Raw genomic sequence first — 119,972 nt, 5'->3', positions numbered from 1 at the left:
TTTGCTCTTGAATTTACCTCAAGAATTCTTGAATCAATAAATTAAAAGAATGAAATAAAGATACTCTGTTCATTTGATCATCTTTGTGCCCTCACTCCCATATGTCATTTGAAGTTTGAGTTGACAGAAAATTCTTATTTTTCCCCTTTAGTTTCCAACTTTGATTTTGTTTGAGGTTATAAAGAGATAAAGAAAATAAAATTCTATTTTTGCTATTTCATTCATGTCGCTCGTGGTGTTAAACTGGTTTTTTGTTACCATTTTTATCTTGGGCATTTGTAGATGAAGGACAACACGTCAATTTTTGCAAGTTTACTTTGTGCCTTGGAGGGCAAAGACGACTGTGTTCACTCATGCGTGAAATGTCCCCTTTAATTTACCTATTAGGTTGCTAACCAATCAAATTACCTTTAATATGGTATATAATGCATTTATTTTCATCAAAATCGTCTATGAAAAATGTTAACTCGAAAAAGTTGTTACTTACTTTTTTTTTTTTTTTGCTGAATGTATTTCGCCAAAGGGTTATATCGCCAAATTTGCTGGTTGTCAAGGTCATACTTCATCCACTTATTCTGTCCGTATTCGAAATGTTCACACACATATACTCTGTAATTTGTAAGTGTTTGTGTTTGAAAGTATGGTTATGGGAGTTGTTAGCTACAGTTCGACTTCGATCTCCGGCCTCCTTTTATCCGGAAATCTCTATTATCCGGACGCGTTCACGCAGTGAAGGACTTTTTTTTTTCATCCAAAAAATTGAGAAAAACCATTGACTTTAAACTAAATTAAAATTTCTACAAAACTCACACGATTTACCTACAATATTCCCGACAGAACCAACAAATTCACACCACATTATCATCGTAAAAGTAAGCAGTCATCATGATCTATATGGACTACAATTTTGCGCAGGCTAGCATAGATTACACCACCGTTGCGGGGTACGCTACCTGCCTAGCTGCCAGTGCACTGGGATGGCAGCTTGGACGGCATGCATTAACATTGTGTCTCCCATATCAGGCCAATTCGCTTATCCGGATGAGCGCCGATCCCGACATGGCTCGATGATCGAGGTCGAACTGCAGTATGACTAAAATCACATTCAAAAATATATTACGTTTGCGTATTCAAACAGTTGAGTAACTACACAGAATAAAAGCAACAACGAAAAAGACTGTCCATTCTTTGTAACTGTTTTTCTTTTCTTATATCATGAATTTGAATTCTTTAACGCTCTCCGCGGCGGTGCTGATGCGAATTCAAATGCATTGCTCTTGCATGTTTAATTTGAATGCCCTTTCACACCCATATGTAATTCACGTAAGAAACTCATGAAATCGCATGTTGATAAAATTAAATTGAATGAACTATAGTTATCTATTTGAAAGTCAATCTCGGTGATCATTCAAATTCACTCAAACTTGAATGATCGCATCGTTAAAACTAATGCAAATCTAATGAAATTGGGCGAGAAAACCTATAATGATAAATAAATAAATAATAATAATAATAATAATTATAATAATTATTATTATTATTATTATTATCACTATCATTACTATTACTATTGTTATTATTATCATTATACATTTATATAGCGCATTTCCATAGATGTACATGGTGAGATGCGCTTTTATACCATTGGATTATGAACATCAAAGAAACAATTGAGTTTTTAGATTTTTTTTTTTTTTTGCAGATGATGAGAGATTGCTGGTTGCGGAGAGTTTGGTGTAGTTCATTCCACAGTATGGGAGCAGCAGATGGAAATACTTTATCCCCAAGTGTGGCCAGCATCTTGAAAGTTGGATGATTCAATGTGATAACTTGTGAGGAGCTGAGGGTATACCGGGATGGATGGCGGATGGTTATGAGTTCGGATAAGTAGGACGGGCAAGGATGGGCAAGACCGTCGATTCTTTCGAAAGTGAGCAGAATATAATATAATATAATATATATATATATATATATATATATATATATATATACATATATAATCTATATATATATATATATATATCTACACACACACACATATATATATATATATATACACACATTAGTTCACACAATATAGTAATTTAGGAAGCAAAGATTCAAAGATTCAAATTTATTTTCATTTCCACCAAATAAACAAAGAAATTATATACATTGTATATGCAGAGGAAATTTGTAATAATTGCAAAATGTGATTTACCAAAGTACATATGAAAACAAGTTACAGATGAAGAAAGCACAATAATTTTTTTTTTTTTAATATATGATTCATAAAGCACATATACAAGTTAATTAAGGATGGGGATGGAAATGGAGGGTCCCACTAAGAAGGAAACATTGTACAATATGGGAACCTCCGAAAATATAAAAGATAGCGAATACTGAATTAACCTACAAACCGATATAAAACAAAATGAAACGAATCAATGTCAACTGACATAAAATCAAAATAACTGGGAAGGGAAAAAAGAAAAAAAGAAGAAACTACAGCTTGTGCCATCGTGGACGCAAGCAAACTGGATTCCATGATGTAAGAGTAATGATAAAATGCAACCTGGATTGAATATAATGCATATATATATATATATATATATATACATAATTATATATATATATATATATATATATATATATATATATGTGTGTGTATATATATCATTACTATTATTATTATCAATATTATTATTATTATTGTTATTATTATCATTATTACGGAATGACGGAAATTCATGACACGGAATCAAATCATCATCACACGAAAACTTTATTCCTCCCTCTGGATTCCTCGGACGGCATGTCCCAGCCTCGCTCGAAATGAGCCATCTTCTTTTTCACATGGGCCAAACAGGCAACACCTACTTTTGTGTAAATGCATATTCATGACAATATGTATTTATACGTAATTATACCGGAAAGAATGCAGAAGGAGAGAATGGACACATAGTATATACGGAACAATAACATGAACATCTGAGGAGGACTTTTGTTTAATATGTTATTCTTATCTAATACAAAAAATATGAATACATAAATGTTTGATGTTCAAAATTATGATGATTTGTCTGAGATGATAAAACTAACATTTGTTACCTATCTCGTTTGAATGTTATAATATTTCAATTCAAAACAATTTTAATTTGTGCATGAAGGACTTTTAAGTTTGGGCTGTTGTGATATTGTTATGAAGTGAATTCAATACAATATGTTCTGAGCCAGCAAAGTTCTTAAAAATGGCAAATCGAAATCATTCTATTGCCTTGTTGGATAATTGTGAATTGATTGATTTCTTCGAAACATTGTTCAAATATATTTGGGAGAATGTTTTTATTATAATCATACATAAATTGTCCGAAGTTTGACAAATACAAATCGTTGATTTTCAATATTTCACGCTAAAAAAAAATAACGGGTCAGTAAGGGACGAAAATGCAGTGTGACATAATGTATGATAAGGACTGATTTCTTTTGTAACAAAAGTATTCTACCTAAAATTGTTTTATATGTATTTCCCCTCTCGAGAATACCATAATTTAGATAATAACGATAAAGGAAAACAAACTACGTGAAAAGACATTGTTTTAACGAATTTTCGCCTGTATGGTTTTGTCGAGTCAAAGGAAAGCTTTAATTTTGAAGACGGGCATCTTCAAAATAAATCTTGCCATTGACTTGACAAAGTCCTATGGGAGAAAAATTTATCTTCGTTGACTCAGAAATCTTTCGCTGAACGGTTATTCTTAGAAATACGCAAGGACATGACATATATATAATATTATATATATATATATATATATATATATATATATATATATATATATAATATACTTATATTAATAAAGTAACTGCATATTCAAATAGCATATGATTAAAATCCCATTTGTTTGACAGTGCGTTTTGAATACGCACTTTTATATCTTCCTTTTCATTCTGTTTTTGTGGTTTACCCATTCTTAGTATTTTTTTCTTTGATGTTACGCGCCTTGAGTATATAATCAAAATGGAGACTGGCGCTATAGAAATTGTATGTAAGTATTATCTTTTTATAAATAAGGTCAAGTGGGATTTGCCTTTATGTGATAGGTACTGCAATATTTTTAGGTATAGTTGTGACGAGGAATGGTTGCTGGCAGACGTTGCAGTATTTTCACTTTGCTTTAAATTCTCCCAAGCTTTCGACATAGTTACAGGTTGTTGTTGTTGTTGTTTTTTGCTTTTTTTGGCCTTGTTTATGTTCAATGTTTGCTAATTGGTTGCTTATTTGTTTACGTCCCAAGACCTTGAAAAAGACCTGTTTCTTGATCGAAAGCTTGGGAGAATTAAAGGCAAAGTAAACATATCATTGCAACGTCTGCCTGGAGTCATTGGGCCGTCACAGCTTTATATATATATATATATATATATATATATATATATATATATATATATATGTATATATATATAATATATGTATGTGTATATATATGTATATATATATATGTAATAAATGTATATATAAATGTATATATATATATGTATATATATGTGTATATATATATGTGTGTGTGTATATATGTATATGTGTATATATATACACATATATGATACCAATAAACCAATATATAGAAACCAATAAATCAAATCAAATCAAATTATGTATATATATATATATATATAAATATATATATATATATATATATATATATATATATATATATAATGTCCTTGCGTATTTCTGTCTGTTCATATACGGATAAATTTCAGAACAAGTATGCCAGTAAGTATTACACAATATTTTTGCCAGACACTTGCTATTACTACATCAAAAATGTGGAACTGGAAAGGCGGCAACTGTAATGACCGAACAAGTCTTCTATGATGACAATATCACTTTACGTCACAGTTGTAGCTGATGCAGGATGTCATCACCTTCATTGCTCCTGCTTCACTGAGAAATAATGATTTTTTTAAACAACATTTACGATTAAAATGGTCTCGACACTGTGAAACAATGCAAGTAGCACATTCTTTCTCCTGGACGAGGGGGAAGGGGGGGGGGGGCGCTCGCTCCAGGCTCTGTGCTTTGCATATTGCTCGAGACAGCCGCCTTAAATTTCTACCTCACTTTACCAGCTACTGAAAAAAGAAATCCTTAAGGGGATTTGAGCATACTTTTTAACAATCATTTATTGTCATTTGAAATTCTTACGTACCTGTTGACAATCACGGAATAAGAAACAATCATATTAGTTAAGAGCATTGCAATTTGAGCAAATCAATTAATTTCCCTTTTTATTATTTTGAATAATTTTTGAGGCATATAAACATTAACTGTAACTGTTACATACGATACCACAACATTGCCCACAAAGTGGTCTCCATGCACATTGTCCATTAGACATGTTAGATATAGATCCATCATTTACCACCCAATGAGATATTTATGTCTCATATATGTATCCCTATATCTATAATGAATAAGCTTGAAAGTATGTTCACTATGTAATGCATCTACTCAGAGTTCGGCATGTTTTTTTTCCCAATTTTTCGGTTTTGTTAATTTTGACAACACATTTGGAGTTCCGGTATCCCCTGGGTGTCCCGAGGAAGGTGGAGGTATGGATGAATACGTCATTCATTCTATCACTTTGGTGATAATGGCTGCCACCTTTGGTGTCAAATTTGACCATGTGCTTCAAAGAAAAATGTGAACATTAAAATAAGTCCGCTTTAACTGTTCATCCCTCCATCCATCTCCAGATCTGTCATGAACCAACTTAAAACTACAGCCACCAGTTTGCTACTGGTCGTGTCTTAGCTTCCCCCCTTCTGGTTCAATAGTTCTATAGAGAAGAAGATTTATAAAGATTATTGATTTTGGGGGCTTTGTCTCCCTTTCCTCCTACAACTCACCTCCAAATGGGGATTCTGCCCCTTAGTCCATGGGCCAAGACTCGAAAAATGGATTATTGGTACCGCCTGAGGTGGCAAAACCTTTTTGGTGTCATTTTGTTTGTTGGGCATAGATATGCTTATCAAACTATGATAGCATTTCCAGATGAGTAGCTTAGTCGTAATAAATAAATTTTTAACCAATTTGGCCTCGTTTTTATATCCCTGTACTTCTGAATCGAAACTAACCGCTATACAAAGAAGAACACTGTCTTCTGTATGTCCAGCTACCTGCCACGTTTGATGAAAATCCATCATGGGGTTTTCAAGAACATGTTGAAAGTGTTTAAAAAATCCGCATGACGGACGAAGTACGACCACGACGACACACGGCAGACGCCGGATAAAATGATAATTTAGCAACTATACAACCCTTTCCTGAATTTCATAACTGCTATTTAGGCAACAAACACTTGATTTCAAAGAACTATTGATATTCCTTTCATATTTGTGGCAGGACTAACGAAATAAGATGAGGTTTATGAGAGATTTATAAGGGGTTGATCCTACTACTTCAACTATTGTTTGCGTATTTTGTTGGTATCTATAATGTCATCATTTCACATAAACTCGTACAAGTTTTACACTTTCCACTCCCGTCGTGCACTGAAACCATAACTTTTAATTTAGAGAACATGTAATAAATAGAATTAAGCTAGAGTAAGAAATTTTAGAGAACATTTATTATAGAATCCACGAGTTACAGCTTTCTCTCCGGTTTGATCATCTCTATCTTTCCTTTTTTTCAAATTCTTCACTATTTTACATGTTACCATGAATTAACTTTCTGGTTCAATAACTTAAGTGATACCGTTGACGTATTCATTTTTGTTCGGTGCTCCTTGCTGCGTCGATTGGCGTGAGAAGCCAATTCTGAATGTTTATCTAGCTGTATAAGATAAGTGGACAGGGAAGAAATGCAAAATAAAAAGGTATTTACGAATTCAATATGCCGTTTCTGCAAATCTTTAAAAAAATGACGTTTTCACAAGGTCATTACATTCGTACACATAGATTATCTCGACAAAATCACACAATCAGGAAGCAAAAAAGCATGGAATATAATTTTTGAATTGATTTAATCTGATTTATTTCCGAGTTCAACCAAATACAAAATAAATACAAATTTCGAAAGCACAAAGACAAAGAATAACCAGTGCAGTTAAATAAAACTATAACAGTACACGAATACATACACAAGTGACTGCATTGAGCAGTATACATACACAGAAACATAAAATAAGACATATAGTATTTTCAGTAAATAACACAGATAACTGAATGCAGGAGACCACCATCGTGAGAAATTAAACTTGAGATGGATGGGGAATACACATGGGTGGGGAATAATTAAAAAAAAAAATAAAACTGAAAAAAAAATGTTGAAGTCTGTTTGTTTGCAAGTACCTTACATGAGTAATGTATGTGAAATTTCCAAGATGAATTATGGTCAACATAAAGGCCTAAAATTTGGATGATTTATCTTGGATTAAGCAATCATTATCAATTTTTACATTGCCAGGCAAATGAGTGACAGAATTACGAAAAACATAATTGTAATCGGTTTCGTTTGCTTGAATCCACATTTAAACTATAGGAGGCGGGACATTCCTCTCTCACATCCTACCCCCCCCCCCCCCCCCCCACGATGGCTAACTTTAAACTCACTTTAAACTTTATTTCTCACTCTAGACTCTCATCCAATGTTGGCAGCCATGTAATACATAAATTGATAAGGTAAAAGACTTGCGAAAATTAAAATCTTCCCAGAACACCAACCTTACGTAACATGTCGTTCTATATATTGGTCCAGGTTCAGTTCCGTGTGGTCGAAAGCAAGACAGAATCATATGGGTTCCCGTATTCCTGGCTGTGGCGCGAAAGGTAACCCGGTAGTATGCGACTTGAAAAGGACTTCCATTGACTGCAGTCGAACTCGAACTTACATTCCCCGCTCCATCAGTTATTCGGAGGTCGAGACTGCCAGAGTACTTCACTCCTATTTTCACTTCTACCTTGACTCTTCCGCTGACATTAAGATGAACGCTGCTTGGAGACCCACTGATAATGAAGACCTTGGAAACTGGAAAAAAAAAGAAAAGAAAAAATGTTCGTTGATCAATGTTCTACAAACTCCACTTATAATGAACAGAACACCTGGAAATAAGGAGGAAAAAATATAATGTGCATACCAGCTTGTGGTTATGTTAAGTTACCTGGAACAAGCATTTACATATTTTGTTTCGTATTTTAGGCCTACATAGATAAAAGCGAAAGATTTGTAGTACAGTGTGTAAGCTTGCTCATCAATATATGATAAATGCTTGTGAAGAATAAACAACAACGACAATTTTTCAACATTCCCCACTTTTGGATCGAATGTAAGCAGGAGTGATTGATTATTAGTTCGATGCTCTGCGCCATAGATTACGTTGGAAGATAATTTTATGTTCTTAGTATTGCAATAAAAAATATCCGATTGAATAGTTCAGCCACATCATTCAATCAAAACAGTATGCTATTCATTACGATTTATAATGTTTCATATTCTTGTAAAGGTACACCGATTTTTCAAAAAATTGTAGTCATTGCAGTTTCACGCGCAGCGCAGTAGATTTATTGCCTTACCATTTGAACTGCCCTCTGTCCAATTCTGAGAAGGGGATGACTCTCTATTCCACACCGGACCCTCTGTAACTTCCATTTCGTTTGTTGCTAAATTCACGTTCACATTCAACAATTTCCACAACTAAAATGACATGTTGTTTGACATGGTGTATATATTTGTGTAGGCGTGCGTGCGTGTGTGTGGATGTGCATGAGTGGGAGCTACGAAAGTAGTTCTGGCTAACAACTATGAATGGTGCTGGTGTTATGTCAATGATAACAGCGGAAAGGCAATATAAAACAAAGCACTCCGAGAGAGGAAAGCTCCGCCCAGCAACCGTGATTAGAATATCACATCTACACATTAGATTAGGTAAAAATCTTGTCATCCGTTGTCGAGTTGTATTATTATAAGCACACTCTGCAAGTCTGATGAAGATTTGTTCGTCTATTCTCAATTTCTTTTGTACACAAACAGACAGACAAACATAACCTCCGCCCGACCGTAGGGGGCAGAGGTAAATGAATATAAGACACTTTCGCGGGGCTCCAACTGTTCGCTGCAACTTTTGCTGTAATGTTTGTGGGCGAAACTGCTTGGTTAATCTAATTTTATGTCGGAGAAAAAAAACAGTGAACACATTGAAATTATTATCTGTATATGACCTAATGACCTATAATATGAATATCTAATGACACAGCTGTAACGTTCCAGTTAATTTGACTCAGTGAGTGCTAAAATCGGATAGATCAATTCAGTTAGGTTCTTTATTCTGTGATATGGCACATTTGCTGACAATTTCTAGTCACCTGGGACGAACCAAGAGAGGTCGGTATCATTTGCCGTTTTCTGGTGTGGGTACGTAGGCAGACCACCAGCGTGTTACGAACCTTCTCTTTCCGATGAATAGATGAAGTGGGCTCTACGTGCGTTGGTCTTGGCTCACGCACACACAGGACCTCCATTTTTATGTCCTATCCGAGGGAAAGAATTGTTTGCCTCTTGCTAGAGAGCACGACATGATCACACAGAACTTTGAGTTTAGTATCAGTGGTAATCGAACCATAACAATTTGACTGAAAGTCAGACGCAATAAACTAACTCACATCATCACCCGACAAGGATAGGTGCAATGACTTCAGTTGTGCATATAGGAAAAGCAGGATATGGAAAATACGGTAGTATAGAGAAATCTGCCTATAATAAGCCGTACAAATGAGAATTCTTCATTGACTATGGGAGACATTGCAAGTGCACGAAGATTTTTTTTTTAATGTTTCAATGAGATTGAGATATTTTCTTTCCTTCCTAGATTTAGAAAATCTTATCAATTTTCTTAGCCTGCAATACCGGATTATTTCATGTATGAAATATTAACAAATCACACACTTTCACGGTATCAATATAATTATGCTTTGTATCTTCTCAGTCCTAGTGTCAACCATAGTTGCTGATTACATGCATCTTTGACTAAACTTTCTCGTGGATGTTCGAAAACAAAAGGTGTTGGGTACTGATATGTTCATTCATGCTAAGGGATATGTGTCCGTATGTGTTGGTCTGTGTGTTTGTTAGTTTGTTTTGGTTTATTTCAGAGTTGTTTATTTCAAGGCCTGATGACATGCTGCTCTGTACTAAGTGGTTATCAACATTTTGAATTATCTGATGCATACTGATAATTGATTATTATTATTGTAACGTAATGCGTAAAATACAAAGTAAGATGTAGAAGACTGTTACGTCAGATGCAGGATAATTCATTGAAAGGACTGTGCCTTACTTACGATATTGCATGTCGAAAATTGCAACTATGAACAGACGCAATGTCCATATCGGTAAACGTGTTCTCTGTGATGACAACAGACAGATCATTATCGCTCTTATGGCGATAGTTACACAGGATATCTGAATAAACCTGTACGTGTTGTATGCAGATTTTGTCTTATAGTAGGACCTATGGTATCTAACTGAGGGATTTCTTACTATCTGACATGTATTATAATTATATTGAATCCCTGCTTGAAAGGACACAGTGTGTTCACATTGTATTCGCTTAGTCGACAATTTGAAATGCTCCAATTTGATTGTGTGAAGATGAGTTCACACTGTGGTGTGTGTGTGTGTGTTCACATAGTCATGATAGTGATGTTCTGTTTCGCATCAGCTGTGATTTTATGATTCCAAGTGTGATTTGATGATTCATAACATGTGCTCCCGTTGTTAAAACGCTCGCATTTGAACCTGCGAAAAGATTTCTCTCTGTCTTCACAGTGATTGTGTTTCACATGTGTGTTGCACAATAGGACATCATTGTGTTTTCTTTACAGCAGGGATATGCCGCTGGTACAATTAAAGAAACATTTCTTTAGGGTAGAGCTTTCTCCGAAGTGATTATTATGAATTCCAACACTTAAAAATGTCGTATTTATCTTAAAAAGCGACTGTCAGAATTTCATACACTTGCCTGTCATAAAGATTTCATAACGATATAGCCTGTCGATCAAGGAGCTGTTCAGTGTCTTAATCAAACTCATACGTGATCGGCAGAAGACTTTTTTTCACTTGTGACACACTCTCAAGATAGTCGATTTTGTATATGCATAAACACACACACACACACACACACACACACACACACACACATATATATATATATATATATATATGGAAATTCATCAGCACTGTCATCCCTGACGAAGGGGGAGGCCCCCGAAAATTCGGATTTTTAATCAAAATCGAGTCAATTGGCATTTAATGCATTCCTCTATTGTGACATTATTATTGCTATATATATATATATATATATATATATATATATATATATATACATATATACATATATATATATATATATATACATGTATAATTGCATGTATATATATCATACAACGTCCAAGTAGATCCTTGTAATTTGGTTGGAGGATTGTTGGTGACGTGATATTCAATAAGTACTCCATTCAACGCGCCGTGAAATTTTGGTTCTATTTTTGCGTGCAACTTGGTTCGATTTTTTCGTTCTATTCCACGGTTCGAGAAATTGTACGGTACTGCATGTACTGTGTGTTGCATACTGAGGATCGCATGCAGCTAGCGCAGTGTACGTGTGCGGTACATGCATGCGCGTATGTAGGCCTACGTAGTGCTAGTGTACGTGTATGAGCGCTAGTATAGCTGTGACCTGTATCTACACTGATTGCACACGCCAGAAAGAGAATCGCAGTGGATCCACATGTAAGTATGGCTATATTTTTCATACATATATGGACTTCTAGGCCTACTTAGGCCTACCCAACAATCCTCCAACCAAAAAGATCTACCTGGACGTTGTATAAAACAAATTGTGTATGGTCTTTACTCGTGCAATGGAACGAGATTTCGCACTCGGTGAAAGATGAGGCGCACTATTCAACTCGGCTTCGCCTCGTTGAATAGAGCGCCTCTATCTTTCACCTCGTGAGAAATCTCGTACCGTTCCACTCGTGACCATTCATTATTTGTATACTATATATACACATACATATTTGGTTTTGCAGAGGGTGTCGTCTGATTTTGATTTTGAAGATATATCACGGAAAAGTATGCTTTCTACTTTCAATAATTGATTTCATATACCATTTCCATGTTTCGGCATGTGAGACTAAAAAGTATAATTTTCATATTTCTATCACTTTTTAAATTTATTCTTTCAAAATCAGTTAATTCATCATGTTTGTATTTAACTTTATTGGGGGACGGGGGATAAAACGTAACATATTTTTCACGAATGACGAAGTAGAATATACCTTACCTGTTTAGATGCAAAGCATGATATTTGATACAGATCGCAGAATATCTCAAAGACTTTCATGCGATTGTCAGAGCATAACGAATTGACTTGACATATTGTAAACTGTAAGTTGTTGTCCTTCATTTTCATGCAACGGCTATTTAGTTAAAAAATGAATGTTTCATGGAGCGATTTTAAATCATAAATTACAAATTACAATAAACTACTGACCATTAACGTGTTGCTCTATATGATATTAAGGACATTATCGCGTATTTCAATTAGTGTGTACAGTTGCCACTTACAATACTATGCGGTGAGAGTGTGTTATGTACTCTAAAATTCCATAACTGCTTTATTTTTGTTCCTTTTATGAAACTTCCAACACCGTTTTGGTAAAAGCTTTTTGCTTTATTCTTTTTTAAGTAAAGCTTATTTATTCAGGATAGTTTGACCAACATGAGCTGTTTTTCATCAAGTTCCTGAGATGGAACATTACAATGAAACACACACACACACACACACACACACACACACACACAAAACCCCAAAACCCCAAAACCCCAAAACCCCAAAACAATCATAACAACAATTGTCGTCAGCATGCAGTCCAGGTCAGCTGCAGTAATCAAAATAGCAAATAAAACAGTTATGTAATTACCAACGGGATAAAATTTATATATTCAGATCTTTTTTTCAACTCCTTCAACGAGAAGACTGCAGAGAAAAATAAAATAAGAATATATACCTATAGCATCAGAAAACATTGTCGACATACATGCCACACTTTTCTATGGCTTTAATAACTACACGCAATTTAGCACACGCAGTTCCTCACACATATCCATCCGCCATTGCACACAATACACGTTTACATGTATACTTGTCAAAGTAAAATACACCTATTAAGACACAAGTTCCATTATACAATCATAACATTCACGGATATAAGACACAAGATGATATTCCTACTCAATCTCTCGCAGAAAGAAAAAGTTGCCCCCCCCCCCCCAAGAAAACAAAGAAAATATCAACGCCGATTTAATGTAACTACAAATATGAAATGAAAGACTATCTGCAGCCGAGATGGCCACATCTAGAAAAAAAAATTGCAGTAAATATATTTGCTAAATAAATACATGCCCTCACGCAATTTCTTTCTGATCCCCAGGGTACGCAATGTTTTCAATGCAGCAAGTGTTGTTGAAATTAACCAAGTTGTGAATGCAGACTGAAATGAAAAGTCATGAATTTACAGTGGTTTAGATATTGAATAGATAAAACATTCAACCCTTTATATTGCGTACTCTAAAGAAATTCCTAGTTTCTTTCTCTCTCTCTCTTTCTCCTCTGTAGCCAAGGTAATCAAAGTATCACATGATATGAAAGAGATAAGATTGTTTTTCGCAGTTTATTACTACATTATTTCATTATTACCATTTATATCAAGAACGTAATGAATTGTTATCATTTTTTAACAAGGTCGAATTCATTCTTTCAACGCTTGAAAACCATTGCTTCGATTAGAATGAAATGCTTATAAAGTATGCAACATTGCAACAGGATTATTTTTCTTCAATGCCAAAATATTTTTATCTTTCCCACACATCGTCACGATAGTCATCATCCTGTGCTGTGTTATCTTTTTTTTTTTTTTTTTTAGATATCAGTGTCATAATCAAGCCCTATTTGGGTCTCTGTCATGTACAGTGATTTGCTGACGGACGAAACCAACAACATGTTTATATTTGCTATAATTTGAGTAAAACTGACTGTAAATTTAGCAATGAATGCTAATCAGCCTGCAACCACTGGATATTTCGGCTTTAGGACCCCTTTCAAGTTCAAAATTAAATTCAAATTCAAATGACTCTATTGGAAATTTTCTGCATTGAATACAAAATTAATGAAATACAGTCATTTCTTTTCATTTTCAAGACAATTAAAACATACAGCGTTTGCATCCGAACATAATTGAGATATACGTGTACAGATGGAAGAAATAATAAGAAAACACGTCAGTAGGTTTATTGGGAACCACTCGGGATATATGTAGTATATCAAATGATCTGACTGAATTATGGCACATGTATTGGGGGTGTGATGCAGAAGACTGTCGTCAAATGAGCATATAGCTTTAAGATACGACAACCTTGAAAAGCAACAGACGATGAGGATGAAGTGTCTTCCCGGCATAAAGAGGCACAACCGCTACATCCAGGGGACTGGAACTAGTGACCTCGTCATCTCCGCGGTCTTATTCACTATTAAAACAGCATCAGATCGTCATTTCTTTTGACAGGCTTAAAATAATTAATTTGTACTTGGAATTCTGAATGCAGTACTGGTCTGATCACTAGATGTAACAGATTGTCATAATCAAAACAAGTTTCGGGCAGATTTTACATACACTTCTCACACAATACAGACCTATCTGTGACTATTGATTGATGTACATTGAAATGTACAAAAAATAAGATAAAAAGAAACAGGACTAAACGGCCGGGCTTACTACCGATTAACATAAGTACAATTAAAGTAATGTATATTTTGCTATAGAGAAAGGAATAGAATTTACACTTTAAACAGAATTTCTTAGATGCTATTTCTTCATGATTACCTCACATAATTTATTGCAAAGTTATTTTTTTTTTTTCATCTTGGTCATTCCCTGGGTACGAGATACATAATATGATGCTATGATCGGAGAGTAGTACGAGGAAATATAATTCACTTATATTTCTATAAGACTCTTCGCCTTACAAAGTTTGACAAACTTATTGTTTTGGTCCCCTAAGAAGACTACCTAAGAAGACTATTCGCGTCATGTTAGCATAGCCGAGTAGTGCATCATGTTTTTCATACAAGAGTCGATTTGTTGTTTTGTAATACTTTGCTGAAAAGACGCAATCGAATAAGGATGGCAAATGTTGTGTCACGAGTCCAACCTCCAGCTGTTATGACTTGTTCTTCATTTACTCTGAAAAGAAGCAGTAAGAGGATTTGGAAAAGGAATAATACGTCAGGGTCAAACAAACAATTGACACAGTATTGCTCTGTAATATTTCAAAGTCTCTTTAAAGACTAATGAAAGACAGTAGTGATTAGGAATTGAATAAAGTCATAACCTTTATAACTCAAATTAAAAACAAACTTTTGTCATAAAAAAATGAGAAGTTAAGGGGTTTCGCGAATCTGAAGTAGGCATTTTCCTCCAAGTTAAAAGATGCAATGAATATGATTATGTTATTTCAATCAGAATAATACTTTAACAATAATGATAGTTAACAATGATAATGATAGTTGATATTTTAGATCACCTTTTCCACTAGATACAAAGCGCTATGAGATGTCATCCCTGGTCGCCATAGGAGATAAAATATATACAAATTACCAAGCAGTGACAGTGTACAAGTCAAGTGCATATATAGGAATATCAAAGTAAGTAGGTCTTCAGATTTTGCTTGAAGTGACCCAGCGTTGGCAATGATTTCAGAAGAGGAGGGAGCTTATTCCGCAGCTGCATCGCCAGCTAGTTTGTTGGCGCGTGGTTGAGTGAGGTAACTGATGGTGAAAGACGAGTGCGCCGAGAGTGAGTGTCGTACCAGACACTCCCAAACGTATTCTGGAGCTCTATCGGTGACTATATTGTAGACCAGTAGAAGAAGTTTTTTCAAGGATATTCTTGCTTTGAGTGGTAGCCATGTGCAGTGGAGTTGACGTATGAGAGGAGTGGCATGAGAACGTGAACGAACATGTTTTCTATCCAGAAGTCTAGAGGCAGCATTCTGTACTCTCTGCAAGCGATCCATATCAGCCTGACAGATTCCGCCAAGAAGAGCATTACAGTAGTCGAGTAAGACCAATCCACGGACTACTGTGTGGCAAGTAGATCAATGAATTTTTTGATCCTCCGCAGATTTCCGATAGAATAGTCAGCTTACTTGCAGATCTGTCAAACATGAAACAAGGAACTCTGTTTTATCTTCATTGAGTTTCAGCTTGTTCACAGTCGTCTATTCCTGCACTTTACCCACACATCTGGACAGTGCTTTCAGAGTGAGTTCAACACTGGAAGGATCACTGTGATCAAATTAAGTCAAGATAGAGTTGTACATCGTCAGCATACATATGACACTTTACGTTTTCGGATTTCCAAGAGGACTGGTGTACATAGTGCAGCATAGGGGCCTAGTTACAGAACCCTGCGGAATACCAACCTCAGAAGTATACGCTCCCTAGCCATCCACTGTAGAGCTGAACCTTTAATACCAAAGGTGTTGTGTAAGCGATCAAGCAGAATCTGGTGATCAATTGTATCGAACGCAGCAGACAGGTCAAGCATTACCAGCATAACCCCTTTCTTTTTGTAGATACTGCGAAGGATATTTTCTTGGACTTTGAGGAGGGCTGTCTCGCAGCTATGGTTAGGCAGACTGAAAGGACTCGGTGAGATGAGACTCGACCATGTACTGAACAAGCTGAGATGTGACTTCAATGACTTTTGATCTGAACTCGATATCGGAAACTGGTCTGCAGTTCTTGAGAATGTTCTGTTGCATGAGGATCTCTTTTCACTGGAATTACAATAGCTTCCTCCATTGAGTCTCGGAATTAGGTTCCTGTCGATAGAAAGACATTTACCAAAGCAGTGGGCGAAGGAGCAAGAATCAGAAGATGCTTCTTCAGTAACAATGTAGGTAAAGTATCAAGACTAAAAGTCTTAGAAGGACTCTTCATGATTACCCGGGTAAGTTCAGTGGCAGTTACATCAGAAAATTGAAATTCATGTTGAGTTTGCTGATATGCATAGTATTAGACATGGGATTCAAGACCAAGTTGATGCGCTGGTTATTAAGATCACAGCTAATATCATTTACCTTATCAGCGAAGAAGGATGCAAACTGGTTGCTCACATCTACAGGCGGATCATGAGCAGGTAAAACAGTGTTCTTGCGGTTGAGGAGAGAATGGATTATTCAAAAAGCAGACTTAGAGTTTGAGGTCTTTTCCTTAAAGTATTCAGATTTACCAGTAAGGAGAGCCTCCTTGACCTGTCCATGGAGTCATGGTAAGACTTCAAATTTTCGGGGGATTTCACTTTGTGCCATCTGCTTTTCGCAGTACGACGTTCACGACGGGCAGAGGATATAGGCCTATCCTCATTGTACCACTGAGGATGAGGTCTCTGTCTGAAGGTCCGCACTTTGACTGGAGCATGATGATCAAGCAAAATCCTCACAGCTGAGTTAAAGAAGTCGACATTTTTTATCAACATCTGTACAGTCATCACGAGAAGTACCCTCATCGAGCAATGAACCAAGATTCTTAAAAAAAAATCATAGATTATGTCCTTCTACTCTCTGAAAATGAGAGTTTGACATGATACCTGTGGCTTTAATATGTTCAGATGAATACAAATAACATAGTGATTAGAATCATCATTGTTACAGACCTCAATATCATTCAGAATTGACGCATCCGATCTGGTGGTCAGGAGGTCCAAAGTGTGACCAAGTCTATATAAAGTGGGTTGATTTATTGTGCTGGACAAGATCACACGACACCAAAGCAGAGTTGATTCTACTCACGTCAGCCTGACTTTGACGATCAAAACGAATATTTAGACCCCCATCTTTTTTCTGCTTTCCTGGAAGCAGATTTAGTTCCTGGAAAAGAATGTGTACATCACCAGTTTTACAAGCTGGACTAGATGGGCTAACATATTTCAATTCAAGTCTATAAGCATGTGACAGCCAGCCCGCTTACCCTGGCATGAAATATGCCGTTTTCTTTCAAAACATTGCAAGCTTCTTCAGGAATTGTCCTGCTCGCATGTCCTCTTAGAGAAAACAGCTGCGATAGAATGTACTTGAATGAGGTAGAAAGTCTTGACTGACTAGTTCCATTGTTGCAGTAGTCTATTGACTGCAGATTATCCTCAATTTGCATGATTATTAAGTTCCATGTAATCTGGCTTCCACCGAGTGTCTGTAGAACTGTGCTGGAACATATGTAGACATAAAGATCACAGACAAGGTAAACCCAGGTCAAAATCTTGCTCGTAAAATCTATGCTGGCAGAATGATTCAAAATGCTGAAACTTGTCCCGGAGGATCACTGCACTGTACACCAGCACTGGCAAATGTAAAATACAAAACTCCGTTTTGGAAATGACACTTATGGGATGATATTCAGGCTTTGCTATGCTATGTGACAGCAGGAATACAGCGCCCTCTAATTCAACAACATCCCATGTCAAACTGGGAATCCTAATGATTGGCGCTAGTGTAACTAACCATATAAAATTATCATCTGTATTTAATTTAAACTTGAAATCAACTCCTTGATGAGCTACACATTATGATAGAGTATGGTAAATCTTACATCGATATCATTGAAACTCTGGTCAATATCAGCCCTCTTATTACGGTATCTAATAATTCTACTCACAATGGTATGTTGACAGAAATAACTCTTTGTTATATGAAGAGAAAATTACTTAAACACTTCTAATGGCACCAACCTATTCAAAGTAATATCTCTTCCGGGAAGTTACTTGATTTTCCCTTTTAGGTTCCGAATGCCCGTTCGTCACGGTAAATGTCACGTACAAGTCATGATTTCCGACACTCTTTGCTCTCGCTGCGAATTTGTTGCAGGATTCAGCTCTATAAATTCTTTGAAAAGTTTCTGCTTTTCATCAGAGATGACGTCCGTCGCGTTTTTTAACTCCAACATTCAATTTGACTACAACCTTTCTGCCGTGGACAGAACGTATTTTGACCCTGTTGTCGCCGAGGATGAATGGTTTATCTGTAACAGAAGAAATAGGGAATCTAAAATTTTATATCAATTGGTATATTCCTACTTCGTCTAATACCTAGTTCGTCTCCACCCACATGATCTTATCCTATAGTTCGTCTTCAACCATTTCGTCCAGTTGTCACTTAGTCTAATGACCAGTCTGTCTACTTACTGCCAATTTCGTCTAAAATCCATTGGGTCTATCCTATACACCACATGGTCTCATCACCTATTCGCCTAGTACTCGATTCGTCTATTATTGTCATTTCGTCTACTACAAATTTTATCTTATCACCATTTCGTCTAATTCACATTTTGGTTCCACCCATTTAAGGCTGTATCCACTTCGGCAATTAGTCCCGTAACCAGTTGGGATACTTATAAATTAGTGTACTGACCATTTGGTCTAATGTCCACTTAGTCTAATACCTAATTGCACCAACATTTAGTCTAATGACAATTATCAATTTTAGTCCAATACCAACTGGTCTGCTGCCATTTACGCTACATATGATGTTCACATTGACTAACTGCTATGCACATACGGCCGAATGTGAGCGGTTGCGTTTTTCATATTGAATACTAGTATGGCTCTATTTGAAATGCGGTAAATGCGGAGTGCAAGTCACAGGGAGAAATTATTATCTATATCATTCACCGAAATTTAGACCTGAATCACAAGACTAATATTACTGACAATTTCACTCCTCTTTTGCTTGAAGCTCATTGATTATACATGTAGGCTTACCATATATTCCATAATTATCAATGATTTCGCTGAAACTTCCACAGTTCAGACATGGGGCATAATTAACTACACAGGCATATGTAGAATAGACATAAGAAAACTCAATTTGGTTACATATACCTCACATTAACAGTACTTCAATCACAGCAAAGATGGTAATATATTTTGTGATAGGCCCTATTTGTATCTTGTTTGTAGACGAAATGACAATAGCCCTATTGGAAATTGGACCAAATGAAAATTAGACTAAACAGCCTGATTAGACAAAATACAAATTTGACGAAATGGCTAATGGACTAACCGGAAATTAGACGAAATGGAAGCAGACTAATAATTGTCTGTTAGACCTAGTGAAATATATACAAAACGGGCATTGGTTCGACCAAGCGATATTAGCCGAAATGTCCATAGACCAAATGATAAATATAGACTAAATCTAATTCAGACGAATTGCCAATAGGCCAAATGATGTAAGACAAAGTGGGAAAAAATCAACGTAGACGAAGTGACAATTAGACCATCTGGTCATGAGACGAAATGATAATTAGCCAAACTGGGCATTAGACCAAGTGAGGATTACACAAAGTGAGGATTACACGAAAATGATAGTAGACCAAATGAGTTTAGCCGTTGTGGTGTTGAACGAACTAGGAAGTATAGACCATCTGATAGTAGACCAAGTGGCAATAAATAAAAAAATTATATACACCCTGCTGTAACAAACAGTTCCCTGTACAACAATCGTTAAAACATTCACGCAAAATCCTTCCGTTAAATTTGTGATTGGAATTTCGCCCATATTGTGATGGTGTAGCTAATATGAACTAATCAGCAGAACTTAAGAGATCAATTGACAATTTTCAACATATATATGCACAGGAGCATGTATCATTGAGTGAAATACGAAGTGATGGGCAAGAAAGACACGTTCATCACATGTGACATGTAGATACACTGACTATAGATAGGGTTTCAGTGTCAATGTAGCTTAAAATGCATCACTCATCTAATAACATCTCACTATTTCCACTAACTTCACTATTGAACAGTGCGGATTATGAATGTGAACGTGATTTCACACTGTGGTGTCGTTTTTCAGACAGGTATTAATTTTTTATGATTCACAACGTGTTCACAATTATATAAAGCTCGAATTCTAAAGTGTGAAGAAATTTCTCACTGTGTTCAACAATGGGCTCACACTATGTTTCACAAAGTGTTCAACACTTTGGAACACTGTGTCCTTTCCATCAGGGATTTTCAATTATTAAAACGTAAAAGCTTCTTTGTGTGGGACTAGTGGGAGGGGACACCCCTCCCACACCCTTCCCCCCGTCCATCTCCACAGAAAATACATACCCGGAAAAAAAAGATGAAAATGCCATGATTTAGCCATTCACATTGTCTTTTTTGATTGGAAAATATTTCGCCACAATAGGCACCAGATCCAATTCACTCAACTTCAATTCTAAAAATTAAAAACTTCGATCCTCAGTGTGAATGGGGACACCCCTACTCCCTCCCCTTTCGCTCCACCTCCGTATATAACTTTAATAAAGTACATAGTGAAGACAAGCACGCAGATCAAGAGGTGTCAGAAAACACGATTTATCCATTCACATTATTCCTGAATATATTTTTCATATTTGTTTACGTGTGAAAATTCAGTAAATATTCCAAAAAAAGTGGGGGTTAAAATTGACCCTTGACCCTCCCTCATACACCTCAGGGAAACAAAAACAAAAACAAACGAACCAAGACTGCTCAGTATTTACTCCAGTGCCAGTTCTTTAATCGATAATTGCTATAATTGGCGGTAACGATCTGTATTGTGTCCCAAAAATTAAATGATGAACTTTATGATCTGTGTAGGCTGTCATGTTTGGGCAATTGTTCATTTTTTTTAAAATCAAAATAATTTGAAGGTGACCTGGAATGCAGGTTTGACACACAACTTGTGCACGACTCCCTACAGTATAAAGGAGGGGAACTGTGGCGTATCTGGCGGGGGGGGGGGGGGGGGGGGGGCAAGGGGGGCACGTGCCCCGGGCGCCACTCCTTAGGGGCGTCAAAAACGAAAAAAAAACGAGAAAAAAAAGAAAAAGAAGAAAAACCTCACCCGGACCGGGGGGGGGGGGGGGGGGGGGGGAGAGGGAGGGGGAGGGTGGCAGAAAACCAAGTCAAACAAGATAAAAACAAAACATGATGATGACGCGGACAAAATGACAATGTTTATTGTGTTCACACAAGAATTCCATGTTTTGTAAGCTAAAATACAAATTTTTTCGGCTCGCTCGCTGCGCTCGCTCGCCAAAATTTATATATATAGAAGATAAGATAAGATCAAAATGTGATAATGACGCGGACAAAATGACAATGTTTATTGTGTGTTCACACATGCCATCGTTAGAAGGCAAAATGTTATACGGGTCAGCGGCTGCAATTTCTTTTGTTCTGAAGCGATCGCCGATTGGATCAGAAGAGGGCGCCAACGGTTTCGAGCATATGGGGGGGGGGGGCGCAAAATTAAAAACCCACCAAATCAAACAAGATAAGAACAAAACGTAATGATGACGCGGAAATATACAAATTTCGGCTCACTCGCGCGTACTAATTTAGAGTATTTTTTCAAGTCCTCAATTTGTTGGTAAAAATCGTTATCTATAAGGCCGTCACTATATCCTGATTAGAATGGTAAGATTTAATAAGCAAAATAATGACAAGAATTCCATGTTTTGTAATCTGAAATACCAAAATTTTCTGCTCGCTCGCTGCGCTTGCTCGCCAAAATTTATCCAAAAAAAGAGAAGAAGATAAGAATAAAACGTGATGATGACGCAGAAATAAACAAATTTCGGCTCACTCGCGCGTACTGGAGTATTTTTTCAAGTCCTCAGTTTGTTGGTAAAAATCGTCATCTATAAGGCCGTCACTATATCTTGATTAGAATTGTAAGATTTGATAAGCAAAAAATGACAAGAATTCCATGTTTTGTAAGTTGAAATACCAACATTTTCTGCTCGCTCACTGCGCTTGCTCGCCAAAATTTATCCCCCCCCCCCAAAAAAAAAGATAAGAATAAAACGTGATGATGACGCGGAAATAAACAAAATTCGGCTCACTCGCGCGTACTGATTTAGAGTATTTTTTCAAGTCCTCAGTTTGTTGGTAAAAATCGTTATCTATAAGGCCGTCACCATATCTTGATTAGAATTGTAAGATTTGATAAGCAAAAAATGACAAGAATTCCATGTTTTGTAAGTTGAAATACAAAAATTTTCTGCTCGCTCACTTCGCTCGCTCGCCAAAATTTATCAAAAAAAATAAAAAAGATAAGAACAAAACGTGATGATGACGCGGAAATATACAAATTCCGGCTCACTCGCACGTACTAATTTAGAGTATTTTTTTCAAATTCTCAGTTTGTTGGTATAGATCGTTATCTATAAGGCCGTCACTATGTTTTGATAAGAATTGTAAGACAATAAGCAAAAAATGACAAGAATTCCATGTTTTGTAAGCTGAAATACAAAAATTTTGTGCTCGCTCGCTGCGTTCGCTCGCCAAAATTTATCAATATTTATTACATTTAAATCACCCTCAAAAGACCCCTTTTAAGTCCTCGAAAAGGCATATATCATGTGGATTTTTTTTTGGATTTTTTTTGGATTTTTTTTTTTTTTTTTTTTTTTGGGGGGGGGGGGGGGGGTTGGGGTTGAACACTTTTTCAGAAATTAGGGGCGTAATTTTCGCGCTTGCCCCGGGCGCCGTTTTCCCTAGATACGCCACTGGAGGGGAATAACTTTGCCGAAATCCTCTCCTTGCTTGGATGTATTCTGCATCGTTGAGAATTTTTGACACCTATCTTGTCCAAGTATATCCCTCTAATACATTAGGCATTTACCGCTGGTTAAATCGTTCTGTCTTTCTGTCATCCCCCATCCCCCCCCCCCCCGAAAAAATAATAAAGGGTTCCACTGTTCACTTCTGGCCCTGTTTGCGTTCAGGCAGCTTTTGTGGCACGGCTTGGTACACCATGGCACGACTCCCAGCCCGTTTCGGCACCGCAAGGGCAACTTCCAAACCTACATTTTGCCTTTCAAGGTATGCTCTGGCGAGCTCTGGTAAACTTTGGCAAGCTCTAGGGTGGGATTTCACGGAGCACGCGAGCGATTTGCGAAGGACGCGAATGGAAAAATCCAGCATTCGTATTTTAGTCTGCAAAAGATCGCCAAACGAACGTGAGGGTTCGGAAGCGTCGTCAATCGTTCGCGAATGTCGTTTTTACTTCGGCGATGATTTCAAAAAAGTTTGAAATTTTTTGCGAACCTTTTCCGCACACTTGGTCGTGATTTGCTCGTGAATTGTTCTCGAAAGTGTCTTTAAAGCCTCGTCATATGCGCAAGACCTTCGCAAGACACGCGCGATGTTCGCAAAATGTTCGTGAAACCCCAAACAGACTCCGAAACTTTGGAGAATGTCTCGCGTATGTTGCGCGAAATCTGCGAAGTTTTTCCAATCATTTTACGACGTAATCGCAAACTGTTCGCGTACCTTTTGAGACATTCTCGCGAACGTTTGGCGCACGTTTGGGGATGTATGACCTATACGTTTTCTACAAATAAAAATCGTACCGTACATCTAAACATCAAACAATCATTAACAGCTACAGTAACAAAAGAAATTAAAGACTACCAAAGAAAAAGACATGTTTGATATACAAAAAAAAAATCGCAGAAAACATTTAATATTAATCTAAAGTATGCAAAATTTCATTTGAACTGTATATAGAGATAATGTGTTGGAGGAACTGCCAAAAAAAGTGAAATGCTTTACTAGTGGAGATAGGTCCTAGGAAAAAAAATGTAGGCAAGCACACGATAGAGAAATGAGACAAAAAGAAAGGAGAATAGAGGAACGAAAAAAAATCAACTTAAGACAGCTTCCACCTCTCCTTGGGTACATTTTCTTCCATGATTATTGAACATTTTTCGTTGTTCGCATTTCCGTCACGTGTTCTTCGTGTACGTAACATGCTGTACTTTAGCAATGATACGCACGACATTCGCACATACGTCGTGGAAACTTTGCGCAAATTGCGCAAGAATAGTTTTCGGCTTCATTGTCGGAACACATTCGGAGAAAAACTTTTCCGAATGTTGGATTTTGTCATTCGCGTCCTTCGCAAATCGTTCGCGTGCTCCGTGAAATCCCACCCTAAATATTGTAAATGTTAAATGGGGAAATGCTCTTCCAGTAACAACGAATCGTAAACTTGAAATAGATCAATGTTATAAGTGATAGTCATTTGTATTACAAAGTGTTTATTTTTACACGGAAGCATTAAAAACGTAGATCACCCATGTGAAATAAAAGCTATGGTCTTTCCCGCAACACATGTTCTTCTTTTTTTTTTTTGTTAAGGTTGTATACACAGGTGAAACGTTAAGATTTATAGTAGCTTGGTCATCAATGTATAATTGATCCGTCTAAAAAGACCTGACAATACTGAAAATATTTCAGTATTGTGACACGATATTGTTCGCTACATAAAAGGTAAGCACCAGTAAATAGTTACCAAGGCGATACTGTTTATATTTCAGTGAGTGATGAGGGATGACCTAGAGTTTATGTAAATAAAAAGTATATCAGAAGAACAAGGTGACAGAAATCATTCATGCAGATACATGAATCATACCGATTTATAGGAGCTGATATTCTTGTAACTGTACCTTTATTTCATAAATCGCTAGAACTGCAGTTCACTATACGTATAGAGCAACACTACTTACCGTATTTCTGACGTAAACTGTTCTCTTTCCAATTCTGAGGAGGGGATGGATATTGATTCCAAGTCAATGGCTCTGTAATTTCCATTTTGTTTATGACTGAATTCACATTCACATTCAAAAAGTTCAAATGGGAAATGGCATGTTCATGTGCATGCTCCGTGTATATGTGCGTGTGCACGTGTATTCGACGTATACAAAAGTAGTTCTGGTGATTGAATATGCAAAGTCGTGGTATGTAAATGAAAGCGGAGGGAGGATAGTACTGTAAACAACACGAAAACGACGGTATATGTTTGCATGTTTATATATATATATATATATATATATATATATATATGAACATAAGACTGGAAATTAGTGGTAGCCCAGACTAGAAATGGGCCAACAAGGTGGTTTTTTTTTGAGCGATGTAAATTGTTTCTTTGTGTTTTTCTCATCCAGACAAGGGGAGAATTTATGCCTTACGGCTCTATACTTCATAACTGCATAGTTTCCAGTTAGCTGCTGCCAGCCAACAGACTTGCAAGATGGTCTCCACGGCCGAACTCGGGTTATTTGAAACTCATGTTTCTATCGTTCCTCTATTGAATCCTATCCACCCAATAAATGAAAAAGAAATAAATTATGTTAAATATCAACACTTTATAAAAATGTAAAATGTAACACCGTGTTCATGCCTCAATTCAATATCAAATAAGTTAAACTTAGCTAACGTATTTGCAGTACGCGGCAGTTGAAATCCTTGGACATACCTGCCAGTTCTCGCATGATTATCAAGGATTAAGGTTATTTCAATGTGTTATGAAATCGTGTCATTATATTCTAATACATTGTATTCTACTTTAATTCTTATCGCTCACTCACTTTATCGTGCCTTAAGATTTTCTCATTGTTTTCATTGTTGCTTATTTTATTTTAGTGTCTTATCAAATTATTGCATCTGCTTGTTATTTCTTTTTTTTTCGAGCCACGAAAAAAATGCAATTTGAAGATAAAAAATCATTCAACCCTTGATACACACGCGCGCATATACTCAGTAAAAAAAAGTAAACACTTTTCAAGCACAGTTTTCTCATGGAATATTAATTTTTGTCTAAATGTCAATGTTTTATATTCTATGTCTAAGACAATTTAGTTGGCTATCAATCTAGTAAGTCAATAAAATTGGAAACTTTACGCTTGAGTGAACACATAGTGTTTTCTCTTTCAAGGCACACAAGTAAAAATTGCAAAAAAATGACAATTTCTCATTCATACGTTTGTGCTCTTCCATACGACAATGAGAACAAAAGACAAATCCAATACAATAAGAACCAAAATTAAGCAAATTTACCCATTGTTCTCTTTAATGCCTGTGCAGCCCCCATAAGCATCTTCTTGTCAAAACCACAATTAAATGACATTAGAGAAGTGGCAATATTGACAAAAAGTTTAGAAATTTGAAATGTTATTTCCAATTTTGCACATTGAAAATGATAACTGGTTCTTGAATTTGTCTCATGAATTCTTAAATCCCTAAATTCAATGACTGAAATAAAAAACTACATTGTCCATATTACCATATTTGCATCGTACTCCCTTTTGCCTTTGAATTTGAGCTGATTGAAAAATCATATTTTCCTTCTTTAGTTTCTCTCTTAATTCTAGTTTGATGATAGAGACATACAATTGCTATTAATTCGTGTATCTCATTGTGTTAAATTTGTCTTTTGTTGTATCTTAATGGGCATTTTGCAAAATGAATAACTACGTCTGAAAATTTACAGTTTTTACTTTTGTGCCTCGGAAGACAAAAACAAATAAGCTCAATCATACACTTAAAATATTTCTCTATATCGATCTACCAGATCTACAGTCGGGTCAAGGGCAATTACCCCCCTTGGCAATTACCCCGCACCCTTCCCTTGGCCCTAATCCTAATCCTAATCTTCAACCTAACCCTAACCCAAACTCAAACTCCTAACCCTAAACCTAACCCTAACCCTAATCTTTACCTTAACCTTACCATCAACCAGTATTTGGCCAGGGGTAATTGCCCTCTGGGGGTAATTGCCCGGATACGCTACGGCCAATCAAATAACCGTTAAAGGTCCTGTTTACCTTCTTTAGCAGTGATTTTAAAAAATGCTCTAGATATTTCGTTTGATGCATATTTGTAGATCAGTTGTATCACAAAACATACCATATAAAATTTTTGCAATAAAGCCTATAATATAAGGAGATTTCAGTATTTTTCTTATTAAACCATATCTGTAGACGGTTTAGTATGCAAACATTTCTATTATGAATATTGTTCACCTTTTCTATATTTAACAACTCTTAATATCGATTAAACTGGTTCAATTTTTTACATTCTTTGTTTCTATTCGTAACTCATATTTTAGAAATGGGTACTGATGCTGGGTTTTTGTTTCACCTGCAAATGGTGAAATTATGCTTTTAATAAGGTTTATGACACAAAACTTTTATCAAAATCTATTATGAAAATATGCTCTGGAAAAAGTGTCTACTTTCTTTTTTGCTGAGTGTATGTACTTGTTATGTACTGTTGCTGCACTTTCATTCACGTCGACACATGAGAGATACAAATTCAAGAGTGGTTTATTACCAACTACGCACTGGCTGCTTGCGTGGTAGTCTCATTGTAAGACTGTTAAAAAGGTTTTGGTGAACATATTTAACAATACTAAAGCGGTACGACGCGTCTTGGACTGTTTCCTGCAACTTAAACTAAAATGCATCATTTGAAAATTTTTCAGGGATTATGAATAAATATTTAGATGAATATATTCCTAAAATAAAAGATAAGTTAGTTAATTATAAAACGTCTCCTAAACTTCCATGGATTTCAAAATCTCTTCTTCGTTCAATAAATAGGAAAAATAGTTTATATTATAAATTCAAAATGAAAAAAACTGAGAAGTCAAAAAATAAATACACTTCGTATAAAAATATCTTAACGAAGATTATACGGTTGGAAAAGAGGAAATATTATATGATTCAGTTAGAGAAATATAAACATGATATAAAGAATACATGGAAGATAATGAAGCAGGCTATGAATATATCAAAAAAGAAATTAAATATTACAAAGTTAAAATATGATAATAAAATTGTTGAAGATTCTAATGATATAGTTAATATTTTTAACTCTTATTTTTCAATGATTGGGGAAAATCTGGCAGAAAAAGTACCACAGTCAAATATGCATTTTTCTATATTCTTAGGTCAACCTAATTCTAGTTCAATTTTTTTTTTTTGTTCCAACGACCAAATATGAAATCATAGATATTGTTACTGCAATGAATAATAAACGAAGTGCCGGTTATGATGATATAAGTAATTTTATTTTAAAGGGAATTATATCATCAATTGCTGACCCACTTTCATATATTTTCAATAAATCTATACTAAGTGGTGTTTTTCCTGATATTATGAAAATAGCTAAGGTTTTTCCTTTATTTAAAACAGGAGATGAATTTGATGTAAGTAATTATAGACCCATTTCTTTGCTTTCATCCTTATCTAAAATTTTGGAAAAATTGGTGTTTGTAAGAACAATTAATTTTCTTAATTTTCATAATGTTTTTACAAATTCTCAATTTGGGTTTCGTCAGAAACACAGTACCATTCATGCCCTTTTAAAGTTTATTGACCACGCCGCGCATACTATTGATAATCATTCTCATCTTATTGGTATCTTCCTGGACTTCTCCAAGGCCTTCGATACGATAAATCATGACATTTTATTATATAAATTGTCTCATTATGGAATACGGGGGAAGGCCTTGGAGTGGTTCAGGAGTTACCTACAAAATCGAAAACAATATGTATCTCTGAACGAGAATGACTCAAATCTAGAATTTATGTAATGTGGCGTCCCACAGGGTAGCTTATTAGGACCATTACTTTTTATTATTTATATTAATGACTTTTGTAGATCATCTGATACACTCTCATTTATATTTTTTGCTGATGATTCCAATGTTTTCTTTTCTCACCGAAATCCAGATACTCTCGTAAGCATTGTTAATTCTGAACTGAAAAAAGTTACTCAGTGGATAAGAGCTAATAAATTATGACTTAATCTCAAGAAAACTAAGTGTATGCTTTTTAGCAATTCTGTAGAAGCTTTGCGCACAAATATCATTTTTGATGACACTCTGTTAGAACGTGTATCTCATATAAAATTCCTTGGTATCACAGTGGATGAAAAACTTTCATGGAGACCGCACATTATTAGCATTAGTACAATCATTTCACGTAATATTGGTATCATAAATAGACTCAAGTCTCATATTCCAATGTCCTCTTTGTTGACCTTGTATTTTTCTCTGATTTTACCGTATCTTAATTGCGGACTCCTAGCATGGGGTAGTGCCCATCAAACTTTATTAGATAAATTACTATTACTGCAAAAAAGGTACTTCGTATCATATGCGGCGTCCTGCCACGTTCCCATTCAGAGCCATTGTTTACTAAGTATAAGATTTTGAAAATCAAAGATTTGTATTGTTTTCAGCTTGGTCAGTTTATGTTTAATTACAATGCAAATGCACTTCCCAGTATTTTCAATTCAATGTTTCCACGGAATCAGTTTTTTCATAATTATCCAACTAGACAATCTAATGAGTTTCATTTGCCCCTCCTGAGAACTTTATTAGCTCAGAGTACATTTATATACACCGGTCCTAGATTTTGGAATTCATTAAGCTGTGAAATAAAAAATTCCCCTTCTTTGCATTCTTTTAAGCGCAAGTTGAAATCATTTCTGTTAAATCCTCTTTGATATATTTCGTCATTAGTTAGATCTCATCAAACTCAGGGTTCATCATCCATCCACCAATCTTTCGTTTACTGACTTCATTATTACGCAATGGATTACATGGATTATTATGCAATAGCCATTAAATCCCTGCACAGCTGCGTGCAGTACCAGCCCTCTGAAGCACATTCTCAATCACCCCCTGTTCCATTTCCCTAGTTCAGAGTGTAGGCATTCTCTTATTCTCTTTCTCTTTTTTTCTTTTCCTTTCTCTCTCCCCATTCTTTCCGTCTTTTTTGTCAAGTCGTGTCATGTCTTTTGTATTTCTCCTGTCTTGTTCCGTTCTGTCGTAAATTATAACTGTGATAAGTATTTGTAAATAAGTAATTCATAAGTTTGTTCATTTTTTGAGTGGTTCACAACATACAAGCTTGCTTTTCAGTGGACCTCTCAGTTCTTTTTTTTTCCTCAACTGAAGCATAACTTTGTACTTTTTTGCCAGTATGCATTCTTTTGTTTATTTGTATCATTTATCTTTTACAAAGTCGAATGTTTATGTTTATGATGTAATTCCAAATATATTATGCGTTATGTTTTGTTGAAAAAAGAAGAATGAAAAAATAAATGAAAATGAAAAAAAAATGAAAATGAAACCATATTTTTGTGGGAGATATTGCTGACTAAATTTAGGTCAAAGAAAAAAAAACCCTCATAGAATACAATTGGCAGAATTACCTAACGTTACTTCATAGTTGTAGTGCCACAACATTGTTAAAATGGTTGCTTAAACCTTACCAATTAACAAATACAAAGAACTTGAATAAAGCTGGATATGAAAAATATAAATGTATACAGTGCACCCCCATAATAAGAAACACGGTTTTAACGAAGTGAAAATTCAGGTCCCAAAATTATCATCACTAAAGTTTATGATACAAAATTCGCTTATATCAAACACGGTTACAGCAACATTTTCGTTGTAACGACATCTTTTTCGAGGGTCGTTGACGAAGAAAAACAGAAGAAATGTGCTCCGTTATAACAAAATGCGAATCTCGTACGAAAAAAAAAAACCCGCAAAAAACATCTACAGAGCATTCCATGATTCCCTTCGAATCATTCTGCGTTCGCTCCATGCGTGACGCACCATTTCTGAGGTGAAATTATGTTCCTATAATTCGTTAATCCGAAATAAAATAAGGTTCGTTGTTTCGAAACACAGAGACTCTGATATACCTGATGATTGCTCGTTAATTTGTTAATTTAAAATAATGATAGTAGTAGTAATAATAATAATAATAACAATGATTGACAGTATACTAATACGGCGCATAACACAAACTCCATATACCATAAGAGGTCCATTGCGCTCAAAATGGAAAATGAAATAGGGTTCGCTATTACGAACAATTTGGTGTAATAACGAAGGTTTGTTAATAGGAAAATGATAGGAATCGTCGTAATTCCATTATTTTTGTCACTCGAAAAGAGAGGATAAAAAAGGTGAGTATACGCTAACAAAACTTCGGACTTACAAACCGTGTATCGTCTTCGGATAAACGAACATTAGGAAAAACGAACCCTTCTCATTTTTGGATTAACAAACGTTCAGAATAACGAACCTTATTTCACTTTCGGATTTACCGAATCTTAACCTTGCCTAATCATCACATTTTTGGCTGATATGCATATGCATATCATCTATTGTCTTCGTACTCGCCCTTTTTATCTGTTTATTCTTGTTAATTAGTGTACAAATTTCTACGACTTTTTTCTCCATGATTATTTTCCTATTCTATATGAAATTTTTGCAGTTTCTTTGTCTTATGACTTGTACAAAGTTTCCCCCATTCAACATAATCAGTCAACTGTAACATCGTCTAAACGCCATTTTGTATTTTCGGACTGAAAAACTATTATCAATAGAACGTAGTACATGTCATCTCCATGTCATTATCTATCAGAAGGAATTAAGTGAGTCCGCTCGCGCGTCAATATTTAAAAATGCTCAAATCGACCTAGAAGTTGTTTTGGACACGTTTCAGACCATTTTGAGGATTTCAAAATTTCAAAAAAAAAAAAAAACCGCACGGTCGGGAGCCAGAAATTCTATTTTCTTTTTGCATATTTTGGGTTCCTAATGCTACCATCTCTAATTTCATAACATTCATTTTGGTACATTAACAATGCCGTACGAGTGCGTCAAGCATAAAAATCTGCGCGTGCGTCTGTGGCCATATACAGTCAAAATATGCGAAAGCGAAACCTACTTTCAAACGGTTGTAGCTCCTTATTATGCTTAGTGTCGGGGGACCCTCATTTTCTTAGACATAATCTGAAACCATATGAGTTGCAAATATGATTCGATGGGTCAAAGTGGCCGATTGGATACTGTGACGTCATCATATAGGCATTTGAAATCCAAAAAAAAATCTGAATTTTCATAAAATGACGTCATAAATTTTGTATTTATTTATGCGTATCTCACTTGTCCTGCGTCTATTTTCTCCCAAATTCCAGTCTGTTTTAGCTGTGTCTTTTTTCTTTCGGGTACGTAACAACAATTTGCAATTTGATGACGTTATCATGGTCAAAAATTAGATTAAAGGAGACATTGCAAAATTTACCTGGTTTGCTTGTTATGTCTATGGACGATTTTTTTCCTTCGAGCTGTATCTCGCGTATTTAGACTCGAATTTCTCCTAAATTCCGATTTAATATAGCTGAGACTAAACGCTTTAGAAAATATACCCTCAAACGTCGAGATCATGGTGTAGATTTTGATTTAAAATTGGACATTAGAAGTACTCAAGGCTGATTTTTTTGCTCACGTGTAAAGTCTATGGGGAAATTGTTGTTACAGTAGTCGAGTGATATGCCTTTCAGCATAGTGGACCATGTTCAAGCTCAGGTGGGGTAATTTTTTGCTTTTCTTTTTCATCATATATTCATATATATCTACCTTCCTTTAACATATAAAACTATACTTTTTCGTCCTTATTTTCAGCGTTTTCACATTTTTTCAGTACTTTTGTGTAAATACAATTATTTAATAGTTAAAATTCTATCAAATTGTTTGTTTGCTAAAGTTAATCAAATAAAGCCAAAGAAAATATCTTTTGATAAGAAAAAGAAGTTGTTTTGAACGTGATGGCGCCATCTGCTTCTTTCCCACCCCCCCCCCCTCCATTATCACAGATAGAATTACAGTGTGTATATTCATAACATATGAAAATTGCATTGAGCCAATTGGCTCTATTTGCATTAAAAGAACTAATATTTGTGTGAACTCCCCCTCCCCGAACACAAATAACATGCGATGCCTATTGGATGTTCTTCTTATGAAGTGTCATATCTACGTCCCTATGTTGTCATCTCCATATCTGCATCCATGTATATCACCTGATTCGTGTCACGTCACGAATCACAATTCTAGTATACATGTGTTCAAGCTAGGCATGAAAGTGCGAACAACTTTAAGCTGTCTTTTCGATGCATTTAAACTAAATTAATGAGATGACAGGTTACCTATAGCATACTTTACCAGAGTATGATGAGTACCCAATAAAGGATATACAATAATTTATACTCATGGTTTGCATTTTTATACTGTATTTGTTCGTTATAATGATATTTCGTTATAACGAAAGAAAACTGCTGGTCCCGAGGATTTCGTCATGACGGGAGTGGGCTGTAGCAATCCATTGCTAAGTTTTTCTGTTGCAACCCAATTAATATACTTTCTTTTTTTTTAAAGTTTATTTCAAATGATTGTATTGCCTCAGGTAGCACTATGATTATGTATAGTAGCACTGTATTGTGATTTTTTTTACAGTATAAACTTTAAGTAATGTATAAATGTAAATCGCTATGTTAATGTAATTCATTAGGTTTTCATCATTACCTCATATTTTCGTAACGCTGTTACCCATCCATCACTGTGTGCCAAAAAAGGGAAATATTTCACGTAAATTCAGTTGACTCAATAGTTTTTTTTTTTGTTTTCTGTCTGAGTTTTCCACCCATAAGATATGTCAAAGTGAGTGTAAAAACCCTAACGAAAGACGGACAGCAAAGAGCTCTTAACACCACGATTAGGATGTTGTTATTCAAGGTAAAATGTCTTGTATGAATCTGATAACACTTACGCTTGTATTTCCATTACTGAGTATTTGTTTTCTGAGGATAAAAACATTTGCCTTTGATACGCTAGAAAATGATTTAGAAGTTTATAATTTTCACTTTCTGGCATTTACTTCAGATAACTTGTTGCTGCTTTTTATATGGCGACATTTTTGTGTTTTTAATGCAGGACATTCACACATATACGCAAGCACGCGCGCACACACACACACACACAAACATATATATATATATATATATATATATATATATATACGGATGTACCTGCTGTCAACCGAGTGAACTTGTTCAACACTTCTGTATATATATATATATATATATTTATGTCTGTGTGTGGGCTTTATATGTATATTGTTTATGCAAACAGCCGTGCATTTATAAACATATACAAGTGTAAATTGCATATGTTCGAGTATCAATAGACATATACACATCTGTGTGTTTGTGTCTCCATGTATGTGTGTGTGTTTGTTCGTGTCGATCCGTAAAAGCTACTGCTGAAATGATCATGACTCTGAAAACGCAGTCTGTAAAGTATAAGCACAAATCGCCTCCATAGATATCCAAGAACGAACCTGTTCGTTTTCCGTATTAAAAAAAAAAATGTTTCAAGGTTCATCGTTGTTACCGTGTGTGTGTGAATCATATGCACTAAATGATACACTCTTGTGGCAACCGTTCTGTATGGTAATTCAGAATGATTGTACTGTAATTATGCCACAGACGTATGTTTTATGAAAATTTTTGAAATTGTAGAAATTACCTATAGCGTGTATAGTGTGTAGGATTGTAAATGTCATATTTGATTGTATATATTGTTAAAAACAGGTCATACAGAGAATAAATCAAATCAAATCAAATCTCTTGAATTTTTTTTTTTTTTTTTTTGCAAACAGAAATTCCTTTGCAAACAGGAAACTCATGTTTGCACCTAGTGGTCCAACTTTCATATCAAATAAAGTACAAACACTAATCCGGATAAACGGAAAATTCGGCTAATGGTATGGATTTCCAGACACTGATATAGTTGCACAAAAATATATACCAATTACCAAAGGCCACTACCTTTTTATAGTACCATTAATGACCGAAGTTTCCGAAACTGAATAGTTGTGAAATAATGATAATGTTATGAATGCATTTTATTCACTTTCTCATTTTCATTACTTTCTTCAAGGACCATAAAGAAACGGCTCCAACATCCGATGTTCCTTTTTTATCAATTAATGTAAAAAATCATAAATGGTACTATGGTAGTATAAGTGTAGGCCTATGTACATTTATATGTACATACATAACAGTACAGTAACGATGGACATGAGCAGATTGGAGGGGGGAAAGTCTCAAGTAATCTACCCCTCCTCATTCAGATCGATTCGAAGAGATCAGAAGTCTTAACAAAAATAATTGTACACAGAACTAATAAGACAAGAAGTGATCAGAAATATTATGTGTATGCTGTTTTCTTGCTTTTAATATGGATATGTTGAAATTGTACATACATTAAGGAGATTTTCTAGGAAGTCGCTCTCCCCCTTCCATGTTTTCGTCTTTTGAAAGAAGCCTCAAATCTATCATATGACTCTAGTATAAGACACGTTTAGCTTGAAACTAGCTTTCAAACAACCTCTTCAAGGAGTCAATTTTCCTACTTTACATACTTAAAATACATGCGTAAAACAATAGTACGCTGTGATGGTGTGGTCACGGGATGGCACTACACCTGGTGTGGAATGGTCTCTTCCAAGACTAAGCTACAATCAGAACTTGACATTACATTTTTTTTCGATGATGCCAGTTACTAAAATCTTTAAATCCGAAATTTTGGTGGCCCGAAATGGAAACAAAACATAACAATTCATTTTGAATGAAAAGGGGACCATCATGATAACCACTTGGGAAATTTGGTGGCTCGACATAATTTATAGTGACCCGGACTACCGGGACATCGTTAATGTCGAGCCTTGATGTAATTATCATGAAATCCCACCTTTACTATATGTACAGTATAAAGAACACATGAATACATTGTGAGTTCCACGGACAATATTGACTATTAAGGAAGACATAGCTTAGAAAAAGGATACATTAATAATATGTGCTAATAACATAAAGCTTTTCATTAGAAATATAACAATAGCCTTGCCATTTTTTATTTTGACAAAATAGTGTGGTATGCCATTGTCAATATGGCCTAGTATACAATTCAAATCTATTAAGGTAGTGCGCAAAGGATTTTTTTTTTTTTTTTGGGGGGGGGGGGGACAAAAATGTTTTGAATATTCAGAGAAACACCCAGAGAGAGTGGGTATCCTCCTCCTCTCCCATCCAAGGGAGATTTTGTATCTTTAGAATTGAAATATAACGATCTTTGCACTTTTTGTGAAATATTTGGAAACTTTTCAATAAAAGGTATTCAGCAACATGTAAAAACCTAAATCATGTAAATTGTGGTAAATGTTACCTGTTTTCCTCGCGTGCGTCTTCACTTTTTAATAAGCCTATGGAAATGGAGGGGGTTGAGGGGGATACACTTTGGACCTTCTGCATTTTTTGGATTTAATATCCACGATATCATGCACACGTTTAGTGGAAATTTTGGACAATTTTAGTCAAAGGAATAAGAAGAATAAATAGCAAAATTGTGGTATCTGTCACTTTTGGTTTTTTTTCAGCCCATGCGTCTTCGCTGCTTATTAACTCTGTAGAGATGAACAGAGGGGGATGTAGCATATTCAGAATTGAAATTGAATAATCTGAAACACACTTTTGGTGGAATATTTTTCTGTCAGAAAGTTAGGAAAATAAACATTAAACTTGTTAGAGGACAACATGAATGGCTAAATTGTGGTATCTGTCACCTTGTTCTGCGTGTGCCTGATTCGCTATGGAGATGCATAGCGTGTGCCTGCAATGACAAAATAAATGGCAGTGAATGGAGCGCTGGCAGAAGAATCTCACAAACAAGCATGCACAAAACGGAAGGTGAAAGGATAGCTACGAATTAAAAACAATCATATGTGTAAGCATGAATTATGAGAGCTAAAATATGAAGCTTTCTGCTATTTCCTTTTTTGTCTGAATTTCTAACAATATATTCAAAGCAGTTAAAGTTGACATTTTGTGGCTGAATTTAAGTTAACATAACCGCTCCCTTGCCCCCCCCCCCCCCCCCCCCGCCAAAAAAAAAAAAATAGATAAAAAATGGACACGAACTTAGATGACTTTGTTCGGAATTAAAAAGCTTCAATTAGGAAAAATCTCCCCAGGGTTTTTACAAAACATTTCTCAATCAGTAGGTATGAATATACATTTTTTTTTTTTTTTTGGGGGGGGGGGGCTCCTTACCCCTTTCTCTTTTCCTTTTCCTCGGTTAGAAGGTCTCTTCTTCCTAACCGCGGTTTTATACTCTCTTTTTTATTCCCTCCCTCTCTCTCTCTCTCTTTACTACAGTTTATGTTTATGGACCAATTGTTCTGTTCTGCATTATTATCCCAGAGACTGTAGCGTCGAATACCACCCCCCCCCCATGACGGGATAGGAGACTTGGCATCTTCAGCCCAGGCCTGGATGTATATATTATTGTAGAGAGAAAGTTACGGAGAATGCATATGAGCTAGGTGAACAATACCTTTGATTTTTTTTTAAAGATTGTAGTGTGTGTTCTTCTGCCTTTGGTTTGTTTTGTCTTGTTTTGGGTAATATACATTTTAGTGTTTCCACTAAAGGCTATTTTTTTTTCTTTCCCTTGTTTTCTGTGTATATAATGATTCTAGAGTGTATTTGTGTTAGCGTGTGTTAGAGAGTATAGCCCTCCCCCCCCCAAAAAAAAAGAAGAATCAGACGCCTTGTAATTTTACTATCATTTAATGCCGTTAAAATGTTTGTTTTGTGATGTCAAAAATGCATATGTCATATAGCTTACGAAAAAAGACAATGTTTTGTTTCTGATCAATAAATTTCAGAAATACAAAAAAGGTATGAATATGCAAATAACAACATAAACTCTCTCGTTCTGCAAAATATGCATATTGACTGTTCAAGTTACTGTTATGTGAAAAATAGCAAAACTTAAAATTTCATAACTTTCCTACTACTTACCCGATTCTTGACATTATTTTTTGCTGTCGTGCTTATTAAATTCTAACCCTGCTTTTTAGGCCAACATTCATCTGGTACGAAATTGCCCTTGAATGTACTCATTAAAACTTTGATTATCTATACCGTATTGATATATATATATATATATATATATATATATATATATAATATATATATATATATTGTTTTAATTGCTTTTCTGTTTCTGTGTACTATGTATCATACCATTTTAGGTTATCGTCTGTGTCGTCAAAGCGCTATAAGCTATAACAACAATCAAGTATCCAACGTCTTTTAATCACTTATTGCTGTTACTATTACCATTACTATTGCTATCATTACTATTATCATCATCATAATTACTACTACTACTGTAATTTTTATTGTCATGCATTTTGTTTAGACCGTAAAACATACCATTAATAGATTCGATGAAAATCATCGATCGTTGTTACCATTAAAGCTTCTTTTCAATATGTTTTCAAAGAAAATAGACAAATCCGATACCAAGTGACGAGTCTGTCTGTTGATGTAACTTCTTGTCTCCGTCACCATAACGGCCAGCACGACCTGACAATAATGAAACGAGCTTCGTTTTCATATTGTTTTCGGCATATCTTTCAAAACATAATATTGAAAGGAAATATTGTCCTTAATCAAATCATCATTTGAAGACTGTAAAGAAGGAGCACAAAGTCCAATTTTAGTTTGGGTAAGAATCAAAATGAGAGACAAATTACCTATAAATACGTGACAAATATTACTAAAATGATGGCCAAAATATTAGATCACTTTCAAGTTTGTAATTCATAATCAACTTCACAAAATATACAGTCTGTATTACAAAAAGAAGTAAGAGACTATTAATTGAAAAGAACAACTTGTGTCAGGCATTCGATGGAGTTGAAATGGAATTCCATGCCCGAATTGACCGCTGTGGCCTATACGCGGATAAAACTGTACCGAACAGAATGCCACAGGTTTCTACAGTGTCAAACCGAAATAAGTAGTTTCTGCCATTCTGTTCGTCTGATTTGGGGGAATATATTCTTGACTGAAGGTGGACATGATGTATAATTGCACCTTACATTAAAAAAAAATCTTTTTTTTTCTGTATAAACATCATGTAAATCATAGAAAGGCTTTAAGCTGCATTGTATTTCTAGTTTTGCGGTTTTCAAAATTGATTTCATTTCAGTAAATTATTCTGTAAAGTATGCAAAGGAATGCATGTGTAGGAAAGCATATTCCATTCAAACTGGAATCGTTTAGGTATTTGTCCAGACATTTCAAAGCTATTTCTTTTTCACCTCCAAATTATGTTAAGGTGAATAAAAGACTCAACCGATTCTTTCATTGTTGCACCATATTTCATACATATAAGTGAAATTATTTCCACTACATTGACATTTATCCATGATATTAGATTAAATTGTTTTCGCGAAAGAGTGTACAACTCATGGAATTGATGCTTTATTAATTGATCTTTGCTCTAGCCTTTGAGCTTGCCTTAATGATTTTATTGTAATATATTACCTAGCTCTTTACTTTGTCTTTATGATAAACACACACACACACACACACACACACACATAAATAAATATATATATATATGTATATATATATATATATATATATATATGTATATACTGAATGCATAATGTATATATTTGTACATATCACCTTTACATAAAGGACTAAAGATGCAAAATCTCTATGAACATGCCCAACTATCGAGGGGTGGATCTCTTTGACTATAAAAAGCAACAGACGTCAAAAACTCACCTGGAGATAAACTCAACATTTCGGCGAGAATAATCACATGCATTGCTATCAGCGTACCAAGCCTTCAAGAACCAATTGCCTTCATCCTTCCTTTGGTTTGCATTGCTGACGGTGAAAGTGACAATACGGCGAACTTTACCCTCTTCGTTCGTGGCCTTGTGTAGCTCTATTAGATCTTTTACACATGTTTCTCTTGGGCGCTCGAGTTGAACAAGAATAGTCCTACGTCTTGACCCCACAACTTCAAATTTTAGCTCGATGTCTTCCCCAGTTGAAACCTCTACATTCTCATCTTTAAGCTTAGAGGTGAAGATGGGTTTTTCTGAAAAAAAAATGATAATTTTATGTTGAAGACACAAAAATGTATTTGGCCAAGTCAAATCTATGCAATGTTTATAAAAGACTAGATTATCATTAATTTTACTTGACCCACTTTACTGTGGAACACAAACGCATTTATCTCTGTGTGCAAAATACTGGCAACACATCTCAGCAAATAATACATAATTGCTAATACAGTGCATATCGATCCTAGTGACATGTCAATAACAATTCAAAAAATCTTCATCAATTTGCAGTGATATAATGCGTTAAGACAAAAGAAAAAACATTTTCATTCTCATTATTTTCATTCTTGGCATATGTCAGATTTTAGACAGGGGGCTAACGAAACGTGAATGAGGGGAACACTGGAAGAGTACTGAGATCCATTTTTATCACACTTAGCTTGAGGTATTTACGAACCTCTATGATCAGTTGATGATAAGTTTCAACATTTCTAGCGTCAAAATCTTGATACACCCCCCCCCCCCCCCACGGCTGCGGAGCACCCCCAAACTGAAAAACGTTCCGCGGCCCCTGTGATATGCATATTGCATGGTTTGAAACAATGTCAATGATTAGTGAAAACATATAAACCCATAGTTTTCATGCCTTTATCATCCCTCATCTCGATTTCTCATAGAACTCTTACCGTTCTATTCCGTTTGCTTCATTTCACTGCGTTAAGTCATAAGTCAACGTGTTTATTGATCAATTCGGGTTGTGTTCGTTATTCCAAAGGTTCGTTTACCAGAAAATGAAATGAGGTTCATTTTTCCGAATGTTCGTTGTTCCGAAACACACAAATACTCCGTATACCAAAGGCCGGCTTAGTGTTTGGAAAAGTGTGGGGGGAGGGGAGGTGCACTTCCGGTTTTGAGGAGCTAACAAGTAAAAAAAAAAAAAAAAGACTTCAGCGTTCTGTTATTCATTGCATCGCCGATATGTTTTGTTATACATTGTAAAGGCAATGAAGAAACTTTTGAATGTTTTTGTATATGTATGGCAGATACATGTGTATGTATCTGCATGTGCAATGATAATGAAGGAACCAAAAAATCAAATAAAGTCAAATCAAATCAAATCAAATCAAATCAAATCAAATCAAATCATTCCAAGGGTTCGTAAATCCCAAAATGAAACAAATGCGTTTACGACCCATCGGAATATGAATCTTCCTTTGTTTTTTGTTTTTCACCATTCTCGCGGGAACAACGAACCTTCGGAACAAGAACCTCCGGAATAACGAGTCTTATTGCATTTTCGGATTTATAAACCTCTGAAATCAGATACCTTCGAATAAGCGAGCGGTAACAATGAATATAATCATATCTTGGATGGGATGGTGGTCCTGGAAAGGGCCCAGTCAACATCAAAGGACCTACGATACATTGACTATTCGGGAGGGTTGAATCGGGAGCGGAGGTGGGACATACAGTACATTCTTTTCTGAATATTAGGACCGGTTTATTCATGCATCCAAATATATGAACAGCGCTTTCCCTGAGATTTTGGAGTGAGCTGTTGTTGTTGTTGTTTTTGTTTCCTTCCCTTTTGTAAGTATGGTATTCAGTTCTCATACAGCTGTTGCCCATGCGAAAGTTTTCAGTATTTCGTTGTCACCTTTTGTAAGCATGGCATCTAGTTCACATACAGCTATTGCCCCGTCTGCCCCTGCGAGGGCTGTCAGTATTATTATATTGTTCACTCATTTCAGCAGTTGTCCGACATTAAATGTCAGCATATTATTTTAGTCTGATTAGTTATGCCCCTTGTGTATAATGTAAAATGAATGTGAAACTTCCGGGCCTTGATAATATTATGATACTACATAATGATCCAAGAAATGAAAGGGGTTTTATTTTCATTTTTATTTTAATATTAACACGCATTTATTATCCATTTTCTATATTTTCATTCTATAAATCAATAATTATTTCCTATAAATAACGAATGATTTTTCCTAATTCGGGAGCTATCTTTATCTCCATGGCCGTTTAAATGCTTTGCACTGGTTCTGTCAAAGTTCTTTTACAGGCTTTGACTATTTGTGTGTACGCTTTCTTCCTGTGTTGTTTATGTATTCTATGTGCTTTGATTATGTTGCCTAAAGTCTATGTTTTCGTGAATTTGCCTACTCGCTGTACTATCCGTGAACCCGGAATTGTCCGTGCATCTTTTGTGCCAAAAATTTTCATTCCTTTGCTAACTCGTCAGTTGACATGCCTTCATATACGTTATGCCTCTTTTTATGGCTAATCGACTTAATGTAGCATTTGATTCCCTAGATGATGATGAACTCTTTGATCTGTTTAGACGTTCCCCTTCGGAATTAAGTCGGAATAAGTCACAATCGTCTGCTTTTTTTGACGATCTTATTGTTAATAATGTAAACTCATCTTCAAAAGATATATATAATGATTTTGATTTTGAATATGACTCCCCTCAAATTCCTTCTAAATATGTAACTGTTGACCAGTTTAAAGATTATACAAAAAGTTTTTCACAAAGCATATTTTCTATGTTACATTTAAATATAAGGAGTATTAATAAACATTTTGATGAGTTGCAGATATTATTAGATAATCAAAATAAACAACAAATTTCAGTAATAGGTTTAACTGAAACATGGTTATCATTTGACGTTAATTTGCCGTATGCATTAAATGGTTATGAGTTTATTGTTAATAACAGAGTAAACAGGACGGGTGGTGGAGTCGCTTTTTATTTATCTGAAAAATTTGAATTTAGTGTTTGTGATGAATTAAATGTAATGAATGAAATTGTAGAGACTTTGTTTGTGGAAATTTGTATTCCGCAAAGTAAGAATATTATAATTGGTATTGTTTATAGACCCCCAAGTTCTAGTTCCAAGGATTTTTAAAATTGTATGACAAATTTATTAAAAGTCCTTTGTTTATCAATAAAAGCATTTTCATAATGGGTGATTTTAATATTGATTTGATTAGGAATGATGATATCACATCTCAAGAATTTCTTGAAATGTTTTTGTCAGCCTCCTTCTTGCCACTAATTTCGAAGCCAACTCGTGTTACAAATCACTCCGCAACCCTCCTTGATAATATTTTTTCTAATTCTGTGCAGATTTTAAATTCTGCTATAATTTTATCTGATATAACTGATCATTTCCCTATTATAACATGTTTTGATCTTAAACATTTGGTTAATAAGTTTCAATTTTCTTCATTTAGACGTAGAGCTTCACCGGAAAATTTGGCTAGCCTTGGTGCTTGCTTAGATAGGGCTGACTGGTCTAGTGTTTATGATAATGATGACGTAAATGCATCATTTGAAAATTTTTCAGGGATTATGAATAAATATTTAGATGAATATGTTCCTAAAATAAAAGATAAGTTAGTTAATTATAAAACGTCTCCTAAACATCCATGGATTTCAAAATCTGTTCTGCGTTCAATAAATAGGAAAAATAGGTTATATTATAAATTCAAAATGAAAAAAAACTGAGAAGTTAAAAAATAAATACACTTCGTATAGATATATCTTAACGAAGATTATACGGTTGGAAAAGAGGAAATATTATATGATTCAGTTAGAGAAATATAAACATGATATAAAGAATACATGGAAGATATTGAAGCAGGCTATGAATATATCAAAAAAGAAATTAAATATTACAAAGTTAAAATATGATAATAAAGTTGTTGAAGATCCTAATGATATAGTTAATATTTTTAACTCTTATTTTTCAATGATTGGGGAAAATCTGGCAGAAAAAGTACCACAGTCAAATATGCATTTTTCTACATTCTTAGGTCAGCCTAATTCTAGTTCAATTTTTTTTGTTCCAACTACCAAATATGAAATAATAGATATTGTTACTGCAATGAATAATAAACGAAGTGCCGGTTATGATGATATTAGTAATTTTATTTTAAAGGGAATTATATCATCAATTGCTGACCCACTTTCATATATTTTCAATAAATCTATACTAAGTGGTGTTTTTCCTGAAATTATGAAAATAGCTAAGGTTTTTCCTTTATTTAAAAAAGGAGATGAATTTGATGTAAGTAATTATAGACCTATTTCTTTGCTTTCATCCTTATCTAAAATTTTGGAAAAATTGGTGTTTGTAAGAACAATTAATTTTCTTAATTTTCATAATGTTTTTACAAATTCTCAATTTGGGTTTCGTCAGAAACACAGTACCATTCATGCCCTTTTGAAATTTATTGACCACGCCGCGCATACTATTGATAATCATTCTCATCTTATTGGTATCTTCCTGGACTTCTCCAAGGCCTTCGATACGATAAATCATGACATTTTATTATATAAATTGTCTCATTATGGAATACGGGGGAAGGCCTTGGAGTGGTTCAGGAGTTACCTACAAAATCGAAAACAATATGTATCTCTGAACGAGAATGACTCAAATTTAGAATTTATCAAATGTGGCGTCCCACAGGGTAGCTTATTAGGACCATTACTTTTTATTATTTATATTAATGACTTTTGTAGATCATCTGATATACTCTCATTTATACTTTTTGCTGATGATTCCAATGTTTTCTTTTCTCACCGAAATCCAGATACTCTCGTAAGCATTGTTAATTCTGAACTGAACAAAGTTACTCAGTGGATAAGAGCTAATAAATTATCACTTAATCTCAAGAAAACTAAGTATATGCTTTTTAGCAATTCTGTAGAAGCTTTGCGCACAAATATCATTTTTGATGACACTCTGTTAGAACGTGTATCTCATATAAAATTCCTTGGTATCACAGTGGATGATAAACTTTCATGGAGACCGCACATTATTAACATTAGTACAATCATTTCACGTAATATTGGTATCATAAATAGACTCAAGTCTCATATTCCAATGTCCTCTTTGTTGACCTTGTATTTTTCTCTGATTTTACCGTATCTTAATTACGGACTCCTAGCATGGGGTAGTGCCCATCAAACTTTATTAGATAAATTACTATTACTGCAGAAAAAGGTACTTCGTATCATATGCGGCGTCCCGCCACGTTCCCATTCAGAGCCATTGTTTACTAAATATAAGATTTTGAAAATCAAAGATTTGTATTTTTTTCAACTTGGTCAGTTTATGTTTAATTACAATGCAAATGCACTTCCCAGTATTTTCAATTCAATGTTTCCACGGAATCAGTTTTTTCATAATTATCCAACTAGACAATCTAATGAGTTTCATTTGCCCCTCCTGAGAACTTTATTAGCTCAGAGTACATTTATATACACCGGTCCTAGATTTTGGAATTCATTAAGCTGTGAAATAAAAAATTCCCCTTCTTTGCATTCTTTTAAGCGCAAGTTGAAATCATTTCTGTTAAATCCTCTTTGATATATTTCGTCCTTAGTTAGATCTCATCAACCTCAGGGTTCATCATCCATCCACCAATCTTTCGTTTACTGACTTCATTATTACGTAATGGATTGCATGGATTATTATGCAATAGCCATTAAATCCCTGCACAGCTGCGTGCAGTACCAGCCCTCTGAAGCACATTCTCAATCACCCCCTGTCCATTTCCCTAGTTAAGCGTGTAGGCATTCTCTCATTCTCTTATTCTCTTTCTCTTTTTTTCTTTTCCTTTCTCTCTCCCCATTCTTTCCGTCTTTTTTGTCAAGTGTTGTCATGTCTTTTGTATTTCTCCTCTCTTGTTCCGTTCTGTCGTAAATTATAACTGTGATAAGTATTTGTAAATAAGTAATTCATAAGTTTGTTCATTTTTTGAGTGGTTCACAACATACAAGCTTGCTTTTTAGTGGACCTCTCAGTTCTTTCTTTTTCCTCAATTGAAGCATAACTTTGTACTTTTTTGCCAGTATGCATTCTTTTGTTTATTTGTATCGTTTATCTTTTACAAAGTCGAATGTTTATGTTTATGATGTAATTCCAAATATATTATGCGTTATGTTTTGTTGAAAAAAGAAGAATGAAAAATAAATGAATTGAATTGAATTGAATTGAATTGAATTCTTGCTGTCATGAGAGATTTAATGAGATAGATTAGAAAGCATGACGATCAATCAAATTAACACTGAATTTAAATTAACATGAGAGTGATTCCTGGTTACAATTTGGCGTCGCAATTAGGAATAGAGATGGTGCTTCAACAATTTTATCATTGACATTTTGTAATAGCATACTCGTGACGAGCTTTGTGTTGGCTTTCCCTTCGAACGGAATCATAATGCTAACATTATTTCGTGGATATTGAATAACTGGTTTCCTCACCAAGAATTTCTGCAGCATCTTTGCGACTATTAGCGGGGTAATATTCCTTTTTCCCCCAATCAACGCTGATTCGTTCTGCTTCTCTTCTGCCGGCCATTATTTCAGTTTTCAACGTAGACGCAAGTGTTGTCTGCGTATGTTTGATCTGCACAATTTGTCTCCACCTCCCAAAATGATAGTGGTAAGATTGTCTTCCACGTTTATATGACGTAAAACTACAATGTGCCAATGAAATAGGTCCATGTAGGGAGGGCACACGATCATGATTGACAGAATGCCAGTGCGTCTTGGAATTCTGGGATATATATTGATCTATCAGTGTATTTTGGGAATTCAACTATAGCCACAAAAGCGCTGCTTTCCCTGGTATTTACATTGGGGAGATCTGCTTCTTGATCGATTTTCACTTCATCACTGTAAAAAAAAAATAATGATAATGATAAGAAGGTGTTAATTTCATTTTCTTTCCCACGAAAAAAAAAAACTATAGAACTGTTCAAGTGCCAATTACATCTGAAGTTACTGAGATGCATGCACCAGAGATAAAGCAAAAACTCACCTGTTCAAAGCATATTACAATAGTTATCTCTCTGCCAAATCTGCATAGTTCTGTTGTCCGTTGCACTCGCCTCCATTTCTGCTCTGCCCGTACATAATCAGTTACAATATTTTGTTTTGCTTGAGCTATTCGGGAAGTGTCCCAAGCAATATTCCAACTCATTCGTAGCTAACTTTATGAAACGTCTTAGCCACTCACACAATGCGCAGAATGATGACTATATGTATGTGTATTCCTGTCAGTAATGTAATATAATGTTCAAGCAAACGGACCCGTCGTATTGTAAGCAATCTTTTCCGTCATGACCCTAATTTAACCCGACGCCGATGACGTAGGGCGTGCACTGCATGCATTAACTGTCTTTCCTATCCAATCGAGCAGTACAAAGGAGACCCTGTATAACAGACAACGACAATGGCGACGAACACACGGAACAGAGTAATGGGCGTGAAAAATCTTCAATATGCCAGCTTGTGTGAATTGAAGCAATTTGCCGAAATATCGTCTTTGCCGGCACGAACAGAGCTGTCTGATCACCTCCATGTACATCACGGGATCGTTGAGATAGGAGGTGAGGAATATGATTTCATGGATATCGAAGCCATACATTTACATTCTTTATGTCCATGTCGATTGTATGTAGACTATAATTGTGTGCAGGAAGTAATTCGAAGATATGACAAGTATTGTTGTTTAAAACGTACACAGCAACGGCAAATATTCTAAAATTGCCCTAGCGGAATAATACAGATGACTTATTGGAATTTGTTCACGTGAAAATTGTAGTTCGACGATGCGTAGAAATGTGATAAACGTATATGCATGTATGTATGTTAATATATATATATATATATATATATATATATATATATATATATATATATACCTACATGGAGGTGAATGGTGTACACAATGTAGGTAGCTTTATCACGTGGCAATGGAGATAATGCAGCTATACAGTGTCTCTTCTACTCGAGGCACAACTTGATTGCCTTCTACTGCATTTACAACATTCACTGTTCTATAAATCCTTATCAATGTATGAGTGTATCAGATAGTACAAGTAATTCCAGGCAGCAGATAATAAATGTTTTATAATTTCCCGACTTCGACATTTACTTCATATATAATGACCTGTAAAATAGAGTTCGTTTCAGTAATGACATTGCCCTGTCAATTTCAATTTTTGTCAATAAAAACAGTGAAAAGTTCAAGTGGCTTGTTGAGATTTCTGCTTTGTGATATTTCACAGAACACAAGCCACTTGACGAACAATTTAAACGCTTAAATCAAATCGCTTCTTCCAAAGCTGCAGTACAGACGAATACTAAGTAGGTTTTTACGCTGCTTTCATTGGATTGCAATGTCGCCATCAGTAAGCTTCCACTAAATCAAATAAAAAACGGTTGGATCAAAATGATCACAAACAGATACACAAATATGTCATGTGTACACATGTGTGTATACATTGTGCATGCGTGTGTATGCGCACGTGCGTCTGTAAAGTGCTTGCGTTGTATCATATTTTCCTCTTGATTGTTGTTCATCTCAGAATTTCCAGTATTTTCAAAATTGTTATAAATGATTGTCCTTGTATGTCTTTGCATGTATGTTGCATGTCATGATGTCAAGCATATTCAGGTGAGGCATACTTATGAAATCCGTTACTATTACAAAAAGCAATGATCTCATTTTTCCAATTTTCAATTGTTTTCCGCAGCTATGCAGAAAGAAAATTGCTTCATTGACGAAGAAGAGGAAGAATGCAATGTTGTTTTCGCGAAACATGAATTTGAAAAGTCAGAAAAGGAATCGCCGACTTCGGCAGACGCTACAACCCATACTGCTCAGAGTACGGAAGAGCCATCGGAGACTGGCGGCAATCCTGTACTCATGAAAAGAGACAGCTGTCAAGCAGATGCTTCTCCGTTTTGGTCTCATGTGTATGCTTGTGTGCAATCAGTGTGGTCTCAACTTTTGATGTTAACTTCGACCGCAGTGACTGACGACATCTTGTATGCCAGTGGGTGATTTGCCATAGAAAAATTGTACTGATACAAGATTTTGGAGAAAAAAAATCCCAACATATCATGAAATACATGATGGTACTTCAATGACGGCACATCAAAGTCATCTTTAAGAAAAGAACTAGTGAGAAGTTGTTGTTGACAAGATGCAAAAGGAAAAACGTAATTTTAAAGCTCATGCAGTCTTCACGTCTTCCTTTGTCACCACGTCGAGCAGGTCAACCTTTTCTGAGAAGACCGGGAGAGAGAGAAACGAAACAACAACAAGATGCACTCTTTTCTCCTTTTCCACAGCATCACCATCTACCCTAAAGTACTAACAGCCTACATGTTACATTGTGCTCTTGGTATCGAAGACACAGCCCAGAGACTGCCGAAGGGATTGTACTCCCAAGAATGCCACCCAATTTTTCTCTGATTTTCGCGTTGAGAGTACAACCAAAACTGATGGCGCCCTTTCGAATGCGTCATGTTTACAACTGTACCATGTGACTTTACTAATGCTCTGAAGGATGTCTTCTGAAAAGTGTTTGAGCTTTTATAATGTATCAAAACAAAAGGCAGGCACCAGCCTGCAATCTATTCAAGAGTAGAGTTTTATCTAGTGAAGGGCTAGGATTTGATTGTCTTACGTAATTTACGTAATCAGCAAACCTATGATTTTCGGATTTACTTGAGGTGTAGGTATAGCTTAGTGGAGGAATAGATAAGAGTTAAAACCCACCATTATACTGAGCATGCTCCGTTTGTTTACTCAAACAACATGGTGGATCAACCTTGATTTGTACAATTCCTGCACTCCAGAAAATTTGAATGGATATTTCCTCTGTATTGAGATTATCAAAACAGGTATGTAGATTTGAATGTACAGCATCTTTTTCTTTCAACGATAAAGTAGTGAAAGTGATGTCACAGTTCAGTAACCAGTGCGACAGGCACCTGTAAATTTAACACCATTGTAAGGAAGCATATCGCCAGGTCAGGTGTAGGGGGTCGTCCCCGTAACTGTCCCGCCGCTGACCTGCCTGGTATGGCTCGAGTGAAGGAAGAATAAAGCAGAATTGAAGCGTACGTCATCAGTCGGTTCCGTGTGTGCTAAACAACTGACAGATGAACATTCCAGTGATAAATTGCCCTCTCCCCTCTGCATGGCAAGTAGGGCAAGTACCTTTATTTGAGTTTGGGCAAAACTTGCAGAAAACTGGTCCCTAGTTTGAATGACAGTCTAACACTAATACATTAGTTCAGCTGTTCAGTGACACAGCACAGCACAGGACCACAGGGAGTGTCCTGGCGCTGGCTGGCCCTGTGTGTACACTAAACTGAATGTGACGTGATTGTTTCAATCTGCTACGATACGGGTCTATAAACAGCTGCAGGACTGCTGTTACTAGTCTAACAAGTTAGACGTCTAGAGGCCTAGGCTTAGACACCTCAAGCTCAAGGCTCTACATCCCTATATCTAGTATGTAGTAACAAAATGGCCAAATGACCATGGATATGTAAGTTACAAGAGACATACATAAACATTGTAACTAGTAAGTTTATGTGTATCGTCTTTACCTGTTGCTAAGCCCAAGGTTAATTTTCTTAAGTTATGACCTGTCTTTTATTTAGCTTGAAAAGAATGTTCTTTTATTTACTAATTCAGCTTTTGTGCTTATAATTCATGCTCAGGGGCTCTCACTCAGTAGTCACTGCTTTAAATTATAATCAGGTATTTCCAAATATTTTGTGGCCATCATTTTGAGTTAAGTGCATTCAAAACAGCAGTATTTCTGTACCCATATAATACATAACTTGCCAATCTACTCTGAATGTCTTGATAGCATGTTTTCAGCAAAAGGAAAGACTTTATGATGCCCCCCCCCCCCCCAAAAAAAAAAAATCTGCCATATTGCCTGCGCCCTTACCCTATAAGCTTTTGCATGGATGCATGCTTGCACACACATTTGACAAGTGATGGGGACAGCTTGACAGCGTGCGTCCATGCATAAGCTAACATATATAGGGAAGCATCGATAAAGTGGCATGGCAAAATAAGTGGGGGGGGGCATAAATAAAATCATAATATAATTATATGGTGTGACAGAAAAAAAAAAAACCTACAAGATGTTTTATACCTCAACGTGTGAACTTGTCAGAACAAGTACAAAATTAAGAAATTTGATTCTAGACAATACTTTAACAAGGTGATTGGATGGATTGAGAGTATTGTCAGAGCAGAAGTTTTCTTTTCCTGTTTTCCATGTATTAAAAACTGTTGTCAGTGTTGAATTGTACATAGGTTGTATTTGTTGTTGATCTACATGAATGACATTTTGAACTGCTGATGTATATTTCCATGAAAGGAAACTCAGCAACAGTTAAGTGTGTGAATGAAAATAATGGTGACATTGTAATAAATACTGTGCATCAAAATATCAATTTGTGTTTCTGGCTTGTGAGTGATACAAAGAAACATGTAAGGAGTGGATAACTCTTCAGTAGGTATACTTTGTAATTAATTGATTGAATGTTTAACATTCTAGCTGGTATACAAAATAATTTTCTATAATTCAGTAAATTTTTAAGCTTGATTTACAAAAGAAAGAAGATCTAGATGAATACTTTTGTCTTCTACTTATATAAAGTACATTGTAGTGGGCATTATGAGATAGACGAAACAAAAATGTAAAAAAAAAAAAAATTGTAATGTCATTTTTCATGGTTAATAAACTACAATAATTGAACTGATGCTCATTTACAAATGTATGCCGAAGAATGCAATAAATTCATGCTGCACTTTTGACATGTAAAACAACACTAGTTAACTTTAATGTGTGTTTGTGTAACATCACAGGAATTCAACTAACACTTAATATAAAAAAACCCCCATAAATCATGCAAGTAATTTTTTGCCACATAACACACACACGAATGACCAACCTCAAAGAATGTGTGCTTATTAACAGATCTGTTTCTTGGCAATTCCGTAGATTCGGAGGACATGACACTGATTAAACAAATGTGCCACTTTATCTATAAAACTTTTAATTCAGGTATCAACTAATATTATGGATGTCCAAAAATCATAAAGGTTTTAAAATTCAATAAATTTCATTTTTCCTTTTCATTTAGTTTTCAAGATTTTGAACCATCATTCAAAATGTACATTTGGGACTAGAGACAATTGAATTCACTTAAATGCAAATTATAGTGGATTAATTTGATATTTTTTCCTCCCAGTTTTGCTATAGGGAAAAAGATATATACATTTAAATATTCCAGAGGTCATGTGATATTTTTATCAAATACAGAAGGGTGAAATGACCTGCAGAATTACTCCGACAAATGAAACATTACTAACTGTAACATTACTAACCATGCTTTTGGGGGTCTAGCTAAAAAATTATCAGTCGAACTGCTAGAAATATGTGTGGTCCGAGCATTTGTCACGATGCTATAATGCAACACTATGTAGTAACTTACATTTTTGCACACTTTTTGTCACAAGACATTGACTTTTTTGTCATGTCCTTTTTTTTGTAACATTACTAATCAACCCTTTAAGTTGCCATGGCAACTCTGATATTTGTTCAATTGCTTTTATTCTTTTAGCTGTACCATAGACCTGGGAAGGATGAACATGTTTTTATCATGATTTTGACATGAAATGAATAGCTGGTGATTTAGTAGTAAAAATAAATACATAAATTTGCTTGAATGTAATGTCACTAAACCGCGGAATTACTCTTATGCTTTCTGCAACTGCAATATCACTTTGTTGAATATATAGAGAGGATTGGATACAAAAACTCTAAATTGTGTGATAATGTGTGCAGTGCATTACATGTAGTAACAAAACATCTGTGTGTGTGAGAGACAGAGTGTGTAAGTGTGTGTTAGTATGTGTGTATGTGTCATTCTATGTGTTACATTAGCTGTAGCTTGATGTAAATTTGATAACATTAAAGAAAAATGGTTATTCGGATTGAGGCAAACAGGAGGATGTTAGACTATATTCATAGTGCACCATTGATGTACTATGAAAATGTGTGATAGACCTGTGTCTACTTGCTATATATAGCTCCTTGTAGTCTGGCCATAGGACATCACACTTTTGGTAGTGGTACAATAATTTAAAGATGACAATGACCCAGTGATCAATATTCAATTCAATTCAATTCAACCATAGTTTATTTCCAATCAACAAAAATCAAAACATAGCACAAAGTATACATGTCATGAAATGATATTGTTCAATTATTTGCAGAAGACTCATGTAGTATACAAGATAAGTTATATAAAGAACAACAATGATTAGGAGGAACAATGCATATATACTTAGTGGGCATGCGGAAAATAAATTTGATTATGGAAAATAGTGATCCACTTAAAAGCAAAGCTTGTGGGATGTGGATCGCTAGATAATTAATGAGTAAACAATATATACTATTCAAGATTCTTTATAACTATTATATATCTAATAAATAGATTATTTAAGTCATCTGTAGATATACATATAGTTATTTTAAGATATGCAGGTCGGGAAAAATAGAAAAATAATGATAATATTATATGTATACAAATAATAACAATATTCTTGTGCAGACAAATGATCAAGCTCATGTGTCAGCTGTAGTAGATCAATGCCTAATGAAACTGAAAGCTGGGCCCTACATTAGTATACAACTGTTCGTAGTCATATAACACATTAAGTCAGCCCTTTTCCCAGTTATTGTAGGTTTGCTTGGCGGGACATTTTGCAATACTTACGTAGGATCATAAAACAGAGGATTACCTTGTATGTTAACATATATGAGCTTGAATATTTGTTTGCACAAGAGTATTGCTCTTTATGTGACCAGTAATCTTTAAATTCAATTGCAACTCTTCATAGCCATATTTTGCCACATAATGTCAAGAGTCCTTTTTTTTTTTTGAATAGTTCTTGTAGGTTTGCCTTGTAGGATGTTTGAAAGGAGGATCATAAAACAATTATGCAAAGATGAACAGAGTGAACCATTTTTGGTTATGCAGTGAAGTGTATAACCTATGCGCATTCTACCTGGGCAATGACCCTTTATGACACACTGGGGAATGTTCCTATAAAGCATTGTGCATTTGATACTTTATGATAGCCCTATAAATAATTCAGTGGGTTTTTTTTTTTTTTTTTTGGTAACATCGTTTCAAGTTTATGGGTCGACGAATCATACACAATCAAATTAAATGCCCTTTTACCTCCACCAAGGAAGGAGGTTATGTTTTCTTCGGCATTTGTTAGTTCGTTTATATGTTTGTTGGTGTGTTTGTTTGATTATCGACTAAGTAACAAAGGGCTTTTGTATTGGGAAACCGGGCAATTTTCAGCATGCATACGTATGGGTGGAAATCACTAATCTCTATGGAAGAACAAGTTCAGTGGTTGAAATGAGCTGCTTGGCATAGGTCTGCACTCTCAGAGTTCTTTTCTATTTGATCATGAATTCCAACCATTTGGTTGAATGAACTGCTGTTTTACCCAATCCCATCTCTCAGACTATTTTACATGCTACTTTTCAGAGTGTATCCATAATATGTGAGTTAGCATTTCAAGGATTAAAGCTTCATTTAGTGAGTACAGGTTAGGGGTAATATGAGAATTTTTAGTTCTTGTATTTTGCAGCAGTGAACTTGGATGTATCTTTGTTGAGTAGTATTTAAAGCAAAAATAGACAGCTTTATTAGAAAGTTGTGGGGCAACTGACTACTTCACACCAAATTGAACTACAGAGTACATGCATACCTCAAAGCCTGAACACCCAAGTTCGTTGACCCTACCTGACAAAATATCAAAAATCCTTCATAAATTCCCCAAATATTCTCGAATCACTACCAAAATTTAATCATCTGTTACTTGTATCATTCTAAACCTTTCCTGCAAGTTTCATTCAAATCCATTAACCACTTTTTGAGTTATTTTGCACACGGACAAACTAACTACCTAACGAACACACAAACCAACAGTAACGAAAACATAACCTCCTCCCTGGTGGAGATAATAACAATCATGACAATAATCAGAGAAGCGCCTTTAGAGTGCAGACCTCCACTAAGCAGCTCATTTCCATGACTGAGCTTGTTTGTTCTTCCGTAGCTCTAGATCAGTGATTTCCACCATATGTATCTATATCTCCATGCTGAAAATCACCCGATTTTCCTATATAGGAGCCTTTTGTTAAGTCATTAACTTCCAGCTGCAGGGCATGCCTCGCCTTATCAGAAACTAGAGCACGTACTTTAGTGTGCGTATGAAAATCTTAAAAATGTGCAGCTTAAACTCCCAAGTTCATTGACCCTACCTGCCAAAATATAGACAATCCTTCATGAAATCCACAAAAATTGAGGGATCACCGCTACCAAAATTTAATCATCTATTACTTGTCTTTTTCAGTCTTTCCTGTAAGTTTCATGCAAATCTGTACACAACTTTTTGAGTTGTTTTGAACACAGACAGACAAACAAACAAACAAACAAACAAACAAACAAACAAACAAACAAACAAACAAATGCCTAAGAAAACATAACCTCCTCCCTTGGCGGAGGTGATAACGATAAAAAATAAAATGAAATAAAAGTAACAACAACAACAGCAACTAGAGAAGCACTCTGAGAGCGCAGACCTCCACCAAGCATGCAGCTCATTTTTTTCCACCACTGATCTTGTTCTTCCGTAGAGATAACAGTGATTTTCACCCATACATACTTATAGCAATGTGTGCTGAAAGTCGCCCGATTTCCCAATATAGAAGCCTTTGTTACATCATAAACCCTCAGCTGCATGGGGCGCCTCGCCCTAGCAGAAACTAGAGCACGCACCTTAGTGCGCGTATGAAACATCAAATACACGCAGCTTGAACTCCCAAGTTCATTGACCCTACCTGCCAAAATATCTAAAATCCTTCATAAATTCCCCCCCCCCCCCAATTCTGGGATCACTACCAAAAGTTAATTGTTTGTTACTTTTGTCATTCTCAACCATTCCTGCAAGTTTCATCGTAATTCGTTAACTACTTTTTGAGTTATTCTGCACTCGGACAAACAAATGAACACACAAAGCTACGGAAACGAAAACATAACCTCCTCCCTTGGCGGAGGTAATAATAATAATGATAATAATAATAATAATAATAATAATAATAATAATAATAATAATAATAATAATAATAATAATAATAATAATAATAATAATGATAGTAATAATAATAATAATAATAATAATAATAATAATAATAATTATTATTATTATTATTATTATTATTATTATTATTATTATCATTATTATTATTATTATTATCATCATCTTTATTATCATTGTATAATTACTATAAGTTCTGCTGCACATGCAGAATGACCTAATATGTAGCAAACATTGTCATGGGGAACGATCAAAGAAAGCTCCTTTATGCTTAAAATGGCATTTATTGTTTCTTTCATTTAATATTGCCAACTCCATGGGTGGGATACAATTCATCAGATGCAATTCCCCTTCCTCATAGAATCTGATGAAAACTCAGAATCAGCCTTTATACAAACATATTCGTGAAAAATGACCTACATGTAATTCTTAAAGAAAGCTTGAACAGTGCAGGCGTGTTAACTACAAATCATTGTACGTAGCTAGCTATACATTTTTACATGTTCATTCATATGTCCTTTAGAGTACTTCATTAGCAGCAAGTTTGGGAAAAAGTGTTTTTTGATGTTCTTAAAAGGAGGGGGGCTTCAAAATATATTCGTGCAGGTTATAAAATGTGAAATTCATCAGTGAACACTCGGTTTATTCCTTACATTTTCCTTTACAACAATATGTACCATGATCATTCTGCTGATCTAGGGGACATATTTACACAAAGCACATTGAATAGGCACTCTGACTGGGATTTATAACCCCCTGCCCTCATTTTTGCATGCAAGAGATCATACACCACAATATTCAGGTAGCTCCATCCTCAAACCCAGCATTCCATTGACATGCAAATGAAATGCATTGTCAAAGCGGTAACTGCATTCGCTATGCAAATTATCTGCCTAGAGCTCTTTGTTGATGCTGGCTGTGAGTAATGTAAATGTCTGGATGGTTTGTGACCTTCTAATAAACAGTGTAGGGTGATAAAGCACAAATGCTTCATGCTGTATTTGTGTTTGTAGTCAGCGGCACAACTTTTTGTGAATTCATGACTGGATAATTGGTTTACCAGTGATTACTCTTAGTAAGGGGATTTGAAGATGTCTGTGTTTTGAGCCACCAGTGTGTCATCGTCATTAATTTCAAAGCTAATTAAAACAGTGAAGACTTAAGAAGCTTTGCTCATGGAACAAAGGGCCAATGATCAAGATTACAGTGACATTAAATTCATTCATTATTGACATTAGAGGGAAGATGGAGTGTAAAATGCATAGATTGTAAGTTGCAGGGGTCTGCACTTTATACTTGTACCCTAATCCTCATTGAATAATGTGTTTGTCACAGTGTATCTGAAGGCAATATATACACAAAATATATTGCCCCCGAATGATATTCAGATGACCTCACTTGTAGCTATTGAGAAAGCATAAAGTTGTAATCCAATGGGGGTTTCTTTAGTAGAGTTTAAAATATACATTGTGACACCTAGTTTGCGTTGCCTACTACAAAAGTGGAATTGCTAATGTGTGGTTATGGGAGCACAGTGGTGCATGCTGATGCGTACACTCAGTTGTTCTAGGGGCTGTGTGTGCAATAGCTGGGACCAGGCACACTAGCTGCTTTGATAATACCCAGGAAAACATGTTTCAATTTGATTTCATTTTATCGATGAATAGTGCACCAGAATGAACTGAGATTGAAATCGTCACACTTTAATATATTGATATCAGACATATCAAGAAGAGAGAGAGACAAAAAGGATCCCAGAGAGATAGAGAGAGGAAGAAACATACATAGACAAAAAAGACACAGGCAGGCACTATGAAAAAAAAAATGAAATTCCATTGTGCTTGTAGTTGTAAGGCACTACATGTACAATGTACTGGTACCACCCACAGTATGCTTCTACTGAGCATACATGTACTGTGTATGTCCTGTGTAGCAAATCAGGGGCATTTGAGCATTTGTGTGTGTGTGTGTGTGTGTTTGTGTGTGTGTGTGTGTGTGTTTGTGTGTGTGTGTGTGTGTGTTTGTGTGTGTGTGTGTGTGTGTGTGTATGTGTGTGTGTATAATGTGTGGGTTTGTGGACAAACTCATGCATAATGTGCAGCCTCTGCTCATGGCGGGAAGGATTGCACCCCAACTCGAGATCATGACCTGTGCTCACAATTGCCTCTCAGATATAATTTAGGGGAAAAGAAAGAAATCCCCTGTCACTTTGTGTGTGTGTGTACATGAGCTATATATATGCTCCTGAACAGGATGATGGTGCTCTGTACTGTCAGCCAGCTGTTTATGTGTGTGCATGTGTATGCCTATGTGTGTACATTGGTTCATATACAATGTATGATTTTCTGATTGAGGCTAGTATTCAGCAGAGTTCAATACTGGTATTAATCAAATATAGTCATACAATTTGTAATAAAAGCAGTGCTCTTTTTTTTTCTTCTTTTCTTCTTTTCTTTTCTTGGGCATACAGACCACATTTCATTTCAGACATCTGCATCAACAATGTAGAGATATTTCAAGAAGTATATTCTTACATATACAGCAGGGAGGTGGGATCCCTACATACAGACACAGACAATGCAGTCAAAATACAACAATCGTCATAAAATTAACTCAAGATCATCATGATATTGCTGATATGAAAGGTAAATAATTGAAAGGTATGGTACAGTAACCTCAGATGACAGCTGAAAGACTGTGAAACACATATTATGTACACTATGCACAGCTTCATGCACATCCCAATGGACATGCAGGGTTATATTCCAGTTTAATTTAGCAGTAATTACTTGTATTGATCCCCCTGTAATACAGAAATGATTTACATTCCTTTCTAAGACTTTACCTGAATTCAAGCAAGTATTTACTTAGGACAGTGATTTGGTCAAGGTGAAGGTGACCCCATTAATGGGTGTTGTAATTTTTTTTCTATTCTACCCCATTTTTGTTTTTGTTTTTATTTGAAGACACCAAAATAAGTGGTGGGGGGGGGGGGGAAGAGGGCAGCCCCCTATCCATCACTTCCATAACCCCTGCAATGTACTTTTAACATTTTTACACTGAACCCCAAATTGTAGGTGCCGATGCTTCTGAAGGTGTTCAAGTGAAGGGTGTACAGAGAGAAGCAGTCCTCTAATTTTCACTGCATAATTTATTTTGAAAAAAAGGTAAGATGGCACTGAGTAAATACATTATATCAGCTCAAAATCAGAAAAAAATTTTTCAATACCTAGATTTGTTATGTAAAGTTGATGTAATATTTGTCAGAACATAATGACAATACATAATCAATATAAATAAATCAAGTTCAATACTATAAAGACATACATATCAAATTGTAATTCAAAGTTAAACCCTAAAAGGGCGGGGGGGGGGGGGCGCCCCCCCCCCTCGACGTTTTGTGCTATAATTCTGTAACACGAGAAGGCCTCGTCGCGAGACTTCTTGACTTTGTTTGTTCAAGTCTCGCGCAACTTTTGAGACCAAATTTGCAACGTCCAGGCATACTTTTGCGAAGCCGTGCCCAGAGACTCCAACTCTCCCGTTTTCGACGGGAGATCTCCCGCCGAAAACCCATTTTTGAAAAATCTCCCATCCTCCCGCTTGAGATTTAATTTCTCCCGCCCTGGCTCTGTGTCTCCAGTTGGAAAGGATTTCTTACTTATTGCTATTGTATGTTGAAAAAAATAAGCCTTAGCACCAGAGAGCATCTAGAACCCTAGGAACTTGGCGCTTCGCACACATCAACTTGGAGTCTCCCGTTTGCTAGGGGTTTCAGGCGGGAGAATTTCCAGATCAGAAGGTGCTTTGGGTTGGAGTCTCTGTGTGCCCATTTTTGTAATAGAATGTCGCCCCAAAATGGGCACAATTTTGTGATTTTGTGTACATTTCCTATGGAAAACAGTGCTCTGTCAGCAAAGTCATAAAAACCTGATTATTTTTACAATTAAACACTTTCATTGATTAATTTTATGCTAATTATGGTAGAAAAGTGGTCAGTGACAATTTCCAATAAAAAAACAAAAAACAAAAGTTGAGAAACAAAGAAATACATAAGAAATTCTGAAAACAATAAAATACATAAGAATTGAAATGAGTTTTGGAATTTTTGTGATGTACAATTGTTGAATATGCTAAAACAGAATTACAGATCAAAAATTAGACTCTCAATGCTTACTATTTAGGCTAAAATATGATCTTGAGCTTAATTTGCATAATTAATTAGTTAAAATTAGAAATTGATTGTTTTAAAAAATCTTATGACACAATCGTGTAGATTATGACGTGGGTCTCACGCATGCAAAATTTCATCGCGATCGCACCACCGATGGCCGAGATCTCGGAGGGGGGCGGAATCCATCCCCTGGTCTTAGCATAGCCAAAAAAGCCCGGCCCTTTTAGGGTTAAATGGATAACTTCTAAGAGTTGAACTTTTTTGTCCTACAACAAAAGATAATTCTTATCGAGCTGGGAAGTGAGATTTTTGTTTAGGAAGTTTGTAAATTTTCATGATGAATAACAAATTTCATCAAGTTCAGTTTAGTTTCTCTTGCATTGCGGAAGTGAGACATAGGCGTCACTTTTCTGGTCGGCGGTGGCGTCATCAACGATGTGGTGTACTCTCTCTAACTTTCCACAGATTTGACCTATGACCAGCAAACTCACACCACAGATACATTTAAACCTAAAGATGTCAAGGTCAAGTTAGAATATTGATGCAGTCCGACAAGGCCAAAGGTAAAAATGTTAATACACTTTCCGTGGTAAACACTGCATAGACAGTATTGTGTTGTACTCTTAATAACTTTTCACAGATTTGAGCTATGACAGCCAAACTCACACCATACATTTGTAGGTGCATCAATTAAAGATGAGGGTCAAGCATGAATATGGGTGAAGTCCAAAAAGGTTAAAGGTGATCTTAGGTCATATGGTTAATGTAATTTCCCTGATTTAAGTACCATATATTGTGTGCTGTTAGTAAACCCATAGATGCGTCGCCTAAAGATGCCAGTGAAGTTTAGAAATTTATCAAGTTGGTCAAGGGTCAAGAGGTCAATTGACTGACATTGAAAAACACTTAATCACAAAATGTTGTGTGCGATCTGGGCAAGACATCACTTAGAGTATACCTTGTTAAGTGAGAGTTGTGCCATAATTGAATTTATAGCTTGTAAAAACAATAATATCAACTGCTAGTATTTTATACAAGATGCTTGCTGACATTTCACCCTGATATGACCATCATTGTATGTCCATGTGCTCACACCACAGGAAACTACAAGGTTGGTCCACCATGGCTGATGATCCAACAACCATTAGTAGATTTCGCTGGCTGATCGTGTATCTCTCGGGAGAATTTACAGCTGAAGATTTGGACCGAGCAAAGAGTCTTGTGAAGGTTAGTGACCCTTTTTCGTTAAGGACAAAAAAAAATCTGCCAACTATTGTTCTCTCTGTGTTGACCCACAAGGTGTTTACTAAAGATTGGGTCACCGTTTTCTGTTTTGTTTTGTGTTTTCCCTTTTGTACAGTTGAAATGATTTGAGAGGATGCGGTGGGAAGATAGAGCAGGAGTATAGAAATGTTGAAATTGAAACATGTACATATGAACACACACACATAAGAAAGGGGTAGGTATAAATTTGTTTAGGCCTACATTTCATGAATGTCTTTACATAGATATTCAAACCTGTCACTGCAAGCCATATTGATTCATTTGGGTCTTGCATGACAAATAAATATTCAATTAAGGCTTCAATCCCTACCTCTCTAAATAAGAAACTATGATAAAGTGATAGATGATATACATAATATGATATGATATGATATTATATTATATGATATGGTATAGTATATTATGATATCATATCATATCATATCATATCATATCATATCATATCATATCATATCATATCATATCATATCATATATATCATATATCATATATCATATCATATCATATCATATATCATATCATATCATATATCATATCATATCATATCATATATGTATATCATATCATATCATATCATATCATATCATATAGTACAATATAATATAATAGTTCTTAGATTAATCTTCAAGAATGCACACTTTGTACGGAAATGAAGTTCCAGTTGATAATTGGTTGGACTCTAGATGAGTCTCCATGTGAGTCGCCATCATATGAACCTCAAAACCAGCAGAAAAAGAGTTTAATGCGAATTTCAAGATGTTTACACTGCAAACTTTAATATCATTATTATTCATTTTCAAGCCTGCAGAAGGTGACAGGCATGACTTATATTCAGATTGTCCATTCATCTGTCAGTCCATGTCTAGGAGATAATTTGAGCAAAATCCTGTGATGGATGTTCATGATACTTAGTCCAGATGATTCTGAATCATATTACCCTTTTTCTTCTTTTCTTTTTCTTTTTTTTTTCTTTGGCTTTTTGTTTTTGGGTTTTCTGTGCAGGATCGACTTGGTGCACGATACCAGAAGATTGATGAGCCGCTCAAATTCTTTGATGCCCTGGAAGAGGAGAATCTGATCCATGAAGGTGACACTGAATACCTGAAGACCCTTCTCCACTACTCCAGCCGCGATGACCTGATCATAGAGGTGGAGAGCTACGAGAGGGAGCGCAAGGTCGTCTGCCGTCAGTTCAGCAGGAACCCCTTGTTGAGGGATGGCCCCTTCTTTGGAAGAAAAGTTATTATGGATAGGTAAAAAACAAAAGAATACAACAACTACACAGAATTAAAAATGTGACTGTGGCTTGAAAGTAGGCTAACCTCTTTGTTGTCACTGATGGCATATTTATGTGATGCAGCCTTTTGTTTTTCACATTCAAATCAATATGGGGGAGTCACAGATGATGGACAGTGCTCTCAGCTCAGGGGATTAAACAAAGCAAACCTTCTCTTCTCTACTACATTCACCACACGTCCTCTTTCATCCCTAACAGTCTTGTAACAGACTATGGGCCCTACTGTGCGATGATATCTTAAAGCCCTCTATCAGCACAGGATATCTCTATAAATGGATGGGTTTTCAGAAGTGTGTATAGCAATTAGGTCCTTTGTATGTATGAGTTTGTTAGGACTGAGTGTTTCTTTTTTTTTTTTTATCCAGTTCCTCACTGTAGATGCTGAAGACAAGAACTGACAGAAATGTGTACAAATGGGACTGCACATATTGGACAAAACATCTGCAAACTCTATATATTGAATTGTATGCCCAATGATTGTTATGATCTCCTTTTACTCAAAGGAAGAGCTAGTGTTTTGCAACAAAGGCCTGGCTTGTGCCCCACCCCCACCCCATGCATGATCATGCCTGCGTGTGTAGTATCCCAGCTCTATGTAAACATGGTAGAGCCCTATGCATTCATGCATGCGTGTAGTATTGATATCCCAGCTCTGTACAGCATGGTAGAGACTGGTCTGGCTAATGGCAAAATGCTCTTGTTGGCGTAATATATGAGACAGAGGTTGGAAAAAGAGTGCATACTCTGTTTTACACTATAATGTACGGTACCGTAATTCAGCAAATTTACTCATCTGTGTGCTATATACAGTGAAAATTTCTCATTGCCACATGTTCCTAGGGTGTGTGTGGGGGGGGGGGGGGGAGGTAAAGGAGACATGCACAGCTGCAAAGCTGTACAGAAAGCATAGGGTGACTGCCATTTGAATTCCATGAGTGTGTCCCCAATGTCATGAGCACATGGTGGTAGACATAGTGCTCTGACTTCCCCCCCCCCCCCCCCCCCCCACACACACACACACAGAATTCAAGGAAATCTGTGTTATCACCTATGAAAAATCTGTCAGGAGTATAATAGATCAAAGCTTATCAAATAGTCCCCAGGGTGTGTAAACAGATACAGGTGAAATTTGAACTTTCTGATAGCTCGTGTTCAACAAAGTAGGATGTATAGTTATGTCAGTGCAACAATTTGATTTGTCCTTGGACTGCTTTTAATTATGTTTGTCTGAACTTCAACCTGAAAGAAATTTAAGGGCCAATCCAGTGATGACAGTTTACTCTTTTCCTTGCCATTCCCCCAAAAGACAAATCAAATCAAATCCAAACAAAACAAAACAAAACAAAACAAATAAAACAAAACAAAAAGCTATAACCAGACTTCATGTGTGAAAGACATGTCAATTGCAGGCTTTCTATCCCACCAGTGTGGTATGCAGGGCTCCCTGCTGTGATAGCATTGCCACTTGGTAACGTATAGCTTGTGGCTAACTGTGTTGTCAGCAGAGAACCAAAATTGGGGCAGTATGCAGCATGGTGTATCACATGTACAATATGTGGAGTAGTCTAGATCCTGTTCATACTAAACCCAACCTCCCTCACACAGGAAACTAAACAAGGAAGTTACACCAGATATAGTGTAACTAAGATGTTGCTTCACATTGAATGGTAGTGTAGACTGTTTTATCTAGAGGAAACACATTTTCATATACTGTAATTTACTTAGAGGAAACGTAAATAGTGCTAATGTGTGTTAACCCTAAAAAGGCGGGGGTTCAGACGCCTTTTCCTCAACATTCCGCGTGATATATCGCCATTACAAAAAGCTATCGCCGTAATGTTTCACACCCTTTTTCTGTGGAGTCTCTTGCATCTTTTGACACCAAATTTTCGAAACCTGGGCATGCGGTTCTAAAGTTACACATAAATATGTACATACATGTGAGGCAAAAAATGGCTAAAAAACATGAATTCTTGTACAATTTCAATGCAAACTGTACTTACAGTCAAATTTCACAAAAGCATGATTATGCGGGGGTTTTATCAATCAAAATCAATTAATAACATATTTTCATGTTTGGAACTATGATGTGGACAAATTTCATCCAATAAAACAATGAACAACATAAAGTCGAATAACAAAGAAATACATAAGGAATTAAAAATGATAAACACTCTTATAAAAAGATTTCTGATGACACATTTTTTCTTCATCTACATTTGTTGAGGATACTGAAAAACAAAAAATGTGCTATTTATAGCAAATAGTCTGATATTCATGCTTCATTTTGCATAAATAAGCATAGTTTAACAAATTGATAATTTTTGGGAAAATCAACTTTACAGTTTTCTAGATTACGTCACAGGCAATGTGTTTGCTAATTTTTAGTATACCGGTTGACAGCATTAATCTGGAGGGAGGCCTGAGAGGCTCCCCCGATCACTACTTGGGTTATTCAAAATCGCTGTATCTGAGTTTTCTTGTTTGGACTGATTACTGATTGCTGATGAAAAAGCCTGCTAATTAGAGCTAAGTGTCCAGACACGTAGAGTTTCTGTGTGGAACTTTGACACAACATAGTATGGGTTCCCAAGGTCAATAATTACCTGGAATACCAAAGGGTAACAATATCCTTCATTACATGCATTGGCCCTGACACTGCCAGTCACTAAGGATTAAAAATAGAAATTTTCGACTGTGCTGTTTAAAAGGGAAACGTTCCCATCATTGAAGGACAAATATTAGTTGTATGTGCCTTGAAAGTTTGTAGAAAATAATACAATCCTTTCAGGAGCTGTGAATTCTAACACCCGCATTCCTGGAAGGTGTAGAAAGCATTATGCTGTCGGGCTTCAGTTCATTTGCCTGTCCATCTGTCCATTCCACCCAGTTCTCATTGTCCCAATTAAAGGAATTCTGGTGGTTTCATGAGGTGACGGTGTACTGAAATTTAGGGCAAAATCAGGTTGATTTTGTTACAACACGCATTTCCCGTAGACACTTGCCCAAGTTTACTCGGAACTCATCCTCAAATGTCATTCTCTAGCTATAATTTCAGGTGAGAATGTTCAGTGATAGTATCAGTGATAGTATCACATAATAAAAAGGATAGAAATTGATACAGAATTAGTTACCTGGAATGACAGGTTTTGGAGGTCAAGTTCAGAGTTCACCAAACTTAAATGTCTTTTTGTGGCTATGAATATCACAAAGTATATGTATGTGATTACTATATAAAGCAATCTTCAGTGGTGATTCAATTTGTGTGTAATTATGCTCACATTGAATTTAATCCCAACACAAATTCACAACCAAGCAGCTATGGGAGAGAACTAGATTGATGCTTGTTTTGAAGGTCAAAGGTCAGGCAGTTAGGTACATTTATGAAGGTATGATGATACAACACCCAATAACTCATTGATGGAGTGCAGAGAGATAACGTAGATATGCGATGTAGTTAGGAAATCTTAGTTATGAATCTTGTTCGCATCATGCTGAAAATATATGGCTTCATAGCCTTCTGAAGTATGTTTTACACTCCTGCAAAGTTTAGAGGGGATAATAAGTAGCAGCAGATTGTGATGGATCTGTCCGTCTGGTCCCAAAGCTTGCAGGACAAATCATTTCCAGTCTTGAAGGCGGTTCACTTGAAATTCAGCGAATTATGTTGGCAGTTTGATAGAAATTGGTTTGTAGAAATGCATTTAGTAAGATTGGCAGAGAATCCATTGATATGGTCATGGTAAACGATGGGCAAAAATAGTGCACAAATTTTGTAGAACAAATGATCATTAGATTTTATCAGCTGTTCCTTAGGAAATCTACATACACGGTGGTCTTCAGGTGAATATTAATGGGCAGGGGTATTCATCATCTTCAGCTATGGTTACTAATTTGTTTTTTGTTATTAAATGCTGAGTTCACATGCTAAAGCAATGTACACCTGAGTTTGGTTTGTTGTTTCATCACATGATTGCCTGTAGGGTGCATTTGAACTCAGTGTGACATACAAAGTAGAAAGCATCACAATAGTGATGGCCTTACGACTATTTTAACCACACATTTTCTTAGTCACGTATTTGAAGTCTGCCATGATGTGCTATACCACTCTGCAGGAATTCTACTATAAACTGACAGCTGATGTCATTACCAGCATTGATCCTTCAAACTTGAGAGACTGTACATCTTGTTTGTAAGGGTGAGCCCAACGACGGGGAAAACCACCAATTGCTTTTGGAATCTAGTTTAGAGCAGCTTATGCAAGATATGCTTTTTTTGTGCCTTTTTCTTTGTATTATTCAAAAGAACTATTTTTTTGTTTTAGCATCGCGGAAGGATATTTGGGTTCATTTCAGAATTTGCTTTTTTTTTTTTTTTTTTTTAAGCATTGCGGAAGGATATTTTGGTTCATTTTTTAATTTGCAGATTTTCTGGAAATATGGCCAATCAGAGAATGCCAAGTTTAGTCAGGATCATAATATCACTGTGATGAAAAAAAAAATGGTGCATAGCACCTTCTGTTTTTGATTTTTGTGCTTTTGAAGAAAGCTTTGTGATAGTCTAGTGAGTCACAGGAGAGGGATGTCGCAATGAACAGTAATCTGGTTAGAACCAGTTTACATGAGATATGTAAGATTATAAGGAGGGTCCAGTGCTCTGCAGGATGATGTTTAAGAAAAAAAAAATGCATGTATTAATGGTATCTGATTAACAGTTTGAGTTATTGACAGTTTGTGAGAGAGCTGAGAATTTTTGTTCACTCGGTCAGTGATGTGGTCAGTGATTATTCAGGTTTATGCATATATCCCTGTCTCTGGTAGACATACAACTTGCTTCAGTGTGTTTTAGTATCTTATTACATTGATATCATGGAGGGAATCGTGACAGCTCGAATGTTTTCTTTCCAAAAACATCTTTGTAAATTTTATAGACCAGATAACTGAAAGATCATGCAGCAAGAAAGAGATGAGACCAGAACATGAATTCAAAACTCTACAAAAATATCTGTTGCAACTGTACTTATTCCATTTCTTTTACATCTGAGCAGTTAAATGGAGAAAACAAAAACTCATCACCCTGACATCTTTGAAACTGATAAGGGATAGAGTTCATAAGGATTGCAGTGTGATGTATACTGTATGCCAAAACTCTTGTACGCAGTGCCGTAGTTTTGGCCCAGTGTCTAAAAATAATGTGAATCTTAAGAATAGCTGGAAAGTTTCTGCTTACAGCCAGTATTGCTGCATCGAGTTCATGAGATAGACAATGAATTACAGGAACGCCAATTACGTCAGTGGTCATAAATGTCTCAAGTATACCAGTAGGCATACTTTTGCAATATTTTCCACAATATATCATTTAATGTAGCCAGGTAATACTTCATTGATGGGGTTGGTATTGGATCAGCATCTTCTTCAGCTTCTTCTTCCTCAGTTGAAGCACACATGTGATGGCAAACAATGGCAAATACTGTTAAATTTTCTCATCAATTCCAGAAAAAATCTGGGGAAAACCACACCACCTTTTCTGACACAGAACGCATGACAGAAAAATTTCCAATCACATGCTTCTTGCTAAAAAAAACAATACTCTATATCCCTAAGCCACTAGATAAGAATAGAGTACGTTTCCGCCAATCAGGGCATGCCACCCAACTCCAAGAAACAATGTGGCATGCTAGATGCATGCAATAAACTAGTTTCCACTGGTCTACAGTGTAGCTGTGTCCCCGTTTTGCATTCTCTGTGCCATATGCACTGAGGCACTTCACAGTCATATATCATGTGCATCATTTGTACATACACACTCACACACACACACACACACACACACACACACACACACAGTCTTTGTGCATAGTCTGTATCATTGCCTTGCAGGGCATTGTGTACCTCTAGAGCGCCCTTTAGCATAATTAATGCTGTTGAAAATTTGGATGCCAACCTTCCGTGGGTCAAAGTGACGCCACACCATGCCATGGGTTTTCCCAGCTTCTTTGAACAGTTCTTTAACCCTCTGACTTCCATTCTTAGATCCAACTTAACAAGAGAAAACTCGCTTAGCTTCAATGTGAGGCAGACTTGCAGCCAGAAATGTGGCATTTGCCTAATATTAAATCCACTGTTGTCTTTCTCAGTCATTCGTGCAAAATAATCTGGGCACTGTTCTCCCTTTTGAAGGGTAAGGGTGTGAATAATGGGTGTAAAAATCATGCTCATTACAGGATATCCTGATTTTACCCACAGAGAGAATTCTATTTAAAAAATAAAAGCAACAAATGTCTGGAACAAGATTTGCATGAACCACATTACAGAATATACCATTAGAATACAGGCTAAAACTTTGTACATGTATCATGCATCAACAAGTGATAACTCAGTGATGGTGCTTGTGTAAACTTGGCAGACAAGAGTGTAATGCAATGAGGAAGTCAGCTATTGTACATTTATGTGAATTTTAATGGCAGTAAATCATGAAGCAAACAGAGTGGGATGGCCTAAGGGAGTATTGGCCTTCCAACTGCCAGGACAGAGGGAGCATTTTTAGTTTCATGAAATTTACCCCAGTAGACAAATTACCTCAGATTTTACCATTTGTCTGTAGAGCAGTACCAAGTATGAAGGAGATTTTGTCAAGCTCATGCACACAAGTATCTAACCTGCATATCACATAATCAGGTTGTCTTGACTTTTGAATTGGTTGGTTATCATGTGTAGCACCCATTTCTCTACCATAACCACATGTACCAGTATGCATTAGAAATGCATGAATAGTGAATGGCCTGCACAGAAGATACTGTAAAAGTGGAAATTTTTGCGGTGTTGAAATTTTCATGCATTTCGCGCAACCCGAAACTAGCGCAAAAATAAAAGCACGCAAATATTTTTGCTTGCCATATGTTCCAGTAGTTGATGTCTTGATTCCGCGGAATTAAAAGCACGCGAAACTCCTCTTACCCCGCCGAGGGCGAAAAATTAGGCTCGCGAAAATATCCACTTTTACAGTACATGGAGCTAGAGCAATATAACAATATCAGTGCACAGATCTGTGGGGTGCCTCTGCTTTCTCAAATAATCACTACATCAGCCATAACTGCATGGTCCTTCATTTACACTTTGATGAACCTCACTGATCTTGACCTCTGACCTAGGATTGACCTTTAACCCCTTCTGTATGAAGAAAATATTTCAATCCCAAGTTGTTTACATTACCATCTATCCATATTTGTATTACAATATGAGTTAACTTATATGGTGGAAAGCTATGCCCAGAATATGACATTTTAGCCACATTTTTTTTTTTTTTTTTTTTGGAGGTTCTGATGACCCTTCACCTTTACTATTCACTTATAATAGTCCATGGGCCAAGACCCGAAAAATGGGTTATTGGTACCACCTGAGGTGGCAAAACCTTTTTGGTGTCATTTTGTTTGTCGGGCATAGATATACTTATCAAGCTATGATAGCATTTCCAAATGATTAGTTTAGTCATGATAAATGAATTTTTAACCAATTTGGTCTCGTTTTTATATCCATAAACTTCTGAATCGAAACTAACCGCTATACAAAGAAGAGCACTGTCTTCTGTATGTCCACATGTGTTCTGTTGTAAACGCGGTGCGCTAAGTCTTTATTCAAGGCAGCTAAGGGAATATCGAAAGGGTGATGATATCTACAGCTGTCACGCGGCGCGCTTAGTCTTTATCTAGAACAATGTACCGTTATCATATCTGAAGTTCCTAATAAAAGGGATTATCTATACTGTTTTTTTACCTCCCTCACAACAAATACAACAGTTTTAAACAAAAATCACTCCGTTCATTAACAATATTATTTATCATAATGTATTGTAGTGTACCGGTACATTGTTTTTGCATCATCTTTCATTTTTGGATGGAAATAAAGCGACATTGGCGTGGTATTAGTGTTTTTACCGTAGAGTTTTCACCGGAAAATGATAAATAATTGAAAAATACAATCAAATTCACAAGGAATTGCTTTTGTTGTTGTTGTTGTTTTTAGATAAAGGGGTATACACTGTATCATAAGCTTTGGATATTCCCTTCGCCGTCTTCAATAAAGACTAAGCGCTGTGGACATCATAACCTTTGGATATTCCCTTCGCTGCCTTGAATAAAGACTAAGCGCACCACGTTTAAAACAGAACATCTGTGAACATACCAAAGAGATTTTTCCCAGTGAGGAGAAAAATCTCTTTGGAACATACAGTAGACAGTGTTCTTCTTTGTATAGCGGTTAGTCTCGATTCAGAAGTATAGGGATATAACAACGAGACCAAATTGGTTAAAAATTCATTTATTATGACTAAGCTACTCATTTGGAAATGCTATCATAGCTTGATAAGCATATCTACATGCCCGACCAACAAAATGACACCAAAAAGGTTTTGCCACCTCAGATGGTACCAATATCTGGCCTGGCCCATGGACTATAACCACTATCATGTTCATGTAAATAGTATCAAATTTCCTCCTACCTGTCCACCATTTTGAACACCAGTGGAAATCCCGTGCTGGAATAATGACTAATGATGTCATTTTTGACAAGAGTATTATTAACCAGATGTTTAGCTGCATTTTGATGACCTTTTACCTTTACCATTTATCTATAACCACTCTCATGTTCATGTGAATGATATCAACTTTCCTCATCCCTGTTCACTGTCTTGTACACCAGTGGAAATTTCTAGTTGAAGTAATGACTGCTGATGGCATTTTGGGCTAGATTATTACATTATTAGCCAGATTTTTTACATGAGATTTTGATGACCTTTCACCTATTTTACCACAGTTTTGTTCATACAAGTAATATTAAAAATTAAAATGTATCTTCCACCCCGTCCATCATTGTATAACACAGGTGGACATTCCTAGCTGGAGTATTGGCTGTTTGTGACATTTTTTGACAAAGTACAGTGGACTTTGACCTTGATATTTGTAGAATAACTTACAACTTTAGCTTCTTTTTGGGCTGTCTCTCTGTCTGTCCTTCCATATTTAAAGTCCGTAATCAATTTTGTGGAAGGCTAACTTAAGAACCGTTTTAGGTACTGTATCAAATTGAAACTTGGCATATACTGGTACAGTACATGTATGAGTGGACAAAGTTGTGTGTATCACCTTTTGGGTGCACATACTCAGGGCCAAAAGCCAAAGATCAAAGATCAGGTAATACCCTTCAAATTTCACCATTTCCTCATAACTCTGCAATGCCTAATGGTATTTACATGAATCTTAGTGTATAGTATATGTATTACAAGGTAAAGATTCTTTAGATAAAGTTTTGAACCATGAGGTCAAAAGTCAAATGTCAAGTAAAAAATGCTTGAATTTCATTTCTTTTCTCCATATCTCGGAATAGATCAAGGTATCTTCATGAAGCTTAGTACATAGTATTTAGTACATGTATTGCCTGACAATGATTATCTTGGGAATTTAGGGGTCATTGGCTCAAGGGTTAAAGGTCAGTTAAAAATGCTAAAATTCTGCTATAATCTAATCCTTAAATAGCAGTATATTATTTCACACCTTGGAGGTTGCTCAATGCAAACACCTTTAATTAATCTAGGTATATACACTGTACATCATGCATTATTGCACAATGATTTTGTAAGTTTTGACCATGGGGTCAAAGGTCAAGTGAAAATGTTAAAATGTTGCATTTTCCCATATTTTGAAAATAGCTCTAAATATTGTTTTGAAAATTGGGTATTACCAGGAAGGGATTATTTGAAGAGAGTTGTGGGCTATGGGGTCTAAAGGCAGGGGTCAAAGGTCAAGTGAAGATTATCAAATTCCCAAATACTTGCTCTCAGAAACAATTTAGCCATCTGAATGAAACCTGAAGGAGTGCAAACACTCAACGCATTTGTAGTTTCTGACATTGTCAAGATGCACTATACTGTTCACCTATTGGGAGAACCATGCAGTATGGCGGAGGCATGCAAGTCGCCATAGTGACCTTTCTAGTGTAACTTGGTTTGGTGACCTATGACCTTAGACCATGAAGGCTTTAGCCCAAACTCTAACTTGCCTAAATGATCACCTTACATGTAGGTAGATATAGTTGTAAAGTTTATGAATGGCAAGCCCACCCAGATGAAGCAATGTTCCTCAGTCCAACAGGAAGGCCATAGTGACTCAGTGACATAGGGACTAAGGGGATTAAGAAATCTATTTTCAGTAACAATTATTAGTTTCAATAATTAGTTTCAAGAATCTGTGCCAATCGACAAAGAAAGTAGCTCAGCATCAGTGCCAATCAGCAAGCAAACTACTTTACTTAACCTGTGAAGGACAGTTTGATTTTGCTACAACACGCATTTCCCATAGACACCTGCCCAAGTATACTCGGGACTTGTCCTTAACGGGTTAAACGATTAAAGACCATAATCATTTAATGTTAACTTTCCGTTGAGTGGTCTTTGTAGACAGGTGTGATTGTGTGTTGATAGAGTGATAGATAGTTAGATGGATAGATAGAATAGACTGTATGCAGATGAATAGCATGATATGTGATAATTTACATGGTACATACATGTCTGTGATGGTCATTGCTCTTACAGGATTGTGGGTATTCTGGACCAGTCATATGACCACATCCACTGCATTGGCATCAGTGGGATGCCAGGCTCGGGCAAGACCAGACTTGCGAAGGAGGCCACCTATCGGCTGCTCCGGTATGGAGAGGTCATCTTTGTTGACCTCCGAGAGTTGCAGCATGTGGAGGACATCTTCTTTTCCATTATGTCCAGGCTGGGGAAGGAGTGTCGGGACTTTGAACCGGACTTGTTGTACTCCACCTTCAGGTTCTATGATCCGAAGAAGCACGGTAAGAGCGGACCCGAAATCCCATCAACTCTGCTAAACCAGGGGAGAAATGTGGTGTCAGTATATGAGATGGATTATTATTCAGACTAAGAAAATATGGTTTTGAAATTGTGATTTTTTTTTCTTTTTATATAGCATATGTAATGTGAGTACTTTTCTCAAATTTGTACCAAAGTATGACTTTTCCTTTCAGAATATGTTTTTGCCTATTGTGCATTTTGCACAAATGTCTTGTGTCTTAAAAATTTTGACAACCCTGCAATGACATATCAATACCAGTAGATTTTGATTTAATGTAGAGCAGGAAATTGCATATTCTACAAATCATGAAATGAGGATAGTTAAAGATAGAGGCCATGTGAAGTCATGTGAAGTTCCTGAGTCAAGAAAACACGTACCTGTTAGCCAATTCTGTTCAGATACAGTGACGCAAGGTTTAAAAAAAATTGTATGGAAAATCACATACTTTATCAACAAAAGCTGTAGAGTATGAGGTTTGTGATGACATCTTGGTACTAACAGTAGGTGTTGACTGTTATATGTCATGTTGTTATTGCACTTTCACAGCTGGTGCAGTGATCATCTTGGACAATGCGGACAAGCCCCTTGACCCTGGAACTGACGAAAAGCCAAATGAGGTTTATGGGTACTTTGTGCGTATGATTGAGAACATTCTCAATTTGCCCAATTCCAAGGTCAAGCTCGTCATCACCTCAAGGGTCGGCCTTGAGCATACTCACATTAACAGCCGCCATCTTCAGTGCTTCAGGCTTGAAGGGGAGAATGAACTGGACCTAGAGGATGCCGTGGAAATTGTCAAGTACCATGCTGGTAAGACTGAAGTGAAGGATGATGAGGCCGTAAAATTGGTGGAGCTTTGTGGCAAGATCCCTCTGGCCTTGAAGGTTGTTTCAAGTAGATTCCAGGATGGCACTATTTCCCCACATGAGATGATCCGGCACTTGTCACACAGAAATGACGACCAAGCCCAGCGGTTGGTTGGTAGTCTCAGCCATCTGGGCCTTGCTAAGGCTGATCAGTTGACCATGAGCCTGTTGAGCACAGTGGAGAGGTTGCCCATAGTTCATCAGCGGAACATTATCAGGTTGTCGGTTGTCCCAGGTTCATTTGACATGAAGGCTGCTCAAGAGATCCTGGGGTATCCAAAGAATGACCCCGTGGGGCTAAAACTGGATCTTCAGGCTCTGAAGTACAGAAGTCTCTTGGAAAGTGGCCTTGAGGAAACTGAAGGCAAGATCAGCTCAGACAGTCCCCGCTACAGTATCCACCTTCTCCTGCGGTCCTTCTTGCAGCAGATGTGTGCTGATGATACTCAAGATTTGGCCAAAGAGTATGCCAAGGGAGAGCAGGGTTTCCTCCAGCATTTCGGCAAGAAGATGAGGCGCACCACCAAGACCTTCCAGAAGGATTTCCGCAAGGCTCTGGCCTCAAAACAAAATGAGAAGGCCAACTTCATGTATCTCCTGAACTGCATCAAAACCAAGCATCTACCAACAGAAAAAGAGTCTGACTGGCTTCACACTGCTGTTGAACTCATGATGGTACCAAAGGAGAGGCTGTCTTTTTACAGAACGTGCAAGCAGAGGGCAAAGGCAGAAGGGCAACTGGCAATTTATGCAGAGTTTTGCTGCTTCGAGTCTCAGCAGCTGCTGGATCTAGGGTTTGACGTACAGGTCATCCTCCCACTCTTTGACGAAGCTGAGGAAATCCTGGCAGAACTCCCAAATCAAGATTCAGACTCGGTGCAGTTGAGTTACGCCACCCTCTACCACTTCAGAGGAAATCTGTTTGCACGTCGTCTGAAGGCCACAGATGCCCTGAAACCACTGGAAAAAGCTCTCAAGATTCGCAAGAAGGTCCTTGGGGATAACTTCCTGACTGCTCGCACCCTGAACGTCCTTGGCCAGGCAATGCACTCTGCGGCCCATGTGGAAAACATGGGATACATCCACCAGGACATGCTGCGAGCCATTGACTACTACCGCAGAGCTGTTGACATGTGCACAAGAATCACAGGCTCAGAAAAGCATGTGGACATCCCCACCTTCTTGCTGAACATCGGGGCCTGTTTGCATGAGATGTCTCGCTACAAGCAAGCAATCGAATACTTCAAGAAGTCCCTGGACCTTGAAACTCAGCTCGGCATGGATGGCACAACAGAAACTTGCGTCACTCTCAAGAACATGGCCATGAGCTACTTTGTGGAGGAAAAGTAAGCAGCAGCGCTTCTTCTCTGCCAATATTTCCCTCTTATTCCCATGTTTATTTCATGTGAAGATATGTAACTTTGGATGTGTATGTCCCATCTTTTTTTAGCTTACCATAGCCCAAGGTCCAAATGAACTATAGCGGTCATTCATCTTGCATCCGTTACAGTTTCAGCTTCTTCATGAAAACCCTTAAAGATTAATTTTCACCAAACTTGGCCAGTAGTATTCCTAGCATGGTAGAATCTGAATTTGTGCAAATGGGCACCATGGACCTGAGGGGGCCCCAGGGAGCCGCCTGAGGGACATGGTCCTTCTTTTCAGCGGCAGCCACTGTAGTGTCATCAACGATGTGGTGTAGTCACAATAACTTTTAACAGTTTTTAGCAATATCCACCAAACTCATACTACAGGTACACATCCTAAAAATGCCGGTCAGGTTTGAATATGGGGGAAGTCCGACAAGGTCAAAAGGTCAATGAACTTGCTCTTATAAGCATTATGCTCACAGTATTGTGGTGTACTCTCACTAACTTTCCGCAGGTTTGAGCCATGGATGCCAAACTCACACCACATGTACATAATCTAAAAATACTTGTCGAGTTTGAATATGGTACCTGTTTTAAAGTCCAAGTTCAAAGGTCAAATGGTCAAAGAACCATACCTGATAATATGCTCTGTACCCAAAAGTATTTTGGTGAACTCTCAATAACTTTCCATAGCTTTGAGTTATAACCCTCAAATTCACACCACAGGTATATCACCTAAATATGCTGGTCAAGTGTAGGTATTAGTGAGGTCCAACAAGATCAAAGGTCAAAAGGTCAATAAACTTTACTGAAATGCAGTGTACACATAGTATCATGGTGTGGCAGCGCTCTCAATAACTTTCTACAAGCTTTGAACTATGACTATCAAATTTACACCACAGGTTCATCACGTGAAGATGTTGGTCAAGTACAAATATGGGTGAAGTTGTACAAGGTCAAAGGTCAAAAAGTCAAGGAACTTTCCCCGATAAACACCTTGTGTACAATAGCATGTTGTGGTCTCAATAACTTTCCACAGCTTTGAGCTATGACTTCGAAACTCATACTAAATGTACATCATCTAAAACTGGGGGTCATTTTTGAATATTGATGAAGTTTTAAAAGGTCAAAGGTCAAAAGATCATAAAAACAAAGGATTTATAAAATCATAAAAAAGGATATACTTAAATAAGCACTAAACCGGTACTCATAAACTGTGTTTTGCAAGTGAGACCTCGCTTGACGTTCGCCTTGTTTTTCTGTACATTTAACACACCAGATAAAAAATGAATAATAGAAAGACAGCCTAGATGTACAACATAGATAGGATGCACACAGCTTACACTCATTCAGATTTCTATAACCTTTAAGATGCAATTGGATTTTATTGCTATACACTCGAATCAATGATTTACTATACAAGGGGAAATTTTCATGTGAGTATAGTTTTTTTTTTTGCACTCGTCTGCATGAGATGAATTTTGCATGTTTTTAATTGCATGGAATTAAAGTGTATAATAATGTTAATCACATAATAAACATTATTATATAAAGATGCAAAGTTAGATCAAACAATATAATTTTGTCCTTGTCAATTTGCACCATCATCTAGGTATGATGATGCCATACCTCTGGCACTGCGTGCACTGGAGGGGCGGCAGAAGCTGCACGGGGTCCACCCAAACACAGCTCGCAGCCTGTACTTTGTGGGGTCCATCTATCTGGCGTCCAAGAAGTACCGCGACGCGCGCACCTACTTCGACAAGGCGCTGGAGATGGAGGAGACACTATGGAGTCGCGGCATGCCGCACAGTCCAGACTGGGACCTGCTGAAGGAGAAGTTCAGACGCCTGCTTGTCAGCCAGGGCAACAACCAAGCCTTGCACCGATACCACAAGAGATTCAAGGTATCTACATCGTATGCATTCGTAGCACACGGGGCTACAATATCTCCCAACAAGGTGTTAACCCTTCGTCTACTTTGAGAGCTGATTGGCACAAAAAATTCCATAGCAGTGTACACACTGTCCAGAGTTCCTATGGCACAGTATACAAATAGTGAATGGTCACGAGTGTGATGGTACAAGATTTCGCATGAGGTGAAAGATAGAGGCGCTCTATTCAATGAGGCTAAGCCAATTTGAATAGTGCGCCTCATCTTTCACCGAGTGGGAAATCTTGTTCCATTGCACGAGTAAAGACCATACATTATTGTCCCCGCCGAACGAGTTCGAGCAGGGGACTATGAAACGGGCTCCGTACGTGTGTGTGTCCGTGTGTCCGTCTGTCCGTGCGTCCGTGTGTGATCAAAATGTTCAAAATGCTACTCCTTCGCCATTTCTAACCCGATTTTGATTCTGTTTAATTTATATGATAGCACTACATGGGAGCTTTGAAACTTCTATACAGAATTTCAGTTGTGACCTTTGACCTTGACCTTTGACCTATATTGTACATTTTGCTTCAAAATGCTACTCCCTCGCCATTTCTAACCCGATTTTGATTCTGTTTGCTTTATATGATGGCACTAGGTGAGGGCTTCAAAACTTCTACACAGAATTTTGACCTTTGACTTCTTTGACCTTTGACCTTGATTTTTGACCTATATTGTACATTGCCTACAAAATGCTACTCCTTCGCCATTTCTAACCCGATTTTGATTCCGTTTGTTTTATGTGATGGCACTAGGTGAGGGCTTCAAAACTTCTACACAGAATTTTGACCTTTGACTTCTTTGACCTTTGACCTTGATTTTTGACCTATATTGTACATTTTGCTACAAAATGCTACTCCTTCGCCATTTGTAACCCGATTTCAATTCCGTTTGCTTTAAGTGATGGCGCTAGGTGAGGGCTTCAAAACTTCTACACAGAATTTTGACCTTTGACTTCTTTGACCTTTGACCTTGATTTTTTACCTGTATTGTACATTTTGCTACCAAATGCTACTCCTTCGCCATTTGTAACCCGATTTCGATTCCATTTCCTTTATGTGATGGCACTAGGTGAGGGCTTCAAAACTTCTACACAGAATTTTGACCTTTGACTTCTTTGACCTTTGACCTTGATTTTTTTACCTATATAGTACATTGGCTACAAAATGCTACTCCTTCGCCATTTCTAACCCGATTTCGATTCCGTTTGCTTTATGTGATGGCACTAGGTGAGGGCTTCAAAACTTCTACATAGAATTTTGACCTTTGACTTCTTTGACCTTTGACCTTGATCTTTTTACCTATATTGTACATTTTGCTACTAAATGCTACTTCCGGCGGGGACATATATTACGCACCGCGTGATTTCTACTTTTCCTTGTTTGTTCTATACAACACCTTGAAAGTCAACAGATGTGGTCCACACAGATTCTTGAATTTAGCACAGAAATGGCAACCATTTTCCATGAAAGACGAATGAGTAGCCACACAGTCACAGTCACCGTGTGCGTGCGTATGCAAAGCCGATCGGTTGGAGTTGTTTACAAAAATGAGTGACAAAAGTAGGCGCTTGTGAGTGCGCTTGTAATTGTTAACTGTGCAGCAAATGTTTGTTTATTGTGACATCAGAGTCGTGTGATAGAACAAAAACTTGGGGATCAATTGTGAGTTTAACACGGGAGTCAATGGAAATGGGTGTTGTCAGCCATGAGCTGTCCATTTTTGCTCAAACAAAATTGCATGGCTGACAGCCACAGCGTGCGATGGAGCTTCTGACTAAATGTCACGTGATGGGCAATCAACCAATCAGATAGCTACATTCTAATTAGGTGTTGTATGAAAAGGATTAAACCATTGCTTGGAAGATGTTGTAAGTTCCTGATAGAATTTGCACCCTGCACACCCAGGCCCTGTATAAGCCATAGGTTCATGTTGTGTTCCTCTCCATTAAATGATAATAGATCACTGCATTGTCTTTCATTATTCTAGCATGCCGTTATTTTGCTGGTGTTTCATGTTATGACAGGCTTGATGGTAGCACCTCACAAGTGCGACCTTTACTCGCACATACAGGACTACAAATAGTTCATTATTCTCCTTTCAAAGCTTTGGAACAAGACTTTATCTGCTTTTCATTTCTCTATGAGATATTTTGCAGTCCTCATTCCAGATCAGGGTGGAAATAAACTTGCTGTGCTTCAGATCTGTAAGCACAATTGTGACCCGCTACAACAAAATGATCCTAAAGTCGGGCGAGGTCGATTATTTGAAAATTGCATGACATAAATCCCTAATCCTTCTGCTTTAAATTGGTATATAACACATCATATAAAAATAATCGGCTGCGGAGATATTGATGTTTAAAAGAGAGCATGTCGATACGTCTGGGAAATCACTGTTTCGAGAAAAGCGCCCTAAAAGTTCTCCTTGCGATGCAATCACGATCAAAGGACATGCAAGTCAGTTTTCACCTCCGAACAATAGAAGGTAAGCCCTAGCAACCCCCGAAATGCTCATTCAAACACAGCGTCGGCGGTCTCCTCACCGACCAATCAGTGACCAGGATGGCAGGAGAAGCAGCTGGGCGTAGCGCAACCCGCCAGCACGCACCAGTCGACTGGGCAGCGTGCGAGCTTCACGCTTCGGTTAGCGGCAAGCAGCAAACTGACCAATGAGATCACTCTGGTCGTTGTTAGGGGCGGAGCCTATGTGTGGCGCTCACTCCAAATGTTCGAACCAGTTTCTGCTTCGTTGAAACGCCAAAAACATGGCCCGGAAAAACACTATTTTTGGGTCTTTCCTTTCATCATTTTGCTTCAAAATTTTGACAGATGATAGAAGACATGTCAGACTCTGATAATATGTCAAATTCAGAAAATCGTAAGTTTTGACCAATTTTGATGCTCTGACTTCAAACTCGATTTTCACGGCTTCGACCGTGCGCGACTTTAGGACCATTTTGTTGTAGCGGATCACAATTTATTTCACGTGAGATATGCCCTTCATTTCCAGACTGAAATCTCTGCATCACTGATATTTTTGCTCTTTTTGCATGACCTGAAAAAAAAAACCCAAACAAACAAAGAAAAATGCAACTTTGTGATGAGCTTGCAGAGCCATTCCCACAACTGTCTTGTGCCATATGAATTGGAATATGGATGTGAAATCTGTGTTGGAGAATCAACATTGGTCTAGGAGGGTCACTCCCTAATTTCAACTTAACCCATTGAGGATAGTTTGATTTTACTACAACATACATTTCCCACAGACGCTTGCCCGTATATACTCGGGACTCGTCCTCAATGGGTTAATGTGTACCTGCAGAGGTGTGGTATTGCATTTTGGCACTATTCAACCCAGATGCCAGTGACATTTTCACTGTATCCAGCTCCCATGGAACATAATTTTAAGCACCATTTCTTCATGAGGAAGTGTTGTTGATGTGTAGCCATATTAAGGGGGTAATTGAATATAGTACTGTATGAGGCTGTTAGGTGCACTGTCTTAGATCACTGTTTGCATGACTCCCTACACACAGTGGCATTGGTTACTAATTTGCAGAATGTGCACTACAGCACAAAGACTAGTATTTCTTATCAGATATATTATGGCTTGATTTATTATGCGAATAGAAGTACAGTGTAGTCTCTGTCAGTCCTTGACAAATATGGATCAGGAAAACATTGTCTAATTCTAAGTCTGTGAAATCTTAACATTCTTTGAATTTAGCTGAGACAGGCACACAGTTCTTTAAACAAGGTAGCAGTAATGCCAGTCATTCGTGGACTACATGTAGATGAATGTACGCAGTTGGCATGCAGTATGGATACATTGCATCTAAATACAAAGAGTAGTATAGATATTGTACGCAGTGCGTGGCGTCAACCTCCTTGGCAGCGGATACGGCATTGGAGGTTGCGGATACGTGCGCCAGTCAACGGGTTAATAGTTTTCAGTTCATGCTTGTGACACGTGTATAAAAGAAACGCATGCTTCTCGTAAGTTCCATTCTAAAAATATATGCTTGGGAAATCCCACATCATTATGATGCAGTGACAAAAGAGCTATTTCATCAGGCGGCGCCAAAAATTCCCTTTTTGCACGCGGGCAGATGGTGGCCGATGAGTGATAGCGCGGAGAGATACAACTATGACCTATCACTGACATCACCCCAATCCCAGAGATCCAATAGGATAATTGGATTCTCCCGCCCCCTTCGGAGGTGTGTCCTGCTGCATTCATTTAACCTGCCTTTTGTGCATATGAATGGCAGTGACTCCGTCCTAGCATTGATTTTCATGAGGCATGCACAGAAAGAAATAACTGACCTCGAGAGGGCGCTACGCCATGAAAGCATATAGTAGGCAACTTTTGGGAGTGCTTTTTAGGGGATTTCCCCTCTGATAAACATGTCACTCATTGGTGTAGCACTTACAGAAAAATTATTATATGGGACTACTGCTGTCTGATCTAAAATGCACCTTTAGCATTAGCTGTCAAGAGTCTGCTTACTGTGTACATATATATGATGCAGTAGGATGTGGTACCACTATCAGCACATGTATCTATATCTGTAAATTTGACCTGATACATGTATTTTGCCAACAGCAATACATTTCAAGAAATATTACTGCAAATATACAATGAGCATAATATGAAACTCTCCTGTCTTTTCTGCGGTGAAAAGATGATCATTGTACTGGGAGCCTAATATTCAGTGGTGTAGTATACTACAGCAACAGAAATAATGGCTGTATACCAGAAATTTGCTTTCATTTCATTTGAGTATTGAGTCTTACCAGAAGTGTGTGGCATAGCTGACATGCAAGAAAAGAAATAGCCTAGCTGCTGAAAAGATTCCATGAATATATCTTGATAAAAGAGACCACCAATATCATATTTTGACATTTTATAGTTTCTTTTTGTCTGTTCTACAAAAATAAAGATAGCCCTTTTCGTCTACCGAAGTATCCACTAAGTATCCACTTTCAGCTCACTTGAGTTTCCTTAACAAATTCAGAGTTTTCTCCACTAGAGTTTAGTAAAACCGTACAAAAAGCGTGTCTGAAAAAGAAACTTTCTTACGTTTACCACACTGTCTTGCTAATGCTGCGTTTACACCATATTCCCAGCAGCCACAGCAGTCCCGCTTGCCTGACATGTTGTGTGTCTCGGGTAGATGAGACGGTCTCCTGTTTCCCCCCTTCGTATTCCAGCGTTGTTCAGTCCAGTCCTCGCCTCTGGTGAACACATAGCTATCAGACCCCATTCTCATGATGTGTGGTCAGGCTAGACTATCAATATATTCTGTCGCATCCTGCTACAGACTGCCTCCAAGTTTTGTTACAGCCTAGTATGTGCCATCATTTCTTGTTCTATTCACCCCGTTTTATTACAGCATGCAAGGTTCCTCATTAGCGCCGGTACTGCCATGGCAAATTTTTTTGACAGTTTAAAAATCTGACATGGCATCCACGGCAACCACGGCCTATGTCACATTTGCCCATCATGTCTCACCGCGTTGTCTCCGGTCCATCCGTTTTGTCCAGCGTGTCCTGAAATGTGACTACCGTTGCCGCCGGAAACATGGTGTATACACAGCATTACTGATTCCCATGGTGTTTGCCATGTACAGCACCTGATGATTGCGTAGGCATGGCATGGTCACTAATTCAGTGGTTTGAACATACATGTATCGTCGCATGGCTACAATGTTGATGTTCAGCTGTTGCGGTTTGGTGGACATTTGTAGGAACGTGTGGCTATGTGTTTTCTGGCTAAAATAACATACATACCAGTTGATGATAATCATCTATACTGGAAGCTGCCATTTTCTCAGTGGATAAGACCTCACATTATCAATCACAAGGTCCTGCCTGTGGCACTTTACTCTCATTTTCGTAGTCCTTCACAGACTTTTTGTCTCGTGGTTGTTTGCTTTACAGGTCTTCATTTCTCCCTTTATTACCATGTAAAACAAACAATGCTTTTAACAATACCACAACAATATTTTGAAGGAAAAAAAACAACACACTGCTATCGCTACTGGCATTAATTTACCCTAGACAGAAGAGTTGTCGTGGCCATGGGGTTGAGACCATGCTGACAAGATTGTGAGCTTTCACTGAAGAGGTTCAAGTCCCAGCCGGGCAGTAGTCTGTTTGGGCGACACAATCTATTCTCATTGCTATTCAAGTCTTTCACAGGAGATTTCAAGCCGTCAGTTCCATGTGCAGAGAGCTGTACCCCATTCATGGAAGAGAGAAAAAAACACTTTCATTTCTCTCGTCAGGAACAAGGGGGCCGCATCATTCGCCTGCTTTTCTATTGTATGTAAGTAGGCAGATCATTTCACCAGGTTAGCACTGTGCTTTTTGTGATGAATGAATGAAGTGGGTTCTTTTACATGTGCGAGCCATGAGTGGTATCCTTTTCGAGTTACAGGTGTTTGTCTCTTAGGCTATGGTCCCAACTCAGGGTGGCGTCCGGCCGATTTGTTGCCTTCTCGGTTGCCATTGGAATTTAGGCATTGCCCTAACAATTTTTGGAGAAGTCAAGCTGGCTGTAAAGCCCCAGCAATGCCTGAGTGATGTCCTGTCAATTTCCTGACAGTCACCCCTCAATTATAGCTCAAATTTTGTCACAATAAGGGGATTTTCTCAGCACAGAGTCCAAGCAGTCACTGAATGTTAACCCCCCACCCGAGGAACTAGACAGTCTCCCACCAGCCACTGGCGGATTTTTGAGAAATCGCTGGGTGGCCGGCTGGTGATCGGTGGGACATCTGGCAGTGTCCTGTATGTGGCCGTACCAGCCGCGGCTGGCCTGTCTGCCAGAAATTTCTCATGAGCTGCCTACTTTCGTATTTGACTGCCCATTGGCCATCAATAACAATGCTTTTGTTTTGCATCTGGCACCGACTGAGCCAAATCACGCCACCTGACATTGATCGTGCCAAGGACCTACGTGTATGTATGAAATGGCAGACTGGACTGTCCAGAAGTGAGCAAGTCATGCAGTCTTACCATGTCTTGTTCTGAGTCTTCATCAGATTTTCAAATAGCACTTTGGTTTAGCGTTCCGTAGTAAAGCCAAAACTTGTCGTATCGAGATTGAGCTATTGTCTGTGGTGAGCAGTTAGTCACGGTCTCATACCAACTTGTGTATGTCAGCGTAGATCTCTATTATCAAGGCCGCATATTATGAAATTTTGAATTTCGAATTTGATGGATTGCATATAAATGTGCACAATTAGTCACATGCACGTGGAGTCACACTTGCATGGTTTACTCATGCACTGCCGGTAATGCGAATATACTGAGCAGCAGGCATGGGCAGAGTGCATTGATATGGTTATCGTATCTAATTTTCCCCTTTTTATCGTGACTAAAGATATTTTCACTTTACCAGAGAAATGTATTTTCAGAGCTTACGGTTAATAAGTTTTTTCCCAACACGTAGCAGTTACTAAGAAAACCTACAAAAATATAGTTTTGAAATAGGTACTAGTGCTCTGTGTTATTCGTGTATGATCAAATAGAGCTTGCGCTGTCCACAGCCACCAGCACAGCATTTGTGATATTCCTGCTGTCAGGTGGAAGCTTGGTAGTCTAGTAAATATGATGACGCTTGTCTAGCAATCAAGAGGTTGTTAGTTCAAGTAAAATTTAAGTTTGCAACTGATTGACAAACTGCCTCCATCGAAGTGAATAAGCACTGAATTGATCAGTGTTTTTAGTAGTAGCCATGATAAAAAATCACAGGTGTACATACTCGAGTAGAATTCAAACCTACGACCTCCTGATCTCTGAACAGGCGTCATCTCCGCTAGACCACCAAGCTTCCGCCCGATAGCAAGTGTTGGATGTAATCTTTTTAGCATGCAGCGGGTACTGTGTAATTATTCAAATTCATGAAATTCTTCCGTCGAGATGTTTTCATTGCAACTGATTGACAAATTAGGATATAAGGATTAGAACCAACACTTGCATGAGAAAGTGAATGCCGGGCGTGTGAGCGTAAGATAGGCACTGAGGCGTGAGTCTCACGCTGGAGACGTGAGACTTGGTGGGTCTGCTACTCAGGTGTAGCAATGTGCCTGAGGTATACATTAATGTCATGGTAACAACTAAAGGGATTATGGGGATAAGATAATCTCTATTCATGACCATTAGTTTCCAGGCAGCTGTGCCAATTTGTAAGAACAACACTCCAGCATACCTGCCAACCAGCACACAAAGCACAGTCTTGATGTATGGGTTACCCTCAAAGTCACTAGGGAGCTTTAGATTTGTGGCGCAGACATTTGCGACCACAAGTGGGTTGGACATTCTCCTCTCCCCTTGTGTCTTGCAGAAAAGTATTGAAAATTGAGCAGACGTAAAAATAGCCCAGAACACTTACTGAAAAACTTAGACAACGCGAGCTAAAAATGGATCGACTTGATGCATGTTTTTGGGCATGAGCAGAACATGTTTTTTTCCTCTTAACGTCCCCGTCGCGAAAATCTAAAGCTTCCTATTGTCTAATTTGTGACCCGCTACAACAAAGATCCTAAAGTTGCTGACGGCTGAACCGAGAAAATCGAGATTGACATCAGATCATCAAAATCGATCAAGGTGATAGGATTTCTTTTTTTGGTATGATTTTGTAGTCTAATGTATTCTGTCTGTTTTAATATCTACCTAAATTTCGAAGCTAAATGATCAAAGGAAAGACAAAAAAATTCGCGTTTTTCTGGGCCATGATTTTCTGACTTTTAACAGAACAGAAACGTGTCCGAAGATTTGGATTTAGCACCTTAGCTAGACCATGCCCCTAACAACGAGCGAGTGATCTTCGTAATCAGTGCGTGGCATCCTCGTTACTGATTGGTTGTGCGTAGACTGCAAGTCTTGTTATATATGAAATCAAAGTGGAAGAGTAAGGGAATAACGTCATGTCATTTTCAGAAAATTGTCCTCCACCGACTTTCGGATCCTTGTGTTGGAGAGGGTCGCATTTAGCCATGTGTTCTTCAGGCTTGTTTGTATATACCTGTACTAGTGAGTAGTAGTACTACTTGCGAACACATTCATGCCCATTGAGAGTTGCATGAATGACTGACTGGTCATGTTTTGAGTGACTCTGCTGTCTTATGAATATGTCAATTGTAATCTGCAGCCAGTGACTAGATTTATTTGTGTCTCTCATTGCATTAGCAGCCCATAAACTCAAACAAGATTTTTATTCACCAGGTGACATCCTATATGTGCATAACTCCATTTACTGTAACTGCATTTATTTGTACACCATGTTCCCAGTGGCCACGGCAGCCCTGTTTGCTCAAAATGTAGTGTGCCATGGGTAGATGGGACATTCTCCTGTTTTCCCCCTTTGTATTCCAGTCTTGTTTGTCCCAGTCCCCACTTCGGTGAACATGTAGCTATCAGACGCCGTTCACGATATGGTGTCTGGTCAGGCTAGACTACATAATATTTTTTGTTGCGTCCCACTACAGACTGTCTCCAAATTTTATTATGGCCTGTTATGTGCCATTGTGTTTTGTTTCGTTCACTCCGTTTCATTATGGCCAACAAGATTTCTCATTTAGCACGGTGGGGACTGCTGTGGCATCCACGGCATCCATGACAATCATTGCCAGTCATGTCTGCCTATCCCAGGGGCGTCACCAGCTTTTTTTCAAGGGGGGTGCGTTTTGACACTAAATGTTTACGAGATTTTTTTTGACAGACATTTGGAATATAGGAAGCTCTCAATCCCTAGACTTTTACTGTTTTATGAGGGAAACCAAGCGGGGAAAGGGCACCGGCGTAGCTGGGATTTCATCTTGGGGGGGGGGGGGGGGGTGTTAGTATGCGAGGGAGCGAGCAAGGGTGGGGGGAGGGTGTGGAAGTGCCGGAGGGGGTTATCACCCCTATGAATGGATTATGGGATGACGGTGTGAAACGACAAATTACTGGCAGCGATATCAGGAGAATGGCACAACGACTACATGCGAGCGAACGGAGCGGGCGAGCGAGCGAAGCGGGCGAGCTTGAAAATTTTACATTTTACAGTCCCAAAAACTGCCGTTTGTAGCCATATGTTTTTGCTTTGTTAATTAAGGGGGGGGGGGGGGGGACGCACCGGGCGCAAGTGCTGGCAATTACTGGCAGCAACATCAGGAGAATTGCATAACAATTAAATGCGAGCGAGCTTGAAAAATTTGACATTTTACAGTCCAAAAACTGCCGTTTGTAGCCATATTTTTTTGCTTTGTTAATTAAGGGGGGGGGGGGGACGCACCGGGCGCAACTGCTAGCAATTACTGGCAGCAACATCAGGAGAATGGCATAATAATTAAATGCGAGCGAGCAAAGAGAGCGAGCTTGAAAATTTTGACATTTTACAGTCCCAAAACTGCCATTTGGAGCCATATTTTTTCGCTTTGGAAATAAAGGAGGGGTGGGGGCGCAACGGGAGCAACTGCCGGTAATTACTGGCAGCAACATCAGGAAAATTGCATAACAATTAAATGCGAGCGAGCGAACGAGGGAGCTTGAAAATTTTCACATTTTACAGCCAAAAACAAACAAACTGCCATTTGTAGCTATATTTCTTCGCTTTAGAATTTAAGGGGGTGCATCGGGCGCAACTGCTGGCAAATACTGGCAGCAATATCAGGAGAGCATAATGATTACATTCGAGCGAGCGGAACGAGCGAGCTTGAAAATTTTGACATTTTACAGTCAAAAAACTGCCGTTTGTAGCCATATTTTTTCGCTTTCTTAATTAAGGGGGGACGCATCGGGCGCAACTGCTGGCAATTACTGGCAGCAACATCAGGAGAATGGCATAATACATGTAATTAAATGCGAGCGAGCAAAGGGAGCGAGCTTGAAAATTTTGACATTTTACAGTCCCAAAACTGCCATTTGGAGCCATATATTTTTCGCTTTGGAAATAAAGGAGGGGTGGGGCGCAACGGGCACAACTGCCGGTGATTACTGGCAGCAACATCAGGAGAATTGCATAACAATTAAATGCGAGCGAGCGAGCGAGCTTGAAAATTTGGACATTCTATTTTTACAGTCCCAAAACTGCCGTTTGTAGCTATATTTTTTTTGCTTTGGAAATTAAGGGGGGCGCACCGGGCGCAACTGCTGGCAATTACTGGCAGCAACATCAGGAGAACTACATAACAATTAAATGCGAGCGAGCGAACGAGCGAGCTTGAAAATTTGGACATTTTATTTTTACAGTCCAAAAACTACCGTTTGTAGCCATATTTTTTTTTTTGCTTTGGAAATTAAGGGGGGCGGCGCACCGGGCGCAACTGCTGGCAATTACTGGCAGCAACATCAGGAGAATTGCATAACAATGAAAGGCGAGCGAGCGAAGAGAGCGAGCTTGAAAATTTTGACATTTTACAGTCAAAAAACTGCCATTTGGAGCCATATTTTTTCGCTTTGGAAATAAAGGAGGGGGGGGGGGTGAGGGGGAGGGAGGGGTGCGCACCGGACGCAACTGCCGGTAATTACTGGCAGCAACATCAGGAGAATTGCATAACAATTAAATGCGAGCGAGCGAACGAGCGAGCTTGAAAATTTTGACATTTTACAGTAAAAAACAAACAAACTGCCGTTTGTAGCTATATTTCTTCGCTGTAGAATTTAAGGGGTGCATCGGGCGCAACTGCTGGCAAATACTGGCAGCAATATCAGGAGAGCATATATCGAGCGAGCGGAACGAGCGAGCTTGAAAATTTTACATTTTACAGTCCAAAAACTGCCGTTCTTAGCCATATTTTTTCGCTTTGGAAATTAAGGGGGCGCACCGGGCGCAACTGCAGGCAATTACTGGCAGCAACATCAGGTGAATTGGATAACGATTAAAAGCGAGAGAGCGTAGAGAGCGAGCTTGAAAATGTTGACATCTTACAGTTCAAGAACTGCCATTTAAAGCTATAGCTTTTTCGCTTTCGAAATTAAGGGGGCGCACCGGGCGCAACTGCTGGCAATACACTGGCAGCATTATCAGGAGAATTTGAATGCGAGCGAACTTGAAAAATTTGACATTTTACAGTCCCCAAACTGCCGTTTGTAGCTTATTTTTTCGCTTTTGAAATCAAGGGGGGCGCACCAGGCGCAACTGCCGGCAATATTACTGGCAGCAACTTCAGGAAAATGGCATTACGACTAAATGCGAGCGAGCGGAGCGAGCGAGCTTGAAAATTTTGACATTTTACTGTCCAAAAACTGCCGTTTGAAGCTACATTATTTTTTTTTCGCTTTGGAAATTGAAGGGGGGGAGGGGACGCCCGGTGCGCCCCTCCCCCTGGATCCGCCACTGGTAGTCAAGGGTGTGGGTTTATGTTCATGACTGGGGGAGGTATGACCAGCTAGGTGGCGTCGAAGTGACCAAGCGGGGGAAGGATGTCCAAAATCTGCACTTTAGAGCATCCCCTAAACTAATTGTGCATGTTTGTTTGTGTGTGTGTATTATATACATGGAAAAGTTAGGAATTAGCCCAAGTCAAGTCTTTTTATTGGCAATGCAAGACATTTTTATATAGACTAGTATGTAAAGCAACACTGCAAAATCAATGGTCTAGCTTTGATGTATTATAACGAAGCGTAAGGTACAAAGGAATGTGGTGTACATTCTGCATCACATTGCGCAACATTGTAGCGACTCTTCGTTCGGATAATTTATTATATACTGATGAGTACACTGCGCACATCCTGCTTAGTAATATGCAGAATGCCAACCAGGAATCACGCTGAATCACAATCTTTTGTCGGGTCCGGGCTTTTTGAACAATGTTTCACACTATATATACCTATGTAATTATGGTTAAAAGAAATCATAGAAAAATATCTTATTTCTTGATCATCCTTTCATTCAAAAGCAGTTTACTATAAGGACTTGAATTACTATTTCGGTAAGTCTTTTTTTTTTTTTACCAGCGGATTGGGAGGTGGCGCACCCCCCCCCCCCCCCCCCTCTCCGTAGTACGCCACTGCTTTTGGGTGAAATAATCGACAGATTTCTTGAATTCTAACAAAAAGCAAGAAAATCTTCTCATTTAATTATGGGGGGGGCAAAATTAAAATATGCTTGCCCCTCCAATATTTTTATTGGGGTAACTTTTTGTTTTCAGTCAAAAAAAAAGATAAGAAAATCTTCTCTGGAATTATGGAGGGGGGTGGGCAAAATGATATGCTTGCCCCTCCATTTCTTTTTTTTTTTCATCTTTTTTTTTAATGAGGCTAAGGCTCGCTCTTGGGCTGGCAATATGGATTGGTCAGAAGTAACGTTCATAGACCCTATACTTGTAAGTAGCACACGTACATGCAAACGTGTATAAGTGCTCCGTATCGTACGGATGTACAGTACGGTCAATAAACAGTAAACACTGTAGAATACTAGCAGATATGTATAAAATCAGTGCTGCCAGAACCAGGGGTGCGAATTGTTTTTGCCGACGATTTTTTTTTTCCCCTGGTGCAAAATATTAAAAAAAAAATAGAAAAGAATAATTATTTAGCGTCCGGCGTTGAGGTCGCTCGCAGACTGATTTTTTTTTTTTTTTTTTTTTTTTTTTAAGGATCTGAAGGGGGGTGCGTTCGCACCCAACGCACCCCCCCTGGTGACGCCCATGCTATCCCGTCCCACCACGTTGTCTCACGTCCATCCCGTTTTGTCCATGGTGGCCTGAAACGTGACTGCCGTGACTACCGTGAACATGATGTAAACACAGCCTAGTTACATTCTCTGCCTGTGCGTTCTAGCAGGTTGCACATTTGCACCATAGCTTGGGGATGTGGGCAACATTAGCACTTTGCACTAATCCCTGAAATGCCACCAATTCTATGACAGATGTTTAGGATAGGTACTGTACTTCAATGTTTGATCCATTTGGGGACTCTGCAAATATAATTCTTGCCACTGTAGCGAGACCTTCCCACGCAACTGCAACTGCAATGTATATGTGCAGGAATCTCATTCCCTATACCTCCTAGCATTGTACTGTTTTGCTTTGTTTTTGCGTATATGATTAAGCTGTACTTGAGCTGTTCTTGCATTCACTTGATTCATTAGGCAGCCGACAAGAAATCAAACCAGGGTGAAATAAGCGGCTGGATAGATCGTGACGAGGACGACTCTGTGTCATCAAGCTCGTCTTCTTCGGGAGGTGAGTATACAGACTCTGCCGTTGTTTTGTTGGCACACCGTACATGTCCACAAGAATTACATGTGGTGTGAGATACTGTGAAGAATCTATACAATTATTGCATTGATTTGGCAGCACCTTTGCTTTGCACTTTTATCGCACTGATTTGGAAGCATCTCCACAGCTTTGCGGATCTCTGAGGGTTTTGAACATGACAATGATAGTGGCGAAAGGGTGCCACGTATAAATAATTTCAAACGCAGTACCCGCTGCATGCTACAGTATAAGGATTAGAACCAACGCTTGCTGTCAGACGGAAGCTCAGTCCGGAGATCAGGAGGTCGTAGGTTCGATTCCTGCTCGAGTATGTACACCTATGATTTTTTATCATGGCTACTACTAAAACACTGATCAATTCAGTGCTTATTTACGTAGATGTAGGGCAATTTGTCAATTAGTTGCAATGAAAACATCTCGACGGAAGAATTTAATGAATTTGAACAATTTCAAATTGTTATACTTTCTCATGATAGTCTAGATATTAATGTTCTCATTGTCAATAGTATTATCACTATGGTTATCATTATCATTATTTTTATTGTTATAATTATGACTATGATTATCATTACTATTTAATAAATGTTTCAGTTATTCAATAAAGACAGTTTAAGTTTGTCATGAGACACATATTCGTCGTTGATGCCAGCCAGAGATAATGTGAAGAACATTGATTCTTAATGATTTTAATAGCGGAAAAGTCTTTGAAAGTTTTTCACCTAACACGATACCTTGTCAATATTCTGGCCACGTGGTCCACCTCAGGAAAGAGAAGAACGTGGTCATCTTCCAAGAGCAGCTCTTCGTCCATGTCCTCGGCCAAGCAGGAGAAGCCGGCCGGTCAGCGTGGTGGCGATCAGACTGACTCCAGCCGCCGGCGGCAGGACGAGGCAGACAACGCTTCGGTAAGCCGAGGGGATGACCTCCCAGGAGTCCAGAGGAGTGCAGATCCGGGAGATTCACCAGAGGGGGACCCCATGATTCCTGAAACAGGTGGAACTCAGCTGCTGTTTATTAAGGGAGAATCAACCGTAATGAATCATGTGAAATAAAGAAATGGAGCAATAGCAGAAGAAAACATCAGCGAAGTTTGAGGAAAATTAGACGCTCTGCTCCACAGTTGCAAATTTTCAAAGTTTTGGTGCAGCCATTGCTGGATATAAGAAGACTGCAATACTTGTGATGTCAAATACATAAACTCTATGTTAGTACAGGTGTATCGACGGAATGTGTACTTTTCATAAAAATGAAATTATGTGGAATTCACTTTCTACTTTATTCTTTATACACAAATGCAGTACATTATTTTTGACGTATTTTGTGCTACTTCTGGTGAGCGCAAATTCTGAAACTCACGAAGATATCTTCACAGTTTTCTCTGCACATTTAGAATGGGTTAACAATTGGGGCAGCGCCAAAGTCAACCTGTGAATAATGTTTTTGAACCGCTCAATGCAAGAAATTAATCACACATGCAAAAACATTGATGTCTACAGTATAAATCGTACTTCACGAACTGTCGTAGTCTACTCATCCAGCAATGGCTGCACCATAACTTCAGAAATTCTTGACTTTTCAACAGCTTTTCTCATTTTTTGTCAATGCGTTCTACTAATATTGCTGCATTCACTCAATCCACATGATAGTTGGGTTTCATTCTCCTTTAACTGCCATGGTTTTAAAGGTTCGGAGAAGGTGAATTGTTATTGAGGCCAATAAGGTAAAAACTGCAATGCCACTGCACTAGATCAATCACATTGACTCAGCTGGAAGAGTAAGAATCAGACAAACAGAATTGAAAGGAGGTCCATTAAAATCAAACATATAAAATTTGGAAGGTGTGAAGTGTATCACAGGTTCTCACAAATACATTTGTGTATACAGATTTAAGAGGAAAGGAATATGCCATCACCTCGCAATACCCATGTACAAGGATGTAAGTTTGTACAGAAGGATGTTTAAAATCTCATGTTTTGGCTGCTTTTTCAGCATTTACAACCCCTACCCTGTCGAGTGTCATCATCACTTGGTTTAATATGTAACAACACTGCAGTAACTAGATGCACAGGGTACAGAATACTGTAAAACGAGAAATGTTCACATGCATTTTAATTTCGCGAATTTCGCGAGCGCCAAGATTCGCGAAATTAAAATGCACGCGAAATTTCTTATCTACACTAATGCATGGAACGCAAGAGGCAATTCGCGAAAATTTCTTGCCACGAAAAAGGCCGTCGGCTCCAATTCGCGAAAATTTCGTGCCGCGAATATATCATGTTTTACAGTATTATTCGTACTCATTTGAACTTCCAAAATGGATATTTAGATGAAATTTGTGTGCCGGTCGATAAGAGACTAAAGAGGCAATGAAATTGCCACCTCATTTGAAATACCCGTGTGATTGCAACAAACACCACCGACTGTTTGACGGAAACATTGAAAACCATTAAGTCCCACAAATATTTTTATTTATGCTTGATATAATAATTCATAGATCACTACCCATTCCAATTTGCACAATGTGGTATGTGACAGATCTAAGTTTTGTCATAACATTTGGTAACTTGCAATTTCTATAATTTTTTTTTCCCTCAGATTTGATATTAATGAAACTTACAATTAATGATATCAATGAAACACCATTGTGCTAAATTGATTTTACAGCCAACTCAAATGTGGAGTGGTACTTAGCTAAATGTCAGGCTAAAACCGATATTTTGTTGATACAATCTCGTGGCTTTCATACACCCAGTATAAAGTCTTTACCAATCCCTCTGCAACAGTTCACACCTTTTGGTTTTCCCGTGGCTTTGTAGTTTTTTTGACAGCAAGCCTTCTGACTGGAGATCTCCATGAATGTTCTCGTGGCAGGACCATGGTTGTTCACAAGTAGGAATAGTTTCCTCAGTAGTCATTTACAAATGTAGGATAAGTCCAAACTCACAACTCAAACTATGACTCCCTCCCTTGCACCTGAACGCTGTAGAGAGAAACTGCAAGATTAGCAGATCAAGACAAGGGCCATGTTCATGCTACTTGGTACAATATTTTGTAGTATACTTTTTTTTTCTTCTAACTCAAACACCGATGGCGAACCACAGCCTTGTGAGTGATGCTATTGTAGTTGCAGGTCTCAAAGCAAATCAGTTCACACCTAAAGTAAAGCATTACTATTTGCACTCATCTCTCATGTTGACAGGTTCTTACGCTTTGTTTAATTTGGCTAGTTTTTTTTTTTTTTATTCTTTGATATGTTGACAATCCTACATATCAAGGTTTTTCTTCCTGTAGAATGCTCTGTTATACAACAACAACAAAAGGAAAATATGGAAGGTCAAATTCTGGTCATTTGTGTTCTTGGATTTGAAGTTAGTTCTGAGAAGATTTGCCATATTTCTCTGTTAGTCTTAACCTCTTGAAGAGTAGTGCCAAGTATTCTCAGACCAGGGTAAATGAAAAATGCATGTTGTGGGAAAATCAGTCTGTCTTCTATGGGTTAAATGGACCCTACAACACCACTTTTATGCAGATGTGTAAATAGACATCTCATTTCGAATGATGCACTTTCATTTGGTAAACATTGAGGTTAAGCCAATATTATGCATAACAAATCTGTTTTGTATGTTTCTCAGCATCTCTGTAAAAAAAAAAGGGAAAAAAAAAGAAAATTAGCAACAATAAATCACCTGCATCTCAAAGTGAGACAAGGGACTTGTCATGCATGTTGTAACATGCCAGTAAAAGTTTGTTCCACGATTAGGCTCAGACAGCAGACTAAAATTAAAGACTTCCCCTCCCTGTAAATTGAATTTGTTCCCCCTGGAAGGATGTTATCTGTGCATGGCAAACTACTCCCGGCTGTCACCACCCCCACTGCGGTTTGACTCGTCTAGATGCAATTAATCAGTGCTACAGTCTGTGGCCTGTCTCTTTGAATCAATGGGATGTCCTGAACACGCTCTATTTCCCATCAAGCCATTAGTGGTATTCTCTCAACCCAGTTTATTTTTTTTTTTTTTGGCAGAGGGCTATACAGGAAGTGCTCCATTGTGAATAGTTCCTGTTGTTCCACAAGGCACTACTAGAGTCTTTGTCATGTGGCCCACACCCCGCTGTAAATCTGTGCGTTGGGCTTCTATTATACAATGTGTGTGCTTAATTCTCTATACGCTGAATATTTCGCAAGGTTTTTATTTTCGCGAATTGCGCGAGTCAGGTGGTTTTCGCAAAATTAAGGACATGCTAACATAATGACTCTGATCCCGATATGAATTTGACGCCCGCGTATACATTTCTCCGTTCAGTACAGTACTGCATGATCGCGAATTCAACCACTCGTGAAATTGTTGGAAGTCCCTGTTCCGGAAAATTTAGACTTGCTAAATTTATGGCATACACCAGTGCTCGACACTAACGGTGGCCTGGTGGCCCGGGGCCACCAAAAATGAAAGCCGGGCCACCAAATTTCAAAAAAGGGCAAATTTGGTGAATTTTTTTGAAAAGTATGTCAATAAATTTGTAACTTTTTGCGCCGGATATTAGGCATTAAATTTCTTTAAAGGATGGATGGAAAGGACTGAATGAGTGCCTGAGAGTGAGTGTTGCGAGTTTGTTGAGGTTTATTTATGAGAAAATATGTCCAACTTCCAATTCTTACTATGATAAAACTTGAATATTTGACTCATTCAAAAAAAAAAGGACTTTTAATGTGTTTTATTGTTTTTGGGGGGCTACCCAATTTTTCTCTCGGGCCACCCAAAATTTGAAATTGACGATTTTGGTGGCCCCATCCGGCCACCAAACAAAAAAGTTAGTGTGGAACCCTGCATACACAGTAGATAGATTAATAGATAGGTACAATGTGTACAATTGAAGATGGATAGAATGTTGAATAATTACTGACATGAGTGAGCAAACAAAGAAACGGATAGAGAGATAATGAATAAATCAATAGAGTTTTAGATACAATAATTAGATAAACAAATATCTGCAATGTACATACCTGCATAGATTTACATGTATGCTGTATATGCCCGATATTTATCAAATCTTTATTCGTAAATTGGGACTTCCCGACAATTTTAAAATTTAAAGTGGGTAAATTCACAATAAAGGAGTACCATACTGAATGGGGCATTGTATATCTGCACGTCACATTCATGTCGGGATCACAGTTAATATTTTTGCAAATAGTACAGCATACCTGACTCACAAAATTTGCAAAATTTTCTTTTCTCATTTTTCCACTAATGAATTATATAAAAACTTCACAAAATATTCAGCATATACACTATGCATTCATGTATAAATAGGTGTACATACTAGGTACATAGAAACTCAAACATACATGTGGATTGAGTGAATGCAGCAAATGTAAGTGGAACGCAGCAAATTTTTAGGAAATTGGACAATCCATTAAAAAGTTATGAATTTTTAAAGTTTCAGTGCAGCCATAACTTGATGAGAAGACTACTACAGTTTGTGATGTCACTTTATATGTTTAACGACATAGAAAAAAAAAATAGAGAATTCAACAAAATTTATATTTTTTTATGAAAAGTACACATTTTCTCAACTTGTTGCTAATGATATTGTTCCCTCTGCTTTATGAAAGAGGTAAGTAAAGTGCTGTTTTATACAAGATAAGTGAAAATATGTTGAATTTTTCTTTCTGTTTTTTTTATATCATTGCACATACATCATGTCACAAAGTGTCGCAGTCTTCTCATCCAGCAATTGCTGCACCAAAACTTCTTCTGCACCATAACTTCTTAACTCTTTATGTGCCACGTTCGCACGTCCGGCTCAGTCGACGGCGTGCCAACTTCGCATATTCTGCTCAACAAACAAAGCCGCCAAAACCGATCGATAAATCGCTAATCCCACGGTACAATCAAAGCGTTTCTCACGCTTTTGTTCCTCTCACCTACGGCTTGCATTGTATGTGGTGATTTACTATCAAGCGGTGTTCCCAACTAGATTTGCGTGTACATTCTAAGTATCTGTCATTAATTTATCTGCAAAAGTCATGCCTTTACAGTGATGTAGCAACTGGTAATTCAGAAGAAAAATTGAAAATAGAATTGTTATATATTGTATATAGAAGCAAAGTTTGGCATTCCTCCTTAACTTTGCTCACTATTATGTCCAGCTTAACAGAAATTTGTAGAAGTTACATGTATACAAATTGGAAAAACAGAATTCTTTCTCAAAGCATGACTACCTTCGTGTCTCAGAATAACGTGGCACACAGGGGGTTTCCACAATGGCACATAAAGAGTTAAAGACTCTTGAACGGATTGTCCGAGTTTCCTCACACATCGCTGATGTGTTCTACTGATATTGCTGCATCCCTTCAATATGTACAGTACGTACATATGGATTTCATTTTGCTGTAAACCGTTGAGGACAGACTGATTATGCTACACATGCGTTTCCCCTAAACAATTGCCCGAGTATACTCAGGACTCGTCCTCAACAAGCAAGTGAAATGAATACTTACCATATAAAATGCCTCCTGTATCTTGTAGAAGTGGAATATGGAGTGGAGGAGGATGAAATCCGCTAATAAGAATCTGTTGTCACCAACGATTAGTCACTCAATGCAAAGCTCTGGTACTTCCCAAATTTCTTTCTGATGCATGAACAAGACAGCTGGAGAAAAAAAAATGCACAAAGAGACTTGTTGGACACATACTTTATGTATACTTTACAGCTTAATACATGACTAAAAATGCAATTTTACCAAGATGGAAGCATGCCTCAGAACAGCTGTGTCTCCGTTTGTTCCGTGTAGGTTAAAAAATCACCCCGTGCAGCTCCAGCAGTGGCCAGATGTAGAGTGATTCGGAGTGCAGTGAAGAATACCTCACCCTCACAACATGTTTTCAAAGCTGATCATACTTCCTTTCAGAGGGACATGATCACTTAATCCTTTGATGATGGGTGACAAATCACCCAGCTCTGCCTACTCAACTGGATCTTTTTCCTCTTTTAACCCGTTCCATACTGAATTTTGAAACCCCCATAGACTTGATACACCCTGGCTATCAGGTTCCCACGTGGAACGGGTTAAATAAAGAGGGGGAGTTGGAAGAAGGACAAAATAGCAGTAGAGTAATTAAACCCCAACAATGGGAGCAGAAGTACTCTCATAACCGCTTGTCTGTTTCTTTGAATGTCGTATAGAGCATACGCCCCATTTTTCTTTAAAATCTGTAACAAAGGAGATGATGATGGATTAGTCAGACTAATCGTCTGCTCTGCAGCAGTTGCCAGGTTTGGTTTTGTTTTCACCGGAGTGAAAAAAAAAAAAAAAATCTTGCAGTGGCTGTTAGCTACTTTCATTATAAAGTAGTCTGCATCAAGGATTCAAAATTACAATGTGATTGGTTTTCTCAGTGGAGTTCACTCTACTGCAAAGATTGGCTTGAAGCCTCTGAAAGAATTTATTCACCACCATTGAAAACAACAACTACTACCAGTAATTATGAGTGGGCAATCGGTTCAACCATGATGTTAGCATCTCTTAAAAAATGTGAGAAACAGCTGAATTTCCCTTTCCATGAGGTGTGAGATTTTCACAGGAGTATTGTTTTAGATATGTAGAATGTGACATTGCTGAAAAAGATGTACTCACTCAAACATTGTCACAGTTACTATAAAACAAACAATTTGTACTGAGCGTTTGATGAATGAATTCGGTAAAATGTGAGTACACAACCTTGTCTTAGATTGCCCAGTCTACAGGCAATACATCATACTGTAGTTCAATTTAAGAGAAAGCTTGTCAGAAATTGAGACATGCTGTGATTCATTGGCATTCTTTCCCCCAGCAGGTACAGAGATGTTCTTGCCAGTACATTGATTTCAGTGAAAACAGCTTTTGATATGGTATCCCTTTAGTACAAACAAGGAAGCCTGTACACTATCTATATTAAGCTACTGAATATGCAAATGTGGGAACATTGAAGGACACATTGGCCCGAATTCATGAACGTGGTACAACTGAAACCGTGGTTTAAACCATGGACAAAAAACCATGGAGCGCCAAGTGTCGCACAGAATATTTCGTTACGATTTCGTGGATAAATGACCGTTTCGTTAACGAAATGTTCATTCAGTTACAAAATGTTGTCAATTTGTTACAAAATAATAATTTCATTGACGAAATTACTGATTTCGTAACAAAATATTCCATGCGACACTTGGCGCTACATGGTTTTTGTCCATGGTTTAAACCATGGTTTAATTTGTACCACCTTACCTGTGAATTCGGGCCATTGTGTAATGCAAGCATGCTCCTTACCTTGTGTTGCTTCTAGGAGTGCTAGTCCCAGCAACTACTATCTGTTAGTTCCCTGCACCCCCAGGCCCGTAGCCAGGGGGGGTGCGTCGGGTGCGTACGCACCCCCCAAAATTCTGAAAGGTCCACTTTTTCATAATAACGGTTTTTAGCAATTCTCAAGATAACAATCCAAATAAATATAAAGACACATTATATGCTACGTAAATGTGGAAGAGTACGTTTAACAATGTTAAAAATAATTGTACGAAACCCTTTTGTTGTATGAACCATCGGATCGCCCCCATGCACACAAACACAAATATTATGTATCAATTTGTGCGAGCTATTACATATTGAAAACTTTCGGTCATCTGCGAAGCCGCGCTTCCGCGCGAACGCTACAACACGTAAAACGGGTCAAAAATCGACGCATTTTTCCACAAAATCTGCCATAACTTTTGAACTGTTTAAGAAGCAAACTTGGGGCGCCCGGATTCTGAAAGTGGACACTTTAGGGATTATTTATGTGTATATATCTTTATTGTAACATTTGTAGCAGTGACGCAAATTAGATCAGAAAAGTACCTTATGAGTAGAATTGTCTATGGCGAACAGTCCAAATTTGACGAATTTGAGCTATTTTGCCGTCTTGCAATTCTTCCAGACGGGATATCTCGAGAACGGAAGATCGCACAAACTTGGGGCGCACGGTTTCAGAAAGTAGAGGTTCTGCCCATTTTTGTGACATAAGAATCTTGTCCATTGGTTGAGCAGTCCTGACGCAAATTTGCCGTAAAGCTAGACCAAGGAGGTACCCTCCTTGGCTAGACTACCCATTCACAATTGCTGTCATAGGGAACGTGTACAATCCATACAGAACTATCACGTGGCGAGACTACCAACGAAAATTTGAGCCGTTGACCTTCACTGTCTGCCGTTGTCAGCAGTGTGAATTCCTGTGATTTCAAGCTTTTGTTTCTCGCCAAATATCATTTTCAACGCAATATCCAGATACAGTTGTATGTGAGACATTATCTAGATACGTAGCAGCCTTATTGACAACATAACTGTTAAGTTTGGGAGCAAAAACGACCAAATACATTCCACATTCCAATTCTCATTTTTCGATGATGGCTGTAGTCGGACTGGTGCATTTCCTTCGGAGGTGGTTAGTTGCAACGGTCACCTTGCCACCTGCTGTCTGCAATCGGGCGCTTATATACACGTGTTGTACACAGGTAATCAACTGAAATAATGTTGTAAAGGAATGATAAGGTCATAGACTATATCATTTCAACTGTAGATTTAACCCGATTGCACTCATGCATATCCATTACAACTTTGACGTTGATAACGAGAGGGTGGTGAAATTGTTCGCCAGAAAGCATCCCAGAAGACTGGAACTTCAAACAATGCTTAAAGACTAGAAAAAGACTAAGCGAAGATCACACTGCACAAGTGCACATTCAAAGGACCTGCAAATGCTCCCCTCTAACTCCTGTTATGTAATCATCATTTTCTATTTTGGATGATTACTTGCCTGTCTCAATATATTGTTGATTATTAGTTAGGTATACATTTTCTCATGTTGTGACAGTTCGATTGGTTCTCATTTTGAAGTGAGCCAAAACCTAAGAACATTCTCACTTATAATTTCCAAAGAGTATTATGCAGGCACGCAAACTCAATTTAGTTGTATTTCATCTAAATGTAATGGGTAAGAGGGTATGAGAGAGAATGCTGAGCTATGAAGTAAAATGGTAAAGTAAAAAGTTTGTCAGATAGTATTACAAAAGCCTGAATATTGCAAGAGCTCCGGAGTAAAAACAGTCAGGGAAAAACCCTATGTATGATAACATTGTGAGATCGTTAGACTGCATTGTGACGCGTCGTTATTTAATCTACATTCTTTATTCATATTTTTCATAAAAAACACAGGTAATGAGCCGGATTGGGTTAAAATTCTCACTTACAGCTTTGCAGAAGTCTGAGTCAACAGTATCACACAGTACTTCAAGACGTATTAGTACAAACGATTTCTTGAGCCTGCACCGTTTCAGGATCTGTTCTGGATACGGCGGTAGAAACTCATTCTTTTTTGTTGTTTATTTTATCATTATTTACTAATCTCTTTTCTAACTTACAGGTAGCGGATTTCTTTGCAGGCCAAATTCGGAAATGTAGTGTTGATTATTACTTATACATTTCTACATTTCATACAGTTCTATTGGTTCTCATTTTAAAGTGAGCCAAAACCTAAGAACATTTTCACTTATAATTTCCAAAGAGTATTATGCAGGCACGCAAACTCATTTTAGTTGTATTTCATTTAAATGTAATGGGTAAGAGGGTATGAGAGAGAATGGAAAGTGCTGAGCTATGAAGTAAAATGGTAAAGTAAAAAGTTTGTCAGATAGTATTACAAAAGAAACTCATTCTTTTTTGTTTGTTTATTTTATCATTATTTACTTATCTCTCTTCTAACTTAAAGGTAGTGGATCTCTTTGCAGCCCAAATTCGAAAATGCCTACAGACAGCTAGTAACCAAATATGCTACTATAATTTAATAAATAAGAAATAACCATTCCAGTATGTATCTTAGTGTGCACAGTAAGACAGATCAAATCAAATAGGAAAACATCTGAGCACTAAGCCTGAGGTCTAAATTTGCACTCAACTTCTTCCAATGGCTAACGGATGTTTAATTTTTGAATTTCACTGACCTCCAAATTTCAAAAAGAAAACCTTCTTAGCATGATGGTTAATATGACATTTGACTGATATTGGAGATGTTTGCGAATCGGATCTACTACCTTTGATATTATTAAATCTAAAATGATTATTTGAAAGTTCGGAAATGCTGGAAATATCCTACCACAAGGAGGCAAAATATAAATGGTTCACATTTACAATTCATTTTGTTTTAAAAATTTTCTTATTTATTTTCGTTTTTGACAAACTCGCATACCAACGGCTGATATACTGTATAGTAAAGTGAATGTTTCATCTTCCAAACAGCATCCAATGGGATGGAAAACTCCGACTGAAAGGTGGACACCGTGACCATACTCGCTAAAGAAAACGCGTAATAGGGGTCGTTTTTTCTCACGGATTAGATGGAAGTGTGATGTACGAGCGTATATAATCAAAGGGTATCAAAAAGGCCGAAATTTGGGAAAATGGTATATTGTTCAATCATGATGAAGTACTTCTTTAGGGTGCAGGAAACATTTAAGGAATACTTGTTTTTAAGGCCCGAAAAAATCATATGATCATTACTCGTTTAGGGGCCATTTTGAAAGTCCATGTATGAGCATGGTGTCCACCTTTTAATTGTCGCTACCCCTCCCGGGACAGTATCAAAGGACCGTTTTGTTAATTAACGCAATCCCCCCTTCCTTTAAAAATCCTGGCTTCAGGCCTGCTAACGCGGGTATACAATAGAAAAAATAAAAGTTAAAACAACACCAGGAAAATCACTATTCTCAATTTTGCGGCGCGCTACGCGCGCAGAGTCTCGAACACAATTAAACTTTGCAACTTCCTGGCAAAATGAGTTTTTACTATTTCCTAGATGAAATACCGTAACGCGATTGCATGCAACAGACAAAAATACAAATTTCCTCGAGACTTTAAAACGTCATTAAAACAGTCAAAATTCACAATTTGCGGCGCGCTTCGCGCGCAAATTCTTATACAACTTTTGTAGTTCGGTCGTCCAAAGAATATATATATATATATATATATATATATATATAATTGTGTGTGTGTGTGTGTGTGTGTGTGTGTGTGTCATCATTGGTATTGGTACCGAAGGTCCGTTTTTTTAGTGACCGCACCCCCCCTTGAAAAATCCTGGCTACGGGCCTGACCCCCCATATTTTACAAGCAACATCTTGATACAGAAATATGGCAAAAAACAGGTTATTGTGGGGATAGACCAGGTGACACTCTTTACTCGTAATGCTTTCAAGGCAAGGGTTTTCCTGTCCTGGTGTAATGAGGTTCAGAATCTATACAACTTGTGATGTACAAAAATGAAGTGTGTTTGTATGATTGTCTTATGACATAGTAGCACCATCCATTTATTGCATGTTGTCAGTAGCATGCATATGAATGCGTGCACTGGGCATTTCATCCTCGCTACTGATGTCTTGAAGGTTAACTGTACAGTGGTCATGTTGGTAGAGTTGGGTTTTACTGAAGAATTACATGAATTAGCAAAGTTAATGCGAGATGTGACAAGTGACGTCTGTGCTAATACAACCGGGCGGCTTTGATGGACTGCAAATTGTGAAGGAAAGTCGCAGTATTCCAGGACTATCTAGTATCTTGTAGCTTTGATTGAGTGTTTGAAGTTAACAAAAAAAAAACTAAAGTTATAGCAATGCCATGTTTCCACAAATTACTGTGTACACCATATATTGTGAGTGTCTAAATTTTCGTGAATTGGGAATTCCCGACGATTTCGCGAGTGGTTGAATTCGCGATCGTGGAGTCTTGTACTGAACGAAGAAATGTACACGCATACGTCACGTCCACATCGCGATCAGATTCAATATTTTTGCGTGTCTTTGATTTTGCAAATAGCACCTGACTCACAAAATTCACAAATATAAAAACCTCACAAAATACTCGGCATATACAGTAATTGGTTTCAAATATAGTTTGGGGTTCTGCTGGCCAGGGCCGTCAATACAATTTTCTATTGTATGGTAGGACTGCAGCCACAGACTATGGACACCACAGAAGTTGACCATGCTTTCTCTCTCTGTTCTCCCATTTCTTCCAACAGGCCAGGGCATGGCCATCGACGGGGACATGAATGTCCAGATCGAGACCATCTCGCTGTCGTCCAACTACTCGGAGTACTCTGGAGTGCCGCCGGTCAGGATCCGCTTTGGCCAGATGGAGGACCACACCGACGAGGGCTCCACCACGGACGAGGAGGAGAAGGAGAGGAAGCGGCAGCGGAAGAGAGCCAAGAAGGAGCGAGAGGCGAAACGCGAGACACCCCCTGGAAAGCCTCGGGATGACGGTGAGGAGAAATTAAGCGTGTGTGAGGGATCAGTGGAACTAAAAGTTGCCATCCCCAGTTGAATCCATTCTAATTTTGAATAAGAAAATTTCTAGCCTTGATGTACTGTACAAGCTGTTCTTTTCGTGTACAGATATATTTTCTTGAATGAGGAGGTCAAAGATATTTTCGCAAGATGTTGTTTTCACTATTTTTTCACTTCGAGGCTATCATAAGTGCACTAATGCCTGCCGTTCATGATATTTTTGTGTGGTAAGCTTGCTGCCTTACCGTGATTTGCAAAATTCGCAAAAATTAAACCCTTGGATAAATATTAGGTTATACAATAAAAGAACATGATGTAGTGGCAGATATTTTGCATATAATTTTGCAAATAGACTGGTCTTTCCAACATAAACAACTTGACACAATATTGTTGTGCTTACAAGAGACACACAATAAAATGAAATGCAAAGCTGACCCGTTGAGGATGGGTTGATTTTGCTACAACTTGCATTTCCCATCAGACACTTGCCTGAGTATACTCGGGACTTGTCCTCAACGGGTTAAGAAAAGGGATAATTCTGATCTTTATTTTCATTCTGTTGCTCTGGCTATTAAATCACAAATTTAGCCACTTATGGCATTGACTTTCAAGTCCTGAAATGTAATATTTTATATTCACAAAATATGTGATATGTACAGAAGGTTAACAAGGGATTAAGTACGATTGTGTGTGTGTATATAGATGAGAAAACTATGTTTACTGATGATTAAAACAACTCAATCATTGCCTGAGTGTGAATTAAAAGGCATTGATACTATTATCATGTTAGCAGCATGTGACTTAACAAGTACAAGTACACATACATACATACATACATACATACATGTGTGTAAGTCCCATTACAAAAATAAATCACATAATAAGTTTGCATCTTGACAATAATATTAATGTATTTTGTAATGTGTTTACCTGAAAACATGCCAGCTTTCTATACAATTGTGACCCTGCACCTCAAAACAAACAAAAAGTCGCTAGACATGAATTTTAAGTTAAGACCATATTCTGAAAGAGCATAATTTAAGCTTTAAAATGATGTATAATTCAAATCAAATGGACTCTCCTAACCTATCTGAATATTGGAAAGAAAGCACAAACTCAGGAAAAGTGTGAACTGAGAAAAGAGGCTCTGAAGTACAGTGTCTATTCAAGCGCTTAATCTTTACCAAACCGTGCTGGCTGTGCGATGAATGGGACAAAAAACAGGAAGTAAACCACCAGAGTAACAACGATGAAGGATCAGATTAAACTGAAATTAAGCATACCTCATTAGCACATTCTGTCCATAATCAATGCCAACTTTCAAAGCAGTAGTACTATCCTTTCAAAAGTTATTAGAGTTGAAAGTGAAGAGTGTGGACAAGGTTTTTCAGAAATGAAAAAGAGATTCTAAAGACACACCTAATCACACTATTCTACCAAAAATGTTCGAGATAAACTGCTAAAAAAACACACTTTCCTGCCCGTTTTATGATACCAAATTTTAGCATACTGCAAAAGAAGACCCGCTCTTTTAGAAAATATGAAAAAGTCAAGTTCGGCTAGGTTGACCCATTTCACTTATTTTCAGTCCTCACGTAAAATCAGTGTCTGCGACTTTATGTTCGTTTTGAGGTGCACGGTCACAATTGTAATATTGCTTAGTAATGCACTGTTTTTTTTTTGCAATTTATGACAAGCCTTGTCATCATGAAGATTGGGTTTACGATTCACCATGTGGTAGTCCTGAAAAGGACTGTTGGAAGAGGAGATAGTAGATGAGTGAAGAGGGAGAAGTGAGAAAGGAGAAGCGAGATGGAGAGTGAGTGAGCGTAGAGGTATTCTATCTTGAAAATTTGTGAGTCCTGAAAAGGACTGTGACCCAGAAGAGAGGTCAGGGAGAGCGAAGAGAGAAGGCTTGATGTTCCGGACAGCTTGACTGTCCATCCTCAGGAGTGAATGGGTGCTGGGAGCGCCAGGGTATAAGTAGACATGATGGGGACGGAGGTGTAGCGCATGGTTGCCAGTAGAAGGGGGTGTGGTTGTGAACTGGGTCGTAGTGTGGGATGCGGACCTTGGTGTACACAGGGTAGGAGTAGTTCATGGGTGTTGTGTGAGTGGGCAGAGGTTGTAGCGGGAAGAAGTGATGCATGTCAAGGGCGCGGCAGGCCAAGTTTCGGGTGAATTGGGCCCGGGGCGGGTGTTGTTAAGGGCACCACCATGCAAACCTCCACCCTCAAACATGAAGCCTTGTCATATTGTGTGGAACAGTAAGTGTTCAGTGTAATAGGTACTTCCATATGCAATGATAGCATCGGTAGTTTGACAAGATTTATGTTTTCTGTCTTTTCTTCTTGTCCCCTTGTCTTCACAGATGGTGAGTTCTACGACTGGAACAAGTCCAGCTGTCACGTGATGTGAGTCTCTTTCCTGGAGCCAGAAGTAATATGCTTCGGAACTGGAGAAGGATCACTAGGAGGAGGATAGTACTACTTTGTCGCAAAGCTCAAATGTCGATTTCAGTGGTGCGTGACTGTTGGAAGGAGCTGCGCAAGTGAATTTCTAACAATTTTTGCCTGGAGAAAGGGGAGCTAGCTCCAGCACTGTACATGGATTTTGTGCTATTTTGACTTTTCACTTCACACCAAGTGGCAGTGTTGGGCCATGTTAAAGGGCTACAAAATGTACTGAATCATACACAACCATAACCAGACTGGGAACTTTCGAGCATTCCGTGGAGATAGCTTTATACCTCATGAGTTACATTTTGACTCGAGTCATAGGGGTCACATGTTGTGTAGCAATGGGGTCATTCACCTCACATATTTGACATATACACGCAGGCTTCCTCAACAAAGAAAATCACAGTTTTGTATTTTGGTGTGGTGCATTATACACACTCTCCTTGTGTCAGCAACTTCTGGTATGGTACGCTTATTGCAATAGACCAGTCTGCATTTGGGCACTGTCTTGCACTGTACAGTATGGTATGGTAAGCTTTTGGAGCACATCAGGAAGTGGTCCACTTTTGGCATGGTGGTATGGTATGGTATGGTATGGTACACTTTGGGAGCATCAGAGCACTCACCTGGCATGGGTACAATACCGTATGGTATATATGTTTTGAGAGAGCACCCACACACACCCTAGGATTCCACTTTTCACCTGGAGGCACTTTTACTTCAAGTACTCACTCTTGGTCCACTCTTGCTTGCTAATTCCAACAAATTCTTGTTCAAAGAAATTTACTTGTCTGTTAACATTCAGTGTGTGTAAATTGTATAGATTTGTAGTGCATGATTCTGGGAATAATATGATGGTATTTTAACATGTCAGTTAGGACTTTATGGATTTATTTGCCATCTTCCAAATTCATTTCTATTGTCTATTTCACTGAAACCCTATGCAGACTCTAATCCACCTGTTGTGGTGCACTCAAATGCCAGAAGCAAAGATCAGTTATTATAAGTTCCAACTTATGATATTTGGATGCATTTGGGCATTTTGGCACCCTATTTATTGCGGCTTCACCCCATTTTGTACCATGGTGTAAACCATCTGTGTGCCACATTGTTCTGAGACTGCAAAGCATTCGAGTGCTTTTGGCAAAACATTTTGGTTTCCAAAGTCGTGTAACTTTTTTTATGGAAGCATTTATGTTGAAAATGCAGTACAGCAATGGTTGTGCATTAGAGCAAAATATGCCAAGTTGGCAATGCGGTGACTGAGTCTGGCGTGTTAACATGGCACACGAAGAGTTACCTCTGTCATGTGTTACCTTCTGCTCACTTCTCCCATAGTTACTGCAGCAAAGGTTCCTTGACAAAGGCCACTCCAGACATAGACTGTACCAAGCTGACAGGAATTAGGAACTGTCATTTTATAGAATTTTACTTCTGTGTCTATAATGGGGAGAAAATTAATTTGACAAAACTTGTATAAACAGCTATTATGATAGGTATTGCAGCATTTTACAGAAATTGTGAGTGGTCCAGTCAGCGCCAGTTTAGTTGTATCATATGGCATTGGTTATGCGTTAAGTGATGGTTTCGATGCTGTGCTAAGCACAATTTAGATTCCCTTGATTGATAATTACTATGTAAATAACTTCATGTGCATTCTCTGTCCAGGTGTATAGCCACAAGATGAGAGTAGCTAGGTAGTAGTCAGTTTGACTAATGGTTTACCAGGAAGAAGCTTGCTTATAGTTTATGAACGGCTATTGAAAGCTGAATGCCGTAGTAGAAAGATGATGGCTAGAATGGGAGGGAACATACAGAAAGACCCCCTCAAATTAACATTTCAAACCATCAGTTGGAACACCCTGTACTGGTATATTCCCAATGGCAAAAGGCACCTTGTGTAAAGATTATTTGTGTGTACATCATAATACTTTCACAATAGGGCATGCCGTCTAGTCAAAATATTTATTGTAGCTATCATTAGAGCATCAACATCAAGCCACTACCAGAGTTTGCTTGCTGTGCACAACTGTTGTATCAATGTAATTAATGCTTTATAATAGCATAGTGTATATGTATATTGTATTCGTGTAGTTGTTTGGTATCTGGAGTGGAGTGTATGACATACAGATGCCAATGTATAATGTTTGACTTGTACATATGGAGTTCTCAGGTACAACATGAGGTGATTATTAGAACTCTGTGTCACAGTAATTCAATAGCTTTAATGCTGCATTGTATTTTCAATAGTTATTGCAAATTAAACAGGGCTCAATGCTTTTGTCTAAGGGCCCATTCAGACCTTTAATAGCATTAGATTTAAAATTTTGGAGGCCCCCCAAAAAAATGGGGTGGCACTAAGTGAAGTGAGAGGAAACATAGCAATCTATTTCAAATCTTACTTGCCCGCTCAAGTCACCAAAAGATATGCTTTTTAAAAGTTTAGTGGCCCAACACAAATATTTATTGGCCCTTGGCAACTGGGCCATGGCCAATGACAAGCACTGCATTAATCATGCCCAGTGTAGTGTTGTTGTTGTTGTTGGTGGATTGTTGTTGTTGGTTTTTTTTTTTGCATTTTTCAATTTGTTTCCTTTTTTTAAATTTATGATCTGTAATTAGACAGTGACAAATTGATCTGGTAATTATGGAATCTCATTTCTGGTTGACAGCATGTAGAAAAAGATTTCATGGAAGATCATGTCACTTTGTACGATAATCATTTTTATTTGACTGCGATAAAACAACTAAACTACTGAATTCCAGATTCCCCATAGACTTAATTCACAGGCCATCAGGTTCCCGTATGGAATGGGTTAACATACAACATATTTCATGTGTTTTAAACATGTGGAAGATACTCTGCTTACGACATACTGCATGATTTCATTTGGTTGTATAGTCAGGGTTGTGTAATGCTTGAAAAGCTCTGTTCTTTTTTTATTTTTTGATATGTGTGTAAGGAAGTGACTTTTGTTTGTAAGACACGCTTATGCATCATTTAGATGTAGTGTGAAATATGGAGTCTTCTAAAGACTAGAGTAGCAGCATGTAGTAGGTGTTATGACTTAATTGATAAGCAGCTGTGTTTATTCAATAATATTCATTGCAATATTCATGCATGAATGGATTCTATTGTTGCATGCAATGCATTTTTTTTTTCTTTTACACGTAAGGCAAAAGCTATGTTGACAACTTTGACAATCAATTTTCAGAGAAAATGTGAGCACTTTCCTTACCAGTACTTATGAAATTATGAGCTACGCAAACTTAGCACCATGAAATAGCAATTTACATGTTTGCTTTTTAAAAGCTCAGTGAATTTTTCTGAAATATAATTCTGCTAAGTTCTCCCAAGTATGTCACATGACAATATTATCGTGTAGACAAATTTTTAAGATCAGAATGTGATATTTCAATTCCATGATACTTGCCACCAAACATAGATATCAATATTGCAAAGTACTATTAGCTGTGTTTTTGATCTTGGTGTATACAACTCAAATTTAGTGCCATCATGGTGACTTATTGATTATAAGGAGGTACTTTTCATTGTTGATGTTTTTACTGTTTAGATAGGATTATCAATATCCTGATTGACTATCGCAGTTGCCAATGAGTGGCATTAATTGTGGTACACATTTATTGTTGCCCGACTCCTCTGTTCGATTTCACAATCTTGCCCTACTCCTCTGTTCGATTTCACAATCTTGCCGAACTATTAAACGCGCCTATACAACAGTACTTCAGATGTTGATCTATGCCAACGAGGTTGCTGGGTTGATAAATGCTGCCCTTGAAAGGAGTGCAACTCAGTAGAATCTGCCTCAAATGAAGGCTGTATTTGTTTTAAGCTCACCTGAGCCAAGGCTCAATTGAGAGATTTATAACGATTCTAGTGGATTGCTTTTTTGGTTTGTTTTTTTGTTGTCATCTTTCTGTGTTGTCACAAATGTACACACTAGTAGTTATGTACACGTACATGTATGATGTACTGTATGTCTGGCTGTTTAATGTGTATGTACACAGGTGGACCAGATTAATGGAGAACATTCTATGTGGTATAGATATAGTACATACAGGCTGACCAGATCAGTGGAGAATTTTCTAGGTGGTATACAATGTAACTACACAGTACATGCATGTAAGAGGAAATACATTATAACTCACTCAATCTAGAATGATTTCACCCTTTCCAGAATTTTCTGGGAAGTGCTTACATATTTGGCTGAGTGAGGCACTGTCCCTGTAGCCCAATGTGATTGGTAGTTATTCTTGGTAATGATGTTTTGTACATAGTTAGGCAGTGAGTCATCCAGGTTTCCTGGAACTTGGACTGGCTAGTAGGTTGGAGAGAGTTATAGAATGTGCTAGAAGGGGGTGAATGGATAGTATATAAGCCAGAGAAATTCTGCAGTAGGCAGAGTACCCAACACCTCTGCTCTGAGAGTTACGTCACTTCTGGCTCTGAAGCGACTTGTTATAGTCAGTCCTGTGTTACCTGCTGACCTGTTATGTTTGTGGAGATACTTGGCTTGGGAGACATTTTTGCCTGCAGAGAATTAATGTGCCTTCATTGGACTCCATATTTTAATGTCAATGGACATTGCTACGGCAAAGCTGTTACGGGCTGGATTCATAGCTGGACAATATAAAGTGAATCATCATTCAACGCATCAACTGGACGTGGTCGTCACAACGTTTGGACTCTGCACGTTTCGCCGTAGACGTATATCGTGGATTTTACCCCGGATCTATACCGTGGACTATCGTAACCTGTGCCTCTGGAGTTAAGTCAGAGGAATCATTCATCGGTGCATCGCGGATCATTCGTTTGTGCATCGAGCATCGTATTTGGACATTTCCAGGGATATTGCGTGTAATGCGTACGTAAGTGATTCCATTACTGACTTATATTTGTTTCTATTGATCATTATTGTACTGATGTGAAACCGATTACCAGTCTGTACCTACAATATCACTGTTAATAAACCGCCTGAACATCAGTTGATTGTTTCTTTTGTGCGATCATTCTCGGAGTGATTTTGGTCGTAACAAAATTGGGGGCTTGTGTCCGAGAATTGAATTTAAAGCCAAAATATAGAATTTGGAACGTTCCGGAATCCAGAATATTGGTACAGACAAAATATCAGTTGAGTTGATTGTTCAATTGTATATTGTGTGTAATACAGTGTGACAATGTCAATCAGTACAATGGATGTTCAGGCATTTGTTCAGAGGACAGATTTGTCCCTCAAAGATTTGCAAAGGTTACGCAAATGTGATTTGACCGCTGTTGCACAGCATTTAAATGTAGATGTTCCACAAGGTGCAAGAAAGGCAGAGATTCTTGACTTAGTAGCTGGTCACATGGAGCTCAAAGAAGAAATTGATACTCCAGATCGAGCTCAAATTTCAGATCAAACACGGCTTGAGCTTGCTAAATTGGAAATGAAGGAGAGAGAAAGAGCAAGGGAAGTAGAACTGGAAAAAGAGAAGATGAGATTAGAAAGAGAGAGGGAGAAAGAACAAATGGAAATGAGGAAATTCGAAATGGAGCAGCAAATGAAGTTGCGTGAGATAGAATTGACTCATGCACAGACTGTTGGAAATCATGAAAGGGCTCCCTCTGAATTTGATTTGGCCAAGAACATTCGATTGGTGCCAAAGTTTGAAGAAAATAGAGTTGATGCATATTTTGTGTCATTTGAGAAGGTAGCTAACAGTTTGAACTGGCCACAGGAATTTTGGCCCTTGCTCCTTCAAAGTGTGTTTGTCGGCAAAGCAGCTGATGTGTACTCATCTCTCTCTGAAGAGCAATCACGTGACTATGCTACAGTCAAGAAAGCAGTGTTGAATGCTTATGAGTTGGTGCCAGAGGCGTACAGACACAAGTTCAGAAATTCGTACCGCAGACCAGGCCAGACACATGTTGAGTTTGCTCGTGAAAAAGAAATGATGTTTGATAGGTGGTACAGATCCCTGAAAGTGGATCAGGACTTTGATAACCTACGTGAGGTTGTTCTCTTGGAAGAATTCAAAAAGAGTGTTGCTTTCAGTGTGAGGTCACATTTGGATGATCACAAAGTGACACGTTTGCATAAAGCAGCCTTGATGGCTGATGAGTATGAGCTGACCCACAGAAATGACAACAGACCACCTTTCAGGAATTTCTCTGGAAATAAGAGAGACAAAAATCAGTCGAGCAGTCCAAAGAATGCTGGTTCTGAAAAAGGCACGAGTTCTGAAACTTCATCGACACCAAAGCCTCAATCTGACAAAGGGTCCGGTACAAGTGCAAATGTCATTAAATGTTTTCACTGTAACAAGACAGGGCATGTAAAGTCACAGTGTTGGAAGTTGCAAAACAAAACAAAGAAGGACATGGGATTTGTCATGTCAAAAAGTGTCCTATCCGAAAACAGTGTCCCGTTCAGTGAAACACAGGCCGTTGAAAGTCAATCTCCCAAATTCAAAGATAGGCTGAAGCAGGTGGATGAGAGCTATCGTAGCTTTTTGTTTGATGGTGAGGTGACCCCATGTACCTCTGGTGAGGCAGGTAAGCCAGTGGTCATCCTGCGGGATACGGGGGCCTCTCAGTCGTTGATGGTGGATGGTGGTATGACTTTTCCACCAGATAGTGCAGTGAATGCAAAAGTCTTGATTCAGACTGTTGATGGCAGTTATATGTCAGTGCCACTGTATAGAGTGGATTTGAAGTGTGACCTAGTTTCTGGTCCTGTTACTGTTGGAGTTGTTCCTGAGTTGCCCATGGCAGGCATTGACTTTTTGTTGGGGAATGACTTGGCTGGGGACAAGGTGGTTGCGTCTCCAGTTGTTTCGGATAAACCAGTGGTGGTTGCTGAAACTGAGCAGTTGCAGGAGGAGTTTCCTGGGATTTTCCCAGATTGTGTTGTGACTAGGTCTCAGGCTCGTAGAGCTGTTCAAGATGATGCGGATTCTGTTGATGTGGAGGAGAATTCCGGGGTTTGGTTGGCAGAAACCTTTTTCAAGGATTTGAATGATGGGGTTGCTGTATTAGGCTCCAAGGCTAACAGTGATGGGCTGTTTAGCAAGTCTTCCTTGGTTGAAGCACAGCAGGCAGACTCTGAGTTGAAAGGCTTGTCTCAGACGGCGTGTTCTGAGGATGAGGCTGAAAAGGTCCCTGAGTGCTATTATGTCAAAGATGGCATTTTGATGAGGAAGTGGAGACCTCCCCATAGGCCAGCTGATGAGGATTGGACGGTGGTCCGTCAAGTTGTTGTCCCTCCTAGTTACCGCGGTGAGATCTTGAGGATTGCTCACGAGTTACCTGTTGGCGGCCATTTAGGCGTCAGAAAGACAAAGGATCGGATCATGAGGTATATTTATTGGCCAGGGTTGAATGTGGATGTGGCTGAGTTTTGCAAGACTTGTCACATATGTCAGGTGGCTGGTAAACCACAGCATTCAGTGAAGCCGGCGCCATTGATTCCGATACCTGCGTTTGAAGAACCATTCAGTCGAGTTCTAGTTGACTGTGTTGGACCATTGCCTAGGACAAGGTCAGGTCACAAGTACCTCTTGACAATCATGGATATGTCTACACGGTTTCCAGAGGCTATCCCATTGCGAAATATCACTGCTAAGACTGTGGTAGATGCTCTAGTGCAGTTTTTCACTAGGTATGGGTTGCCCAAGGAAGTGCAGTCTGACCAAGGGTCAAATTTCATGTCAGGCATATTTCAAGAGGTGATGTATCGTTTGGGTGTGAAGCAGCTGAAGTCGTCAGCTTATCATCCCCAATCCCAAGGTGCGTTGGAGCGCTACCACCAGACCCTAAAGACAATGATTAGGGCATTTTGTGAGGAGTATCCCGAGGATTGGGATAAGGGCATCCCTTTCCTGCTGTTTGCAACGAGGGACTCCCCAAATGAGTCGACGGGTTTCAGCCCATTTGAGTTGGTGTACGGTCATGAAGTTAGGGGCCCACTGAAGCTCATCAAAGAGAAATTCATGACTGAGGATGATGAGGTCCACCTACTTGACTACGTGTCAAAGTTTCGTGAAAGGCTTTCAAAGGCTTGTGAGGTAGCTAGGGAACACTTGAAAGTGTCACAAGACTCTATGAAGAGAAAGGCAGACAAAAATGCCAAAGCCCGAACTTTCAACCCAGGTGACAAAGTTCTTGTACTGCTGCCCATACAAGGTGAACCACTGAAAGCCAAGTTCAGTGGCCCGTACTATGTCAAAAAGAAACTCAATGATGTGAACTATGTGATCAGTACGCCAGACAGACGCAAAGATCAGAGGGTGTGTCACGTAAACATGCTGAAAGAGTACTATGAGAGAAAGGCTAGTCAGCCGGTAGGTGTTACCCAGGTGGTAGAAGAAGAAGTAGATGAAGAGGGAGAAGCTCAAGATGAGAATGGAAGTGAGCCCTCTAGTGCCAGGTTGTCTAACTCAGAGATGTTAGGGAAAGTAGATGAGGCACTGAACTACCTACCTGATAATCAGAGGAAAGATGTGACTAGTCTGTTACATGAGTACAAAGAATTGTATAAGGACAAACCAGGCTGCACCCCTCTGGCTGTACATGATGTTGATGTAGGAGATGCTGACCCTATCAAGCAAAACCCTTACAGACTAAATCCGAGCAAACTGCAAAAAGTAAGGGAAGAGGTTCAATACATGCTAGACAATGACATAATAGAACCTAGTAAAAGCAGTTGGAGCTCCCCAATCGTCATGGTGCCCAAACCGGATGGGTCTCAAAGATTCTGTATAGATTACCGAAAGGTGAATGCCGTGACGAAAACAGATTCTTTCCCCATTCCCAGACTTGAAGACTGCATTGACAGGGTCGGCAATTCTGCATATGTCAGTAAAATAGACCTTCTAAAGGGATACTGGCAAGTGCCCTTGACCGACAAAGCCAGAGAGATTTCTGCCTTTGCTACACCAGATGGCTTGTTCCAATGCAAAGTAATGCCATTCGGCATGAAAAATGCTCCAGCCACCTTCCAACGGCTGACGAACCAAATCATTGCCGGACTTGACAATTGTATAGTATACATTGATGATATCCTAGTGTACAGTGACACGTGGGAGGAGCACATTACACACTTGCGGCAACTTTTTGATCGACTCAGGGAGGCCGGATTGGTGATTAATCTGGCAAAGAGTGAATTTGCAAAGGCCAAAGTGGTGTATCTCGGGCATGTAGTCGGTCAGGGACAAGTATTGCCAAGAGAAGCCAAGGTAGAGGCTATACTAGGCTTTCCCATCCCCCAATCCAAGAAGGAGTTGCTCAGATTTCTGGGCATGGCTGGTTTCTACAGGAAATTTGTACCGAATTTCAGCACTGTAGTCACCCCCCTAACAAACCTGCTGAAGGGCAAGGCAAAGTACACCTGGACTGATGAGTGTCAAAGAGCCTTTGAGAAACTAAAGGCAGTCCTTGCTAATGAGCCTGTTTTGGCAGCTCCTGACTTCGCAAAGCCATTCAAGGTGGCAATAGATGCTAGCGATGTAGGAGTGGGAGCGGTTTTGCTCCAAGAAGATGAAGAAGGCACTGAACGACCAGTTAGCTACTTCTCCAAAAAATTGAACACATACCAGAAGAAGTACTCCACAATTGAGAAGGAGGCTCTCAGTCTCATCCTTGCCCTCCAGCAATACGAAGTGTACTTGACAAATAGCAAAGGGGAGATCACGGTCTATACTGACCACAACCCCTTGGTCTTTTTAGACCGGTTCAAAATGAAGAACAACAGGTTGTTCAGATGGAGCATGATGACGCAGCCATATGCACTCAAAATCAAACATGTGGCAGGCAAAAACAATGTAATTGCCGACGCTCTGTCAAGAGTGTAACATGAAGAGAGTATCAAAGGTGAAAACTTTTCACCGCATATTATTTCCAGTGTATGTGTTTAGCATATTCATTAATGTGTGCAAAACAGTTTGATATGATTATATAAGCTCCGAGAATCCAAGCAATATCATTGCAAATAGTATCCATGAAAAGAGAACATGGAATTAATACAGCTATCCAAAAGGCATGTGATAGTATGTGATTATTGTTGCTTGACTTGGACTTTACCTCACATTCGTTGCAAATAACAATGAGAAATTGTGAAGGTAAAAGAAACCCTTGCTACAGCAAGGCTTTCTTTTTCCCATGGGGGATGGTGTCACAAATGTACACACTAGTAGTTATGTACACGTACATGTATGATGTACTGTATGCCTGGCTGTTTAATGTGTATGTACACAGGTGGACCAGATTAATGGAGAACATTCTATGTGGTATAGATATAGTACATACAGGCTGACCAGATCAGTGGAGAATTTTCTAGGTGGTATACAATGTAACTACACAGTACATGCATGTAAGAGGAAATACATTATAACTCACTCAATCTAGAATGATTTCACCCTTTCCAGAATTTTCTGGGAAGTGCTTACATATTTGGCTGAGTGAGGCACTGTCCCTGTAGCCCAATGTGATTGGTAGTTATTCTTGGTAATGATGTTTTGTACATAGTTAGGCAGTGAGTCATCCAGGTTTCCTGGAACTTGGACTGGCTAGTAGGTTGGAGAGAGTTATAGAATGTGCTAGAAGGGGGTGAATGGATAGTATATAAGCCAGAGAAATTCTGCAGTAGGCAGAGTGCCCAACACCTCTGCTCTGAGAGTTACGTCACTTCTGGCTCTGAAGCGACTTGTTATAGTCAGTCCTGTGTTACCTGCTGACCTGTTATGTTTGTGGAGATACTTGGCTTGGGAGACATTTTTGCCTGCAGAGAATTAATGTGCCTTCATTGGACTCCATATTTTAATGTCAATGGACATTGCTACGGCAAAGCTGTTACGGGCTGGATTCATAGCTGGACAATATAAAGTGAATCATCATTCAACGCATCAACTGGACGTGGTCGTCACAACGTTTGGACTCTGCACGTTTCGCCGTAGACGTATATCGTGGATTTTACCCCGGATCTATACCGTGGACTATCGTAACCTGTGCCTCTGGAGTTAAGTCAGAGGAATCATTCATCGGTGCATCGCGGATCATTCGTTTGTGCATCGAGCATCGTATTTGGACATTTCCAGGGATATTGCGTGTAATGCGTACGTAAGTGATTCCATTACTGACTTATATTTGTTTCTATTGATCATTATTGTACTGATGTGAAACCGATTACCAGTCTGTACCTACAATATCACTGTTAATAAACCGCCTGAACATCAGTTGATTGTTTCTTTTGTGCGATCATTCTCGGAGTGATTTTGGTCGTAACAGTGTATATAATGTAACTATATCGTATTGGTTGGTAATGAATGGAATACCAGGAAATATTGCACTCGTTAGGGCCAATCTTGCACTCATCTTCAATTTGTGCAATAT

General features: G+C 37.9%; 2 protein-coding genes across 5 annotated transcripts; one reads left to right on the top strand and one right to left on the bottom strand.

Annotated features, from left to right (window-relative positions):
* Positions 1-19,008: 19,008 nt before the first annotated feature.
* LOC139742182 (uncharacterized) lies at positions 19,009-47,803 on the bottom strand. Of its 4 annotated transcripts, XM_071652759.1 has the most exons (4): positions 47,015-47,187; positions 40,444-40,765; positions 39,166-39,228; positions 19,042-19,118 (listed from the first exon to the last, which is right to left on the bottom strand). In XM_071652759.1, exons 1-3 carry the CDS (start codon positions 47,109-47,111, stop codon positions 39,207-39,209), a joined length of 441 nt encoding a protein of 146 aa, XP_071508860.1. In that variant the 5' UTR covers positions 47,112-47,187; the 3' UTR covers positions 19,042-19,118; positions 39,166-39,206. The 4 variants fall into 4 exon arrangements, 3 of the variants coding, with proteins under 3 accessions (XP_071508861.1, XP_071508860.1, XP_071508862.1); XM_071652760.1 differs by lacking the exon at positions 39,166-39,228 and having other exon boundaries at positions 19,009-19,118; XR_011711664.1 differs by lacking the exons at positions 19,042-19,118; positions 47,015-47,187 and adding an exon at positions 47,574-47,803 and having other exon boundaries at positions 38,859-39,228.
* A 185-nt stretch (positions 47,804-47,988) lies between these two features.
* LOC139742187 (uncharacterized) lies at positions 47,989-108,539 on the top strand. The gene is made up of 12 exons (XM_071652766.1): positions 47,989-48,144; positions 49,294-50,449; positions 59,840-59,929; positions 62,037-62,163; positions 63,223-63,473; positions 74,102-74,367; positions 74,934-76,599; positions 78,236-78,530; positions 92,642-92,735; positions 93,537-93,764; positions 105,854-106,096; positions 108,493-108,539. The coding sequence occupies exons 4-12, from the start codon at positions 62,059-62,061 to the stop codon at positions 108,537-108,539; spliced, it is 3,195 nt and encodes a 1,064-aa protein (XP_071508867.1). The 5' UTR covers positions 47,989-48,144; positions 49,294-50,449; positions 59,840-59,929; positions 62,037-62,058.
* The last annotated feature ends 11,433 nt before the right edge of the window (positions 108,540-119,972 follow it).

This window comes from Diadema antillarum, unplaced genomic scaffold (assembly GCF_040938485.1).
Source record: "Diadema antillarum isolate AM-2024a unplaced genomic scaffold, OU_Dant_1.0 seq00000984_RagTag, whole genome shotgun sequence".
NCBI classification, from domain to species: Eukaryota; Metazoa; Echinodermata; class Echinoidea; order Diadematoida; family Diadematidae; genus Diadema; species Diadema antillarum.
Note: the sequence above shows the minus strand (reverse complement) of the source record. Positions and strands in the feature narration are given on the sequence as shown.

Coding starts and splice junctions, on each gene's coding strand:
- LOC139742182 (XM_071652759.1), bottom strand. CDS start 47,111: ATGGCCGGCAGAAGAGAAGCAGAACGAATCAGCGTTGATTGGGGGAAA. Junction 40,766..47,014: donor AGATGCTGCAGAAATTCTTG/GTGAGGAAACCA, acceptor TTTTTTTTTCAG/AAAAACCCATCTTCACCTCT. Junction 39,229..40,443: donor AATGTTGAGTTTATCTCCAG/GTGAGTTTTTGA, acceptor CATTATTGTCAG/GTCGTGCTGGCCGTTATGGT.
- LOC139742187 (XM_071652766.1), top strand. CDS start 62,059: ATGGCTGATGATCCAACAACCATTAGTAGATTTCGCTGGCTGATCGTG. Junction 76,600..78,235: donor AGCTACTTTGTGGAGGAAAA/GTAAGCAGCAGC, acceptor ACCATCATCTAG/GTATGATGATGCCATACCTC. Junction 78,531..92,641: donor GATACCACAAGAGATTCAAG/GTATCTACATCG, acceptor TTGATTCATTAG/GCAGCCGACAAGAAATCAAA.